The 143,100-nt window shown below is 38.6% G+C and overlaps 10 protein-coding genes and 2 long non-coding RNA genes across 30 annotated transcripts in view; 6 read left to right on the top strand and 6 right to left on the bottom strand.

Moving 5' to 3' along the window:
* LOC106869014 (integrin beta-1-binding protein 1) overlaps window positions 1–1,943 on the bottom strand; it is a 3,635-nt gene extending 1,692 nt beyond the window's left edge. The window contains exons 1-4 of the mRNA XM_014914508.3: window positions 1,748–1,943; window positions 709–891; window positions 265–360; window positions 1–117 (exon numbers count right to left, since the gene is read on the bottom strand). The exon at window positions 1–117 is cut by the window's left edge and continues 27 nt beyond it. Coding sequence (XP_014769994.1) covers window positions 1–117; window positions 265–360; window positions 709–891; window positions 1,748–1,804 — 453 coding nt within the window. The 5' untranslated portion in view covers window positions 1,805–1,943. The remainder of the gene's footprint in view (window positions 118–264; window positions 361–708; window positions 892–1,747) is intronic.
* Window positions 1,944–2,813: 870 nt separating this feature from the next.
* Window positions 2,814–18,526, top strand: LOC106869012 (transcription elongation factor S-II). 2 transcript variants are annotated; one of them, XM_089340629.1, is made up of 9 exons: window positions 2,814–3,138; window positions 7,412–7,480; window positions 10,249–10,375; window positions 10,524–10,742; window positions 11,361–11,414; window positions 11,739–11,893; window positions 13,493–13,639; window positions 14,732–14,803; window positions 15,425–18,526. In XM_089340629.1, the coding sequence occupies exons 1-9, from the start codon at window positions 3,070–3,072 to the stop codon at window positions 15,431–15,433; spliced, it is 921 nt and encodes a 306-aa protein (XP_089196755.1). In that variant the 5' UTR covers window positions 2,814–3,069; the 3' UTR covers window positions 15,434–18,526. The 2 variants fall into 2 exon arrangements, with proteins under 2 accessions (XP_089196755.1, XP_089196756.1); XM_089340630.1 differs by lacking the exons at window positions 14,732–14,803; window positions 15,425–18,526 and having other exon boundaries at window positions 13,419–13,557.
* Window positions 18,527–31,573: 13,047 nt separating this feature from the next.
* On the top strand, window positions 31,574–53,277 carry LOC106869002 (afadin- and alpha-actinin-binding protein A). Of its 6 annotated transcripts, none has more exons than XM_052975932.2 (14): window positions 31,574–32,455; window positions 41,649–41,754; window positions 43,092–43,222; window positions 43,479–43,647; window positions 44,097–44,232; window positions 44,915–44,981; window positions 45,102–45,258; window positions 45,968–46,061; window positions 46,247–46,345; window positions 48,860–48,978; window positions 49,494–49,670; window positions 50,253–50,343; window positions 50,900–51,020; window positions 52,023–53,277. In XM_052975932.2, the coding sequence occupies exons 2-14, from the start codon at window positions 41,650–41,652 to the stop codon at window positions 52,585–52,587; spliced, it is 2,031 nt and encodes a 676-aa protein (XP_052831892.1). In that variant the 5' UTR covers window positions 31,574–32,455; window position 41,649; the 3' UTR covers window positions 52,588–53,277. The 6 variants fall into 6 exon arrangements, with proteins under 6 accessions (XP_052831892.1, XP_052831890.1, XP_052831895.1 ...); XM_052975930.2 differs by having other exon boundaries at window positions 31,577–32,455; window positions 41,580–41,754; XM_052975935.2 differs by lacking the exon at window positions 31,574–32,455 and adding an exon at window positions 33,914–35,703.
* LOC149131361 (uncharacterized) lies at window positions 32,468–33,647 on the bottom strand. The gene is made up of 2 exons (XR_016238096.1): window positions 33,512–33,647; window positions 32,468–32,627 (listed from the first exon to the last, which is right to left on the bottom strand). It is a non-coding gene; the product is annotated as an uncharacterized LOC149131361 (long non-coding RNA).
* Window positions 53,278–54,157: 880 nt separating the features above from the next.
* On the bottom strand, window positions 54,158–63,598 carry LOC106869015 (transcription elongation factor 1 homolog). Of its 2 annotated transcripts, none has more exons than XM_014914509.3 (4): window positions 63,409–63,598; window positions 60,769–60,904; window positions 56,973–57,043; window positions 54,158–56,508 (listed from the first exon to the last, which is right to left on the bottom strand). In XM_014914509.3, exons 2-4 carry the CDS (start codon window positions 60,882–60,884, stop codon window positions 56,444–56,446), a joined length of 252 nt encoding a protein of 83 aa, XP_014769995.1. In that variant the 5' UTR covers window positions 60,885–60,904; window positions 63,409–63,598; the 3' UTR covers window positions 54,158–56,443. The 2 variants fall into 2 exon arrangements, with proteins under 2 accessions (XP_014769995.1, XP_089196565.1); XM_089340439.1 differs by having other exon boundaries at window positions 63,329–63,444.
* Window positions 63,599–66,860: 3,262 nt separating this feature from the next.
* On the bottom strand, window positions 66,861–77,184 carry LOC106869003 (tubulin beta chain). Of its 4 annotated transcripts, none has more exons than XM_014914491.3 (5): window positions 76,976–77,184; window positions 71,835–71,928; window positions 69,613–69,721; window positions 68,953–69,308; window positions 66,861–68,459 (listed from the first exon to the last, which is right to left on the bottom strand). In XM_014914491.3, exons 2-5 carry the CDS (start codon window positions 71,889–71,891, stop codon window positions 67,641–67,643), a joined length of 1,341 nt encoding a protein of 446 aa, XP_014769977.1. In that variant the 5' UTR covers window positions 71,892–71,928; window positions 76,976–77,184; the 3' UTR covers window positions 66,861–67,640. The 4 variants fall into 4 exon arrangements, with proteins under 4 accessions (XP_014769977.1, XP_014769976.1, XP_014769978.1 ...); XM_014914490.3 differs by lacking the exon at window positions 76,976–77,184 and adding an exon at window positions 74,254–74,949; XM_014914492.3 differs by lacking the exon at window positions 76,976–77,184 and adding an exon at window positions 74,263–74,397.
* Window positions 77,185–82,915: 5,731 nt separating this feature from the next.
* LOC106869013 (protein HGV2) lies at window positions 82,916–96,884 on the bottom strand. 4 transcript variants are annotated; one of them, XM_089340145.1, is made up of 16 exons: window positions 96,620–96,884; window positions 95,054–95,164; window positions 94,634–94,746; window positions 93,806–93,910; window positions 93,035–93,192; window positions 92,330–92,403; window positions 91,525–91,598; window positions 90,574–90,664; window positions 90,012–90,109; window positions 89,628–89,669; window positions 88,486–88,568; window positions 88,148–88,225; window positions 87,060–87,236; window positions 86,870–86,911; window positions 85,334–85,471; window positions 82,916–83,247 (listed from the first exon to the last, which is right to left on the bottom strand). In XM_089340145.1, exons 1-16 carry the CDS (start codon window positions 96,676–96,678, stop codon window positions 83,182–83,184), a joined length of 1,509 nt encoding a protein of 502 aa, XP_089196271.1. In that variant the 5' UTR covers window positions 96,679–96,884; the 3' UTR covers window positions 82,916–83,181. The 4 variants fall into 4 exon arrangements, with proteins under 4 accessions (XP_089196271.1, XP_089196273.1, XP_089196274.1 ...); XM_089340147.1 differs by having other exon boundaries at window positions 93,035–93,165; XM_089340148.1 differs by lacking the exon at window positions 85,334–85,471.
* Window positions 96,885–97,345: 461 nt separating this feature from the next.
* LOC106869004 (transcription factor BTF3 homolog 4) lies at window positions 97,346–110,107 on the top strand. The gene is made up of 7 exons (XM_014914495.2): window positions 97,346–97,413; window positions 106,043–106,143; window positions 106,859–106,972; window positions 107,681–107,789; window positions 108,350–108,439; window positions 108,821–108,883; window positions 109,560–110,107. The coding sequence occupies exons 2-7, from the start codon at window positions 106,081–106,083 to the stop codon at window positions 109,604–109,606; spliced, it is 486 nt and encodes a 161-aa protein (XP_014769981.1). The 5' UTR covers window positions 97,346–97,413; window positions 106,043–106,080; the 3' UTR covers window positions 109,607–110,107.
* Window positions 110,108–112,924: 2,817 nt separating this feature from the next.
* LOC106869005 (dehydrogenase/reductase SDR family member 11) lies at window positions 112,925–118,560 on the top strand. Its single transcript, XM_014914496.3, has 8 exons — window positions 112,925–113,171; window positions 114,481–114,619; window positions 114,775–114,978; window positions 115,720–115,814; window positions 116,270–116,399; window positions 116,857–116,949; window positions 117,609–117,674; window positions 117,876–118,560. Exons 1-8 carry the CDS (start codon window positions 112,987–112,989, stop codon window positions 117,939–117,941), a joined length of 978 nt encoding a protein of 325 aa, XP_014769982.3. The 5' UTR covers window positions 112,925–112,986; the 3' UTR covers window positions 117,942–118,560.
* An 853-nt stretch (window positions 118,561–119,413) lies between these two features.
* LOC149131360 (dehydrogenase/reductase SDR family member 11-like) lies at window positions 119,414–126,610 on the top strand. 2 transcript variants are annotated; one of them, XM_089340141.1, is made up of 8 exons: window positions 119,414–120,149; window positions 122,927–123,089; window positions 123,440–123,643; window positions 124,030–124,124; window positions 124,780–124,909; window positions 125,305–125,388; window positions 125,558–125,623; window positions 126,382–126,610. In XM_089340141.1, the coding sequence occupies exons 2-8, from the start codon at window positions 122,958–122,960 to the stop codon at window positions 126,421–126,423; spliced, it is 753 nt and encodes a 250-aa protein (XP_089196267.1). In that variant the 5' UTR covers window positions 119,414–120,149; window positions 122,927–122,957; the 3' UTR covers window positions 126,424–126,610. The 2 variants fall into 2 exon arrangements, with proteins under 2 accessions (XP_089196267.1, XP_089196268.1); XM_089340142.1 differs by having other exon boundaries at window positions 119,611–120,149; window positions 122,930–123,089.
* A 913-nt stretch (window positions 126,611–127,523) lies between these two features.
* LOC106869007 (phospholipid hydroperoxide glutathione peroxidase-like) lies at window positions 127,524–141,892 on the bottom strand. Of its 4 annotated transcripts, none has more exons than XM_089340143.1 (6): window positions 141,824–141,892; window positions 131,249–131,316; window positions 130,015–130,162; window positions 129,762–129,907; window positions 129,030–129,114; window positions 127,524–128,058 (listed from the first exon to the last, which is right to left on the bottom strand). In XM_089340143.1, the coding sequence occupies exons 1-6, from the start codon at window positions 141,875–141,877 to the stop codon at window positions 128,026–128,028; spliced, it is 534 nt and encodes a 177-aa protein (XP_089196269.1). In that variant the 5' UTR covers window positions 141,878–141,892; the 3' UTR covers window positions 127,524–128,025. The 4 variants fall into 4 exon arrangements, with proteins under 4 accessions (XP_089196269.1, XP_014769985.2, XP_014769987.1 ...); XM_014914499.3 differs by lacking the exon at window positions 141,824–141,892 and adding an exon at window positions 139,669–139,789; XM_014914501.3 differs by lacking the exon at window positions 141,824–141,892 and adding an exon at window positions 137,024–137,457.
* A 1,018-nt stretch (window positions 141,893–142,910) lies between these two features.
* LOC106869019 (uncharacterized) overlaps window positions 142,911–143,100 on the top strand; it is a 20,148-nt gene continuing 19,958 nt past the window's right edge. The window contains exon 1 of one of the 2 annotated variants that reach the window (XR_001409360.2): window positions 142,911–143,100. This exon is cut by the window's right edge and continues 465 nt beyond it. This is a non-coding gene — a long non-coding RNA (uncharacterized LOC106869019). The other variant, XR_016238054.1, reaches the window with a different exon arrangement.

The following is a 143,100-nucleotide window of genomic DNA, read 5'->3' as shown; positions in this document are numbered from 1 at the left end:
ATGGAAGACCGTCTTACTGAACTGACCGATCTTCACTGCCACGTTGTGGTGTTGGAAGTCATCATCATATTGGATGATCTGAGCAATGGTGTGCAGGGGGTGTCGCTGCAACACTTCCTGAAGAAGAGGGGATCAGATGAAAGAAAATAGAAGAGGAAATCATCATCATCGTCATTGTTTTAATGTTCACTTTGACATTAAATCATCACACATGCATACACACACAAGCATACTAAACTGCTAAACAGAGTAGGTAATCCTTACCTGGCCCTTTTTGTCAAGGACCTTAATTCCATGCCTTGACACATTTAGTTTCACAGTATCTTCTTCTCGAGCGGTGACAGGTAGTTTGCCATCAATCTGAAACATAGACAGACACATTAAAACCCTTCATAGCAACCCCTGAGCACTGAATTCTCAATTTAAAAAGCAAACATGGATCACTGATTAACTGCATCAACATTTCTAACAAACGCCCAACCTCATCACAGATTTTAAGGAGACACTATCAACATCTTAGTTCCAAGGTTGTGTTTGGGTTATTGCCAAAGGTGTCGGTCATTTGTCATTGCCTCCGTGAGGACCAAAACTCTCAAAAGGTGCTTCTTACGTGCCACCAGCACAGGTGCTAGGAGCACAACACCAGCAGATATCCATGTATATCCCACGAGATGAAACAAAATGAAATCAAGAGTGTTTATGACATACTTGAGCTTCTTCCAGCTGGTCGATTAGCTGAGCCTCAGTATCCCTCTTCCTTGCATCACCCATATTCATTTCCTGTACCATTCCAAGAAAGAACACGTTAAAAAAGACTCTCTGGTGGAGAATCTTCTCCACAGAATCTTTGGTGTCTTTCAGTGCAGTCAGGTTTTCATTACTGGAACCAACCTGAAAATAAATTATTTCAAATGCATATCAATAAATACATACATTTATGATTTTTGGAAAAAATGATAAATAACAATAAAACATTACAACTCGTCTGTCTCCTCTACAATAAACCGCTTTTCTATTTCAGCCTCTCTAATATTCAGTGTCTCAGGTGAGTTGTTTCACATATATTGTGTTTGGACATGCTTTGGCAGCCATACCAGTAGGTCACTTACCAGCAATGTCCTCCTGAAAAATATTCAGGTAGGAATCGATGTGACGTAGTGACCAAGTTGATCTTTCTAATTACAGATGGTGGTAGGTCATTCGATAAACTGCCAGGTTTCGTTAACCCAATTCAATTACAAGGAGCAAGTCGACCCGATTCTATTGGAACTCACAAATCATTTACTGGCCATCCGATGGGTTTCCTAATAGTTTCTGCCAACACAACCCGGCACTTCGATTTCGCCCTAATTTCACAAACAAGGTTTTGGGAGAAAGCACCTGCCGAGGTACTATTCAATTAATGAGGCTACTTAAATGAAAAGGTTAAAAGTCCATAGTCAATTACTTGACCTTTTGTGATTAGAAACATTTTAACGAATGATAAACCTAAGACTCTAACTAATCTAAACGCAACACCTGAGCACCGCATTCAAATAAGTTCATTATTATATAATTACAACCACAAAAGCACAGTTCACGTATTTTCATCTTAACTAAACTCTTCCAGTTAAAACACCTTTATGTAAATAAGTGAAACGATTTAATCTACAGGCAGCCACTGCATGAATTAAATAAGTTAACTCTGATTACAAATAACAAAATAATGAACAAGTTTAGAGTTTAAGATGAAAAACTTGAAACTTACAACACTTTCTTTGCTGCCGTTCTGTTGTGGAGTCGACTTGGCTTTTTTTTTAAACATCTTTCACAAATAGAGTTTATCTATTAGTTTCAAAGCTTTGCCTAATTATGGGTAGGTGATTTTTTCCTTTAAATAATCATCTTCCAACAACAGATCGATCGATCGACAACAAACTTTTGCCTTCTTTTCAACAATAAACAATATAACCGGAAGTGAAGCTTTTAATCTCGAACCCAAAATGCGGTCAAACAATTTTAATTCCAATTTTTTTTTTATATCTCATAATTTCATAAAAGTTAATTTGTGAACATAGCATACATACATATTTATTAAATATTAATACATGAAATTCAATAATAAACGAAATATATATTTTATTATTTGTGTTATTGTTGTCACTTTATTTCTAACATGAGGCGACACGAAACCAAGAATATCTTCAGTGGAACCTTTTAATTCCTTTAAAGCTTAGTCTTTCATTTCTAAAACTAAGTTAACTCTAGTGAATTTTAAATACAGCTGTTAGAGGGTAAAATATCCAATTGGATCTCCCGATTCTGCTAATGCATGACCCCTTTTAGGGGTTTTAGGGTGTTTGGTTACGTGGCTTTACGTTCTGAGATCAAATCACGGCAAAGTCGACTTGCACTTTAATCCTTGTAGGAGGTGGGGGCACCAGTCAACTATTCTCTACCTGCAAAATATGCGAGCTTCTGCCCTATATTAGAAATATTAAATAAAGCTGCAACAACTGTCAGCTCCAGAAATTAGAATTGTAAAGTTATATCTTTCTGCATATACATATATATATATATATAAACTTCAACGAGTTAAGACTGATAAATATATGTCTAAAGACTGAAAGTTAACAAAAAAAGGAAAACAACTCAAGAGATCTTTCTATGTGTGTGTGTGTTGTGTATGCATGTGCAAGCAGTGAAGAAGAGAGAGGAGGAGGAGGAGTAGTAGAGAATAAATAGAGAGAGGAGGAGGAGTAGTAGAGAATAAATAGAGAGAGAGAGGAGGAGGAGGAGTAGAGAATAAATAGAGAGAGAGGGGAGCAGGGTCTGTATTTGCCGCGCGCCATTTTCCCATGATGCAATGCTCCCTCAGTCCGCCACAAACAAAAATCTGGTGTGAGAGATCGGGCGAGTTGTGTCGAAGAGAGAAGTGCAGGCTTCTTCTTCCTATTATTGTTGTCGGTGGTAGTGTTAAGCTTATTGTTTATCATCACGGTTGGTATATTTGCCTTCAGTTTCTCCATTCGAAGTGATAACCGTACTTATTTTGCTGTGTGTATCTTTTTGCGGGGTCGAAAAACGAAGATGGGATGCGAAGACGAGGTATTGAAGATTGGTAAAAAACTGGAGAAGATGATATCCAGTGGAACATCGGTAAGTAGGACGACCACCACAACACACGTTGATCGTGCACGCATTAATACATCTACCTATATCTCTACATAACTTTAACACCACACACACATATATACATCTAAGTGTGTGTGTTGGTAGTAAAGTTTGGCATTGCTTCATTCTGATCTCCACTTCTATGGACTGGGCGGCTGTCTTTCAACTATTTGCAACATTAATGAACAAAATTAGAAGAAGCAGCCCTAAAACTCTCTTCACCATCTTACTAATGAGTTGTAACTCTTTTCTTTTTTTTTTGTTTGCCTGTTTGTTTATTTAAAAGCAATTTTAATTAATTTGCAAATTGTTTCTAATCAACATCTAAAGTAATTCTATGTCTCTTGTCGTCTATCGTTCGTTTGTTGGACAGGGTTATTTATTTCAATTATTAATATGTTTGTTAAGCCCACCCCCTCTCTTTCTACCAAGCAAACAAAAAAGTGCTGTTTGTTTATCTCCAGATCGACCTGATCAAAGCCTTTCCATTTGTGACCATCTCTTTAATCTTTCTTTTTAATCGGACGTAGTCCTTTTTGGGACAACATAGTTCAATTTGTGCATGCTTTGAAGGTGATAGCATGATTTGAGGGAGATTTGGCTGCCATTTCCACCAGGTTAAGCGCCCACGTACTATGTCTTTCGATTCAGTGTAGTCCACCCATGTCACAGTTCGCAGTAACAATACAGCCCTAGTCTTTTCACAATGCCAAAACTCAAATTTTTTATACGATTTATCTGGGAAGAGAAACTCCACTTTAAATTATCCGAAGAAACACTGTATGATTGAAAAAAAAATTCCAGATAAATAAATACATCCCCCCTCGCCAAATTCCCTGTGGGTGGGGGTGTTACAAACTAAACCCTTTCCTCCCATTTTGTACTCCAGATCGCACCTTTTATTTTGTTTTAGGACGACCCATTAGAGCTGGTCTTATTTCCGTTTCACTTTTATTTTTGATGTTGCTTATTGCCAACAGCTTGGTCAGTTTTATTCAGAAATGTCTACGTTTTTCTGTCTTGTTTCTTTCTAATCCTTCTTTCTTTCTCTCATCTCCATGCTAGCAATAGAGCTGTACCGGAAGTGACGTAGCTAATGTTTAGATTCCACCCAACAACACCCGCCATAAAACTCCCTCAACCAACACAAATTGGAGCGGATCGATGGATCTCTTCTTTTATATTGTTGTTATTCGATAACTATTGATTGGTGTCTCACGTCAGTGTTGACAGAGCAACCCTATGGTCGAAAGACGTTCCTGTCGAGACCACTTCGTCTTTTATTCACAGTTATAATACCTAAGACTAGAAATGTCCGATATGATGGTAAAAAGAGAGAGAGAGAGACGGAGATAGATAAGTTTAGAAGTAAATTAATCATCCGGTCTTTAATAAACAAAGGGGAGAAAAAAAAATAGCAAATACAGTTTGCGTAAAGTTTAGACAAGTTGAATTCTTTCGTTTTTCTAATAAACTTCCTATTATTTGCACGACTGAAATCTTGGGTGTCCAGTTTGGATTCAGTGCAGGACGAGTTGAAACGCTCTTTGATTCACCTGTGCCATATTTGATGCTAGCAATAAGAACTTCTGTTTAGACGTAAAAAGTTTTTTTCTTTTCAGCTTGGTTTGTGTTAACGCTCATCGTTTGGGTTGTTTGCGGGCGCCTGGAAGTAGCAGACCAGACTTTTTTTCTTTTCAAGTACAGTTCCGCACTTTTGAACACCAAGATAGAAGTGGCTGTTTATATGTCACACTAGCTCGCTCGCATACATACACACAAGCTGTTTAATTTTGTAATTAGCTTAATTTTCGCCATCAGTGTCCTTGTGAAAGTTGTTATGGCTGTCGCAACACCTACCAAGTAAGGGTGACGATATGAAGTGAATTTCGAGTGTCTTAGGTCAGTTACAGTAAGGATAGAGCTTCTCTGTGTGTTCATAGAAGCTAGAATAGTTGTAGTAGTAATAGAAATGGCTTGGAACACGGCGTGTCCCTCTGTTGATTGTCCAAGCAGATTGCTGATTAAATCATTGCTAATCGTCCCGGTCCAGTATATTTCTTCCGGCCGGTGTCGCAAAAATATTTCAAGGTCTATTATCGAGAAACAACTAGAAAAAACATTCTATGGTTTGGAAGATTCAAAAACCTGTATGGAAAGGGAAAATGTGTTACGCTATTCGTTATTTGACTAATAAAACCCTCCACTATCACACCCCGTAGTGTATATATCGTAATTGTATGTTTTCAATTTCCTCCTTTAAAACAAAACGAAAAGCTATCGAATTTGCTATCTTTTCTCTGAACGTTACTTTTTCATCACAAGCAACATATGCCATCATTTTAATGTGTGCAGGTTTTCAAATACTTCTCTAATTTTTTTTAGCAATATGCGCGTGTTTATCTCTCTCTCTCTCTCTCTCTCTCTCTCTCTCTCTCTCTATATATATATATATATATATATATATATATATATATATATATATCATCATCATCGTTTAACGTCCGCTTTCCATGCTAGCATGGGTTGGACGATTTGACTGAGGACTGGTGAAACCGGATGGCAACACCAGGCTCCAGTCTGATTTGGCAGAGTTTCTACAGCTGGATGCCCTTCCTAACGCCAACCACTCAGAGAGTGTAGTGGGTGCTTTTACGTGTCACCCGCACGAAAACGGCCACGCTCGAAATGGTGTCTTTTATGTGCCACCCGCACAAGCCAGTCCAGGGGCACTGGCAACGATCTCGCTCGAAAATCCTACAGGAGCCAGTCAGGCGGTACTGGCAACGGCCACGCTCAAAATGGTGCATCTCATGTGCCACCCGCACAAGAACCAGTCCAGGGGCACTGGCAACGATCTTACTTGGCTTGCCGGGTCTTCTCACGCACAGCCCATTTCCAAAGGTCTCGGTCCGTAGTCATCGCCTCGTCTTGCCCACGGTGCCACACAGTGGAATTGAACCCAGAGCCATGTGGTTGGGAAGTACATGTTTTAAATCGCACACACACTCATGCATTCTTGCTTCCCTGGATAACGCATTTTGTAATGTTCTTTCCTAGAACAGTTCTCTGCTTATTAATTCTGATAATTTCTTTGAGCATCTCTCAGTTTCTAAGAATCACTCAACTTTAAAAAACACTAACAGTTCCGCTCTCAGGAAATACTTGAAATTGTAACGTATTGTTGTAGACTGGTCTACCCTGGACGACTTCATTACACATAATTATGAACAGTTATATCCTTCCCATGTTGTCTCTCAGAAGGTACCACTGTCAACCAGACGTCAGTGTTGTTTAGCCTTCATTGAATTAATGTGTTCAAAGACATTCCAACTGGAGTCCAGTTTCTTTTGCCTTTTCAATTAAGGGCTAGACTACTCAGTGCATCTTTCCTTTTCAAAAACATTACAATGCAATTTAAGAGCGATCTGGCTGCTATTTCTAACACATTGAGCAACCATGTAACATCTTATCTCAGCCTTGATATAACAAACCTGTGATCAAAGATGTTCTCCTTGTTATAATCCCATCCTTTCTGGCACAGTGTGTTTAGCAATATACTGTCTTCTTTCCCTCTCTTTTATTTGTTCAGACATTGGACTGCAGCCATGCTGTGAGGCACTACCACCTTGAAAGGTATAGTTGAACAAATTGCCCCTGCACATCACGTCTCATTATATTGTAATATTGAGAATGGCTGGGTTAACCCAACATAGCATAGACAAACAGGCATAAAAATGAACTATATATACACACACACCCGTGTGTATAGCTATAACTGTGCAGTCATAAATGTGTGTGTGGAAATTGTCTTTTCTGCTCCTCGTTTGAGATTGAATGACAAGAATAGTGTTGTCATATTCACATTTCAAGTGGACATAACATCCTACAGCTCTGCATTCTCAAAATAGAATGGGGAAAAAGGCAAACTTTTTTTTTTTTTTTTTTTGTCACAAGCTTCAATTATTTTGTCTTGTTCTTCATTTCTATAGCTACACACACACACATACATTTTACCTTTCTCTAAAACCATCATCGTCGTTTAATGTCCGTTTTCCATGCTGGAATGGGTTGGACGGTTCAACTGGGGACTAGCAAACCATGGAAGCAAGCCCACTCTTGATAAAAATTAGGGAGCCTGATGCATTGAGCAATTTGTCTTAACAAGAAGGATGATTTGTATTAGATGTGCTTGTTTTTGTTTGTTTATTGTTGTTGGCATCAGGCTGATCAATCGTTGCTCTCTTTTTTCCAACAGGACCATGCTGCTTCAGTAGACCTCCTCAAATCCTTACAGGATTTACCTATGACTCTAGATGTGCTCCAGGTGAGTCTCTTTCATTCCATTCACTAGACCAGCCTCTTTCGGTGTGTGAGGTTGGCATAGCCCATGTGGTTGAAAGTTTGTTTCACAATCAAATGGTTCTGGGTTCAGTCCCACTCCATAGCACTGTGGGCAGGCTAACCAATGACTTGAGCGTGAAATATGGTTGGTGAAGCCCATCACATATGCTATGTATATTTCTCATCATCTTTTCTTTGCTGGCATCGGTCGGTCCGAGTTTATCCAGACCAACTTTCTACAGCCAGATGTCCTTTCCGTTGCTCTTTCCAAATGAGGTAATGTTTCCGCATGGCCAGACATGTTTTTGCAAAGTATTGGAGTTGAATGGCATTCATTAACAACAGTCACTTGATGTAAAGGCAAAGACACATGAACACACACATTGGGCTTCTTTTAGTTTCCATCTACTAAATTCACTTAGTCAGCTGAGGGCTGGTGTAGAAGATACTTGCCAAAGGTGCCACACAGCCATGTCTGATACACGTGTGTGTGTGCATCACTTTACATCCTGAGATAACTGTTTAAAGGGATTGATAACAATTTGAAATAAGCCCTGGAGTTGATAATGATAGACTGGAACTTTTTATGATGGTGCCCCAGCATGGCCACAGTTCACTGATTGAATGAATAAAAGAATGCCTGAAAATGGTAGACACTGTAATGTGTGGTGGGGAAGGAGTGGCTAGGGTCCCTTTCTGTCACCAGTACCATTCTCTAAAGATGTAGTTCTACTTTTGCAGTTGATTTGAGAATTTTGTGCTGTGATTCAACCAAATATAAACCATTTTAGATACAGACTATCTGGCCGAGTAGTTCTTGACCATTTTAATACTCATGTCAGATCCAAAGCTGGGATTTTTTTAGGGGTTTACTCTCCAAAAAAGTGAAAACACAAATCATTTAAAGAAAAAATTATTGTACTTAGAGAGGGAAGATGGTGTGTGAGCTTGATTGATCATTAGTCATTAGTCTAGGAATAAAGAGTCATTGAAATCTGAAAGCTGTGAGATAATGCAGGATTAATTCAAAACATGTGAATAAATGCACATCAGATTTGACAGATTAACATGGATTCCAAAAATGGTTTAGACATTTAAACTGCATATTGGGAATACAACACAGGTGCCGTATTATAAAGTAAACATCACGTGTGATGATGCACTCATTGATGAATGCCAAAAGAGATTGGCTCACAAACTGTGGACTGCAGATTCATCCTCTTCATCATCATCATATGTCCACTTTACCGTGCTGGCATGGGTCAGAGGGAATTTGTTGAGGCAGATTTTCCACAGCCAGATAACCATTCCTGTTGCCAACCCTCTCTCCTATTTCCAAATAAGGTAATGTTTCCTTATAGCTGACATATTTCATATGGAAGAATGGAAATGAACACATCACTTGGAATGGCTCTGAAGCTCATTTAGCATCATCACAGGAAGTCAAGACAAGGCTACACACACATACCATGGGCTTCTTTTCAGTTTCTAAGAAATAATGATAAAAAAAATGTTGAAGCTGTCTCCTTCCCACATTACTGTAACACTGATGCCATCTATTTAGGATATTGCCAATGATAGGAAAGTGGAACCTTGTTGCAATCTCGATCACCAGATCCTGGGTTCAATTCCCAGGCTGGGCAGCATGTTGTGTTCTTGAGCAAAACACTCCATTTCACACCACTCCAGTGCTGTGTGGGGATCAGCATTTCCTCTGTGTTGTAAAAGACTACCGAAAGAGGTTCAGGTTGGACTTGTACTCTGACCTTGCAAACCCCTCAGCAGCCACAACTGTCCAAACTGACAGACCCATAGGTGGGAGGGTTGTCGCCTGCCATGATTAGTAAGGAATCAACAACAAATGGTAGGTGCAGCTGTTACGGGCGCATGCCCCCCCCCCCCCCCCATGCGATTGCTGCGATATCTTTGGTGCTTCTACCATTACAACTCAGCTGGTCCAAAGAAAGGGAATTTGGCAGTTTCATTCAAATGACATCAAAAAAAGAAGAGGAATTGAAGCGGATTTGTTTTCCTGTGAAAGTTTTGAAATGCAAACCATGGAAAATATCTTATTTAACAATAATTAAACAATAACGTTTATCGTCACCTCAACATGGCTGTTTCATAGTGATTTTTGACTGTTCCCTGATTTTGAATAATGACTTTCTAGAATCTGAGCTGGATTTTGAAGTTGACATCCACATTGATATTCAGAAATCTTCTCTGCTTCTTGTTAGAATCTCTGAAATCCTAAGAAGCTACAAGAGAAGATTTCTTTTCATCAGATTTGAAAAGGGGAAATATAATTATTGACTACAAAATTTATTGACAGTTAATTAAAAACCAACAGGATTTCTGGCAGTTGATTATAAAAGTTTATTTAAAATCACTTCAAATCCTCACTTAAAAGTTGAAATTTGAAGGAATTATGGTGAGAGGGTGCTGCTACGATATATTCAAATCTGCTGCCTCAAATTCTTTTGCTGTTTCTAACAACATATATGTTTGGACGTAGCTTTCTTGAATAGGTCAGTACAAAAACTATATATTGCAACACATTAGATGCTACACCAGGTAATGTGAATTCAATTATCCAGTATTAATGCCTTTTTGTTTTTTGTTTCATTTAATATCTTATTGAAAGAATGGTAGGGATTTTCTATAAAATATGGCATGGGCTCTGTAGGCATCAAGAAAGCTATTGTACTCCAAATTATCGAGAGATATTCACTGCTGCCCATCATTTTCCAGAAAACCAGAATTGGAATGACAGTAAATAACTTCCGTAAGTCCAGTAATGCCGATGAGGTGATCAGTCTGTCCAAGGCATTGATTAAAAGTTGGAAGAAACTCTTACCAGGAGAAAGCACAAATTCCAGTGAGTAACGACATTCCCTCTGCTGTTGTTCTTGTTCTTGTTCTTGTTGGTGTGAGCATTGTCATGCTGTTGTCTTGTTAAATATATGTGATTTCAGAATCTCTTAAATCGTTTCTTTTTTTTCTTTCTCCTCTTGTTTAACCTCCAGAATCATCATCATCATCATCACAGTCTTCTGCTAGAAGCAACAGTGTCAACAAAACAGATGAATCTTCACGTGACAGCACGGACAGTAATTCTCATGATGTCAACAAGAAAATGGAAGGTGATGCCAAAGGTGGCCAGTCTGGCACTAAACCAAATGACACAAGTGACCCTATACGTCTCAAATGCCGGGAGCTTCTCTTCAATGCTTTAAAAGTAGACAGTGAGTGGCATTTATTTGTTATTTCTGCTTCGTTCTATCACTCACTGGTGTGGCTGTGTGCTTAAGAGGCTTGCTTCCCAGCCACGTGTTCTCAGGTTCTGTCCCACTCTGTGGCACTTTGGGCTAGTGCTTTCTGCTATAGTTCCAGGCCAACCAACATTTTGTGAGTGGATTTGATAGATGGAAACTGTATGGAACCCACTGCATGTGCTTTAATCTTGACATTGCATGGTGGTTGTAAGCAAATGTTACCATCGTTCATGCAGTGTCCTTCATTTCCAGTCTTCTGTGGAAAACATGTCTGGCCATGGGGTAATATAACTTTGCTTTGAAACAAGTGAAGGAAGGGTATCCAGCCATAGAAAATCTGCCTCAATAAATTGTGTGACCCATCCAAGCATGAGAAAGTGGATGATATGATAATGAAATTCCACTGAGTTCGACTCTGCCTTTCAGCATTTTCGGAGTCGATTAAATAAGTACCAGTTACACACTGGGTTTGATGTAATCGACTTAACCCCTTTGTCTATCCTTGTTTGTCCCACTCTATGTTTAGCCCCCTGTGAGCAATAAATAAATTCCTGCTGCACTAATTGCTAAACTCTCCTTTATTTTCAGATCCCCCTCCTGGTGTCAAACCAATGCCTGAAATTGCTTCAGAAATTGAAGATTATATCCTTTAGATGTACCATTTCTTAAAACTTTTTGTACTCACTCATTTGCAAACGTTCTGTGCTCTCTCTCTCTCATATCATCTCTTCTGTGATGTCCAGTATATCTCTCTCTCTCTCTCTCTATCTCTCTCTCTCTCTCTCTATCTCTCTCTCTCTCTCTCTCTCTCTCTCTCTCTCATATCATCTCTTCTGTGATGTCCAGTATCTCTCTCTCTCTCTTTCTCTCTCTCTCTCTCTCTCTTTCTCTCTCTCTCTCTCTCTCTCTCCATCATTTTGTGTCTTTTATTACTTGATCTTCAATGTATTTCTTAACCGAATGTAACTATCTACCAAGAATTCCGAAACACTGACATGAAGTACAAAAATCGTGTTCGAAGTCGTGTGGCCAATCTAAAGGATCCGAAGAACCCTCAACTGCGGGAAAGTGTGTTGCAGGGCATCATCGACCCCTGTCGAATGGCTGGAATGACCGCTGAGGTAACAACACCTATTCCTTCTTCTAATTCTCCACAATCATTGCCTGTCTTATTTCTTGACTTTTCCAAATCATTTCTAAGTCATTTTAGCTTCTCCTCAACAAGAAACCTGTTCTTCTCCAGCCTTTTTTTTTTCTTTGTTTCTTCCATACTTTACCCTTCTCAACTCCTTATTCTCCTAGCATACAAGTTGGCCCCTAGTGCTGATGACATTAAAAAAAAACAAAAAAACACCAGTACACTCTGTGAAGTGATTGGCGTTAAGAACAGTATCCATCCCTAGAAGCTATGCCAGAGCAGACAGTGGAGCCGGGTGCAATCTTTGAGCCCATCAGACCCTCTCAAACCATCTCAGCATGAAACAAGGGCATTAGATGATGGTGAGAATTCCAAGAATTCTGCAGGTTGGACGACAGATCCTGTAACATGGAACATTCTTGATGTTTGGCATTATTAAAGTGCTCACATTGGGATAAAAAAAGAACAGCAAAACCATTGACAGTTTCATCAAGATACTATATTTACCTGTGTCTATGCATTATATATTTACCTGTCTATGCATTGCACCCTTAATATGCTGTTAAATCTTGCTGCAAAATATTTTTTTCCTCTCATAGTTTTAGTTTTGCTCTGTTTATAAGTCCCCCCCCCCCCAGTTTTTTTCTGAATTAATCAACCACAAGATAATAATACAACTCATACACAAGGAACTGCTGTATCTTTATTTGGTTGTGCAATCACTATACTGATTCAGCAACAGAACACTTTCTGTTCCAGTTGTATGTCGAATCCTCCCATCATCATCATCATCATCATCATCGCCTTCTTCTTCTCCTTTTTCTTCTTCTCCTTCTTCTTCTTCTTCTCCTTCTCCTTCTTCTCTTCTTTAGCTGTACAATTTCATGTCCATAATTTATCTGTCACATAGTTCTATCAGAATAGGTTTTTTTCTTTTTCTTCTACTATCGCTCATATTTGGTGTCCTATCTCGTTTCTTTATCTGCATTGAAAATAACCTCCATCTTAGCAGTGAATTGCATAACAACCTAGTTCTGAAATTGGATACTGTATGTTGTAGAGACTGGGTTTCTATATTCTGATGACAGACCCTGATAGGATCTTAAGTTTTGCTAAAAAAGACAACAGTTTCACATCTGAAAGATGTTTTTGTAATCAGATCTGCTTGGTCAGGTTTGAACAGAAGCTAATCTACAACATGGTATTGAAACAATATATGACCATTCCAAAGACAAATGTGGGTTGTGGGTTTCTTCCAAGAAACACAACAGAAGACTGGTGGATGTTCCCCAATGTCTAACCAAAAGTCAGATGTAGATTTTAACCTGAAAGTAAAAGCTTGTAAAAAAATTGTTCTAATTTTGGATTATGTCTGAGGAAGATGAAAGCTTTTGAGGTTTATTATCCAGCCTGATTGATTAAGAACAAAATTAATTGATACTTTGTTGTAAATTCAGATAATTATTTTGTGGATCTTTCTTCTCTCTTTCTCATTTGTTTCATTCAAGTTGAGACTACTTCCATTGACCAGTAATTCATATTTCGTTTACAACTCTAACTCAGAATAAATGTTTCTGTGCAGGAGATGGCCAGTGACGCTATGAAGTTATTGCGGAGCAAATTAACCAAAGAAGCCATTAATGAACATCAGATAGCTCAGACATCTGGAAGTGTCACTGATCTCATTAAATGTGGCAAGTGTAAGAAGACAAACTGTACATATAACCAGGTCTGTTGGAATTTTTATGCATTAATCGATGCCATAAAACTTGTCTTTCATCTTTGTTACTTGTTGGAATATTTCTCTATTTTATGGACTTCCACCTTCCATCCTCTTTTCATGTTATTTGTAACTTTGTACCAAACAGGTTTTATCTCCTCCTGTTCTGAGTTCATATCCTATTCAAGCTAAACTTGCCTAACATCTTTCTGGAGTCAATAAAAATATTACAGTTTACTACCAACACTACACTTGATACAATTAACACTTTTCCTGAAGGTGGTGTCCCAGCATGGCCATAGTCCAGTGATTGAAACCAGTAAAAGAATGTGAACAGACTGGAATTTCTGATTCCTCTTTCATGAGGTATAACTCTGACAGGAAATGGAACATTACAGAGACTGTGTGTCCGTGTGTCCGGTTATAAAAAATGAAATTTCATTTTGATGTGGTCTTCAAGAAGAAGTAATACAGTGACCCACTGATTCGTCCAATAGACACTTGTCATGGGGCTCTCATTTACTAATTGCAGTCCATCTATCCTCGTTTGTTCCTGATTCGTTCATTGCTGATCTGTGAGATCCAGTGAATAGAAAAAAAAGATATGAAGGCCTCTGGTCCTAACAAATGAGTGTATTTGCTTCAGGGAATGGTAGATATGATCAAGAAACCACAAGTGCATGGACGTAATTTATTTATTGCTGTGTTGTTGTTTTTTCTCAGAACCAGGGCAAGCCCCCCCCCCTCTCCTTGATAGACAAGGATTGATGTATGACCAGCTTTTCAACAATCAATATCCCATCTGTTTTCAAGGTGGTTTGCCACAAATTTGAAAGGCATTTAGCTGCTATGTCTTGCAAATGGGGCAACGATTGCTGCACTTCTTAACATCATAGAAAGTTGGTGCCAAGTTGGTGGGGGGGGTCTTGACAAGTACAGGGGAGAATGCAGTGTTGGGTCTTTGTTTTTTTTAATTTATTTGTCTGTTGTCAATCGTTTCAAGTAGTTTTCTGTTTCTTATACCCACTCTCTTTCCCTCTCTCTCTCTCTTTCTTTCTTTGAAGCCAAGTTTTGATGATGTCCCCCCTCCCTCTCTTTCAGGTACAGACAAGGAGTGCTGATGAACCAATGACCACATTTGTGTTGTGCAATGTATGTGGCCACAGATGGAAAGTAAGTACATCTCTTATTATTCGAAAATATAGGGGTATGGGTGGGGGTTGTGTCCATATCGGTGAACGGCCTGATTGCCCCGCCCCTCCTTCCAACACACCCAGGTAGTTGTGTGTAGGGATCCCTCAAATGTCTTCAAACAACCGACCCGTCAATGGAAGAAAAGTTGGGGGCTGCCACAAATAATGTTAGAGTGATTAAAAGCTAAGGCTGTTAGGATTGTAGGGGGTTAATGTGTGGATTCGATGGTTGTGTAGGAAAGACCGTCTCGGAAGCATGAAAAACACTCCATTGTTGGTCGTCAAGAGTTATTTCCCTTCCTTTACCTCTGTGTGAGTTGCGGCCTTAATTTAGTGCAAACTTTTTTTTCCTAGTTTTAGCTTTGTCTCGTGCACAGGTTGCACCTTTTTTTTTTTTTTTTTTTTTTTTTTTTTTTTGTCGAAGTCACGTATAACATACAGTATATGTTGTGATAAAGAACACTGAAATCTGTTCGAGATTTTTAATAACAAATCCCAAAATAGTTTGAAGCTTATTGTTCTCTCTCTCTCTCTTTTTTCTTTTTTTGACATCGAATATAATCCATTTATTAACTTGATCTGTGTTATTTTCTCTTTCTAGTTTTGTTGATGTTCCAGCCATAGAATTTTTTTCTTTCTCTGATCAGAGACCATAGACCGCTGCCACCGCCATCACCCACCACCACCACCACCACCATTATTATCATTAATTGTTATCATCCCTTTGCTGAAACTGGATGTCTTTAAAGAAAAGGAAGACAGGAAAGCTCTGATCAGTTAATGGTGGGATGAGTTTGTTCGTGTTTCCAGGGTTCTAAACACCAGAAAGCAACCGGAGAACTTGACATAAAACAAATTTTAAAAAATTGAAAAAAAAGGGAAAAAAATTTTAAAATGCACTCACTTTCCCCTTCCCCATCACTACAAACATGGTGAATTTTTAAAGAAACAAGAATTATGAAAGGATCGACCAAACTGAAGCTGGACCCTATCGTCCATCATTTTCCACTTCTTCCTCCTCCTTTCTCTCTATGGCTGTCGATTTGCTGCAGATCTGACCTTTCCACTCTCATTCAACCTCGCTCTCTCTCTCCCTTTTTTCCTCCTCTTAGGGCTCTGTCTTTCTTTTATCTGTTTGCCTCCCTTCTTCCTCTCTCTCTCTCTCTCTCTCACCCTGCTGTGTTTTTGTGTGTGTGTGTATTTATTATATGTCTGCATTTGTTGTTGCATTCATTGTATTTTGAATCTCTGTAAACATGTGTTTGTGATTGGTTTGATAATTGCCCAACCTGAAGTATAAATTCATTTTCACAATGTGTGTGTCTGTGTGTGCACATGTATACGCACACACACACACACACACCATTCTTCTCCATAATTGCTGAATTACCCAACATGATCCATAAATATATTTATATTCTCAGTACAGACATGTATGTATGTGGCTCCTGTCAACCATCCTACCCATGCATGCGTGCAAAGATTTCTCTATCACATTGTTGAAATATGTATGTATGTATATATATATAAAATGATAGGTTATTTCTGCTTTGAAACTGAATCTCTGGATATTATTTCAGTTTGAGGCTGGGTATTCATTGAACCAATTGTTCACAACCACACATATAAGCATTTCTAAAATCAAAAGAGGAATCTTGCTTCTTTGGGATCAGTTTTACAATTTAAATCCCTTTAAAGAAATGAGAAGACTATATATGTGTGTGTGTGTGTGTATATATATATATATATATATATATATATATATATATATATATATATATATATATGATCTTCACTTCATCATCCATATTTGCAAAGGTCAGGTGGAATTTGTTGAGGTAAATATTCTACAGCTTGATGCCTTTCCTATCACTTCCAAGCAAGGTATTATGCCCCCCCCCCCTTCGTGGCCAGGAAATGTTTCCACAGAAGAATCGGAACAAACGGCACTGCTTGATGGTGTGGATGCTTATTTACAACTCTCACGCAATGTTAAGACTGGGAGAGACACACACACGCACAAATATGCAAACAGCATGGAAGGTGGACGTTAGACAATGACCATACATATATATATATATATATATATATATATATACACACACACACGCACAATGGGCTTCTTTCAGTTTCCATCTGCTAAATCCACTTGGAAGGATTTGGTTGGTTTTGGGTTAGAGTTGAAGACATTAACCCGACATGCCATGCAGTGGGACTGAACCTGAATCCTTGAGGTTGGGAAGTGAGATATATATACACATATATACACACACTCACATAATTATATGCCATGCTTATTTTGGGCTGCAGTGATCTTGGTGAAAATCCAAGAGGTTGAGAGATGAGCATACAGTTTGGTGAAGGAATCTCTTCTCTCTGTCTCTCTCATTTTTGATACATTGCTGCCAACTGGTCGACTGGATTACAGTCCTGTAATCTACTGGTGGAGCTTTGCTGTGCGTCATCCCTCCCCCGCCTTTGTTTTTGATCCCAAGAATCCTTCAGATGATCACAGCTACACACACACGGTTTCTTGCATGTCAATACATATGTGCATTTATGTGTCCACATGCACTGGTTTTGTATACATGTCTATTGAATGTAAATCTCTGAGATAAGTTATTGTTGATGTGATTATCAGATCAAGACTCATTAATCTCGTCATCGTTTTAGAGATGAAAAAAAAAATGTTTTGTCATTGTCACCATTGCATCTCAGAAGACTTCCTACCAAAAATATATGTTCCAACACACACAATCATAGATATTTACTCGTGTCTGCAATTTTAAAATGAAATGTTTTGTTTTTCTTCCCTCTCATGCTCATTATTTAAATTTTCATCTCTCCAACTCACATATTCTCTCTTTCTCTCTCTCTCTTCCCCTGACACCTTTTCTGTCTCTTTCTCGCACAATATCACAAGCTTTGTTCCCTATTCTCATTTACAGCAACATCACTGATTGTTCACTGATTGTTCACCCACTTTCTACAAATGTGTCTTCTTTTATATCTCTCCACTGTTATCTATGTCTGTGTTATATACATGCACATAATGTATGTATAGTTATATACGTACATGTGTATATAAATGATATATATTGTATATGTATCATTATGGCAAAAGTGTAGAGAGAATGTGTGTGTGTGTGTGTGTATGTAAATGGAGACACATGGCCAAGTGGTTGGAGTGTTCTGCTTACAATCATGTCGAGTTCAAATTGTTGGACCTGGTGACATGTCCTTGAGCAAGGCTCTTCATTTCATGTTCTAGCCAGTCAAACAAGTGCCAGTCTCTCTCCCCTGCTGCCATATTCTCAATATACCACTGGTTCAAAAGGTAAAAGAGTCAAGGCTGTCTGTCTATGTCTACCTGTGACAGCATAAAAACCGGGTTCATGCTTCCGGGGATGTTCTTACACAAACTCTCTTTCTCTTTGTGTGTATATATTTAAACAGTTTTTTTTTTCTTTTCTGTCAAAGACCCTGTGTTTTTGTTGTCTTCATTTTAACCCCCAGATTCTCCTCCTCTCTTCCCCCCTCCCCCTGCTACTTCTGCTGCCTCCAGCTGCTTTGACCACCCTCCACCCCCCTACTGTTACCTTTTAACAAAGGTATGGGTTACAGGAACAAGCAGAAAAAAAGGAAGGCAGGAAAGAAAGGAATATTCTGTTGGATTTTAAAATAAACTTTGTTCACACTTCGACATTTCTTGTCTTGTTGTCATCTTTGCAGGAATTTCGGGGGGAGGGGTTCTTTTTCTTCCTTATTTTCTCATTGGACAGGGGCCATGCTGGGGGCAGGGTGTCAGCCAGAGTGATGACCCCTGCCCTGTCAGTACATTTATAAAATTTGATACTGTCAGTCTTTTACTGAACTGCTACATGACAGGGTTGTAAACAAACCAACATCAGATGTCAAATGGTGAGGGGAGCAAATATTGGATGTTAGGAAAAACTACTTAAAAAAAACACCAAAGGATAGAGGAAGTACATCCAACTGTAGAAACCTTGTCAAAACAACAGAAATGAAGTATATAACGACTGGATGGTCATGGCTGGGAGATCTTCCATCATGCAATGAAACAAGCAAAAGGAGTGAAAGTACATTGGATTATGTCTTCCTTGATACACTATGCCTAAAAAGAATAATAAAAGTCAAGTCACTTGATTGTGGGTTTGCTTGGAGAAAAGTGTCCCATTGATTCCGACCAGGGAAATGGGGAAACCCCAACCCACCCGACTCCCTGTTCTCACACCTGCCTCTCTACCTTTGCTGAAAGTAAATGAGTAAATCATGCATGTAATTTGATACAGGTTAGGGTTGGGGTCCCCGTATGAACAGATCTAATTGCCAAATCCTTTGAAACACACACACTCCCTTTTTTGCGGAAGTATTTGTGTAGGTTGGAGTCGGGCCAAACAGGTGTGGTGGGGAAGGGGGGAAGGAGTTCACCTCCTAATCAGAGATAATCACAGAGCTACAACTCCATGGTAACACCTGGTTGATATCCCTAATGATGAAGCTACACACACACACTTGACTGGTTATCCATCAGCTGATGAGGTTGTAGAGCTGCAAGCAGACACATTACACTTATTACTAAAAGCACCAGCATCTCCTACATACATGCATATATATAAACACAATGGCTATATATTTTATGCCAGCTGTCCAGTCCCCTCCCAGTACAAAAGACAGGCGTTAAATGAGTACGTATTTAATAGAAGGATGAAAGTGACTTCGAAGTTTCATCAGGCAATCAAACCCAAAACTTCAAAGTCATCATTATTCCCGCCTTGACTATCTGTCTGTCTGTCTGCCTGTATATCTATTTATCAGACAAGGTCAGAGCAGTACTGGAGGAATATTTTTCGTCATGGACAAGTGAATTTTGGAAGAGGGGGGGCCTTGCAAGTCTACCAGATCGATGGAAGAACATTGAAGAAAATAAAGAAGACTATATTTTAGATTAAAAAAAGAACTTTGTTTAACTTAATTTTGAAAAATAAAGGAAGTATAAATAAAAAACATTATTTGTGGGATGACCCAATATATATATATATATATACATCCTCATGAATGGATGAAACTGCTAAATAAAGAATTATCCAAAATTCTGACTGCCTCCTTTTTCTTAATATATGTATGGTGAAGGCAGATGGCTCAGTGGTTAGAGCCTCAGGCTTGTAATCACGAGGTAGTGAGTTCAATTCCTAGACCGGGCTGCATGTTGTGTTCTTGAGCAAGACATTTTATTTTACGTTACTCCAGTTCACTCAGCTGTAGAAATGAGTTACGATGTCACTGGTGCCAAGCTGTATCGGCTCCTTTGCCTTTCCCTTGGATAACATCGGTGGCATGGAGAGGAATTTACAAAAAAACAAACAAAACAAGACGAGGACGGGTGTGAAAACAACAAACAGATGTATTAGTTTAACGCTCGGGAAAGTGAGAAAGTCTTTTACGTTTCTTCGACAGAAAGGAAGAAAGAAATAAACAGAGAGAAAATAAAAAAAGGTTTAGTGGCTAGCGATCAACCATGGTGAATGCAGAACTGAGGTGGTCAGACAAGAGAGATATATACACATATATATATAGATAGATAGATACACAGACACACACACACACATATACATACATACATATATATATATATATATTTATATTTACCTATATATATAAATATATGTGTGTGTGTATATGATATCGTGATTAATGAGTGAGCAAAACAAGAGAGAATTGTAAAGATAAAATGACATGAAATCCCGTTATTTTAACATGCTACAAACCAACCCCAGCCCTACTCCAAGGCTGCTGGGGCCCTGGCTATAAGATATCTTGTTACATAAACCTTAAAAACGTACCCAGGAGGTTTCAGCTTACATAGTCGTTTTTGTTGTTGTTCTTGTTGCCTTCTGCTAAATAAGTCCTTCTCAAATGTCTATAACTCCACCACCACCACCCCGCTGCTGCTGCTGCCATTGGCACCTCCACCTCCACTGTTATCCCCCCACGCCAAGGAGTTTTACCTTCTCTTGTATGAATGAGTGAACAAGGGAGCTTCTATGCCAACACACAACCTGCTAGACATAGCAGCTACATCTCCCTCCTATTCAACCTCACAATCATCAAAAAGACACAGCTGGAAATGGAATGAACCTGGGACCTTTCCTGTGAAAGTATCTCTTTATGTTTCAAGTTCAAATCTCCCTGACGTTGACTTTTGTTCTTTCGGGGTTTATGAAATCAAGTACCAGTCACATACTAGGGTTGATGCAAGCAATTAGCACCCTCCCCCAAATTTAAGGTCTTGTGTGTAGCAGAAGGGATTACCACGGAGGCAGCTGGCAGTGGTGGTAAAAGTTGTTGTTGTGATTGTAATAGTAGAGGTGGCAGCCGCTGTGGTGGGTTTGGTTTGTCATCATCATCATCACAACCACCATCATTGTCACCATTTCACCCTCATCAGTGTGGTGACAATCAGTCTTTGTTTGCGGGGAAAGAAGAAGAATAAAGGATACAGAAAGAGCGTAAGTGGGTGGATCGTCAGTGTTTTCCTTCCTCGCCACCCCTAACCCCCCCCCCCCCCCTCCTCTTGCACCTACCCCACCGGAAGCCCTACTCTGGTCGACACTTGACACATTCAGTCACAGCAGAGACTGTAAAGAGTGGTTCAGAGTAGTTCTGTGCATTGCGGATGTATGCGTATATCACACACACACACACACACACACGCATGCAGTCACTTGAAGACATGTAACACACATTTCTAAATATGCCAAATATATTTTGAAGGCTGATCTCAAAACCTTACAAAAGATATGACAGAGGACCGAGATATGTGATGAATTGCTGTATTTGAGAAGACCCGACCACCACAACAGAATTGAGATCCTAAAACTAAGGTGCCATGTGAAAAATATTGGTCTGGGTGCCACATAAAAAGCACGCAGTACACTCTGTGGAGTGGCTGACATTAAGAAGGACATCCACCCATAAAAACCAAGCCAAAACAGACTATGGAACCCAGTGTGTCCCCTGGCCTTACCAGTTCCTGTCAATCTGTCCAACCCATGCCAGCATGGAAAACAGACGTCAAATAATGATGATCACATGGTAATAGTTGTTGCACCCACACACACACAGACAGATAAAACATGCAACTACTGATATTTATATATATGCATGTATTTATCTACATATATATACATATATGTGTGCATCTGTATGTATATGTATATATATATATAAGCAATTGTAGGGTGGAAGGTGTTTATAAGCCATTTAAGAAACACACAAAAATCAGTAGATTCACTTCAACATTTAAATTTAATTTGTCAAAATATTTTCGTCGCTTTGAGACGGCGACCTGTTCACTGACAAAATTCTGTGCTGCACGGAATTTTGTCAGTGAACAGGTCGCGGTCTCAAAGCGACAAAAATATTTTGGAAAATTAAATTTAAATGTTGAAGTGAATCTACCGGTTTTTGTGTGTTTTTAAATAGCTTATAAACACCTTCGACCCTGCAATTGTTTTTGTTTCAGCAGACGGTCTCAGATCAGGTCACTTGCTATGTCAGTACATCTCCATAATATATATATATATATATATATATATATATATATATATATATATATATATATATATATATATATATATATATATATATATATATGTATGTATATATATATATATATATATATATACATATATACATATACATATATATACATATATGAATGTATGTATGTGCGTATCTATGTATGTATATATATATATATATATATATATATATATATATATGTATGTGTGTGTGTGTGTATATATATTTGCATACACATACTCTTTCTCTCTCTCTCTCTCACACACACACACACATGTATACTGTGTGTATATTATTATATAAGCCCAGTATCTGACACCATTTCAACATATGGCATTTATCTGTGTCTACTGCAACCAATGTTCCAATTTGGTCGGTTGTAATACTTACCAGTAGCACACCCTGTTTCTGTAGCAAGACAAGGGTTTTGGCGCTAAAGTCTCTCCTGTAGAATGGATTGCAGCTGTTGAACAACTGACTGTTGGTTCTATAACAACACCAACAACTATTGGAAGTGGTCATCCAATTTGCTAGAAATAGCAGCCATGTTCTTTTTCAATCATGCACAACAGTGTTAGAAGATTAAGGACATGTTGAACGATTCAGCTGTGAATATAGAAACAGATGTGATGGTCATGGCTAGAACAGCTTCAAACATTAGTCTGTGCAGCCAGGGAAGAATTGGAGCTAAACAACAACAACAACAACATCGGTAAAAGTACTAAGATGCGGTCCGTTCAACAATTACAACCACCACCACCACAAATAACAAAATACATCACCACTACTACCACTACTACCATTGCTACCAACATCACTCGCGCACACCCACCACCACCACCACCACCTTATGAATTAACATAATACACCATAAACCATTGGAATTCAGTAATTCTATATAGACAGTCTCTAATGTTTCTGGTTTTGCTGTGAAACAATTTTGGAGGGAAAACTCGGGGGGGGGGGGGGTAACTGGAGGATAATGAGTTCAACTTTGTTGGATCTCATTAAGTTTGGTAATGTTAGAAACACTCTTGTTTTTCTCTGAAGAGGCAAACCCAGAACTTTTGAGGGGAAGAGGATCAGCAATAACATTAACCCCCAGTTCTTGACTGGTACTGCTACTACTACTACTACTACTACTTAATAATAATAATAATAATAATAACAACAACAACAACAACAATGATCTTTTCTACTATAGGCACAAGGCCTGGATTTTGTGGGAAGGGGGACAGTTGATCACATCATCCCCAGTACACAACTGGTATTTAATTTATCAATCCCAAAAGGATGAAAGGCATGGTTGACCTCAGTGGAATTTGAACTCAGAATGTAAAGACAGTGGTGTTTATCACCCTAGAAGTGCTTCTATTTCATTTTTGAATTTATTCATATGTATACCTTGTCCAGGTAAACCCACGCATAGTTTTCATGCTACATGCATATAAGTCATGGCCTGGCAACAGGATTCATCTCTGATCCTGTTCAGGTATGTAATGTTGATAAGCCCCCAAAATGGTGAAACATCAATGTCCAACACTCCTGGATGGGATTAGAGATGGATTGTTTCACCTGTCCATAACGTTCAGGTGTTTTAATAACCGGTGCTTTGAGAGAGTATTCTCCACTGCATCAAATCGCAAATACACAGAGCATAGGTAGGAGTGGTTGGAGACTTTTATATATTAATATCGTTCAGCTTGCTCGTCCTTGTACGACGTCGTTTTTTGGGCTTTTGGGCCATGGCCCTCTCTGAAGAAATCCATCAATGTCTCATTGTGTGTGTGTGTGTGTGTGTGTGTGTGCGTGTGCGTGCTTCTATCATGCAATATTCACAACACATCATCTGATGTTTTAAATTAGGCAATTGATGACAATTATCAAATTTACTAATTGCCAAACTTGTACTATCATACCCTCAGACAGTCTACCCTAGTTTGGAATTTACATACATACATACATACATATATTTATATGTGTGTGTGAGAGAGAGAGAGAGAGAGTATTAATTAGTTATGTTGGATGGTATGTTGCGTAATTTTCCTGAAATATTTTCACCTCCAAATGATTTACTGCCAGACAAACCCTATTCACTCCTCCACAATACGTTACATATTTGTAGGGCAACGAGCTGGCAGAACCATTAGCATGCTGGACAAAATACTTTGCAGTATGTAGTCCTTCTTTAGTGACAACCCCTATAATATGGCCAACACTGCCCACAAAAATATTGCGTGCTGTGTCCAGGGATCAGGGGTTTTACGTGTGTCATCTGTATAATAATGGTTGAAAGATGTCCTTCCTACAAGAAGCACAATTTGAGGGGAGGGGCTAAGTCAATTCCATCTACCCCAGAACTTGATTGATACTTATTTCATCGACCCTGAAGGATGACAGGCAAAGCTGACCTTGGCAGAATTTGAACTCAGAACATAAAGAAGGACTACATACTGCAAAGTATTTCGTCCAGCCTGCTAATGGTTCTGCCAGTTTCACTGCCCTACAAATAATCCTTTCTACTATGGTCAGAAGAAGGGCAGAGATTTTAGGAGAAGGGGTTAGTTGATGACATCAACCCCCAGCACTTGACTGGTGCCCCATTGAAACAGTTAACTCCCTGGTTGATCTATAAACATTCTTGGAACCAGTGAGCCCAAAGACTTGCTTGGCAGGAGTTCTTCTGACAAAGATCTCTCCCGCCCTCCACCTGCCTGGCACTGAGTTTCTACTTAACTAAGATGGTCTCACCATGAATAAGTGGATGTTTCATGTGGTAAGCTATTCGTGTGTGTGTGTGTGTGAACAAATGTGTATGTGGGAGTGAGCCTGTGTACTTGGGTGTATGAATGAATTTGTTTGTATGTATATATGTGTCTGTATATATTTGTGAATGTGTGAGTTTGTGTACATGGAGGTATTAATGTGTATGTATGCCTATGTGAGTGTGTGTGTTTATGTGTGTATTTGTGCATACAAGTGCGTGCGTGGGCGTGACTTACTGTGCATGTGAGTGTTGCTGTTGTTGTTGTTGTTGTTTCAGTCTTCTTGTTGAAAACAAACCATTAACAGCCTATTAATAAACACAACCCATCAACTGAAGTGGGTCGAGTCCACGAGGGGGGGGGGGCAGACTCTAGGTGGTCGCTCGACCTGCTAGAAATAGCAGTCACGTCGCCCTGATAAAAATTATGTATTTTTCCAAGTTAAATAGAAAAGGGACATGTTGAATACTACAGCCCTAGACGTCCTTAAAAATAGACGTGATGGTCACAACTGGAATGCCTTTCATAACAGTTCTGCCCAGTCAGGAGTGATTTAGGGTCACCAAACTATCTCCACTTCCACCTCCAACATCAACAACAACAATTGAAGTGGGTCTCTTCAAATAATAAAGCAGAAAGAGGGGGCATTAATGAACCCTGCCCCCTCACATAGCAAAATTACATCAACAACTGAGTAATAATAATAATAATAAATAAACCAATAAAGGAACGTCTACATGGTCACTAAACATGCTAGAAACAGCAGCCAAATCTCCCTCACATCAGAACCAAATGTCTTTTAAAATAAGGAAGAATCCATTGAATCATGAAGTGATAAGTCCATTGGGTGGAGGATTGGTAGAGTCAGTAGAGTGACACAGAGAGAGGGCTTGTGCTGTGGTGTTGTGCATGTTTATGGCCTGAGTTCAAATCTGGCAGCATTCAGTTGGCTTTTTAGCCTTCCAAGGTCAATGTTTTAAGTACCAGCTGAATACTGGAGATATTCTAATTTAAGACCATCTTGTGGTATATAAGAAATCTATACACACACACACACACACATACTCAGGTGTAGCTATGTACCTTCCAACTACATATTTTTGAGTTCAATTCCACTGCGTGCCACCTTTGGCATAATAACACCAGGCTAACCAAAACCTTTTGAGTAAATTTGAAAGACAGAAACTAAAAGAAGGCCATTGTGTGTGTGTGTGTGTGTGAAAAAGGGAAGGAGAGGTTACAATGATAAGCAATTTTTCTAAACTGATAAATGGTATTAGGTACCTGTAAATCTGGCAATCACTATGGTTACAGCTAACTGAAAGGTGGAAACACTCACAAAACTGATAATCCCATTTTTAATTCAACCCTCACACCCCACCCCTCCCTTATTGCTACAAGAGCTTAGTGTTGGAGTTGAAGATTGGGGTTGGCAGGGATTATCTCCTCACTCCATACACTATCCTCAGTTTAAATGATGTCGTACACCGGTTGGTTGGGTGGGGCTGGAGGTAAAAAGGGATGTGGAGGATTAAGGCAATGGGGGTGGAAACGGGGTGGAGGTGGCGGGGGGGGGGGAGACCAAATCATTTTGATATATTTTAAATACTTACATAATATAAAATATGAATTTTTCGTTGGTAGCATGTATCTGTATAGCGTGTATGTATATGTGCATGAATGTAAATAGGTATATGTGTATATATATACCTCTATGTGTATATATATACCTAAGTAGGTATATGTGTATATATATATATACCTCTCAACTGTTTCTTTATACTTGAGACTAAAGGACAGTTTTTATCCCCCACCACACCCTTCCAAAACTTCCATGCTTCCTGAAATTCACCAACAGCCCACCTGATGTGCCTCCACCTTTTTATTTATTTAAAAAGAATTTTTTATTAACGACCCATTTACTGGTCACTTCCTGTCCATTATTCCATGTACTTTTGGCTACTTTCACCTGTATTGTACCTGAGCATTGTATACAACATGATGATGATGATAATGATGATGATGATCATGATCATCATCATCATCATCATCCCCATCATCATCATTATTATTAATTAGCAGCAAACAGTCCTACCTATCATTGTCTAATGTAGTCTGGTATTGTTTTGTAACTGATTGGTGTTTGACAAGACCAAACAAAAACGAAAACGACCAATGTTATGGCTAGTATCCTCCTCCCCATCCCCACCTGATGGCTTAATTATCGTGGGAGGTGGAGGGACTGCCTTCTGGTGGTCATGGTGATGTTGTAGGGTAGGGATTGAGGTGAGACTGCCTGCTTTGATAGCATTGGTGGTAACTGTGGGGGTGAGGGGGGTGGAAGGGTTGGTTGTGTTTGGGATGGTGGTGGTGGTAGTAACAGTGGTACTAGAGGTGGTGGTGGCGATAGCGGCAATGGTGGTGGTAATGATGTTGGTGGCATTGGTGGTGGTGGTGGTGGTGTTAGGAGTGGATTAATGTTTGAAATAATTCTGGATATGGTTACAACGGGCAGCTACGATAATAGTGATGCTGCTGGTGATGACGATGACGATGACGACGACAATGATGTTGGTGGTGGTGATGATGATGCGAGTTTCAAAACTCTGTTCACCGATTCCAAGTCAGCACCAATCAACTCTCGCTGCCATGAGAATAGTAAACCCTGCCATAGATTGGACCTAATGAGAAGAGCTCACCTCTAAAGATGTTTACCTGGGCAGAGTGCCAGGTAACTAGGTAAGTCATCTGGGAGATAGATATAGTATGTAACCATGGTTACTTAATAACAAAAAAAAGAAGAGAACAAATGAATAAATATATAAAAATGAAACTTCAGTATGAGATTGTAAGGATCAGCATCTTCAAGGGTCAGCCCCTTTCTGCGTTTGATTTCATTGGTACATAAGGAGCACAATGCTACAAATCCCTGTAGATTTCTGGATCAAATGGTAAAATAAATTCTATGTAATGACTTGTATGTTTTTTATGCCATCACCTGTTAAAGAACGTGAAAGAATGTTTGAAAGCTCAAACATGCAGGTATGAAACAGTAACATGACCTTGGCAAAAGTATTAATAAGGGGTCACCCTTACTCAATAACATGAAGGGAGAAGGATTACTCAGTTTAAGGGTCAAAAATATAATAACATTACAACTGCCACCACCACCACCACCATCACCATCACCACCAGCATTGGAACAATACATTGCATGAACATCACCACCGCTGCTTCCACTACCACCAACATCACCACCACCACTATCATTACGATACATTACACACTAATTCATTAATTAAACTATCATGCACACACAAACACACACAAAGAACTGTCATTCAATAAAAGCCATGGTAGTTTATGGATCTTCCACTGCAATTCCATTGATTTCCCAGCAAATATTTTTTTAAAAAAGCACAACAACCATCTTTCCACCCCTCCATCCCTCCATCCCTCCATCCCTCCACCCCTCCATCCATCCCTCCATCCCTCCATCCATTTCAGTGAAATATGATGAATAAACGTACAAATCTATTGAAAGCCATCAGATTGAGTCATCAATGCAGCAATGAAAAATAACAAACAACATCAATAACGACAGCGAAATATAAAAACAGACGACAGTCGCTTAATCATCCGATTGATTCCAATACAACAACAACAACAAGAGGGAGAAAGCTGTGTCGTGCAACAGGAGGTGAGCAAAATGTCTTCTCTCTTTCTACAACAACAATGGATTTTTTAATCAGTTTGTGACATGTTCACCCCCCACCGCCACCACCACCTCTATCTCTCTTTAGCTTTCTTATCTTATTTCTTTCTTCCTCTCTCTCTCACACATACTTACATACATACATATACACATACATACACACATACACACACACACACATACATACATACACATGCATACATACACACATACATATGTACAAACATACATATCTTCAAATATTTATATTTGAGCATTTCTTTTGCAGTCCTATAAACCCTTTTGTTTCTATAATAAGAGACAAATATTATTCTTGTTGTATATATATATATATATACATGTATATATATATATATATATATATATATATATATATATATATATATATATATATATATATATACATATATATATATATATATATATATATATATATATATATATATACATGTATATAATATATATATATATATATATATATATATATATATATATATATATATGTATACATATATATATATATATATATATATATATATATATATATATATATACATGTATATAATATATATATATATATATATATATATATATATATATATATATATATGTATACATATATATATATATATATATATATATATATATATATATATATATATACATGTATATAATATATGTACATATATATATATATATATATATATATATATATATATATATATAATTAAATGAAAAAAAAGGAGAAAAAGAAGCAAGAAGTAAAAAAATAACAATGCAAGGATGTGGTACATGATACAAAGTATTAATAAGACGCTCAGGGAAGGAAAGATAGGTGCTTTATGTTTCGAGCAAAGCTCTTCTTCAGAAATAGGAGAGAGAGGAAAGTCCAAAGGGAAAGGAAGACAGAGGGGGGGGGGGAATCACCAGCAATCCACGTGTAGAGAATATTAGTCAGAATATTTCAGTAAAAGATCTTCTGAAGATAAAAACATATTTTGTGAATATGTTATATCTTTGCAGACAGAGTATTATCATTTTGGTTTAAACTTTTATAATTATCATCAAAACCATTCAGTGAAACAGTAAAAGGAAACTATCAGTAAAACAGCTGTCGTTTTTGACAGCTTGAATGACCTGATTAACCGTGCAGGTAACCAGCTCATATCCCACCTTACTGGATATCTTGAGCATCTCAGCTGTGATTCTGGATGGATCAGGAGCCAGTTTTCATGCTTTTGTCTTATCTATCATACTGCTATCCACTAGAATAGCTGGTCCCTTCGTTGGGCACACATGAGGGAGACTTCCTTTATCCCATTAATGTTCTACATTCAACAGTCTTGCATAATTACTTTTCCACATCTCTTTCTTGTCCATTGGAACCTGGTGCAGCCACTGGCTCTCCAGACCTCAGTCAAATCGTCCAACCCATGCCAGCATGGAAAACGGACGTTAATTGATGATGATGATGATGATAAGTATACCATTATCCATCTGTGCACACTTCTCTCCAACAATATCCTGATTCCCACTGACACAGTGTCTTAGCAACCTGGAACACTTCAAGTCTCTGATCATCACACTGTAGGACTTTGGCAAACCTCTTCCTTTCTGCTTCTACCCTTAGCTACATAAACCTCATGTCTAGCCCCCTCCCTTTTAGTTTTCTCATCTGATTCTCTGCTCCCTCCCCACTTTTCCAGTCTTTCCAGATCTGTCTCTTTTCTTTCATGGCCGTATCAGCATCACTGTTCCACTCTACCATGTGTCACCCTTGGTCTGGCTTTGCTCCAACCACAGATTTGGTCTGTTGCCCTTAATAGATTGTCCTGTAGGAACTTCCAGTTGTCATGTATATTGTATATATATATATATATATATATATATATATATATATATATATATATATATATATATATATATATATATATATATATATATACATATATATAGCCGTATACACGTGTGTATATACACACACATACATCAATATATATCACTCATATACTCTGTCTGTCTGTCTCTCTCTCATAAAAATGGTTTTCAGTCAGAATTTCCAACCATATGTATTTAGTTGTTTGATCAACCAAACTACATCCTCCTCATTGAATCAGCGTTTAAGTGGCTGAGTATTCCACAGACACGTGTACCCTTAATGGAATCTCAAATAGAATCAGCCTGTGTGAGCATTACTGGTACAATCCAGCCGACGAGCCTCAGTACAGTTTCCACAAGATGTGGATCAAGTCGAAGTTATAGAAAAAGACACGTAACGGAATCGAAACTAAGACTTTACGATCGTGAAGCGAACTTTACGATCGCGAAGCGAACTTTACGATCGCGAAGCGAACTTTACTACTCGGTCATCCTGTCCCTGCTGCCTCTCAATATAAATGTGACGAACTAAACTGGAACTTATATAAACACACTTTCTCTGGCACATCTATAATAGTCTGTCACATACATTCACGCTCTCCCATTCAAATACTCATTCACACATATTCTCTCTCTCTCTCTCTCACACACGCACATATTCGTCCACTCGTCCTCTCTCTCTCTCTCTCTCACACACGCACATATTCGTCCACTCGTCCTCTCTCTCTCTCTCTCTTCTCCTACATACTCTTATCATTTCTATTTCTGTCACAACTTATCTATCTGTCACACACACACACACACACACACACACACACACAGGGTGATTTGCGACTCTCTCTCTCACTCTTTCTTTTTCTCTTTCTGATTTTTCTTTTTTACTATTTCCCTTACTTCGGCTTTTTTTTTTTTACTAACGCGCACGCAAACACACACACATACATATACAAACACACACACATACATATACAAACACATACACAAATAGATAGATAGATAGTCAGATAGCGCTTCGCCGTTCAACTTCCCCTCTCTAGTTTTATACTTCTTTCTCTTTCCTTCCCTTACCATATCTATTTTTTTTCTTTCTCCTCTCTCTCTACTTTATTTCTCTCCTACTTCTCCCTCTCTCTCCCTTAACATCTTTCCTTTCCTTCCCTCTGAATCGTATTCACTCTCTTTCTCCTTCGCTTATTTCATCTCTCTCTCTCTCTCCCTTTCTCTGACTCCTCCCACTTCGCTTCTAACAGAAGACACTTGTACCCGATTTCGTTTCTGTTATCTTCTCCTCCCTCTCTCCTTATTCATATTCCTCTTACCTTTGCTCTAACTCCTCTTCCCATTGCTTCCTTCTGTCCTCATTTCTCTTTCCCTCACCTACCGTTTCCCCCTCCCTATATATATTCCTCCCTTTCTCTCTCTCTCATTCCTTCAGCTGCTCTTTCTGGCTTGTCAGCCAAAATAACCGCTAACTTCAACAGACTCCCGTCTTCGACCCTGTCTCTTACACATCCATAAAAGTCGGTCCTGGCCTTCTTTGGCTCCAATTCTCCTTCACCATTAGCAGCAATGTCCATTTCTTTCAGCCTCAGTCGGTCCCCACCCATGGACTTTTAGGTTCTACCTTTTCTTTCCCATTCGACAAGACAAGACTGGACAAGTAAAACGCGTGAGTATAGTGTTCTGTTTCTTTTACATTCAACCAGTGGGAAATCCTTTATTTACAAAGAAAACAGACTTTTGGTATTGATTTATTTCACTTCTCTTCTGTTATGGTAACCTTGCAGTTTCCCCTCAGTAAAACAATTCAAAGCCGCCCTCTGTCTCTGTCCATTTTCCTTCTGGGAAGATAAGAAAACTCTATCAATAAATGAAATACACACACACACGCATAATAATAATGATAGCGAGTAGGAAGTCAATAATAGATTAGATTACTTAAACGATGCTCCAACATGGCCTGAACCGTGGCGGTTAAAACGAAATACATTCACTGATGTTATTTTCAGTCCCTTCCAAACCGAACTAGGTCGAACACTGAAGACCAGTCTCTCTCTCTCTCTCTCTCTATATATATATATAGGCTATATGTGTATATATATATATATATACACACGTTTCTTTTTTTATTAATCGTTAAAAGTTACTCAAGGGCCGAGAGTTTCGTGCGTTGGCATTTACCAAACACACATGTAGGTATATTGCTAAATATATATGCCATGCCCACAAGTGTACCATGGCTATATACATATATATATATTGCTGAATATATCTATATTTTCTTGGTGTATGTAGGACTCTCAGCTCTGGGAAGGAAATGCTGCCGGTTTGGTTGATTCTACTTCCCCTCGTGTATGAACGGTACTCTGTATTTCACCCCCCCCCCCCCGGGGACCAGAGAGATGATGTGGAATTGAATTGAGGACACCGGTAGGTTGGTAGAATTCCGATGTCGTTTGAACACGGAACGTTTGCGATTCCAAGCCAAAACAACTACCGCGAAGCAACACTTTAATTCGACCGAACCCCCTTAATATGGTTTTAGCTTTAAACAATCGAGAGGGGGGGGGGAGACTGGCGTTGAAATACTTTCTTAATTTATGCTTCAACAGTACATTTACAACAATTGGAACGATACCAACATTGTGTGTGTGTGTATATGGTGTGTATATGTATATATATATATATATATATATATATATATATATATACACATCTTTCTTACCAGTTGCATAATGCCTGGGTAACTCTAGTCATTTTTTTTGCTCATCTTACGCAATTCACCCTTGGCTTGTGTGTGTGGTTCTCTTTTCGAAGTTGAAATGGTGTGTATAAATATATACACACACGCGATATTCAGGCCATGCTTGTTGCCGTCTTACATTCATAAATACGAGTTGGTATTTCAGACGATAAAATCCCCGTTTACGTTGTAATGGTTTCTACACTCCCTGCTGGTGCTAGTATTGTTCTTACCAACACCATTTGTCCTACAAATATATATATAATTCTGGCCATTATTATTATTATTATTATTATTATTATATCTGTCTTCACCATATTCATTGTTCGGCAGTTTTGTAAATCAACCGGAATTTCAATTGCTTTTATTGGAGTTATCTCCCTTGTTCGTGTTTTAGATTTTTAAGTATCTGGCGAGTTTTTGTCTACCAATGGCACAGATAATCTTAGTGAATCGATGTTTTTAAGTCGCTTTATAAACTAGTGTCACGCAGTTTCGTAATTGTCATGTAACAGTTGTCATGTTTGTTATGGAATCTGCTTATGATTGTCAAATATCTTTCGTCTCGAACGAAAATTTGAAATCCATTCAACCATAGTTATGGTCTACATTCGTCTCTACTTCCGATATTTTTATGTGCCATAAAGCAATAAATAGTTGGTGTGTGTACACACACACACACACACACACACACACACACACACACACACACGGGGCCTGTATTGCCTCTTGTATTGGAACAACTTTGACCTCAGCCTCCACATTATAAAAGATTGGAATATATCTTCGTACGAGGATATGATTTAGGCTGAGGTCAAAGTTGTTCCAATACAAAGGGGCAATGCAGGCCATTCTGTTGTTGGAGGTTCTACAGAAACGGGTCAAACCACCGTTGCTCCGGTTTATGCTCGAAGCTAGGACAATTTCCATCCACCTGCAAGACATTCACCTTATTTTAGTTAACCAAAATGATACTGGTAGAGTTATGGTTGGGATGTTAGGGGCCCCTGTTCCTAAACTCTGATTTCAAGACACATCTGTTGCCCGTGTACATGTCTTCTTTGGCAGTATTGTCCCATTTGTTCAAAACGAGTTGCTGCAGATGAATTGGAAGGTCCACCTTACAAAACCGAGAGGGCTCTGAATGTGCAGACCTCTGGATAGCCATTGTTATCTCGCCGGCTCTTATGTGCAGGCCATCCAGGACAAACATTAGCCAATGTGTCCTTTAAGACGGCAGGGTGTAGGTTTTTGATTGAGATTTGTTATTTCTGGCCAGTCGAATCCACGGTGTGTATTGATATGAAATAGTTGTTTGCTTTGTATAGTTTTTATATATCAGCGTTTCTCTCAACGGTAAAGGAGTTTTAATTCCCATCTCGGTCATCATCGAACGGGACACTGACCGACGGCGTTCTAACTATGGCCATCTTGTTTATTTGACTATATTATTGGACAATATGACCGCCTCTTTTAAAGGCGGTAGGACAATATAAGAAAGATTTGGTTACTATTTCTAGCGAAGAAAGCGTGGTTTGTTTAATCTCAGATTAACTTGGTGGTCAGAGCGGCCCAGTAGCCACCATCCTCATCTTTTTACTCTTTCAGATGATATCTGCAGGATTACAATATCCAGTGTGTCCTTCCCTTTTCGAGATGATTGCGTGTAGTCTGGTGGTATTTGGTCGCTGTTTCTAGTAATTCGAGGAGCCACATAGAAGCCCGTTGTCTGTTTTAGTGACTTCAATTTCAAATGCTTTCTCTGGTCCTCACCGTGTGTGTATGGATGTGTATTATGTATATATGAAGGCGCCTGGCGGTTAGGATGCGATCGCTAGATCATGGGTTCCATCCCCGGACCAGGCAGTGAGTTATGTTCTTAAGCAAGACACTTCATTTCACGTTGCTCTGCAGGCTGGAGAGTGACAGAATCTGTCATTGAAAGACACGTTAAGTTTTTAGAACTTGGCTTCTTTTCGTTAGTGATTAACTTTGGGAGTCCAGTAGATTTATTTGTTAAACTAACGTGTGATGGGGGTGGGAGTGGGGTGAGCTAGTAAAGTAACACGGCCGTTACTCTCTCTAGCTTACATTGTGTGATTGAATGGTACCGGATTCTCTTTCTGAGGACCTAGGGATTGTTTCAAACAGTGGCTGTATTACTAATTGCTCAGGTATGATTAAGTCGTTGTAATATGTGTGTGAACATATGCTGCATATGCACATCATGTGTGTATGGATGTATTTGTACATGTCTTTCCCGGCGAGCATTCCTTTCTCGAAGTGAAGCGGTTCCGAAAAGGTATCGCAACACGCACGCATATGCTCTGCTCACCCCCCCCCCCCCCCGTTGGTGTTTGTTATTCTAAGTTTCTGAAATGGATATGATGTTCTGTATAAGTGGGTGCTTCTTGTCTGTCATCTGGGACCGTCTCCTCTCACCTTTTCTATAACTACCACCTTTCCTGTATTACCACCACTACTCGATTTCTATATTCCTCTGGTCCATCACCATCGTCTCCTCTGTAAATCACACCGACTCCGTCTTCCCTCTCTAACATCATCTTTATTAACCACCACCACCAGAGAGATCCAGCCTCGTTTCCATGTTGTTTGTAAACAAACTGTTGCAAGGATTCTGAACAGGTTAAGGCAGGCGCGCGCACGCACATATCTCCTGTGCAGGTAAGATATATTGTACAGGTATTGCCTATTGGTGTGTGTGTTTATATAATTTTTATTGCTTTGCCAAATTCTACAACGCTGTTGTCATGATTATGGTTGCGCTAGAGAATTAATCTTTCTTGTGGCTTCTTACTTTCAAGTAATTCATTGTCTGTTTATTAGAGGTGGTGGTGGTGGTAGCAGCTTAATGCTTTGAAATACCGCATTGTGTGTTAATAGCGGTAGTAGTAGCAGTGGTGGTGCTGCTGTTAGTAATTCTGTTGCCAGATACCAGAACTCTGCTGGCAGTTTATAGGTTTCGCTGTAACCTTAGTTAACTTTCTTCTGTGTACGATTTTGGATATCATAGGTAGGTAACATTGAATGTTTTATATATAAATACCTGACTGTCTGAGAGTGTGGGATGAGGGAACTTGTGTGTAACTTGTTGAATATTATAACAGGCATATTTATTCTCCGCTCGTGAAGTGTCTAAAACTTCTCACAAAATGGAGCTTGGTGGTGTTCGATTGCGCCTCGTTACATTTCGAGCTCAAATCCCGTTGAGGTCGACTTTTTGTTCTTCCAGAGTCTAGAAATTAAATATCGATCTGGTACTTGAATCATTGTAAGGCCTTGTTTCAGTTAGAAATTCTTGTTGTCGTTGTGAGGGTGGTGGATGGCAGTAGTGTACCGAACTAAAAGTTTTGCAGTATTTGGTTACGCTCCGAGTTCAAATTCCGCCAAGGTCAATTTCGGTTTTCGTCCTTCCAATAGTAATTAGTACAGACAGTTGACAATATCACCTCTTCCTCTCCCTCCCCTATATTAGATGTCAATGTAATATGTACCACGCTAAGAAAAAGAAAATGCATCAGTACTGGCAGTGGGGGACCAATTTGTTTGTAAACCCTTCTGAGTGGTGCCCCAGCATGGTCACAGTCGATTGACTGCAACTAGTAAAAGATAACAGATACATAAACGGTCGTATGGAAAGTCATAACATTTCATAAATTTTTGTTAATCTTGTAAATAGGTGATGGGTTGTGGAAGCTGCAAACGTCTGCACTTTCCTCTCCAACACAATCGCATTCGGCGACGGAACAGTTTCTTATACAATCCTGTGTGTGTGTGTGTGTGTGTGTGTGTGTGTGTGTGTTGCAGCTGCTGAGATGGAATTGTATAAAGATGTAAGAATTGCTGACCTACACAAATTTCCAACCTAAACAAAGAGCATCCTGCATGATGTCAATGTGTGTAGAGAGTTGTCTCACAAATGTGATATCATCATCATCACCTTTTAGAGGAAGATAATAACAAGAAAAACAAATTCGTTTCTCTTTGCAACTTAAAGATAAAAACTATTTCTAGGGATGTTGCAGATATCAAAATGGAATGCAAAGGCGGTAACTCCATTATCAGCTGAATCCAAAGTTTTAAGAAAATATTGTGTGTGTGTTCCTCACTTCTTAGAACTGGTTGAATGAGACTGGTTGTATTCTACAGCCAGATCCTCTTCCTGGTGGCAGCCTAATCCTTGGTTTCAAAGTAAAGTGTTTATTGTTGCACAGGGTTTTCCATATCTAAAAATGGAATTTGTGGGAAGGATAAAGAACACAGACTTCACAGCTGACAAAACGATGTCAATGTGGGCAGACGCACAGCAGGCTTCCATACAGTTTCTACTTATCAAATTTCACTGGCAAGACATTGGTCGACTTGTGACTATAGTAGAAAGCACTTGACCCCATGGCAGGACCGAACCAGAGACTATGTGGTTGTGAAGCGAATTTCTTTGAACTTCTTGATCAGTTATGTCTGTCAATTTAACTTGAAAACTTTTGGTTGCAAAGTGAATTTCTTAATCCAGTACTAACACACACACACCACATTGTGTGATATCAGTAGTATGAAAACTTGTTACAACAAAAGGTGTGTGTGTGTGTGTATATATATATATATATATATATATATATATATATATATATATATATATATATATAGTGTGTGTGTATATATGTATGTATGTATATATATATCTATATATATATATAAAATTATATATTTATTATCTCAGCTACAGAAGCGGTATTGTAAAACTAGAATCAGCAGTGTTCCACATTCCCAGCTAAAGCTAATTAGCTGTTGTAGTAGTAGTAGTAGTAGTAGTAGTGGCATTAAATGGCAAGCAAATCTCTGTAAAATGATTCCATGTTAAATACACACCCTGACAAACATTCCACATGTAGCTGGGCAAAACATTTATATAATTGTGTCTCCATTATATTCCAGTCTACACTAATATAATTGGTGAAATATTATCATGTTCGTTGTGGGGTGTTGGTTTTTCTTGCCCTGGGGCCGGCCATGATCCAGCAGGGATGTGGTCAAAGATATTCCCACCATTTTTCCTTTAATGTTTAGAACTACAGTGTGATTAAAGGAAGATCTGGCTGTCATATCTAGCAATTTGAGTCACCATATAAATACTCGTTCATTAATTTATTTTGTAGTGTGTGTGTGAGGCCTCTTCTACTCCATTCCCAAGCTGACCAAAGCCTTATGATTGAATTGATTAATGGAAACTGAAAGAAGCTTCTCATGAATACGTGTGCCTGTTTGTATCTCTTTCTCTTGACATTGTGCATTGGTTGTAAAACAAGCATGACCATTATCCAAGTTATGTCCTTCATTTCCAATGTTCTGTGGGGGGGGGGGGAACAGGTGAGGGTTGGTGACAGGAAGGGTACCTGGCTGTAGAAGATCTGCATCACCAAATTCCATCTGATAGATGCAAATATGGAAAAGTTGACATTAAAATGTTATGGAAGCTCATCCATTTAGAAAGCTCTGCTTTACTGACTTAAGAATATGTTGTGAAGATCAATCCTGATTGAGCTGACTTATGATTAAAGATATTCCATATTTTCTCAAGACACATTACTTTGAAGATCATATTTATTCAGTGTGTATCTTTTAAGATAGTCTGATGTTTCACAAAAATTGGCTGCTATTTCTAGCCGCTGGAGTGACCACATACAGGCATCTATTTTTGGTTCCTGTCTATGTCTACATGTGTATTGGACCTGACAAACCTTCATTTAAAGTTCCTCTCTTCTTTATTCCCTCATCTATTTCCCTAAACAATTTACCTCATTATTGCCACCACCACCACCACCACCTCCTCTCTCTTCTCATTCAACCCTAATTTACTACAGTAATATATTCTCTTTTCCTCGTTGCTCCTTCTTTTCTCTTTCTCTCTTTCTCTCTCTCTCTCTCTCTCTCTCTCTCTCTCTCTCTCAGTTTTTGGGTGGCTTTTTTCTTTTTTTACCATACTATGGAAAGGTCAAAGCATTTACAGCAACTCCTCCCCCCTCCCTACATCAAAAGCCTGCTTTTAAAAAGGTTGTTTCTTAAAAGCCACCGTTTAACTTACCAAAAAAAAAAAGCCCAAGTTCTTGTTGGTGCTTATTCAATTGTGGCAGCTCTGTTGTTGAACTAAAAGACTGGTTCGTTAGAATTACTTGTCCCACATTACTAGCAAAGGGCAACCTGTAATTATGCCAGGCACAGTCATCACCCTTTGAGGTATTTTCAAAATACCCACATAGCCAGGGGTTGTTTTACTGAACTGTTAGGTGATAGGGATGTAAATAAACCAACGCTGGTTGTCAAGCAGTTGGATGGAGGGGACACACACACACACATGAGCTTCCACACAGTTTCTGTTTACCAAATCCACTTGGCTGATGTGGGGGCTGTAATAGAAGACACTTGTGCAAGGTGTTCTGTAGTGGGATTGAACCCCAAGACCTCATGGTTGCAAAGGAAGCTTCATAACTGGACCCACCTGGCTTGTGACTCTGTTATGAGTTCGTATGTCATGGTGAGAAGAGGCCCCTATTTGTGTTGCTGTGAGGAATGATTAATCTCTGAAATGTCACAATTTGGTCTCAGATGAAAAACAGGAAGAAGTTATTTTATTCTTTGCCAAACTTGGATGACATTTCAAGTGAAAGATGTCAATCATCTTTCCACTCAACTGACACGTATGTTTGTTTCATAAGTCAACCACAGATTATACTAAAAGTTATTTTGGCAGCCAATGTAGAGGTGCATGGCTTAGTGGTTACGGTGTTGGATTCATTTATCATAAGATTGTGGTTTACTCAAATCAATCCTGGTACTTATTTCATTAGTCTTCTTTGCTGAACTGCTAAGTCACAGGGATGTGAATAAATCAACACTGGTTGTCAAGCAGTGGGTAGGGCTCACACACACACACACACGATATGCTTCTCTACAGTTTCATCTACCAAATTCATTCACAAGGCATTAGCCAGCCCAGGGCCATGGTACATGGCCAGACAGTTGCCCAAGGTGCTGTGCAATGGAATTGAACCCAAAACCTCGTGTTAGCAAAGCAAGCTTCTTAATTCCCCTGCCATTTCTGTTCTTATTTGCATTGGAATGTTTCCTGGATAATTCTGGCTGATGCTGTTTATTTTCCTGTTCGTTTCCTCTCCATATTAGTCATTCATTGTACACCTATCACCTGTGTCTGCAGCTAATTATTTCACCTGTTTACTCACATTATTATTCCACTGAATCATTTGTCTTGTCATTGTCTCTGATAACATTGTTCGTCCAATTAAATATTTTAAACTTTTAATTACTCGAGTGGTGGTGGGGGATTCGTTACTAAGTGATTAATGAATAAAACTCCATGTAAGCTAGAGTGGTAAGCTGTACTTACCCCCATGGTACCTGTCTACGGCTAGATGGACTGAACTAGAGCCAATACTTAATGTTTTGTTGGTTACCCTCTAGTCACATCAGTTCAACAAACTGATTATAGCTACTCCAGAAATTCCAGCCATGGCCCCTTTTCAGACTGTATCACTAGAACTATATTGTCTGTTGCATGCTTCCTTATACAAAGGTATGTGTTGAGAGATTTGGTTGCTATTTCTAGCATTTGGAGCAACCCTGTAGAAGCTCCTCATTGGCTACTGATCACCAAGTTGAAAGGGATTGGTGTTACCTGATCATCTATGATAGATTGGCATTTTATCCAGGTGAGCAGATTCGTTAGATGGATATATCTCTGAGCTGCTTAGAGGACAAGAATAGTGACCACACGTGGGTGCCACATGTGTACGTACTGAACCTGTGTATGAGATGGGGTTGTGCCACACTGTCTAGCAAATTCCACTGTAATGGTGTGAGTCGGCCCAAGGCTTGAAGGTATTGCACAAAGGAATTGAACCCAAGATCAAACGGTTGTGCAACAATCTTGTTACCCCACACAACCACACCTGTGCACAGGTGAATGCAGTTAATGCTTAACTGCTGTTTTTTTTCTTTCTGTTTTTGTTTGTAGGATGGATTCCTTGTATGGGAACAATGTCTGCTCTAAGGTTCTCTATGATAAACCCTTTTCGAATTGCAGCATGTTGTCGGACAGCTACCTTGACATGTACCCTTACAGCTATCCCTACAGCAGCAGCGTCTGTAACCAGGAGAACGTTGAAGACTGTATTATACACTTGAACAAGGTAACTGTTTTCACTTTGCTTTCATTGTTTGTGTGTGTGTCTGTCTGTGTTATTTGTGTAAGTTGAGAAATAAGATGAACATGTCCCATGCAATATCCTAGAAATGGCTGAAATGGTTGGAAAACTCTGACCTGTTTTAGTGGTGAAGATGATGATGGTCAAGCCCCAGGTCAGACTTGATCGGGCAGGCTTACTTTCCTTTAATACATTAAGGCAGTGGTTTTCAATGGGGGCCCGAAGAAGATTTTGTTAAAACTTATGAGCAATAAATTGGTTACACTTGTACAATACACAATGTTTCATTTTTTTTGTATACAATGTTCTACTTGTAGCCGATTGTTAGGGTTTTATAAACGATGTTGTTTCAACCCAGGGTTGCCGTCAACCCTGCCCCCAACGCCATGCCTCCCACCCATCTGCATTGGGTTCAGAATAAGTCTTTCATATACGTCCGTAAGTTGTGTGTGGCTGCTGGGGAAATGGAAACAATGTCAGGCATTGATGGATATTATTAGAGGTGATGGGGCACGGGGTGTGGCGTTATTTCAAGTTAATGGTGTCTTGGTGCTGTCTTTAATATATCAACCACAAAGTTACAGTTGTAAAAGAAATTGTTTTGGTTATGAATGGCGGGGGGGGGGGGGAAGCAGTGGCTTGTGTCAGTGGTGACTGTTTGTGTGTGTATAAAGATGCGTTTATATGTATGGAAGCAAATTTTTCAGCACCTAATTAGTGTGTGTTGTTTAGTCTCTGGTCAATCTTGACTGACCAAAATCCATTATCTGAGGAATGAGCACCTCTATCCTTATCTTGGGTATTGCATACCTAGGACTATGTTATTTAATGTATCCCTTCCTTCAGGGCCCAGGTTGAGTGATTATGGAGGGACTAGTCCTCCACACACACAACACCCTCTTGTCTCAAGGTCTGTAGACCAGATCTGCCCTAATCTGGATTAGTTTAACCAAACAATTTCATTGATCTCTTGCCTTGGTGGATGTATGTCTACATGTTAAAAATTGTAGTTTGTGTGTGTGTGTGTTTACTTCTCAGCTGTAATGTAATTGATGTGACATTGTTTCTCGTTAAATAATACCATATTTGATGGCATATAAGACTCATCTTTCTCCCCCCCACCCCCAAGATCTCAAAAGAATCCTCATGGGCCCAATATGCCAAGTTGATCTCCCCCGCACCTCTACCCAATGAGCTTTAACGCTTTATAAACTGTTTTTCTTGACTGTGTGTCTAATATGTGTGTGTGCCATTGAATATGGATCATTGTTGAAATCTTGCTAATGTTGTCTTCCATGTTCTTTCGCCTTCCCCGCTGTCAGCTGCTACAGAATATGTGTCTACCAACGATAAGCAATATGTCCAACATCACCGTCCCTCTCGTGAACATCACTTTTGATTTACTTAAACGCATTCAACAGGACACAAAGTTTCGAGAGGAACTGGAATCAAAGTAAGTTAGCAATTGCTTTTGCTGTTATTTAACCCAAGGTCTGTGTTTCTCAAATAACCAGTGCAGATATCCACAGCGCCTCTGTCTTTAAAAAGACAATATGATTTGAGAAAAATTTAACTGCTGTTTCTAGCATGTTGAGAGATCACATAAAGGCTCTTTCATCAATTTTGTTTTCATTTTTATTATTGAATTTTGTTTTCAGTTGTTACTGATTTCACTTTGTCCCAAATGACCCTCTGCCCTTGTTTTTCAGAACATCTCGTATAATAACCGACTATGAACGCTTACAAACCTCACAGATGCGACTCAAAGACGATATTGAAAAGCTAGAACGGGAAATTGCAATTCGACAAGGAAAAGAAAAAGAACTTGCTACCAAAAACCGTTCTCTCTGTTCTTCCATTAAAGCTGAGAAGGATGAGGTAAGCAAAACGATTTTTACATCCATCATCCCTTTTATTAGCCTTGTCCAAATTGTTGACTGGATTGCATCCATCACCTGTTTTCTTTACCAATTATTGCTTGTAGGGTCTTGCAGGTAGAACCCTCTGGCACCTCCTCCATAGCATCCTATCAGAAGCAACTATCATTAGACTTTCCATCTGGATTCCCAAATCTGGCCAAATAAAAACTATGGATACTATCCAACATTTTCATTCTTGGTCTGCCCCTGGATCTCCTGGTGGTGGGGTCAGCTTGAAGAATTTCTCTTGTGATTCCTTCCTGTAACATTCTAATCACATACTAAATAGTAGTGGCTCAACTTAGAATCTCAAGAATGTGAATTTGCTGGTGAGGGTCATAATGAACCCAGTTTATCTTCTGCTAATCGGTGCCTTCATACCTGTCTGTTCTCTTTCTTGCTCCCCAGGTGAAACGACTGAACTCTACAATTAACCACAGGGAACTCCAGTACCGACATGACTCTAAGAAGAATGAACGGGAGATGAATCGGTTGAAGGAGAAGTTGAGTCAGGTTCTCATGGAGAAATCTCATAAAATACTTGGTGAGTTTCCTTTAAGTGACATGTTGTTTAGTCCAGGTCAGCTAGATGCTCTTCCTGCCACCAATCCTCTCCTGTTTCCAAGCAATGGAATATTTTCCCTATGCTTGAACATGTTTACACAAAAGATTGCAAATAAACACCTCCCCTTATATATTAGGGATGCTTGTTTACAATTAGTGCATAATGTCAAGACAAGGAGATGCACATGCATGCACACAACGGGCTTCTTTCCAGTTTCTATCAAACAGATTTACTCAAAGCTTTGGTTGACCTGGGACTATTGTAGAAAACACTTGCCTAAGGTACCAGACATTGGGATTGAACCCAGAACCATGTAGTTTTAAGGTAAACTTCTTAACCACATAACCACACTTATATCTTTTAAAAATAATAATTTCTAATTTGAATGCAAGAAAGAATTTTTGCATAATTATCTTTTTAGTAATTAATGTTATTAAAATGTTTATTAATGATGCAATGTCTTCACCACCTACAGCGTTGGGTCATCACTCTCTCTCTATCTCTTTCTCTCTCTCCCCCTATCTCTTTCTCTCTCCCTCTCCCTCAGACAGTCCCTTGTCTGAAAGAATGGTTGGCATTGCTAAAATTTTGAAGGAAAGACCAAGTTTTTGTTAGACATTTGTTTTGAATTTTTTTTTCAAGCTTGTTGTTTCTGTTGTAGGTCCTGAGATTCTGAATGCCTTACCAAAAACTGACGGCAAAAGGGCCACATGGAAAACCAATTCAAAGTAAGAGGAATCCTTTGTACATCTATTTTCTCCCATTTTGTATCGGAGCATTTTATAATCTCTCTTTGTTGTCTGAAATATTTCTTTAACCATTATTTTTGTCTTCTTTTATTCTTCCAGTCAAGTTGAAGAATTCTACAGCATGATGCTGAGAGATTATGAAAAGAAGTTGAAGAGCCTTCATGCAGAGAACCACGACTTGGAGAACTTCATAGAAAAGATTGTACAGACTTTAGAGTCCCTGGTCGAGCAATTTAAATTTAAACTCAACTCTGTGGTTTGTTTCTTTCTTCATCTCTTGTTTTCATTTAATTTCACAATCTCCTCTCCAGTATTCCAATGTTATGTCCTCTTTTTCTCCCTCATTGGTCTATGGCTATGCTGGAGCTCTCCTTTGAAGGGTTTTAGTTGAACAAATCAGCTCTGGTACTTGTTCTGTTGGTTTCATTTGCTAATATATATATATATATATATATATATATACGCATACATACACACACAGTGTAAGGAATATCTTCTGTAAGAAGTGAAACCAGTTTGAAATTATGTACTTTGATGTATTCTTGCAGTTATGGACTTTGATGAGTTTAATGCATTCTGAAGTAATTTAACTGTAATTATGTACTTTGGAATTAATTGACAGCAATATAAAAGGGAAGAACTCTTATACTTATATAACAAGTCTTGGGCCACCAGTGTTGCCAGCTTTATATTCCAACACCCACCCACCTCCTACTTTCAACGTTACCATAGTGATGTTCCCCATCACCACAACTTGAGTCAATGAGGAAGTCTCCATATGTTTATTTGACTTGCTAAAAATAGTAGCCAAGTTCCATCAAATCATATCCTACAAGATTAAAAAAGGACACTCTGGGTTCTCTGCATGTAGAAAAAAAATGGGATGGTCATGGCTGGAATGACTCACTGCAACAACCACCACCACCTGTATACATCTGTATCACTCTGTTTTGTGTTCCTTTCAGATGCATGTTGTAAACGAAGTAGATTCTGAAAGTGATGCAGAAGAGATGGACGTGGCTGAAGGCAAGAGTTCTTTCAACCCAAGTGAAAGTGGATGTAAGTATAAAGAGGCTGCCATTCAATTTCCAATGAACTTAAATGTAGTTATTGTTATTTCATCTGTCGCTTCGCTCTGAGTTCCAATTCCGCTGACTTCCAACCATGCCTCCCTCCCCAAATTTATGACCTTTTTGTTTGTAAGAAATAATTCTTATGAGTATATGTTGTTGGTTTCTTTACAGATGAAACTTGTGTGTCATTTACAAAGTGCCAAAAATTACTCCAAAAGCTTAATCGATACTGTACGACCCTTCACAATTATCTGGAGAACAACATTAAAGGTAATTATTGTGTTGCGTTAATTAACTATCGAAGGCACAAAGGGTAACCATTTCCTGCTAATCTATGGTAGGATTTCACCCCAGCACCAACAGCTTAGCAGAACACACGAGTTAGTGGAACATTGGTCAGTTAGGATTTAATGTTGTTTAACAAGGCAGCAAATTATTAATTTCGGTCCAGAAGATTGGATTAGAAGAATTGTTTGAAGATCAGGCAGGCTATTTGCAGCATCTCTTGTAATTGTTTGTGTTCCAAGTTCAGTTCTACCTGGGTACAAATGACCAGAACTGATCCCCCAAGGACAAGAGAGAATCCTGCCAAATGTGCAATTGACCCAGATGAATGGGAGAACTCTGCAAATGTTGGAGCTTCATCTTGCTCTTGAATGGAATCTCGCAGCTGGAAAGAAAAATAAACAAAATGTGGAAGGTGGAAGTAAATTTACTTCACAACCACATGGTCTTGGTTTCAATCTTACTGCACAGCTCCTTGGACAAGTGTCTTCTACTATAACTTTGTGCTAGCCAATACCTTCAGTAAAATTTGGCAATAGATATCATCATCATCATCATCATCATCGTTTAACGTCCGCTTTCCATGCTAGCATGGGTTGGACGATTTGACTGAGGACTGGTGAAACCGGATGGCAACACCAGGCTCCAATCTAATTTGGCAGAGTTTCTACAGCTGGATGCCCTTCCTAACGCCAACCACTCAGAGAGTGTAGTGGGTGCTTTTACGTGTCACCCGCACGAAAACGGCCACGCTTGAAATGGTGTCTTTTATGTGCCACCCGCACAAGCCAGTCCAGGGGCACTGGCAACGATCTCGCTCGAAAATCCTACGGGAGCCAGTCAGGCGGTACTGGCAACGGCCACGCTCAAAATGGTGCATCTCATGTGCCACCCGCACAAGAGCCAGTCCACGGGCACTGGCAACGATCTTACTTGGCTTGCCGGGTCTTCTCACGCACAGCACATTTTCAAAGGTCTCGGTCAGTAGTCATCGCCTCGGTGAGGCCCAATGTACGAAGGTCTTGCCTCACCACCTCAGCCCAGGTCTTCCTGGGCCTACCTCTTCCACGGGTTCCCTCAACTGTTAGGGTGTGGCACTTTTTCACGCAGCTATCCTCATCCATTCTCACCACATGTCCATACCAGCGCAATCGTCTCTCTTGCACGCCACAACTGATGCTTCTAATGTTCAGCTTTTCTCTCAAGATACTTACACTCTGACGGGTATTCACATTGACATTACACATCCAACGGAGCATACTGGCTTCATTCCTTGCGAGCTTACGTATGTCCTCAGCAGTTACAGCCCATGTTTCACTGCCATGTAGCATGGCTGTTCGTACGCATGCGTCATACAGTCTGCCTTTTACTCTGAGTGAGAGTCCCTTTGTCACCAGCAGGGGTAAGAGCTCTCTAAACTTTGCCCAGGCTATTCTTATTCTAGCAGCTACACTTTCAGCGCACCCACCCCCACTACTAACTTGGTCACCCAGATAGCGGAAGCTATCGACTACCTCTAGTTTTTCACCCTGGAATGAGATAGAAGTTGTTTCCTGTTTGTTTGCAGTCTTTATTGCACCTGAACATCTGCCACAAACAAAAACTAACTTGCTAGTTAACCTGCCTTTGATGTTGCTGCACCTCTTATGTGTCCATAGCTTGCACCGGGTACATCTTATAGAGTTACTACCTACTCCTTTTCTACATACTGAGCAGGGCCATCTACCTGAAGGGGTTTGTGTTTTATCTACCTTCCTATTTATTAGGATTTTGGTTTTAGCTAGGTTGACTCTAAGGCCCTTCAATTCTAGACCTTGCTTCCACACTTGAAACTTCTCTAGTTCTGATAGTGACTCCGCAATTAGGGCAAGGTCATCAGCATAGAGGAGCTCCCAGGGGCAACCTGTCTTGAACTCCTCTGTGATTGCCTGGAGGACTATGAAAAATAAGAGGGGGCTGAGGACGGAACCTTGGTGGACCCCTACCTCTACCCGGAGGTATATATAAATATAAAACCCAATGGCTTATCTTTATAATGTGAAGATGTGTGGCCTAGTGGTAAGGTGTGTTAGATTCTGTTGTTTGATTCCCAGACTGGTTGCATGTTGTGTTCTTGAGCAAAGCACTTCATTTTGTGTTGCTCCAGTCCACTCAGCTGTGAATGGGTAACCCTGTGGTGGACTAGCATCCCATCCAGGGGCAATGTGGGCCTGCTCACCCAGCCAGCCTATTGTGATCAGTGTTGTATAACGACCTCCGATCGTCTGGTGGGTGACATGATTTATAATCTTTTGCCAATCACTGCAACTGTGTTGATTGTTTTCCATGTGTCACAGTGATATCAGGGAAAGATAAACCATTCTGTTTGAACAGATATTTTGTGGTTATTTGTGACAAAGGAACACACACACATTCCATTACCCACTTGCTACTGGAAATTCACTCAATGATTGACCTAGATGAAGCTTTTAATAACCTTATTTTTCAATATTTTATCAGATCCTGAGAAAGCAAGTGCTAAAACTTTAGATGCTGAACAAGAATCAGAACTGGATTTACTCAAGACAAAACTTCAACAGTATAAAGAATTGGTTGCTTTCCAAGAGGAAACCTTGCAGGTGAGAATCTTCTGCGCTGCTGCTGTAATCATTTGATGCTGAAAAAAGATACACAGGCATATTGGAGCATAATAATATTTAAAGCATTTTTGCATACCCCCCCTCCATCACTCCTTTTTCTTTGTCTTCTATCAAATATGGTTGGTTTCTTTAACATTGACTGGGATAGAAACAATACAAGATTGGCAATGTTTTCTTTGCTCAGAAATCTTCATAATCATTTCATCATGTGATGTTTCTTAGCTCCATTTCGGTCAAACAAGGAAGCTATGACAAAGGCATTCCAGCCATGACCATCCCGTTCAATATTCTTGTATATCAGAGTCTCTATTGTATCATTCATTTTTGAGGTGATAGTTTGAGAGATATAGCTCCCATTTCTAGCATGGTAAATGACAGTATAGAGGGCCCTTCATTAACTTGTTTTGTTTGTTGTTGAATTAAAGCATTTCTAAACGAGTCCCTAATTTTAATAGATTGTTTTTTTTTCTCTTCTTTCTGATTGCCATTTATAGAAGTTTGCCAAGAAAGCGCCAACTGAGAATTCAAGCAACTCGTTTCTTCATGAAACGCAATTAATTCAAGAATACGAACAACTGGAAATCAAAAAGAAGCTTTTCTTGGAGGCAAAAGGAAACTTTGAGAAAGAAAGGTTACAGCATCTGAATGAAGCCATGCAATTAGCTGAAGAGGTAGGTGATTCCCAGGATCTAAAGTTGTTTTTTTTTTTTCTGTTTAACGTCCACTTTTCCATGCTTGCATGGGTCAGATGGAATTAGTTGAGGAAAATTTGATGTCAGCCCTCTCCTGTTTCCATGCAAAGCAATAGTTTCCTGTGGCTGGACCTGGAAGATTGGAAACACAATATTTCTCTGATGGTGACACTCGTTCACACCTCTAACACAATGTTAAGATGAGGAGACACCTGTGTGTGTACACAATGGGCTTCTTTTAGTTTCCATCTCCCAAATCCACTTGCAAGGCTTTGATCATCCTGGGGCTCCAACAGAAGACACTTGGCCAAGGTGCTGAAACCACAGAGTTGGGAAGCAAACTTTTCAAACACACACAGCCATGCTTGCTTCTTTCCCACTTCAAATGTTTAATAATAGTTTTGCAGCATCCATGGGCTTAATATGTCCTGCATCCTTGGCTGCAGAGGCAATATCAGTGTCCCCCCCCCCCTCCTTTTCACTAAACATCTCTCATCTCTTCCACTTCACAACTTCTGTTGCCTTTTCTTTGATTGTTTTTTCAAATTTATTTGTCAACAGAAAAAGCTTTTTAACCTGGAGAAATGTAACCAGATGAAGCAGCAGTTCCTGGAATTGACTCCCAAGAAAAACCCTGCAGAATTACTCCCTGGTGAGAAATGAATTCCACTTATTTTTAGTTCCAAAGTCTTCAGTTCCATGCCTTTTAGCATTTTAGATTTCTCTGTCAAATGTGATGTCTATTTATTCACATTGTTTTCAATTAATCCTGGTTTATCTGATAGCTTTGAGATATCAATGATGTGATTGTTTATTTTTAGAAGGACCTTGTAGGGTTGGCAAGAGAAGCCAGACCCAGACAATTTGAACATAAAATACGGAGGATATTTTGACTGGATATATTCAGTTTAAATGTTAAAGGGTCAATGAAACTGGGGATCAGCCTGAATCTGCTCCTGATCCCTTTCTTTCCAATCTTCAGTACATTTTATTAGTTAACAGCAACAAGAATAAGAAATGTCTTTAAGTGAAAGGGTTAAACTTCTGATATTTGCATTCATTATTTTGTCTTTTGTTTTTTCCTGTTGTACTGAAAATATGTTGACAGTTTATAAAAAATACCTGGTATTTGGACAAGGTCCACTAGAAACAGCAAACAAATCAACAACAACAACAACAACTTTTGGTATATTTTGTGTAAATTTCAGCCTTAACCGATTTTCTTTCTGCTACAACCTCGAGTGAAGCCATGTTGGACTCTTATTCCACTCCAAATACGGAAACCGTCTTCAAGAATTCAACCTCTTGTCATGAACACCGGAAATGCAAGTGAGTTGAACGACTTCCATTCTTTTCAATTTCCTACGAAGGTTCCAACCGAAAACCTTAGAATTTGTTTGTTCCATCTCTCACCGGTATTGAGTACTACGGACTTCTTAACAAATTTCTTTTACTTGTTTCAGTCAGGGGACTGTGGCCAGGCTGGAACACTGCCTTAAGAAATTTCGGTGAACTAATCTACACCCCCCCCCCCTACTTAATTAGTTTAATGTCTGCTACTTATTCTATCAGTCTCTTTTGCCAAACCACTAAGTTACAGGACACACACACAACGGGTTTCTTTCAGTTTCTGTATACCAAGTCCACTTACAAGGGGTGAGTTAAATATTAGCCCCATGGCCCAAATGTAGATTACAGCCCACTTAACCCCCCCCCCCATCCCATTTCCTACATGGATGACACTTCAACAGCTCTCGCTTGCTGCCATGTTTCTCTTAATTGTTTTGGGCATCTCTTATGACGCAGCTGAAGGCAGACTGAGGCCCTCTTGCCATCCGTGATCCTGTGGTACATCCAGGACCTGGCTGCTGGTGAGGTTAAGAGCTGCCCCAGCACTTGGCTGTTCCGTATTTACAGCAATGTGAAATGAAGGGCCTTGCTCAAGGACACAATGCACTGCTTGGTCCAGGGATTGAACTTATGAACCTTTCTGTTCATGAGCCAAACACCCCAACCACTACATCTCACCTTTTCAATGTGTAGGGAAAGAATGAAGCTTATGTCCATGCAAAAGCCACCAACTGCCCAGTGGCCAACAAATGCATGAACTTTTCAGACCTGCAGCCCCCCCCCTCATTACTCACCTCTGACCAACAACAAATGTTTCTTCTTAAATTTATTGCTTTTCAGTTGTTTCTTCCTTCTTTTCTCTTTATTTATTTATTCAGTTTTGTAGTTTAAGTTTTTGTTTTCTTTTTTAATTCACTAAGTAGTTGAGTTGTTTGTATATCCTTCTTTCATTGCATTTTTTTTTTTTGTTTATTTCAACAGAAATTTGGCATCGGGGGATGCAGCTCAAATGAGGAACCATCAACGGAATTCTTTACTGGATTATTCAGACTTCATTTTAGACAAGTTGCCGTACAGCTTGGATGATTCTCGATCTAATTCAAGCAGTTCCAATCCAGTGAATGTTACCCCAAAATGTCAGTCGTACACTTCCTTGGCTGCATCGAACCATTCTCCATGCAGCTCTGCCTCGGCACCATCAGGGCTCAACTCTGAAGAGTCCAGTAAAATCTGTCACTCTTCAAGTCTTTTCCAAAGACTAGATTCTAGTAAAATCTTGGACTCTGGTAAGATCCTCTCCTCCAAAGCTTTGCGCAATCATTTCTCTCAGCGGAGACGGTCGGATCCAGTTTGCTCAATGAACAACATGGAAGTCCGCAATCTTGCCGCTTCGTCCTTACACAGCTGTGGTGAACTCAGCCATAAAACACACTTTGTCAGCCTCAACTCCTTGAATCGGTCGCTTTGTTTGCAGGACCAGCAGGAACCTCAATTCCAGTCACAGACTAACTTTTTACAGGATTTCATTGATCCTTTTGACCTTTAAAGGTCATCTGCTGTCATCACCATCATCATCACCATCATCAGTATCATCATCCTCATCATCAAATGTTCTGTTTGTTTGCGTTTAAAAATACTTCTATTTTTGTTCGTTCTCGTTTAAAATTATATTGAAATTTCTGCTGTGATCATTACAATTTGTAAATACTTATTTATCAAGAACTTTCCTTTCTTTTTTTTTTAGTTTTCAAAATTTTTCAGAAAAAATTTTCCTAAATTTTCCAGTTAACTTTGTTCCTGTTATTAAAAATAAATACTCTCTCTTCCCCCCCCCCCCCCCCGCCCGAAACAAAAACGTTTTTGAAATTCTCTGTAAATAGTTCTCCATTTTGTAAATCAAAGCTGTTGGCTGTCTTACTCCCCCACCTTTTTAACTGCATAATATGAATTTTAAAAAAACAAAACATCATATTCTTTGCTTCTTTTAAGTTTTTGTTCCCTGTCCAATTCTGATGGATTTCTTTTATTTCTTCTCCCCTTGGTCATCTTTCATTCCCCCTGCCCCCTACTTTCCTTTCTTCCCTCTTCACTTCATTACCCCTCCCCCCCCACACACACAGTCTCTGTATCCAAGAGACTCTCTCTCTCAACACCTGGTTGTCCCCTTAATTTCACCCTAACAATGATTTCATTCCAAGCAATAAACACAGGAATAAGTTTTGTTACTGAAAAACAATCTTTCTTGTATCTTGTTTTTTGTTTTTTTTCTCTTTTATATTGTACAACATATGAGGCTCCCACAGGGAACCCTCCTCTGCCAATTTCAACCAGGGTTCAAAAGCATCTCCTACCACTCTCTTACAATTTAGAGATGAGAACCTTTTTTTTTTATGTCCAGCTTAACCTTCTTGTACAAGGTCTTGAAAGAGGTGCCCCACGGTGAAACTGAACCTGTAATCTTGTGGTTGGGAAGCCACTGTCTTAACCACAAAACCAGGTCTCCATCCATAAAAACAAGTTGATGGGGGGGGGGGGAATAAAACAAACAAATATTAGGATTTTGTTTTTCTTTTACTCCATTTCCAAAGCCAACCCTAGACATTAATAATGTAACCTTTTTTTGGTAGAAAGGAGCAATTTCTCTAATCCTTTTAAAAATAAGATGACATTTTGTGGTCGAGGGACTGGTTCTGCCAACAAATAGCATTTATATTTTCTGATCTGTTAGCAATCTCTAAGCAGAGGGTGTAACCAGCTTCTAGGCAGAAGAATTGGTTTGAAAAAAAAGCAATGTGATGCTCGATCTCAGTGACAAACATAACAGATCAATGTTTTAAGATTCCAATCACTGAGAAAATGGCAAAGGTGGGATGAGAGGATGGAAGCAATGACAAGTGACGTCTGTTGGTGATTTGCTGTGCTTCAGAAGACACATCAGTCCATAGGAAGTGTTACCTCAAGCGAATTTACTGCTACTTTCATCCTATCACGATCTATTTACATTAAATATGGTATATAAATACCTGTTTTAATCTAATTGTTTCTGCTGCATACAAGATGATATAAAGACTACTAAAGTATACATTATTATTATTATTATTAAGCATAGACAATTATTTTGTTTTATGTTTTTATTTCATATTTGGTCAGCAATGATAATTTTTCAGTAAAAATAAATCAACTAAAACTGGCCAACTGGAACAAATGTGATTAGAATAATTCTAATTTACACATCAAGGCCAGCAATTTGAGGAGAGTGGGGGGGGACAAATTGACTGGTGCCTTGTTTTATCTGACTCCAACAGGACGAAAGGCAAAGTTGGTCTTGATAGGATTAGGACTCAGAACAAATACTACAGGGTATTTTGTTTGACTTTAACAATTTGACTGAGGACTGGTGAAACCGGATGGCAACGCCAGGCTCCAATCCAATTTGGCAGAGTTTCTACAGCTGGATGCCCTTCCTAACGCCAACCACTCAGAAAGTGTAGTGGGTGCTTTTACGTGTCACCCGCACGAAAACGGCCACGCTTATTTCTACCTTTGGGAAAAGGCCACAACTTTGGGGACAGAGACCCAGCAATGGAATTAACTCCAATACTTGGTCGATACTTTATAATCCTCTGAAGGAAGAAAAGCACATTTGACCCAAGTGGGATTTGAACTCAGAATGTAAAGGGATGTGATTTACCAATCCACAGTTAATAATAATGATAATCCTTGCTACTACAGGCACAAGGCTTTATTTGACTGGTCCTTTATTTTATCAAGGATGAAAGGCAAAGTGAATCTCAGTGAGATTTGAACTCGGAATATAAAGAGCCAGAAATAATGGTTTCAAACAGAAGCAATCGACCACGTATTGCAGGGAGGCAGGAATGATTACATCAAATCCCCAGTTTGTCATTTGATTAATCCCTGTCTTTGAAAAGGCTATTGTCCTCTTTCACAATTATATACATATTTTACGGAGATGTACTTGCATAGCAAGTGACCTGATCTGAGATCGTGTGCTGGAACGAAAACAATTGCAGCATGGAAGGTGTTTATAAGCCATTTAAGAAACACACAAAAACCATTAGATATATATAAAATAGTTAAATAGCTATTGTAGGAATTGAACTCTTAACTACTACATATAAACATGTGTACATCATATCTTTTCCTTGTTTCAGTCATTGTATAGAGGCCATGCTGGGGCACAACTTTGGATGGTTTAGTTGAACAAATCACCCCACCCCCCAATACTAATTCTAGCAGCCCCTTTTGCTGAACCACAAAATTACAGGGATGTAAATAAACCAACCCCAGTTGTTAAGCACTGTAGAGTGGGGGGAACAAATACATGCACACACATGGGTTTCCACGCAGTTTCCATCCATCAAATTAACTCACAAAATATCGATTAGTCCAGGCGATAGTAAAAGACACTTGTCCAAGATGTCACAGAGTGAGACTGAACCGGAGACCACAGTGCTACAAAGTTAAATTTATACATATACATACATATATATATATATAATGCTGAGAAGAGAAAACAATTTAAATGGCATCAGTTTTGCTTGAAGGACAGAGAGAGAAAACAAAACTAAAGCAGGGATTGCTAACTTCATTTTAAATATATATTTTGCATTTGATGATCATCATTTTTAATGAGGCAGAATTTCTTTGACCAGATTCCGTTTCCTGGTCTCACCTGTTTGGAATCCAGGTAACATTTTCCCCCGATTCCTTCAAACACAAACAATGACCCAACACAATTCTTTTTCACCAATGATTGCAAACAAACGACACCATTCGTTCAACGGTTATGTTTGCCCATAAATCAGTGGGGAGTCTTTTACTTGTTTCAGTTAATAGACTGCGGCCATGCTGGGGCACCGCCTTGAATTTTTTAGTTGAAAGAATCAACTGGAGAACTTAGATACGAGAGGAAAAAAAACAAAAAAAAACAAGCATTAGTTGATTTGACATTTTAAATAACTTTCAGATGGTTTTAATGAATATGAATGAAAGAAGGGTGGAAGGAAGGAAGGAAGGAAGGAAAAAAAAAAGAAAAGTGTGGCAGGGAGGAGACTTAACTAATGTTGCAAGCAGCCAGGTGTAAAACTGAGTAAGATTTTCTTTGGGGGAGAATGATAAAAATGATGAAGGGATGATAAGAAAAAAGGGACACCCAGAGAAGAGATTAAAAAAAAAAATTGAAGGTGAAGAAGGTTAAAATGATGAAGTAAAAAAAAAAAAAAGAAAGGGCATCTGATTTGCAGATATTGTGTTGAGGGGGTGGGGGTGGGCTGGTATTATTTCACAGGTTAAAAAAGCCACACCCCCACCCCCACCCCATTCCTAAGCAGCAGCTGAATGTTTTTTATATGAACCTTAACAAGAAGTGTTGGAAGATCTCACTGGTTCGCGGATTCACAAGCATCAATCCAGTCACTGTAGACATCGACTGGTTCCGACAAATCTGAAAACAGAAAGAAAAGAGAAAATAATCGGGATTAATTTGGGATTAACAGTTGAAATGTAATGAGCAGAGGGAAATAAAAGAGAGCAGAGCTTAAATGATACAGAACCATTCCTCATTTGTTAACACTGGTCTTCCATGCTGAGAAGCCAGAGAACTGCACCAGACTCCACTTGTCTATGTTGGCATGGCTTCTACAAATGGATGCCAACCACTTTACAGAGTGGACTGGGTGCTTTTCATGTGGGACCAATACTGAATGTTGGAGGAATGGTTGTGCTCAATACGTGACAATGTTACGATTCCAGTTTCAACTCAGTTTGTTAATCACATTAAACTTCCACCGTTGCATGATCCCACGCAACAGTGGGAGTTTGAGGAGGGCCATAACATTATATAAACCATAGCACTATCCACACATATATTCATTCATACGTACACAAAAGCACAAGTTAGAAACTTACAATTTATACTTGTTTGAAAATCTTCCAAACATACACTGCAGCTAATAATTCCAGTGTTGCGGTTCCGATCCCTGAAAAATACAAAGTAATTTACATACAGAAATCATCATCATCATCATCATCGTTTAACGTCCGCTTTCCATGCTAGCATGGGTTGGACGATTTGACTGAGGACTGGTGAAACCGGATGGCAACACCAGGCTCCAGTCTGATTTGGCAGAGTTTCTACAGCTGGATGCCCTTCCTAACGCCAACCACTCAGAGAGTGTAGTGGGTGCTTTTACGTGTCACCCGCACGAAAACGGCCACGCTCGAAATGGTGTCTTTTATGTGCCACCCGCACAAGCCAGTCCAGGGGCACTGGCAACGATCTCGCTCGAAAATCCTACAGGAGCCAGTCAGGCGGTACTGGCAACGGCCACGCTCAAAATGGTGCATCTCATGTGCCACCCGCACAAGAACCAGTCCAGGGGCACTGGCAACGATCTTACTTGGCTTGCCGGGTCTTCTCACGCACAGCCCATTTCCAAAGGTCTCGGTCCGTAGTCATCGCCTCGGTGAGGCCCAATGTACGAAGGTCTTGCCTCACCACCTCAGCCCAGGTCTTCCTGGGCCTACCTCTTCCACGGGTTCCCTCAACTGTTAGGGTGTGGCACTTTTTCACGCAGCTATCCTCCTCCATTCTCACCACATGTCCATACCAGCGCAATCGTCTCTCTTGCACGCCACAACTGATGCTTCTAATGTTCAGCTTTTCTCTCAGGATACTTACACTCTGACGGGTATTCACATTGACATTACACATCCAACGGAGCATACTGGCTTCATTCCTTGCGAGCTTACGTATGTCCTCAGCAGTTACAGCCCATGTTTCACTGCCATGTAGCATGGTTGTTCGTACGCATGCATCATACAGTCTGCCTTTTACTCTGAGTGAGAGTCCCTTTGTCGCCAGCAGGGGTAAGAGCTCTCTAAACTTTGCCCAGGCTATTCTTATTCTAGCAGCTACACTTTCAGCGCACCCACCCCCACTACTAACTTGGTCGCCCAGATAGCGGAAGCTATCGACTACCTCTAGTTTTTCACCCTGGAATGAGATAGAAGTTGTTTCCTGTTTGTTTGCAGTCTTTATTGCACCTGAGCATCTGCCACAAACAAAAACTAACTTGCTAGTTAACCTGCCTTTGATGTTGCTGCACCTCTTATGTGTCCATAGCTTGCACCGGGTACATCTTATAGAGTTACTACCTACTCCTTTTCTACATACTGAGCAGGGCCATCTACCTGAAGGGGTTTGTGTTTTATCTACCTTCCTACTTATTAGGATTTTGGTTTTAGCTAGGTTGACTCTAAGGCCCTTCAATTCTAGACCTTGCTTCCACACCTGAAACTTCTCCTCTAGTTCTGATAGTGACTCCGCAATTAGGGCAAGGTCATCAGCATAGAGGAGCTCCCAGGGGCAACCTGTCTTGAACTCCTCTGTGATTGCCTGGAGGACTATGGTAAATAATAGGGGGCTGAGGACGGAACCTTGGTGGACCCCTACCTCTACCCGGAATTCATTGCTGTACTCATTTCCAACCCTCACCTTACTGGCAGCATCTCTGTACATGGCTCGCACAGCTCTCACTAACCATTCTTCTATCCCAAGTTTCCTCATTGACCACCAGATAAGGGATCGGGGGACCCTGTCAAAGGCTTTCTCCATGTCAACGAAAGCCAGGTACAGAGGTTTATCCTTAGCTAGGTATTTCTCCTGCAACTGTCTCACTAGAAATAAGGCATCAGTAGTGCTTTTACCTGGCACGAACCCAAACTGCATCTCATCTAAATTGATTCGCTCCCTAATTAGTTGGGCTATGACCCTCTCTGTAACTTTCATAACCTGATCTAACAGCTTGATGCCTCTGTAATTATTTGTATCTAAAGCATCCCCTTTACCTTTGTAGCAGTTGACTATGATGCTGCTACACCAGTCATAGGGTATGACTCCTTCGTGTATCACCTGGTTCGTAATACGGGTGACTAGGCTATAGCCAACACTGCCAGATATTTTGAGCATCTCTGCAGTGATTCCTGATGGGCCGGGGGCTTTCCCGGTCTTCATACTCTTAATTGCTTTATCTACCCTGGTACTATCAACTCGGATAGCTGGTCCCTCTATTGGGTCGACATAAGGCAGGCTCTCTTTCTCCCATTCATTCTCTTTATTAAGCAATCTATCGTAGTGGCATCTCCAGACCTCTTTCTTTGCATCCTCATTTAATGCAAGCGTACCATCATCCATGCGAACACATTTCTCTCCTACAACATCACTATTCTCTCTCCTACACTGTCTTGCAACACGAAATACCTCGAGTCTTTGGTCCTCACGGCGCAGAACATTGGCAAATCTTTCCTTATCTGCTTCCCCTCTGGCTAAATAAACCTGTCGCCTAGCCTCCCTTCTGGCACATTGGTACACCAAACAAAATTATATATATGTAAAAATTATCATCATCATCATATAACTTATGTGCATCAGCATGGCCGCAGCTCTGAGCTGAAACTTTGAAATGAAATGAAATGAAATATATATATATAGGGAGAATTTACGAAAAAACAACAGATGAAGACAGGTGGTGTAAACAACAAATGGATGTATTAGTATAACGCTTGGGAATAGAGAAAGTCTTTGATGTTTTGAGCCTACACTCTTCAACAATATATATATATCTTTTATCTTTTAGTCGTTTCAGTCATCAGACTGAAACAACTGAACCGGAAAATGGCAGCATTGTCTTGAAGGGTTTTAGTCAAAAGAATTGACCTCAGTGCTTATTTTATCAGGATCTTTTTGCCAAACCACTAAACTACAGAGAGATAAACAAACCAACACCGGTTGTTAAGAAGTAGTGGTGGGCAATAAACACACACACACACACAGACTGATTAATAGACTGATTAATAGACGTGTACTAAAACTGTAACACCTTTGCCTTTCAGATGATGAGTTGTGTTCATAATACAGTGGAACCTCCCTTTACAAAGAAACTGGTTTACAAACAACTATTTGAACATAAAACACTTCGGGAGGACAAACGGTATCTCAAGTAACAAACAGAAAAGCTAGCACCAACAGTTGCTGTCTAGCTTTCTCTCAGTGCACAACCCTGCTTGAAATTCTGTTCTATGGGGAAAAAACAGTTTCTGGTGATAGTCTTCAGGAACAAATTAAATTTGTCAACCAAGGTTCCACCGTACATGTGTTTCACCAATGTAAGGCAACTTTGAGACACTGTGATGTTCCAGCCTTATTGTCTTTCATCAGTCAAAGCTGCCTCACTGAACTGATAAATGAAACAAGAGTTCAGTCTATTCTTTATACAAATCAGTAAATAAATTATTTGCCGATGTCTATGTGACATAATTCATGAGAATGGATACATTATTGTTTGGATTCTTGCTGGGACTGAACCTGAAACGACAAGTTGGAAAGCAGACTTTTTAGCAACACAGCTGTGCCAAGTGGATTAAATTTCAGCCAGAGTTCAAAAACAACAGTTTGACACAAACAGCTGCCAGGCTGGTTGCCAGTCCATATCTGACCCTCGATGGCTGACCTACAAATATCTTGACAGCAGCTTTGGGTTTCCATCAAAACCTCAATCATAAACAATGTCACATGACCATCTCATTGGCATTTCATTTATGCACCTGACCAATGTTAACAGACAAAACAAACTGCCAGGTTTCAAAGAAAAACAATGTGAAAAGAAGAAGAAAAGAAAAGTCTATAGAAAATAAAACAACTTACATTTTCACTTCACAGGATTTTTCGTGGTTACAAAATGGACAGTTGAAAATAAGGTCCAGTGGTTCTATTGCCTTCCTTTTGGGTGGTGGTTTACGTGCCTTCTTCCTCCGACCCATCCTGGAATGTGATTAAACTGCTGCAATGGAAGATGCAAAAGAAAGTTTCAATATCAGAAGAGAAAGTCTTGTGATGAGAGATGAAAACTGAAATATTTTCCTTCACAGTTTCAACACACATGAGGCACAGCCACACAAAAAGGACAAAGGTTAAGCGTTGTTATTTAGTTGCAGGGTTAGTTCTGATAATAAGGTGTATAACCCCAACCCCATCCTTTTTTAAATTTTTTTTTTTTTACGAAAATTAAGAATGGTTGATAAGACACTGACGAAGAGGCTTGTGTACTTCCACAGTTGAAGACAGAATTAAGACGTATTGGTGGAGCTAACTTAATTTAGGTGAATATATTTGTACACTGACAGTAAACCAGATAACTGTAGACTGCGGTTAAGCTATGAGCCCTGGGGGAGGGGTTAATGCGAAAGGGGGTACAGGTGTTGAAGTTTCAGTAAATGTGAGGGTGAGATAAGTCTACAAATATTAACTGCTGACAAACATAAATGTATTGGTAACAGCATGTAAGTCATGCAATTGTAGCCTGTACTGTCCCCTCTTTGTTTAGTCCCCTTGTGGATAATAAAGAATCAGCAATAGTAGCCTCATTATGCTTGGCATGGGTCACATTGGGGTACAACAATGAACCCCGACGGAGTAAACATTATTTGCCAACATAACATGGCAGTCCTGGTTTAGGACGAATGTTGCTGTAATTTAGCCCCAGGAGACATCGTCTCCAGCTGGCTATACGATACGACCTGTGTCCTTATATTTTCGAACAAGGGAATTTACAAATAGTCGTTTTCTAAGTATTTTTTTGTTTTGTTTTAGCTGATGGACCCAGTCTTCTAAATGCAAATACCCATGTAAGCTCTTCTACAACAAGCACCTGCTCTGCATTTCTCTCATCTCCTGGTATCCATCCACTCGTGACATTCTCTCCTCATGCATACTGTATATGGGACATTATCCTGTATGACCATCGTTGTTTGTTAAGGCGGCAGGATGCTATTTGAGGAACATTTGGCTTCTCTTTCTTGAATATCAGGCAATCATGTCGAGGTTCCCTCATTAGCAACAAATTGTGTTTATAAATGCGATGCATTAATGTAGCAGGTGAGGAGAATTTGTTTAAAGGTTATTAACAATAACACAAGTGAAATATAATTACTAGCAATCGAAACTCGGTCAGCTGTTTCAATAAATTTGTGCCGAATGAAAATTAATGACTAACAAGCGAACACAAATAAATGTTATTAAACTCATTAGCATCGTTTACTTAATAACTTTGAAGAGTTTAATAAAATTACATGACGGTTATATACTTGCATGGCAAAATTATAACGATATATATACTAGGTGTTCCGAGCGTAACTTCGTAAACATTTCTGACCTAGAATCAAGATTAAAGGCTACAATTTCAAAAGGAACACCTTAAAAACGATTTTATATAAATTATCAAGGTGACTATTTGCAATTTAGAACCGATAGGCAAGCAGGGTGTTAGAATGCACATATAATTATTACAAAAGCAGAGGCGATTTCGGTCGAGTTTGATATAAGAAGAGATACAACCAAATGCAGCCGCAACTACGGTTGGATTCCGACTCCAAAACTTATCATTTTTTAAAAATAATATTCTGTCTGGAAAAGATTTTAGTTACGCACTACACAAATATAAATAGATATCTAACAAATATTTTCAATATATATAAAGTGTGTGTATATATAAATACATTTCTTATACACAGACGTGAACACACACACACACACACAGGTGTATGTAATAATATTTTAGTTACAAAAATATCGGGAGCTAGTTCAGTTTTGCACCAGAGAAACCCAAAAGCAAAACCTTATTAACACCAATTTGGGTGATTAAAAAGAAAAGCCTGAACAGGGTTAAACCTTCGAGCTCCGTCACAAATTCTTCAAACGTTTAAACATCACCATTTATCGGTTTCTAATACAGAGAATTGAAATCAGAAATGCTAAGATGAGGACGGTATAAAGGATTATAATGACGCAAAATATTAGGCAGATATTTTTATTTATTTATTAATAATCCCCTTGGAAGTTAGAAAGATTACAGTTGGCCGCGACGGGCTAAGAACTCGTTTAACACAGGAAAATAGCAGATTCGGTAGAGAACCAGACGAGAACAAAATAAACACACACACACACTATACATATATATACATATATGCTGTAGTATTTACTTGGGTTTCTTTGCTACTTTCATAATTCCAGATTCATAAAAAGCCGGGGAGAGACGAGTACTCGAACTCATTAACCTTACCCCCCCCCACCACCACCAAATGTGTGGCTTTACATATATTAGGAATTATCGTCGTTTTCATAATTAATGTAATTTTCTTAATGAATCTGTATAAAACCCTGAGTCCCTGTCAATCGTGGCCGTTCTGACAAATAAACGAATAATTACCATTTCTCTCTTTATTTCCCAAAACGCCTTCTTTGCTTTTCTGGACAAACGAAAACAAAAACATTCATAAAATGCTTTACCTTATTTATAACTTTTAGTTTTCTTTTCTTTCACGGATAATGTGAAGATGCAAACGAGAACAAACACCCGGACTGCATGGGAAAGAATAAAACGGTCGACGCGCGATTCTGCAAAAAACAGGTTTTCAAGTAATTTTTTTGTCTGTTGAAGAAATTTGAATGGATTTTAACACTGACAGGAAGTAGATCTAAACTACTTCCGGTTATGCAGCCGTTTTTTTTTTGTTTTTTTATTTTTAAACGACATGGCCGACTTTGTGGCCAGGCAGCCAAAGGTGATAATAGCCTTTATATACACACACACACACACATATATGTACGTGTGTGTGTGTCCCTAAAACTATATATATATATATATTTAATACTGTGAAACTTATTTTAATTTTAATTTTTAATAAATTGATTTTAATTGAGTTTTTACCTGTAATTTTGGATTTTTATCCCTAATATTATTATATATATATATATATATATATATATATATATATATATATATATATATATATATATATATATATATATATATGTGTGTATATATATATATATATGAGCTCGTACATTTAGTGCATAACGGCTGCTTAGCTTGCACTTATGGATATGCAAGCTCTCGGGTCTTAGACTTTAATCGGTCGTCTGCTCTAAACACCACTGCCGGGTCCTTGCTTACCTTGATCGGAATTCACTCTGTTACATGCCTTCGAGTCGGAACTCTGGTGTAGAAATACATTCTTTTCTCCTTCCGATCTGTTTCAGAGTTTCTATAGAAGGACTCTGCCCTTCAGACCTGACTAACGGGAAAAAAAAATAATAATAATAATAGAAAGTAAATTGTTACTCTTATACCCGTGTTGTGAGACGGGTCTAATAGCGTAAATTTACTGAAAACGGGTACAGGATTGGAAGAGAAAATGTAAAAAAAAATTAACTTCTTGGACAAAAAAAATATTCCACAAAAGAAAATAATAATCCATTCCTTTGCCCTCTTTCCTGTTCTGAAAGTCCGCTGATTAGAGTTTGAAGACAGAGAATCTCTCTCTCTCTCTCTCTGCGCGCGCGCTCCTAATTAAAGGCAAGCTAGTATAATTGATATAAATCATGTCTGTTACTTGTTCGTTAGACTTTGTCCTTGTTATTCAAGCTCATACGTCAGGCCACGCTGTGTTATTTGCCTTTAACATTAAGAGTGGAAAGAAACTCGGGGAGAGCGTAACAGCAGGTGGTCCTCAGAGGAGAAACCCCTTTAGGCAAGGGGGTCGGACCTTAACTCCTGACACTCTAGTGGGGTCGGACCACACCCGAGTCATGACTCCCGGATGTCCGTTTCAGTACGCCTTCGGTGGGATTGGTTTCTCTGGTTTCTAGCACTGTGTGCCGCAGCCCCGAGAAGGGCTAAGTACCCATTTCCAGCTGGGTACACTGGCGAGCGCTAGGACAACCGAGGAATGAGTGTTCTTTTTTCTTACGGGATTCGAATCCGGGTCGACAGCTCCAGAGGCGCAGACCTCCATGACTCCACCAATCTGGCACTCGTTTGAATTGGGGGAAAATTAGGCGTCATGAAGTTGGCCTTTGTTCCTCCTAGACCAGATCCAACTTGAGGCCTTCTCCGCTGCTTCTCCCATGGCCCTTAAGTTTCTAGTCCTGCTTCTTCCAGAGATGGACAGCTGTTTCATGAGGCTGTAGGCAGATGAGCCTACAAATCCCCTGATGCCGACCTCGATTGCGGAGACTTTGGTTTTGAATCCAGTGTACCTCAGGTCTCTGGCCAAGTCGGCATACTTTTCTGTCTTGTAGACATGGGCGTCTTCACTCCTGGTTTCGTAAGGCACAGTGAGTTCGATCAGGAAGATCTCCTTGGCATTCTGGGAGTGGAGCACTATGTCGGGTCTCGAGTCGGTCTTCTTGATGACCTCTGGGTAGTCGTTCCACTCTGGGAGATCTGCAGAGCACTACCAATTATCTGCTCACTCAGCAGGCCTTGTCTGCGGGATCTACGTGGGATGTTTTTAGTTGGCCAAGTTTTCTTGTCTCCTGCCGCATGAAACCATGTTTTGGGGTTCTGTACGTCACCCTTTGCTCTTGGTCGTATTGAATTCGACCACTTCAGATATTTTATTCAAGGGAGAGTACTCTTTATAAATACCATTGACTAAAATTAGTTCCCTCCCTTGACGCTCGTTTCTCTTTCAATGAAAAATAAGATTAAATTGAAAAGGATAAATTCATAAAACGAGAGTTCCTTATCCAACTCCGAGCCTAGGGTGGTTCAATGTAGGAGGTGAAGGGGCGTGGCTCAGTGGTTACGGAGTTCGGCTGTCGATCGGAAGGTCGTGAGTCTGATTTCCGGCGATGCGTTGTGCCCTTGAGCAAGACACTTTATTTCACATTGCTCCAGCTCACCCAGCTGGTAAAAAATAAGCTGTACCTGTAATTCACAAAGGCCGGCCCTGTCACACCGAATCTCCCTGAGAACGACGTCAAGGGTACACATGTCTGTGGAGTGCTCAGCCACTGGCACGTTATCGAGCAGGTTGTTCTATTGATCAGGTCAACTGGAAGCCTCGTCGCAGTCGTAACTGACGGAGAACCAGTTAAAGTAGGAATGTTTATTCCTTTCTAAATAACAGTAAGTTTCTTCGCGTCTGTCTGTTTGTCTCCTAGTTTTCTTCTTCTATATTTATATGGAAGTGAGTGAGAATCTATGTCTGACCTGATGGAGTTGGAATACAACCTGGAGTTGATATATTCTTTCATGAAACAAAGTGGTCAAGTGGTTAAGCAGCAGAACACAGTGTCCCCCAATATCTTAAGTTCAATGCTTTGCCTCTCTCCTCGGTACAAGTTTCATCTTGATTCGTTGAAACCATTGCCGCTGGCACATTGAATGTATTCTATACAGTTACGTTCGTATTTCTTTTGATGTGGATGTTATCCTTGGGTCTTGGATCACAGAGACACAATAATAGGGTTAATCTTATTCGCCTCATGGTATAGGTTATTCTCTTCATCAAACAGTTCAAATGTGGCGTTCCTGCAGACATCAGTGCTGCTGTCATATCATCCAGGATTAGTCTAAGCTTAATTATGCTATCACATTCTATAATTACCTGAATTACTTCATCTTTCCATTTCTTCCTCAATACTATGCATATTCCCACATCACAACTGCTACCCACTCAAAACAATCTTACCTGTGTTCTTTGCTCACTTGCAGTCTGACTGAATTTCCTCTCCACCTTACCTCTTGCAAACAACACACATTGACATGCATTTACTCTAGCATCACTACAATTTACCTTTTCATCATACTGATGGTGATTGTTGCAGCCTTGAAATTTTGAACCTCATAAGAATCAGATACGGTGGATGACTTGTTCTAAGAGAAAAATATCTAAGAACTTCAGAAACAACATAAGAAATACTTGAATAATTAATGCTTAAAGGAAGACTTATTTTTGGCTTTATTTCATTTTTTTCCATTTATTTCGTTGCATTTAAAATTGTTTATTGAAGCCATAACATTATATTTAACATTTTGTCCAAACAATGGATACTTTTTCTTCTTTCTCACAATGTCGTGGTCAAGTGTCCAAGCTGTGTAAAACTGAAATTTTAGTTTTGTAACAATTGTTTTCTTTATTGCAAACATAGCAAAATATTAACAGGAGAAATGAAAAATGGAAGTCCAATTTTTATTCCAGCATCTCTGAGGAACCCAGAAAGACGATTTTGTCACATCCAAGCAATGCAAAGTTCAGTAGAATGTTGGTAATGCTGTGTTCTGCTTTGGTTTTGTTGTAATTAATTAAGCAGGATAGATTGGAAGCATTTGGAACGAGTTGGGCCAACATCAATCAGCTGCAAAAGCTCACTGAAGAATATTTATTGTTCATATGCATACCATACGTACACACGTATATATATTTATATGTACATACAAACACACGTGTGTATATATGTGTGCATGTATATATATACATATATGTGTGTGTGTGTGTGTGTACAGATGTATGTATATGTGTGTGTATGTGTATACAACCCAGTAATATACTGAGATCAACATAATAAACAGTTTTCCATTCATTTACAGAAGTACTCATGCACCTAAGCCAAAGAAATGATCATCATCACCATTATCATCGTTATTATTATTATTATTATTATTATTATTATAATTACGATCATTATCGTTATTGAATTGGTGTGGCAACAGTAACTGCAATGTTGTCTGTTTATTCTTGTTCATTATATTGATCTTCATCATCATATTCATCGGAATCGGTGGCCCGAGCCTCTTGGTACTGTTGGTACTCAGACACCAAATCGTTCATGTTTGACTCAGCTTCGGTAAATTCCATTTCATCCATTCCTTCTCCTGTGTACCAATGTAGGAATGCTTTACGTCGGAACATTGCTGTGAATTGTTCTGATATTCGCTTAAAGATTTCCTGGATTGCGGTGCTGTTACCAATGAAGGTAGCGGACATCTCCAGACCTGTGGGTGGAATGTCACAGACAGCAGTTTTCACATTGTTAGGGATCCACTCAACAAAGAAGGGGCTGTTCTTATTTTGAATGCTAAACATCTGCTCGTCAACCTCTTTCATAGACATCTGTCCTCTGAAGACGGCGGCAACAGTTAAATAACGACCGTGACGAGGGTCGCAGGCAGCCATCATGTTTTTGGCATCGAACAGTTGCTGTGTCAAGTCAGAAACGCTGTGCGAGCGATAGAGTTGGCTGCCGCGGGATGTGAGTGGAGCGAAACCGGGCATGAAAAAGTGGAGCCGAGGAAATGGCACCATGTTGACTGCAAGTTTTCGTAGGTCAGCATTCAGTTGTCCTGGGAAGCGAAGGCAGGTGGTGACACCGGACATTGTTGCTGATACAAGATGGTTCAAATCACCATAGGTAGGATTGGGCAGTTTGAGGGTCCGGAAGCATATGTCATAGAGAGCCTCGTTATCAATACAAAAGGTTTCATCTGTGTTCTCGACCAATTGGTGGACAGACAGGGTGGCATTGTAAGGTTCGACAACTGTGTCGGATACCTGGGGAAAGAAAATATTTCGTTTATTAAGGGATAGCAGAATGTAATGAAATAAATATTACAATATTATTATCATTATGCTTACAATGACAGGAGAAATTTCATGGTTATTTTGAAAACAGCAAGATGATTGGAAATTAATAGAGAAGCGTGAAATGATATAGAATTTGTTTTGAAATTGTATTTTGTTTGAAAGATGTTATTCTTTAAATGGTGTCAGCATGGAAAGCGAACGTTAAATGATGATGATGATGATGATGATGATGATATGTGTGTGCATGTAAGAGTGGATGGGTGAGAGAATAAGATGGAGAGTGACACAGAGAGACAGAGAGAAAGGGAGAAAGAGAAAGAGAAAGATCAAGAGAGATGGACAGATGATGAGAGAGTGCAAGAGAAAGAAACAGAGAGATAAGAATGAGATTGTATGATAATTGAAAGAAGAGAAATGGTTAATTTGCTGCAACAGCAAGAGGTTGATTATGTGAACTTACTTTGGGAGAAGGCATCACAGAAAATGTAGTCATGATTCGATCCGGGTATTCTTCGCGGATTTTACTAATGAGTAAGGTACCCATGCCAGCTCCAGTACCTCCACCCAGCGAATGGGTCATCTGGAATCCTTGGACACATTCACAACCTTCACATTCTTTTCGGATTACATCTAAAACAGTGTCAACAAGTTCAGCGCCTTCTGTGTAATGTCCTTTGGCCCAGTTATTGCCAGCTCCCGTTTGACCAAATACATAGTTGTCAGGTCGAAATAGGTTACCGTATGGACCGGACCGGACAGAATCCATTGTTCCTGGTTCCAAATCCAAGAGGATGGCTCGTGGGACATATTTGCCACCTGAAATAGTAAACATAGCAATAAGGAAATGTCTGAATGTGCATGTGTGTGTGTGTGTGCATGCGTGTGTATGTGTGTGTGTGTTTAATCACATATTCTTTGAATATAGTGAGCTATAAAGTGACACTGATGTCATTTCTGTTCTCCACAAATCCCCCACTGGTTTTGTAAGAGCAACAACAAAACAACAGAAGCAGCAGCAACAGCAAGTACAATAACAGAAAGAACTCCTTCCACCAGGGCAGGAGGGGGAAGAGAAAGAGAGAGAGAGAGAGAAAGAGAAAGAAGGTAATGCAGAACTTACTGGATGCTTCATTGAAATAGACATAAGACCGTTCCAGTTGTTTGGAAGATTTTCCTTGGTAGACTCCAGAGGCATCGATTCCATGTTCCACCGATATCACTTCCCAGAACTGAAAAAAAGACAAAAGACAAAAATGGTCAACGACATTACAAACACTGTAACACCACTATAGACCACAACCTGCACTGCCAATACTACTACTACTGCTATTAACTTACCATCACTGTACCATGGCCAGCATTGTACCACCTGAACACCACTACCAATACTGTACCACTGACATCCCAGCCCCCACCTTACGCTACTATCACTCCTACTACCACTATACAGTTACAACTACTATACCACTGCTACCACCACCACCACTGTACCGCTAAAAGACAATTGCTGAAGGTGCCGAGCAGTAGGACTGAACCTGAAACTGTATGGATGGGAAACAAGCTTCTTAACCACCCAGCCATACCTGCTCCTAAAATGATGGGTTGGTCACAAATGGAGAATACTTCACATAATAAAGTCTGTTCAATATAGACTGACCTGGGGCTAAACAGCATCATCATTGTCAACACAGTGAAAGAGGCTCTATGTTGTCTCTTGATCTGCTGAAATAATAGTCAATCCTTCCTCAAATCATATTTCATTGTATTTTTAAAAACAAAAACAAAAAAAATGAAGAAGATAAAAATAAATAATGCACTCTTTCCCTAGATATTGTCTGAAAAAGGGGTGAAAGCTCCCTTGATCATTGGGACTGCACAATCTGATCCTAACTGGGATTGAACCACAATACCACCTCCACTACTATAACCTTTACCCCAACACCTCCACCAACATCCTCCTTTCAATATCATTACAACCACCACTATCAACAACACGGTCACGTGATCTGCTAAAAATAGCAGCCAAATCCCCACACTATTGCTCCATACACCTTCACAATTACAAGAAAATGACAAAGGTCAGAAGGGTCAGAGCTAAATGAAGGCCTTGGAGACAACACTAGACATGAGATGTGACTCATACAGCTGATAGTGGCACCAGCAGCAGGAGTTGGTGGTGGTTGTATCACATCTGCTGGTGTTATTTCTGTAAAATAATTATACTACTCCCTCATTTTCTGACTCTCTTCCCCGCCTCTCTTCTATCCCCCTTTTCCACCTTGAGGGATCACAGTCATCATCACCATCTTTCTTCTTTCCTCTCTTTCCCAACTGAAGCAGCCAGGGGTCTCCTGGGTCTCTTCTACAGTGCAACACCTGTTCCTCTCCCTTTTGTCACCTGGCAGCATAAAACAGACACCCCACCCACTCAGTCGAGGGAGGGGGTGGTCTTGCCTGGCAAGTTACTCAGTGACCCTGTTGGTGCCGCATAAAAAAAACCCCAGTACAGTCTGGGGCGGTTTTAAGAAGGGCATCCAGCCATGGAAACCCCGCCAAAGCACAAACATTGGATCCAAATGCAATGCTCTGGTCCTTCAGATCCTGTTCAACCATTCAAGCCATGCTTGCAAGGGAAAATGGACATGTGATGGTGATGATGATGATGGTGGTGGTGGTGGTGATGATGATACCTGCCATAATCAATGCCTTTATTTGTCACTATTCTTGTCATTGTTGTTGGTGTGAAAGTAACAGTTGATTTTTTGTACCTGCAAAAAGACCCCCCCCCCCCCCCACACCTTGCTTGACAGTATTGTTGCCTATCCATGGACAGCTACCAAACTACATTTAATGATATGTCACAAACTAATTATTGGTGTCTCTTCAACATTCCATAAACCCTATTCAAACCCTCCTCCCACTTACACCAGATCCAACACTGCTGCTGCTACTACTACTACTCCTACCACCACTAATTAGGCATACATATATTACGGCTCTTTGTCAGTTTCACTAATGAAGGTTTGACAGTATTTCACTTGTTTGCTCATCTGGGCAACTGATTTGTCAAATGGAGAGAAATAATATTGTACAGGGATGTCCACCCTTAAAGGAATTCTCTCTCTCTCTCTCTCTCTCAATCAGTATGCCATACAAAAATGTGCCTCATCAAATTCTATCAGACCCTTGCAAGTATGGAAAAGTAAACATTCCAATGAGGTAATGCTACAAACACACACACACACACACACAAAACTGACCAACCATTGACCAAACTGTCTGTATGGAATCAATCTCATGCAGTGAATTGAATTCCAAGGAAGTATCTGACATGTTACTCACCTTTGACCCAATCTGGTTGCCACATTGGCCAGCCTGGATATGTACAATCTCTCTCATGTTAAACTGTAAGTTGTGTTTTGTCAAGCACCAAAATCTATAAAATAAAAATTATGTATACATCAGTTAGAGTGTATAATATGTGTATATATGTATGTGTATTAAAGAAGTTTGCCTTCAAATCACTTGGTTTCAAGTTCAATTCCACTGCATGGCATCCAGGGCAAGTGTCTTTCTACCATAGCACTAAGTCAGCCAAAGTCTTGTGAATGGATTTGGTAGATGGAAACTGAAAGACACACACACACATGCGTGTGTGTGTGCGCACATGAAGTTGTTTTTAAAGTCATCCTTTCCCTTATTTCCGACCACCGGCCGAATACAAATGGGGAGACAGCCAAAAGAAGCATTTGACCCAGTCTACCTTCTTCCAGCTGTTAAACACGGAGGAAGATCTATGATGATCTGGGTGGGGGTGGCGCTATATCTTGGAAATCCACCGGCCCAATGGTTTCCCTTCATGGCAGAATTAATAGTCAAGACTATTTAAGCATTTTATGTGACCAAATTCATCCTATGGTTGCGGAACTGTTTCCGGAGGGAAACACAATCTTTCCGGATGATAATGTACCAATTCACACAGCTAAAGTTCTTACTGAATGGCATTCTAGAGAAGTTGAACATCTTATCTGGCCACCACAGTCCCCAGATCTCAATATTATTGAACACTTATGGTGCATTTTAGAAAAACAAGTAAGGAGTCGATATCCTCCACCATCATCTCTACAAGAACTGGAAACTGTTTTAGCTGAAGAATAGACAAAAATTCCTTTGCAAACAATTCAAACTTTGTACAAGTCCATTACCTCGTAGAATTCAAACAATAATTACTGCCAAAGGCAGTCCTACCTCGTATTAAAATAAATTTGTTTGAAATTTTAAGGTGTTTCCATTATTTTGTCCAACCCCTGTGTATATGAGACAAGGTCTAAATAATGGTCATTACATACTTTTTTTATTGTAGTAAATTTGACTTATAGTTTATATATATATATATACACGTGTGTGTGTGTGTGTGTGTTAATGTGTGTATGCCTGTGTTTTCTTGTCTTGGCATCACATGATGCTTGTAAGAAATATCTCATTTCATTTCCAATCTTCCTCAAAAACATGTCTAGCCACAGAGAAACATTCCTTTGCTTGGCAACAGGGAAGGGTTGGGTATCAGGCAGGGCAACCAGCCATAGAAAATCAGCCTCAATGAACTCTGTCCAATCCACACAAGCAAAGGGAAGCGGATATCAAAATGATGAAGACGAGGTTGATGTGTGTGTGTGTGTGTGTGTAGCTCAGTTGGTAGAGTGCAGGACTGCAGTATGAAATTATATATAGACAGATAGATATATATAGAGATAGAGAGGGAGAGAGAGAGAGAGAGGAGGGGAGAGAAGCAGGGAGGAAGATCGACAGACATATATAGTGTTTCTAATTTTAGCCCTAGGCCAGCAATTTTAGGGAGGTCAATAGTTGATTTCATCAACCCCCCCAGAGCTCTACTGGTACACATTTTTTGAACCCTAAACGAAGAAAGGTGAAGCATTTTCTCCGACATGTTAACAATTCTGTCTGCTTGCTGCTTTCGTAGACAGAGACACAGATTGACAGCAAGACAGGGAGGCAGGCGGACGGACAGAAACACAGGCACATCCATCCATACATATACTTCAGTTGAACAAGTTACGTGTCTGACTGCATATCTGCATGCATGTGTGTGTGTGTGTAAATCTCTCTCTATATATGTGTGTGTGTGTGTGTGTGTTTAAATATATATCGCATAAATATGTTTGTGTGTGTGTGATGAGCTTCTTTTAGTTTCCATCTGATAAATATCCATTCACAAATCGTTGCAGAAGAAACTTTCTGCAAGATGCCACAGAGTGGGACTGAAACCCAAACCATTTCGTTCAGAAAGAAATTTCAAGCAACAGAACTGCTTATCTGTACGAAAGAATCCCCATTCTGCTTTTAATGCTTTCACAACTTTACTGCCGGGCTGCAAATATTCCATCTCAATTACATTCATTATTCATCCAAGTTTTACATTAATTCAATGGCACAACCACCCTCTTCCCACCCTGAGATGTTCTCTTCAAATCTATTATTTCTTTTCTTTTGTATTTTTTTCTTTTTCCAAATAATTTTACAACGCATTTAATATAATAGAATTTCAAGAGACATATCAGTTATTCAATTACACCACTCATACAATATACATACATGTAATACATATATACATATATATATAACAGATATGCACACCTACACATGCAATGCCTTCCGAAATAAGACGCCAAACTCTTAGACATCATCCGAGCAAAGGAACAGACAGATAAAATAGAAAAACTGAAGACTAATGACTAACCTGACTGACCTGACTGAAGTCCAATCGACTCTCTTTCACTTTCAACTGACTCTCGGTCTCTCTTCCACCGGTAACTGAGTCACTCTTTCACCCTCTCACAATTGTCTGTGTATCTCTCTCTCTCTCCCCCTCACTCTCTCTTCCTCTCACAACTGTCTCTCTCTCTCTCTCTCTCTCTTCCACCCACGATTGACTCACTCTCTCTCTTTCTCTCCTCTCACCAAAGTAGCTGTTACCTCTCTCTCTCTCTCTATCCTTTCCCATGTAATACAGGAACTGAGGTTAGTCTCATAGACCTGTGTGTGTGTCTGTGTTGGTATGTGTGTAGGTGTGCATGCGTGTATGTATGAAAGTGTGTATAAGTATGTGTATGTGTGTGAAGGTGTGCATTTGGAATTTGTGTGTGGCTAATGACAAAAGAAACACTTAGATTGGTCCTCTGTGTGTGTGAGTATGTGTGACACTATGTAAAGTGAAGGGTGTTCTGCTATAAGTATAGACAGAGAGAAAGAGAGAGAAAGATGAAGGAAAAGAGAAAAGGGGAGGTAGTTTGTGTGTGTGTGTGTGTGTGTGTGTGTATATAAGCAATAGCAAAAAGGGATAAGGGGAAGATAGCTAAATAGATAGGTTTATAAGTAGAGACATTGGGAGAGGGAGGGAGAGCGAGAGAGAGTCAAACAGACAATCAATGCACACACTGAGAAAGAGAGAGAAAGTGAGAGAAAGAGACAGACACAGAAGAGGAGAGGGTAGAGAGAGAGAGAGAAAGTGAGAGAAAGAGACAGACACAGAAGAGGAGAGGGTAGAGAGAGAGAGAGAGAAAGAGACAGACACAGAAGAGGAGAGGGTAGAGAGAGAGAGAGAGAGAGAGAGATAGATGAAGTGAGTGTGTGTGAGTGTGTCTCAATGTATGCGTGTGTGTGTAGGTATGAGTGTACCTGTGTGTATAGGTGTGTCCGTGTGTTCAGCTGCAACATATTTTGGTCTGAAAAGCAAAGAAGAAAAGAAAGGAGGAAAAATTTGATTTTTCCACAACGTTCTGCAGGAACCAAGCTCTCACTTTCTTATACAGACACACACATATATATGATAAATATATATAGTCACACGCATATGTGTGTGTGTGTGTGTATACATGTGTATCTTTTATCTTCTACTTGTTTCAGTCATTAGGCTGTGGCCATGCTGGGGCATCATAAACACACCAACACTGGTTGTCAAGTGGTGGTGGGAGACTAATACACACACACACATATATGACAGGCTTCTTTCAGTTTCCGTCTACCAAATCCACTCACAAGGCTTTGGTCAACCCAAAGCTATAGCAGAAAACATTTGTCCAGGTTGCCATGCAGTGGGACTGAACCCCAAACCATATGATTGGGAAGCAAACTTATCACACATCCACACACATATCTACACTCATACATGCATACATTCACACACATACACATACTCACATACAATAACCCAGAACAATCAAGAAGCCCACACACACAATCCAGCGAAGGACTCAATACATTTTAAATGTAATTCTGTTGTTTGACTCGTGGAACAACAGTCTCTCTCACTCACACATCATCATCATCATCATCATCATTTTAAGTCTGCCTTCCATGCTGTCATGGGTTGGACATTTTAGCAGGACTCAATGGATTGCAGAACCAGATCTCAGTGCGGTGCCTCAGATTTTGACATGGTTCATTGGTCTGGATGCCCCCACCCCCACCCAAGTGCCAACCACTTTGGAGAGTGGTTGGTGGTTTTATTCATGGCACCAGCACCAGTGAGGTCGCCTTGACACTTTCTAGACTAAAAAGTAGAAGGAGGGGGACACGGCTCAGGCATTTTAAGTGGTGTTGGGAGGAGTAGGAATAGGTTTAATATTGCGGAGAAGATCCATGGCCATCCCACACCACTTGAAAAGTAGTGTTGGTTTGTTTACATCCCTGTAACTTAGTGGTTTGGCAAAAGAGAGTGATAGAATAAATACCAGACTTAGGGAAAAAATGTATTAGGGTTGATTTGTTTGAATAAGGTATTGCCCCAGCATGGCCACAGTCCAATTACTGAAACAAGTAAAAAATAAAAGATATATAAAGAAAAAAAAAATAGCCAGACACACGGACAGACAGAGCGTATGCGAGTGAGAGACAGTCAAGTAAAATTATAAATAGTCATTGTGAAAAGTTTTTGTTCTTCCCACCCCCTCCCTTCCCCACTCATTACCAATTTACTGTAATGCCATAGACCTAAACGAAATTGGTCAATATCCAAGACTGGAAATAATCTTTGACAAGCTTGAAATCATTCTAATTCCAAAGGTGACAACGTGAAAGAGGAAGAGCAAAGAAAAACATGATATATCAATGTTTGGTGCAATCGGCATTTAAACTACCCCTATTTGGCCCTTATTTCCTCCCTGTTGTATGTTCAAACCAACCAGATCTGACCTCTCACACCTACCCTGCAATGTCATTCTAAAAATAAGCAATCACATCATCAATGTCTTAAAGTTGAAAGATAATGAATGAATAATTGAAAACAGTTTGATTAAATGAAGATTACGTTTGACAGAATAATCTGTGAATGCCGAAGGATTGAGTGTCGCTGCGACAATCCATTCCCCCTGGATAAAGCGGAGGAGATCTGGGAGTTCAAAATGAAGGGTCAAACAACTGGTTTTTTGTCAATCTTAAAAAACTCATCAAAGACTGCTTACCTCAGAATTCAACTGCAGACTTTAGGAAGAATATACAGATTCCTTCTCATGAAATAATGGTAAACAAAAACTAATAATAGTGGAAAGAAATCTAAAGAACGGCACACGACAGTGGCGGCGGCAGATTAATAACAAAAGAGGCAACGCAGTTTGGTTAAGGATAAATACATGGAAAACACAGAGCAAACATTTTAATATATATCTAAGAGAAAGAAAGAGAGAGAGAGAGAGAGGGAGGGGTGAGAGAGGGGGAGAGGTGGGAGTGTATGGTGGTTATGGAACATTCTTCAGGTCTCACAGACATTCTACAATGTCAGACTTCGTCTTCCAATATCATGTCACTGTTTCCATCATACTGTCTGGCTGGCTGGCTGGCTGGCTGGCTAACTGCAGCGATGGTTGCTGATGTTGCAGTGACGATGGTATTGGTGGTGGTGGTGGTAGCGATACCTGGGTACTGCAGTTCTGCTTTTGGCAGTGATGGTGGTGGGCGGTGGTGGTGGCTGTTGTGGTATTGATGATGTTATTAATTTTAGCAATATCAATGGTGGTGATGATGGTGGTGGTGGTGGGGGTGGTGAAGGTGAAGTAGTAAAGGTGATGGCGTCAGTGGCAGTGGTGGTCATGTGGCTGTAAGTGTTTTTCAGTCAAGTATCTAACTACTGCAACGGCAGTAAGAACAACAGAAAAGAGAAGCAGGTTGTGGGTGTGTGTGTGCAGAGAAAGATGTATACATATAGAGAGAGAGAGAGAGTGAGGGAGGGAGGAGAGAGAGAGAGAGAGAGAGAGAGTGAGGGAGAGAGAGAGGAGTTTGTTCCATTCAGGGTACCCTGATTCATCTTCTATGTATAGTGCTGCATTGTTAGTATGTTGAGGGATACGGTAATTTCAGACACACACACACACAATAATCTAACCATACCTGATTTTATAGTCTCACACGCACACACTGATATACACATACATATAAACACAGTCTCTCTCAATCTCTCACACATACACATAAATAAGCATATACTCACACTCTTTCACAACCTTGTTATACACTCTCTCTCACACATCACAGTCTTGAAAATTGTGAACCTTACACACCAATGTCTACAAACATATATTTATATCTATATTTACACACTCACTCACATGTGTACACAGACATGCACCATCCCATTCCGGTGGATATATTCGTACTAAATTACTTGTTAGTCTACTCCTGTAGCTTACTCATGCAGTTTGCAACAAACACTCACATAAACACACCATCCATCGGTTTAAACACCAAATATTTCTGACATGTTCTGTTGTAAAACAGTAATTCTCTGTCATACAAGCCAAACCTTCGTCTTCCCTGTGAATGCCACAAACATCTACGTCTACGAAGTAATCTTGTTACACTGCAAGCTGGTGTTAACATAATTAATGCAGAGAACATTGAAAAAGCTAACGAAAAAAAACACATTAGACAGTGAAGAAGAGGAGAGGCAATATTTGCCATTTGTTTTACTTCTGTTTTTCTATGTTAGCATGGGTTAGGTGAGTATGTGATTGAGGCATTGCTTTTGTTATTTTAACGTTGGATCACCACCAACCCTTAGCTGTATTGAGTACATTTTCTTTTGTTTGTACGCTCAGGCATGTCATATATATATATATATATATGCTGAAATGTACTCAATTGGTGCTCTAGGTTCAGTTTCTCCTCTCAGGTGACAAAAGACAGCGTACCTCTGGTGGAGCGAGGGAGAGAAAAATGAGAGCAAGAAGAGGGTGGGAGAGAATTTGATTTTATCATTGCTAAGAAGAGGGAGCAGGCATTGGAACATTTAGTAAGACTTTGAAGCAGTCAGCAAGGCTGATACGACCCGGCCCTGCCATTCCTAATTATGTCACCTGAATAGACTTTATCTTTCCCAGTGAGTCATTTAACTAGAACCAAGGTCCTCTTCAGTTGATGGCAGTTTCAGCTGTTAGTGGGCCAATAACACACACACACAAACATGCATGAGTGTGTGTATATATACACACACACACACAGGTTTGGCAATACAAACAAGAAAATAGAACTTGAAACACGAGTGTGTATATGTAAATATATTGTGTGTTTTATCTTTTACTTGTGCAAGTCATTAGGCTATGGCCATGCTGGGGCACGAAGAATTTTAGTTGAATGAACCAAGCCAGTACTTAGGTTTTTTTTTTCTCTAAGCCTGGTACTTGTTATATCAGTCTCTTTTGCCGAACTTCTAAGTTATGGGGACAGACATACCAACACCGATTATCAAGCAGAGGTGTGGGACAAAGAGAAAGAAACACAACAGGCTTCTTTCAGTTTCTGTCTATCAAATCCACTCACAAGGCTATTGTATAAGACACTTGCCCAGGGTGCCACGCAGTGGAATTGAACCTGGAACCATACAACCATGCCTGCTAGCAGAAGTTACAAAGTAAGTTTATTACTTCTACCGATATCATCATCATCATCATTTAATGTTTGTTTGAATGTCTATTAATTGGTTATGTTCTTACAAAGTTGGCTTTGCAACATGGATTTAGGTTCAATCCTATTGCCCAGCACTTTGGACGGCTTTTCTAACAACTCTGGGCCAACACTTTTAGTGAATTTGGGAAGAGAGAAACAGGGCAAAATCCTGTCACACATATCTGTATACTTGATAAGCAGTACTGGTTTGTTTACATCTCTTGTAACCTAGCGGTTCAGCAAAAATGACCAACAGAATAAACACCAAATTTTTAAAATACTGGGGGATGATCTTGTCAACAAAACATTTGAAGACAGTATTCCAGGATGACCGTAGTCGAATGGTCGAAACGAAAATTAAATTAAGCCAGTTCATCATTCTTGCAATGCACAGAGACATAAATTTGCCTCCCTGCCATAGATGTTACTTATATCCTTCCGGGGTAGACTGACAAGCGGCTGCTGCTGACAACATTAAATAAAAGGTTAACCACTTATGCAAATCAGTCACTCCAGTTCTCTGGAGCTTCTGGATTTGTTGTGTATATAAAAATTGACTACTTTCTTTGGGTCAAGTGATGAAGAAACCATTCAGGAGAACCCAATACATGTTTACTACAGAGGTTACATACATATTTATAGAGGGGTGGTGTTTGGGCTAAATTTCACAGTTTACATAAAAGGAAAAACCAATATTCCATACAAAAATAAAAAGCATTTAAAAAGAAAACCTCAACAAGATTATCGCTGGAAGATAACATTTTACTCAAAATGGTCAAGCTCAGCTTCCAGCATGGCCTGAAGATGGCTACGGAACCTGGTACATGCGTTCCTCACTGTGGATTGGAAACGAAATAAGATATTTTTTAAAAACAAAGTGATGCCAAGACAAGGACACACACACACATTTTCTGTGCATCTTCAACTCTGTTTCTTCTACGACTTGTTTGGATTAGTAACATTTTTCTGTATATAATACCTTTGAAGACTTATATAGACAAAAAGGTGAAGTACGTAGTGTCCCTGAACGGCCACAAGCTTAGGGCTGAAACATAAAAGAATCACATAGGCATGTCGGGGCGGGGGACAACAGGACAGTGAGTAGATGTCTTGTAGTGATGACAAATCTTAGCAAGTTCTTTAGAAGAGTCTTTGGAGTAAGGATTGCTACTCTCAGTTTTTTAAGGAGTTGAATTTTCTTTCAAACTGGTAAACTCTTTCTACTTTGTATCAAAGTGAAAAATTACGGTTTCTGTCACCAGTTTGGAACCCGTCTTGTCCAGATTATTGATCTACTGGAAGCTGTCCAGAAATGCAATCAGAAGATCTTCCGTCAGTCATTTACCATATCTTGTTTTGCTGGGCATCAAGTTTTGATGTCTACCAACTGACTTGGTAGAAACCCACAAAATTACCATATTTTACAAAACTTTGGTCACCTGTTTGTATTCAATTCTCTACCACCCTTGGTCATGCTTATAAAGAGAAAAAATAAGATAATTAAAAAAGAAGCACAGCACCCATGACTTTTGGGAAAATTTTTTTTTCACACTCAGGACTGTTGAAGCAGGGAAACAAAGCATTCACCTTTCAAGACATTGCAACTGCCAAAAATTCCAGGTCTTCCAAAATCCTTTCCTCTTGACATTTCTCTATTTTTGTCATTCATTCGATTTCCTGCTGCTTTTAGCTATCATTGCCCCTTTTATTTACTTTTTTGCTGTTTTCTGTCTCCCCTTTTTTTTTTGTTTTCTTCATAGTTTTTTGCCAAGATGCAGACATGAATAAAGGTTAAAAAGAAAAAAAAGTTGGGGGGGGGGGGGGGGGGATCCCTGAAAATGAAACTGTGCAAAAAAAAAAAAAAAAAAAGAACGAAAAAAGTATTGTTTGGCACCAAATCAACTGTTTGAACAGACAGTCAAAGAGTGTTCCATCAGGTTTAGAAAATGCCCAACACCTGTAACAAGTACAAGGTTAACACCTTCCTCAATAATTGAAGTCGTTCCAGTCATGACCTTTCCAACATTTTATCTAAGACTCCAATGCTCGTTGCATCTATTTGAGGGTGATTATGCAGGAGGTCATTTGAGGGTGATTTGCTACTCTTTCTATGAACAGACTTATGTCATGGAAACAGCTGATGGAGTGGCCAAGAGCCATACCTTAATTCGCTTACCCAGGAACAGATGAAATAGTCTTGTTATATCGAATTAGTATTTTAATTAAACAACATCTGAAAGAGCAAAAATTTCAAGTTGAATTGGCATTTAAAAGAAACTTCGGTTAAAAAAGCAGTTTCCCAGATTTTATATTTCATGGCATCATGACTGCTGCTATAACAACCCCCAACCTCCCCATCATCGTTTAACGTCTGCTTTCCATGCTAACATGGGTTGAACGATTTGACTGAGGACTGACGAACCAGATGGCTGCACCAGGCTCCAATCTGATCTTGCAGAGTTTCTACAGCTGGATGCCCTTCCTAACGCCAACCACTCCGTGAGTGTAGTAGGTGCTATTACGTGCCACCGGTACGAGCACCAGTCAGGCGTTACTAGGAACAGCCATGCTCAAATGGTGTATTTCATGTGACACCTGCACAGGAGCCAGTCCAGTGGCACTGGCAACAACCTCGCTCAAATTTTTTGTGCACGTGCCAGTAAGGATCACATTCAAACGGTGCTTTTTATATGCCTCCAGCACGGAAGCCAGGCAGCTGCTCTGGCAGTGATCCCGCTTGGATGATGCTGTTAGCGCTCCACTGGCACAGGTGCCAGTCATCGAATTTGGTTCAGTTTCGATTTCCCCACACCACTTAATTACCAACTGACAAACAATTATAATTACTTGTGTATAACACAATTTGCAATTTTAATCAGTCATATAAGAATATAAAACTTAATTGGCTCACAAATGGAAGTCCTCAAATAGATTTATTAATGCATATTTGCACCCATAACTATGTCTGCCTTTAATTAGGGAAGCTAATCCAAAACTCCATTGTGACACGTGTCACTGAATTTTTGTTGGTTTAGTGGACAAGGGTAAATGGTTTGGATTTGATTTATGATATTTAGACACCAATCAAACTCACTGTAAGACTTAAATAGACTAAGGATAAAGTTAGTAGAGAAATAAATAATTTGTAAGAAGTGTTTCTTGTTACTAACGAACAAGAGTGAAGTCATCAAGTGGTCCCTCAATGTACTAGAAATAGCAGAAAAATCTTGAATCACACCTTACTGCCTTAAGAATGCTATAGTATATTTACAACATTGTCCATTTAGTTTTTTATTCTTCAGACATTGGACAGAGGTAAACCACCTTTGATCATAGATTTTACCTGGGAATAAAACAAAAAAAAAAACATGATAATCATGTTGAATTGTATCATCCGATCTAAACTAAAATAAATATAGAGATATAAGTTACCTGGTTTGAGAATAAATAAAATTAAACTTTAGAAGGGTTAAAAAGTTTTGCAAAAACAATGTACATTTATTATCTAAAGAATCATTAAAAAAAAATCCTGCAAGAAAATGGGTTTGTTGGATTGTAATGACGAAGACATGATTGTGAATTGGGATCTCACTTTTGAAATAGTTTTAGAAGGGGGGGTCGGGGGAGAAAATGTGTTGTGTAAAAGGAGAGATACTGTCTGAGACGACAAGAGTAAATGTTCTTGCCCAATGGGAAGGAAGAATAATAAAATACAATATATGAGGATTCACTAAGCTGTAGAAGATGTTGTTGTACTGGTGGCTCCAGGCTTCTTTGACTCTTCTGTAGCAGATTCCTTAAAGAGAGAAAAAAGGAAAAAATTATGCAATGAAACAAAAAAAAAAAAAAAAAAAAAGCAAGGTTTCAATATATTTGTAACTTACTGTATTTGATGGCATCAAAGATGCAGCATTCTTGTGCATTTTTAAAGCTCATGTAAGGTCTGACTTTGCATACTGGAGCTGGGGGTGATATTGTGAGGCATTATTTTGGGGAAAGTGCAGCATATTTCATATGGAATATGGTGATAGATGAAGAGATTAACATCAGAGACTGTTATAATGAAGTTTTTGGCTTTTAAAAGCAGACCGACCTGAATGATTGGGTGATAGCTGTTGCTTAGCAACAATCAGCACAATTTTATTTTTTTTTAACATCTACAAAAACAGTGTTGAATGTCTCCTTTTGTTTTTAAAAAGGGAGTTGCACGAGACAAGGGAGATCCGGTTGATTTTTCTTTCTTTTAAAAGAAGTCAACATAGCATCTTGGAAAAGGTGTCTTCTATAGCCTTGGGTCAATCAAAGCCTTGTGAGTGGATTTGGCAGATAGAAACTGAAAGAAGTCTGCCATGTGTGTGATCAATGCTCGACAACCGGTGTTGGTGCGTTTCTGTTCCTATAGCTCAGTTTGGCAAAACAGACCGAAACAATAAGTACTAGGATGAAAAATAAATAAGTCCTGGGGGTCAATTCACTTCAAGATGGCGCCCCAGCATGGCCACGACATAAGGAGTAAAACAAGTAGTTGACATCTCGTACAGAACAGATTCCATGAAGACCAGTGTCAGAGGGCAGCAGGAATAACATGACCAGAGCACAGATCCATTTCTAACAACTTACATCAAATATCAAAAGATCTTGTTGCCTCTTTGTTCATTGAAGGAACTTTTAAGGAATGAGATGTAAAACGGTGAATCTTGTCTTAAACAGTACAGTGATTGTTTTAATAGAGTACCAGATGTCAACAGGAAGACTGCAGTATTGATGATGAAAACCATTAGATCAGCATCCTAATGGCTGTTAGTGGAAATTGTTAGAGGGATTAGAGTTAAAGAAAAATCCCCAAAATAGAGGTAAAAGTTGTTAAAAAACTGAATCTAATTGTGAGGTGAGTTATGGTGGTTAAACAGAATAAAACATTTGTTCTAAGAATTTAGAAAGTTTGAGCAACACAAAAGAAAGCATTTTTGACAATGGAACCTGAAGTGATAAAGCTATAACTAACAGCATGCAGAATTTCTGGTAAGAATAAAGAGAGAAGAGAAGGGCTGCCTGCAAGAGCCAAAGCCAAGTCTTCCGCAAAGCATGACAGATGTGTGTTCTAACATTGTTTAGAGGATGAGCCTTCAACATGTTCCATCTACAGGTTTGTTCAACCCAAGATCTACTTCAAGTTCCATTGTTAAAAGTGATTTAACAAAATTTGTTTCAGTATTTCCATTAAAAATCCAACATGTGATGGGGAGGAGACACATAACGCATTCCTAATATTTGAGGAATTATAATTGCAATTGGCGCTTAAGTTTCAAATACTTTATTTTAGACGAAGCCACCACAAAATTCAATAATTAATGCGAAAAGAGAGATAAGGTGCATGGAGGAAATGGTTCTAATTAGTAGAAGGGGTTAAAACATTTAGGAATATTACTGAAAGCTAAGGATAAAGTCTATTTTAGTAATGGCACACACACACACACACTTGTAATCTAGTTATGAGGACCAGCACTCGACTGAGGGTGAAGATACAGACATTTGGGTGCCTTGACCAACAGACCAAAGCAGAGTGCCAGAAAAGTAAGCCCCACCACCATTACAAAACTAGGAAGCTTGATGGTAATTCAAGAGGAGAGGAGTGAATGGAAAAATAGAAAAAAAAAGAACAAAAAGTAAAACTACGAAGCGACTGCACAACATAACAGATATACTCCAACACCAGAAATGAGTACGAAAAAGACGGAGGGAGGTTAAAAGAAAAAGAAAAAAAAAGGAAAATGGTCAAAATAAAGAAAAGCTGGCAAAGGATATAAAAATATAAAAGCAAATGCTACAGCAATGACGACAACAACAACATCAATAAGAGGTGGTCTCAAGTTGGTCTCTACCTTATTGCTTGGGGCAAGGTCACTGTTGGAATCTTTCTGTTCAGCTTTTGACGATGATGACGATGACGATGTGTTATCAACCGAACTTTCAGTTTTCTGTTTTTTGTCCTCTGAGATCTCTTCTGTTTCTGGTTTTCGCTGCCAACAGAGCAAGCCAGATGTTAAGGCAACCCAGCTAAGCTAAACTAAAGAAATACCTACGAACTTGGCAGAAACGAAGAAAAAAAAAAGTGGGGGGGGGGGGGGAGATAAGTATTCTGAAGTTTGCTCACCTCTACTGAATGTGGCTCAATGCAAAGAGGGGGAAAAGGTTCGTATTTAGGAGAGAGAGAAAGAGTAAACTTTAGAACCAGATGCCTACCCCTTCATACAAATAACCATTTAATTGAGAAAAGTAGTTTGCAATACAGAATTCTGTCAGTCAAGAAGTTGGAACACATTGATCAAGGGATCAAGACAAAGCAACAGAATAACCTCACAACTATTGGCCCTTTATTAAGAAATTGTTATACTTGTAAAAAAAAAAAAAAAAAAAAAAAAAACTGCCCAACCAATTCCAGAGAAATAATGAAACTGTAAGTAGAGAGGCCTGAGACAAAACTCATCCCTGTGCCGTTGCATGCAGCAAATACCAAAGGCTGTGTAACTGGCAAGGGAGTCCCACTGGACAATGCTTGGTTCAAAATAGTTACATTTCCCTCAAATCACACCCTACCGGTTAAAAAAGAAAAAAGTGTGGAGGGTGGGAATAAGGATAGACTAAAAAAAAAGATAGAAAAGTCACAACTGGAAAAGCTGCCATCACGAATCTCCTCAAACATAAACCACAAACCATTTTAAGTGAATTAAAAAAAAAAACGCCTGGTATTTGAGGAAGGAAAAGGGAACAAGACAAAAATAAGAGCAGTATAAACCATCCTCTTCTTCAAGTCATGACCTTCCCATCAACACACAATCCATATTATAATCACAACTGTTGTTCAATGAATGGCAATGTGAAACTAAGCAAGTTTTTTTTTATTGTTTTTGTGATGTTTTTGCAGCATATTACTCTACCTCCAGTATTCGAGTACTATTTTCTCCCCACCTTGTTTCACAATTATATGCTTACTCTGGTATATACAGACACCAACTGACCTTCAGATCAAACTATCAGAAATTCTTATCATTAGAGGCAAAAGAGGAGGAGGGGGTAATAAATTCTCATGGTCTCAGTAGTTGACTGATCTAACAACCCGACAGAGGTGGAGGTTTGACTTAGGCAAAATTTAAAATTCGGAACCTAGATAAAAAAGAAAAAGGATGGAAACAAATAGCACAAGACATTTTATTTTGTTCATCCCTACCAATTCCGACATTTAGCCGATTCTTTAATAGAAATATTTTTACTAACAATAATAACAACACTGAACCGGTTAGCCAAAGACAACTGTGCATAATGTGGTTAGGAAGATTTGATAATAATGTGGAACAATTGAGTATTAATTAACAACAAAAAGGAAAGAAAAGCAACACAAAACAAAACAACCAACTTACTTTCCTTCGTACAAGGTGAGAGATATCTGTCGTTTTCACAGGCTGCAAATAAAAAAAAAAAAAAAAAGATTTAATTTAGAGATAATATATATATTTTACATAGAAAAGCCATATGAAAATAAAAGATTTTTTTTTCCCTTTCTACCTACACATAAAATTAACTCATTTTCTTTTCCAACCTGAAACTTACCTGTGAAGAAGATTTGGCGTCTACAGGGAGGATACTGCTGAAGCCTGTTGTGCTCCCTAAAACGTCTCCACTGGCGCTAGTAGACACACCAGCACCAGCACTGCTGCTGCCACTGGTACTGCTGCTGGGACCAGCAAAACCTGAAGAGCTACCAGCACCCATCAGAGAAGAAGACATCTGTATTAAAAAAATAGATTTAGAAAGTTTATATAAACTCCAAGATATGGTGGAAAGAAAATGCTTAACCGTTTTTGTTTCCACATTTCCATTTGAAATACGATGCCTATTTTTTTTTTTTTTAATTCTATAACTAATGAGGAATTTAGTGAAATAGTTTAAGCTGGTGTTTGGACAATTTAACATGAAATTTTGATGGAAGGTTTTATATTAGATAATGTAAAAAAGTAAAAAAAAAAAAAAAAGGTCGATTGTTTTTATTAAACCCATTTGATAGTAAACCATAGAAAATAGCCACTGCTTCATTGAAACAATGTGGCCAATATTTGGATGGATTTTATAACAGCAACAACTATTACCATTGCTATTTACTAGAACATAACAGATTAGACACAGACAATATGAAATAAACAGAAAACCTGTGGAATATATTTCTTTTGCAGTTTCTATTTCCATAACCTGTAGCATATCCAGTACGAGTGCAAGCAGAGCTGGTCTTTATATGCCAACCATTTGATGCCAACCCACAACTCCTGCTACTAGGATACAAACTTATAAAAAAAAACTATTTTATTAAATTCTTCACCATTCTCAAAAAGGCAGAGTATTCCAAAAATATGGTAAGAAAAGGGTTTATATCAAAACTTGTTAAAGTAGTAAAACAAGGATTACAGAGGATAAAATACTGCAAATTGTCCACTCGGCCAAACTGGGAGCAGTTTGGTCATCGAGTCATTTAGGACAACAGAGGAACCAACAGAGTCAAGAGTCAACTCAAGCCTGTTACATCAAGATTGTATTAATTCCTTAAGAATACTTTACTCAAAAGACTTTGGCTAGATTTCACCTCAGGCTCTTAAAAATACTGCAAAGTATTAACTATGCTACACTAGAATCACAAACATAGTTACCATTTTTTCTGCAGCCTCTTTTTTAGCAAAAGCCTTCAAATCTGCAACCGTTTTCTTTTCTTCAATTGTATCTGTAATCTAAAAAACAAATATATTTCAGTACAAAATGTCACAAGTAGATGGGTCAGGGATCATCTAGACTAGAAAAGGTTCCTTCTTTCATCCACTAGGGAATGAAAAATAAACCTTAAAGAACATTCTGACTACTTGTTGCCAAAGAACATGATCAATATTCTTAGATTTCTGGACTTTCATTAGGTTTCAACTCACTACTTTACCTCTTCAAATATAATTCCAGTTACTATTGACCTAACACACACACACACACAAATCTGTACCTTTTGTGTAATGTCTGGAACTATTTCTTCTAATTCTTTGATTTCTGTCCGAGCATTGTATACGGTTTCAACATCTGTGGTTTCTGAATAAATAAAAGTAAAAAAAAAATTCAGTTAAAAACAATTGTTTGATGTCGAACGGAAGACTTGTTGGTTGACATGGCTGAGACAGATCTTTGATACCAGAAGACTAACAAGGTTACCGAGTCCATTAAAACACTAAAAAGTTAACATTGTTGTTTAACCCATTTTGAATAACGTCATAGATGCACTCTTTTTTTTTTAAAAAAAAAGGCTTTTGCCTTGAAAACCAAATTAAGAGTGTCTGCAATTTCATTGCTTGCTAAAAAGAAGAGCTAAACATCTTCCTCAAATTACACCTTCAAAAAGCTTTGTGTTTAAGATCAGCAGAAACAGCATTTAATGGGAGGGATTAATTTGAAGGAGAGAAAGGAGACTATTTTACTTAGATGTTTCACCTTGGTTGGGCAGAATTATGAAAGAAAAAAAAAAAAACAAACAAACAATATTCCAGCTTTGATCATCTCAATTTTTGAAGGTGATTTGAGAGATTTTCTCTCCATTTCTAACTGGGAGAGCATTAGGCAATGAGATGGGCAGCGCCTGTAATTGCTACAGGCTTTCAAAGGCTGCTGACAGTAACGACAACCGAATGGAAGAAGAATCTGGTTTCAACAGTTATCTGCCCTTCGAATATTAAACTCTTTCACTGCCAGACATCAAATTTGGTTCAATCACGATTACGATTTCACTTGCCCCAACAGGTCTTTGCAAGCAGAGTTTAGTGTCCAATGAAGGAAAGGTTGGCATGGGTACCAATTCGTAGAATTTGGTTCGATTTCGATTTCACTTGCCTCAACAGGTCTTCTTCGCAAGCAGAGTTAGCCTTCCTTTGATATTGCTGCACCTCTTATGTGTCCATAGCTTACACTGGGTACATCTTATAGAGTTTCTACTTAAGCCTTTTCTACAGATCGAGCAGGGCCAGCTACCTGAAGGGGTTTGTGTTTTGTCTACCTTCCTACTTATTAGGACTTTGAGCCTAGCTAGGTTGACTCTAAGTCCTGGAAATCACAAAAGGAAACAACAACTAATGTGACTCGGCTAAAACAATGACTTACCTGTGCTGTCTTTTAAATGTTCTTTAGATTTATTTAATTTATCTGCAAACACAAAAATCAATGCATTAATATCATTTTTATAATCATAGATACAACAGTTTAAAGGGTTTTCTTTCCATTTGTGGAGATCCCACCAATGACCAACTAATCTAAAGTCTGGCATTTCAAAATCAGGTGTGTTTGTATACAAATCTTTAAAGTTCAAAAACTAACAAACATTTTAACTGAAAAAAATTGACAGTAAACGTGTTTTTTTTTTCTTCCTCCCTGTATTCATTGAGAAACATTTGATATCAAAGACAATTTTTGTTTTTCTTTTATAACCAAATATTTTCTAAGTAAAAACGGGTGGGGAGATAGAAATAGTAGAAAAAATATACACACCTATTTTGGCTTCTATAACTGAAATTGCTGCTTTGAAATTCTCTACTGCAGAATCATGGTTACTAGCAAACACATGGACTAACCCCAACTGGTAATAACTGAAAGACTGTTAAAGAATCTATAAACACCCAGAGGGGGTCGTGTCTCAGAGAAAATTAAAATTACAAAAAGGTGTCTAGACATAACTGCTCCCTCTTTTCCCAAGTACAACCATCTTCCTTACACCACTCCAAATCACAAAAATACTAATTTAAAAAAAAAAAAAAATCAGATTAAATTCATAAACTGTTTCCCTGTACACAAATGACAGTGACCGAGGTTAAGATACTAAAGTACAAGTTGAGATTATCCAGAAATCATGTGATGGTGAAAGTTTCATAGCTATGAGCAAATAAATCTACCATTTGTTCTAATTACAAAGTGAATGGAGATGGTTTGTTTATTGCAGTGTTTTTTATTGGGAACCGAACCCCCGAACAAACCACATTTTATTGACTTCCCTACTTATGAAAAAAATCCTTATTTTTCTGTTATTTTCAGAAGGAAAAAAAAACAAGGATACGTTTCAGCTATTTCTCTTTCCTCTGGATTTAGATGTTCTTTCTGAATTTTAAGACATTCTTTGATATCCTCTGCTGCCAAATCATAAAGACCTGCAACCGGAGAAAGTAAAGAAAAAAAAAAGTAATCACAATAACGACCTGATTAACAGAGAAATTAGAAAAAAAATAGACAAACAATGACAAAATTTCTTTGTGAATAAGTCCAATGGAACGACTGGCAATTACTTAAACATTTTAGACACCTTTTTTTTCTTTTTTTTTACTTGCCGAATCTGGAGGCAAGGCACAGCACCCCTGACCCTTGCAGACCCTCCGAGACCAGTAAAGTTGATAATGTTAAACTGTTACTGGTCAACACCTACAGGAAAGTTATGAGGAGGGAAGAGAAGATTCCAGAAGAAAAGACTAGGATGGTGGTTAAACACAAAATGTTGAAATGGTATTTCCTCCGGTTCTTTATGTTCAGAGGTAAAAATTCCACCAAGGTCAACTTAGCCTTTTATCTGTTTGGAGGTCAATAAAATAAAGTACCAGTCTCACAATGGGGTCCAAGTAATTGACTTGTCTCTCGCCTTAAAATTGCCGGCCTTGACCCAAAATTAAAAACTATCATTAGTATTAGCAGTCCAATTAGTAGTAATAATATAGGATTCTCAGTCCTAAGTGAAAAAAAGACCCCTATGCCCAACAGTGGGCTTGAAGAAGTTTACAGAAAAAGCAATATTCCATCTGCCTCTGAGAATCAAGAATTGAAAAATCATTTTGAATATTCAAGACAACTTCTGCAGGAAATATTTCCTGCTTACGGATGACTGATATAAAAACATCAACAGTCATTAGTCATGGGAAGTTTACTAAATAAGCCGAGGTGGCAGGCGACTAAATCACAACCATCAAGGTCACGTGACAGAACAAAGGAAATTTAAAGGACTTTTTTTTCAGGAACTCACCAGTTTCCAAACCGACTTCGCCCAGCTTTAAGTAGGCTTGAGCTGCCTTCAATTGGGATTCTTTATCTTTTCTCCTGAAAAACAATTACACAAGAGCAGAAATTTCAATAATCAAAGACAAAACATTCTTAAAAATATTTTTTAATTCCAGCCTAATTTCGAACACCCCCTCATCCTACAATAGCAATCTACTCAAAAGTGTTTTAAACAGTCTTAAAGATAAGCAGGGATCTTTTTTTTTCAGCATTTACAGATAAGCAATCTCAGTGAAGCCCATCCAGCACATTTCATTTCTTGTATGTCCATTAATAGACTGAAGAACAAAAGATTCAGAGGTGTTCAAAGACTTGGATACTTCATCTGAGAATGGCCAATATATCCAACGTGAGAAGGCAATGTTCTATGTTGGACACATGATGAAATGTGTACAATTACATGTTCACAATTCAGAACATTTAAAGCTGCTCCTGCCTGGAATGAGTCATTCCGAGGTTATTTGCTCAGATGCTACGAACAACACCTAAAGTGACAGTACCAGATAAATCTCACATTAACTAGGCTCCGGAAATCAAAGTCCTGAGCTGACTACCTCAACCACTGAGCCATGTACCTTCACCACCAGCTTTGCCATTCAATTATTCTTTCCCCACATCTGTACCTTTCCCACTAAAAGCAGTAGCGCCAAGGCATTGTTTTATGCTTGGGAGATAAAAGTGAACGAGCCAACACAATTTCAAATATATAAACAGACACACATGCAATGAAAAAGGGGAAAAAAAAAACAAAACAATAATAATAAACCTACTTTAAATATATTATTTTAGCAAGTTCCAGACTCTCCCAGGCCAATTGGAGATTTGTAACATCATTACCAGCATCCTTTGAAATAGAAAAGTTACTAAATATCATCAGGCAGTTGATACAGTGACCAGGAAGGGCTGGACTGAGGCAGGGGAGGGCATGGAGGGGATGTAAATGTAAGAAATGCACAACCACTGTGAGGCCCAGTGTCAGACCGGTCAAATGTGGTGATGTCGATCACCTGATCTGTCCAGTTTAAAATATTAAGATTATGCCACTAACACACACGATCCTGGTTGACAACAACAAAGAAAACAAGATAGAAAGAAGTGATGAATTATTTGTCCAAGCTTGTTTGCCTGGACAAGGATTCATTGCCACCAAAATAGGAATCAATGAATAAAATAGTCACTGGTGTTGCAAATAGCCACCTGGCTGAATCAAAATCTGATACAAAGCAATATTTAAAATAGCCATCTATGCATCATGATGTATGCATACTGTTGTGTTGACCAAACACTCAGTTAATTAAGTGAAGGAACATTAAGAACCCAATATGTGAAATAATGGTGTGAAGGGAGAAGGTGAACATAAAATCAAAGAATGAAATAGTGCCACAGAGAACTTGAGTATTCATGGTCAGTATTGAGGGGAGGGGGAGAAGACGGAGTGGATGCGAGCATTTTGTGACGATCAAAATGGAACTCACATGTTCATCTTCCTCTGGATCCTTTTCTTCTGGTTTCTCCTGATTTTCAACAGCCTCGTCTTGTGAGGAAAGAGACTCTGAATTGTCCGTCCGATCTTCATCTCCAGTTCCTTCATCCTCTTTGGAAGCAGCTTTAGAAGAAGCACCATCATCTTTTTCTGTTAGAAACATGCATATGCAGACACGCTTATATTTATCTAAATATTATAGAAAGATCTGAAACTCAACCAATTCAGGAACAAAATTGGTTCCAGTCCTTAATCAGTTTACAGAAATCCTAACACGAAGGAAATTGGTTGCAAAAGCTAACAGATTACCCAGGAGATATTGGTAACACTACAGGACAATGTAGTTAAGTTGAATCTCCATGAGGATTTGTAATACAAAAGTTTTATTTAAGAATCAAAACAACAGACAGTACAATGTTTGAGTTGCATTCTTATTAACTGTAACATCTTCTTCCTGACTTTGTAAATATTCAGTTTTTGCTAAATTCCAGTCTACATAAAAAGCATGGAATGAATTCTCTCGTAGTGCCGCTCCATTTAGAAATCCATAATTTTGCAACGTTTATGTACTTTAAAGATTTTGTTTTGAGCAGCAGTTTTAAATATGAAATATTTGCTTCAGAAACTCACAAATGATAAACAAAAAATTTGGTTACATGTTTAAACAAGGGAATGATGGCTGAATGGATTAAGAATCTGCAAAATCACCTTCAAACCATAGCCTACCATTTAAAAAGATTAAATAGGAGGAATGGAAACTTACCTGAATCTTTTTCAGATTTCTCATTTTCTCCATCATCTCCTTCCTCTTCATCATCATCATCATCGTCGTCGTCGTCTTCCTCCGCTTCAGCAGCAGCTGCTTCAGCTACAGAAGTAAAACATTCAAAGTTTAGGGATGTGAAATTAACATGAAGACCTTCCCCACAAAATCTATCTCTGGAAAGATATTTTCCTGACAGACAAGGTGTGTGTGAAAGAGATATCACTGGGCTATGAACAATTGGACCGCTAGACTCCAGTTTTGGTGTTGTTAAGCTTCATCAGCAACAGATACTGAAGCAGTCATTCATAGCTGACTAAGAGATACTGCTTTTATATATAAACAACAAACAAATTTGCATTTTATTGCGTGACCAACACACACAAAATCACTCGATCCATTTAGCAAAGCTTGTATGTTGCAGAGCAAACAAGAATTTTCAGATTTCAAGTGAATTGGTGAACCCCTGGTAGAGTTGTCAGCCCATTGGGCAAAATGCTGTGGTATTTCTGGCTCGTTAGGTTCAGAGTTCAACCTTCCATCGTGTCGGGATCACAAAATAAATACCAGTTAAGTACTGGGTGCCAAATGGCAGTGCTCCAGCATGGTCACAACCTTTCAGCTGGAATACATAAAGGAATCCCTTGGAATAGAAATACCTCCTATGCATATTTGTTCCACTCTGAGTTGCCCAGACTTCCTAACCACTGATGTCAATAACTGTCCACCCAAGACGAGCAGAACCCTTCCCTGAACCAATCCAGGGATAAAAGATGGCAGAACAAGGAACCAACAACAACAACCAACTGGCAACAATCGACGACTTACCTTCAAGACTTTCAATGACCTTCGAGTCTAGCCTGGCCAATTCTAGCAAGGCATGACCATAAGAGAAGTAGGCAGCAGCACATTCAAATGCCATCTCTCCATAGCACTTGGCCCTGTCAAAGAAACCAAAAAGCAGCTCAGCAATCGTCATTACATCCATTGTACAACAACTCACCTCAGTATTAAAAAGATAAAAACAAAATGCTGCTGCCAGCAGAAGGGTAACCTTCCCACACACCATGTGTCTAGGTCTCTGTGGTAAAGGAAACAAGTTTTTCTAGAGTAGAACAGCCGAAGTAATATTATATTGCCCCGACAAGGATTGAACTCAAAACAAAGAAAAGGTCCAGTTTAGTCTAATTCTCTACTTGTTTCTACTATTCTAATAACAAAAATAAGAAAGAAAAAAAAAATAATTACAGAATTTGACAAGATTCTTCAAATTGAGTAACAGCCATTGGAACATCTCCACAGATTAGATTTCTTTTCCCTTGGCCCATCAAGTTCACAGCTTTTGACATCACCTCAACTCTGAAATCAAAAAATTAATGAAAAGAAAAATTATACGGGCACAGATGTGGTGCGTGATCGAGGGTCTGGGGTTAAGCCATACTTAAGACAAACACGTTGTTTGTGTGTGTGTGTGTGCCATACCTACACAAGTGAGACCCACCCCCCGATTTGGTTTCCTCATAACTATCAGAGAAATGAATTTTTTCTATTAATCACATTTTCAAAAAAATACCTTTCAGGTGGAGTAGATAACGATTATATCGGAAGTTAATGTAAGAAAGGGCAAGAGAAACATTGGAAGGCAATGCACACATACATAGCGATACACATCAGATGCAATTTTATGAAAGTTATGAAGGGGGAGAAAGTCGGAGTGTGTAGGTTTACCTATTATATACATATAATTCAAACACACACTAAGGGACATTAATTATGATCGAAACAGACAAATGGATAGCAAGCTATGAAGATTTACACGGCAATGTTTCATTTCTGATACAAATACGGAAACCGTGCCGACATACACGGCCAGTTCGAGTACAAGGGGGAATTCTGAAAAAGTACCCAAAATACTTCTAATAACAACGAAGCGGGACAATTCCTGATGAGAAAAATATTAGAAATAAAGTCTATTTTAACCAGGCTTAAAACCTCTAATTAACAAGTGGATTAGAATGAGTGGATCTTGGAAATAATGGTAAGGAAGGAAACTGAATGTGGGCGAGGTTGTCCAGATAATTATCTTTTGTAGACGTACGAAAGAAGGATGGAGGTTACAATATAACTATCCTGTGGCCAAGTTGGAGCACCATCCACCAGAATGCTCGTTACAGGTCATTACGGGTAACTTTGAGAATATACTTTTGTCACCATGGGGTAAATATCACGATGTCAGCTACACAAGGATTATAATTTTATGATTTAATGTTTATCATGTTTATATTCATAAGCATCGCTTATTTCAATTCTGTTTGTCTTTTGCTAATTCGTTATCCGATGTAAAACGGAACTATAAACAAACCGACCACCATTTATACCGCTTCACGAAACAACATGCGAGAGAATTGAATAAACGGAAAAGGAACAGTGAGAAATTGTCACTATCGCCATCTAAGAGGGTCGTTATGCAATGACTGTAATATTTGTGTTGTGTATAAAAGGTTTATATATATATATATATTTATATATATATATATATCATATATATATATACATACATACATACAGAGAGAGAAAGAGTGAGAGATCATACGTCGACGACAGAAAGAAAGGCGTTAAGAAACAAAGTGAAGGAAGTGGAAGCAGAAATGCCGGCAAAACCGGATTCCTGGGTCCACTTTCGGCGATGGGTCCGTTGAAGAAGTTGTCCAAAGACTTAATACTATTTACATTAAATTCTGCGAAAATAATTCATAATTCACCAAAAGTCTGCCTTATTACTTTAGCAATGACTTTGATAGTTGTAGCTCTTACCTTTCTTTACTGGGAGAGCCACTGGCAGCGGAACTGGATGGTTCTGCGACAGAAGACATAGCTGCTGGATTTTGAGACACAAACAACTTCCGACTTCGACTCGGCTTTTGTTATTCTTTTCCTAATTCTCAGTAGGAGGTTTGGTTTCTTTTCTACGTCTCTCTCTCTCTCTCTTCCTTTATTCCCCGTTGTTTATCTGAAACTCAGCACAATCCCGTCCGGTTCCCTTTTCTCTATTCAACACACTTTCCCGCCAATATATAGTGACGTTGATGACATCCAACACATATAACCTCTAATCTCTACTTCTACTACTCATATATCTCCTCTTCCTACCACTATTCATATGGCGCTAAGTTGAAAACGATAAAATTAATCAATAAAAAGGCTGGATAAATAGACAAAACAATTAAAACATCTCCTTTTTACCCTTAAGCAGTCTTTAATTACTATATTCTATGCATTTATTGATATTTTAAAATTTGCATGATTATAAATAATACATATAGAGAGGGATAGAGAGGAGAGTTACAATGAAAGTCAAATATATTACTGTTTTCTCGAACTGCAACAAACCTACACCCTTATGTAACGCATTTGAATGCCCATAGATACTCTATTAAATATTAAAATATAAATTAAAACACCAATAACTTTCCAAAAACGAATCTTTATTTGCAGTGTGTACTTTAGTTTCGGGGTTATCAGTCCATTAGTTGTGACGTCACCAGTCTTGGCTTCGTCTCTCTTCGTTCGCCCCTCGTGGAATTTCTTGTTCGTTTCACCAACTTCGGGTAAGTACCCTGACACCCTTAACACGGGCCTAGAAATTACAGATAGCCATCGATTAACGTACAGCCCGTCGTCTATTTGATATTTACAGTATGTTTTTGTTTTCAGAAAGGGCAAAAAAAGATACCAGAATTATTTTCTGAGTCGAGATAAAAATTACAAAAAAAGAAAAAAAAAAAAAAAAGATGATCGTGGATTCAGGTTTTGGGGAAAAGTGTCAATGCCGTTCGGTCACATGTGGGGCAGAGGTGTAGGAAGATAAATATGTGTGTGAATCTAAATATATATTGATCATTAAACGTGCATTTATTGTCTATAATGTGTATTAGGGATTCTGGAATAAGCTATAATTGTATCTCGAGCTAAATGTGAGTGCCGTGTGTGTAATAAGATACGTACATACCAACGACTATATAATAATATGTATATATATATATACACACAAATAATATATGAGTATATGTATGTACATACCTACATCTGCATGTATATATAGATGCATATCTGGGTACAGGACGTAGCAAAAAAAAAAACGTGGACAAAATGATAAACGGAATAAGTTCCTCCTTGTGAAAAGAACACAGAATATGTTTCTAAAAATAAATTTTTAAAAACCCTATGAGGAGAAATTTTACTCTTTCAAAAATTATAGGAATATATTGATTTATTATTGTAAACTTTAATTGTGATTTGCTAAAGGAAATTAATTAAAAAACAATTTTTGCATCGAAGAAATCTTTAGGCTGGGCACCTCAAGATGTTGAAGTGAAAACTTATTGCTTGCGGATTCTTAGTAACGCCAGAATCGTATGACAGCTATGTGTGTGTGTGTATTTATTTATACATACATGTATACTGTTCTTATGTATTTTTTTTCTATACTTCATGCCAGAGGCCATACTGGAGCGCCTCTTTGAAGGATTTAGTCGATCATATTGACCCCCCGGTACTTGTTTTAATCAAGTCGCCAAGTTACGAAAACAAACCAACCAACACCGGTTGTCTAGCGGTTTGAGACATTCAAAGACACGCACAACAGGCTTCTTACAATTTCCGTCTATTTACAAAGGCTTGGTCTCTCCGGTGCTATTAATGGAGCCGCGCATTAGGATTTGAACCTAAAACCACGTGGTTACGAGGCGATCCTATAAACTACATCTATATAAAAAAATCAAACTACTTCTATAACACCTCCATTCCACATAGTCTCTTCAAAAGTGCTGTGTATTTTTATGAAATTTTAGATACGTTTCCGAGGGTGAGAATTGCCATTAATTTGATAACATTAAAATATATATTTTTTGTTGTTTTTTGGAGGCGTTTCGGATCATTTCTTCCCCTCTTTTGTTTCCTCATAATTCTTTTTAAATTGCATTTTTTTTAATGACGTTTTGCGCAAATACGTTTTTAGAGAGTGTGGATCACGTAATGTTGATGTTCTAAACAAGTTTTTTTTTGGGGGGGGGGGTAATGTTTTACTAAATTTTATCAATCTAATTGTATTCTATATTCTCGAATATCACTGCAAAATTTCTACTAAAAAAAAGTGTTTTTCTGTCGTTATAAAAGAAACCGAGTCGATGGTGGAAGGGGGGTATACATTTGTGTGTGTGCGTGTCTATAATAAAGGTATATTAAATAACCTACAAGATAAATTATTGCTTTTTGAGAGGATAAACTAATCGCTTGTTAGCAATTGGTTCCAAATCCGAATGAGAAAGGGAAATGATCTCAAGAATTCACTGCAATTGATATGCCATTCAGGAAAAGATAGTCCGAGTGTTGAAGCAGGTTTTCTGTGGCCTTATGCCCTTCCTGTCGCCAACCCTCACCAGTTCCTAAGCAAGGTAACATTTTCCTATGTTTTCTTATGGAAGTCTGGAGACAAACCACCTCACCTGTATGGTGGTGATGCTCGTTTACAACCATCGTGTCTGGACAAGCATATACACACACGCACACACTGAAAATGGACTTTTGGTGTGTCTACCAAATCCTCTTTTTAGGTGCAGTGGGGCTGGATGGTTAAGAAGTTTTCTTGGTTTCAATCCTGCTGCATGGCATGTTGGATAAAATTCATTTTCTGTAGCCTGGGGCTAGCACATACGTTGTGAGTAAAATTGTGTAGACGGAAACTATGTAGAAGCCTGTAATCCAAGATTACCCAGCCGCCAATCCGCTTGATCAATTTGTGGTCAGAAATTCTGATTAAAATCCATTTTTGCATAGACTAGTTCATTTGTTATTACATCCGTTTTTCAATGCCGGCATGGGTTAGATGAATGTATTATTGATGCATTGTTTTACAGCTGGATTCTCTTCCTGTCACTAATCATTATCTGATTTACAAAATAAAGGATATCTTGTTCCATACATCAAGGATACAAAGCCAGGGGGAAATGATGGAGAAGTGCAAACATGTATCCAAACAAGCTTTTGGTTTCCATCTCCCTGATCCACTTTGCCTCGGGTTACACTTCACTGTAAACTCCAAAACAATGTTAGGAGGTGAGACTCTTAAACATACTCGTGCTTGTGTGTGTGTGTGTGCGCCAAGGTCTAACGTTGGGAAACCCCAGATATTAAGAATGGAATTAACTCACTTTACTTCCAGTTCTGTTATGACCCATGGCAGAGTTACACATGCAAGAGAAAGAATAAGAGGAATGCTGCCACTGGAAAAGTATTTTCTCCAAAAGTCCCTTAATGTTGTTATCAGCATGAAGAAATGTGTTGAGTATGTCATGAAACACAGTAAACATGGTTCCCTGCTGCTGAAGCCCATAGAATGAACTCCCAGTTCTATCAGGAACAAACAGCTACAATTAACACAACTCCAGCACTCAGCCTTGAGTTATATTCCAACTACAAAGAAATGAATTATTAGCATTAAAAGGGGGGAGGATGTTAAATATGACCAGAATTATTTTATGCAAATGCCACAAGAACCAAATACTAATCAGAAATTCTATGAAACTACTCAAGTGGGGAAAAAAATAGCAGGTAATGCTAACCTATGCAAGGAGTTTACAGCTGCTGTAGACAACAAAACCATCGTTCTCTGTGACAGACTTGAGGATAATAACAGTGCTGCATATATATAGACACCCCAAACTGAGACACACAACACTGGAAATGCTTCAAAGAAGAGAATGCAGACCCTAGCCTTTGCTTCCAATAAGCAGGTAACAACAGGCTCGAGAAGAACCGAAGAAACCAGCAATCTGAGTCCACTGGGGAGACTAAAATATAGGTTTAACACCTTCCATAATAAAAGCAAGCATATCGCTGTGTTGGGGCCAGCTCTGCTGTAACTTATCAAGAAGAGGGTGTCTTTAATGATTTGCAAAGCAAGAGAGGGGAAAAAAACTGACTAAAGGAGAACTGTGCAGCACCTAACTTAATGATGATCATTTCTTCAACCACAAAGTAGCAGATAGCACCCAGCCATCATTTGGAAGCATCTTCTCTTCCACAAACATCTTTGGATTTTGGTAACCAGATCTCTAAAGAAAACAAACTGACAGCCTTCTCAAAGTCTTCAAAGAAACATGATCTCCATTCATTTCAGAGGAATCATATCCTCACTTCTTGCCTCAAAAATCTACACCTCTTGGCTTCTTGATATAATTTCCTTTCATATTGGTCTCTTCTTCAGGTAGAACCAAAATGGCTTCCATGATGGCAGATCAACATTAACCACAGAATTGTCGAAGGGACAAGAATCGGTTTTATTTATGGGTTATTTCAAAACCTTTGATTGTGTCAACGGAAAAGTCGTATTTCATAGCCTCTTGGACTATGGTACCTCAAATGAGATTGTCAGAGTATGTGGGTTGGCCGAAAGGTTCATAGTCTGACCAAGATACTCTCAAGGAATGCATTGTCCTGATGAAACAAGACCCCTTTTGTCAGTTTTCCTGGGTGTTTGACATAGTACTTTCCATTGATGGTCTGGGGTTTTTTTTTTCAAGATAGTCAATAAACACAATGCCTTTTGCATCCCCGAAATGCTGAGGCCATCACCTTCCCTGCAGATGAAACAACCGTGGCTTTGTTTGGGGCAGGTGAGGAGGGGTGCTTCCACTGCATGGATTGTCCCATTTTTTCTGGCTCAAAGTGATGAAGCCAGTATAAATCCTGGGTAAGGAAACGAGCTGGATCTGCCCCAAACAATGTCAAATTTACCAGTGATGTGATCAGCTTGGTGCACTTCTGATGAGATGTCAGATGTGGCATCCAGTGAACAGAAACCTTTGTCCAGTTCATCATGCAGAATATTCTCAACTCTCTCACAGGCTATGCTAGCAGCATTGGCTATTTGATTTAGAGTCAATCTCCTGTCATCCATCAGCATATGGTGAATGCAACCAATATTTTCCTTTGTGGTGGCAGTTGCAGGACATCCAGTCCCTTTTTCTCATCTCCAAGACTCTCCCTTCCCCTCCTAAATTCAACTGCCCAATTTTGCACTGTTGATAAAACTGCAGCATCATTAAGAGTTGAAACTAATGCTTGCAAGATTTCGTGGTCAGCCAATTAACTTTTCTTTGAGAGGTGCACCAATGTTCTTGATGACCTGATTCTGCAGTTTTCCAGTTACTATTCTTCGTTGGAACAGCTTCATGTGTGTGTGTGTGTATATATATATATATATATTGTTCATGCTGGCATGGGTTAGGTGGTTTGACCAGGGCTGGTAAGCTGAGGTGCTGCACCAGATTCCAGTCTGATTTGGTACGGTTTCTATGGCTGGATGCCCTTCATAACGCAACCCCTCCGAGTGTAATGGGTGCGTTATCTATCTATCTATCATATATATATATATATATATATATATACTGTATAATGTTAATAGGAATGGAGAGTATGTATGTAAACATTGTCATTTTGATTAGATCTGCATGCCCGGAAGGTGATGAACATCACAACACCCATCTCTTCATCTCGCGTTTATAGAGTTGCTTCACAGGTCGGTGGATGTTGTTGGTCGTTAGAAGTTTAATTATAAAGTTTTATGAATAACTCCCAGGTTGATAACTTGGTGTGTGTGGGGGGGGGGGGTAGTAGTAGTAGTAAGAAAGTGAAGCTACTTAAGTGTGTAAGGTAAAAAGGTAAGTCTATATTTAGACTCTCGGCAGCGTTACTTTGTTAGTCGCGTATTAATCGTGTTTTCAGCCATTTCACTTACTAACAGGCTACAAAAGAATTTTTTTTCTCTCTTTGATCATTTATTTATTTATTTATTTCGCTTTCTTTGTTTAGCATTACGTTCTCACTTTTGTTGAGCCAGTGTAGTAGGCGGTTGTTCTTTGTGGACAGGTGTAGTTAGGTGAAAACGTCTCCATTCGCTGTCATCATTATGTCTCGAGTTTTTACAAAAAAAAAAAAACAACTTAGCAGCAGCATGTGGTAGCTTTGGGATCCTTCGACAGTGTGATGCCAAATAGCCATAGTTTGGAACTTTGGTTCAGTGTTGGTGTTCGTTATACAGGGGACGGTTCCACTGAAGTAGAGCCGACAGTGGTGGTCATCGGTAGAAATATTTTTTGGGTCTTGTAACCAGTGTAAAATTTATGTTAGTCACTCGACTTTCAGAACAGGATTTAGTGATTTCAATCTTTAGCAATGGGACTGTAAGACTAGAAAATTTGGCTACTATTTCTAGCATGTTGTGCTATAGAGCCTCGTTGTCCTATGGGTTGCTATGTCAGTCGGCCTCCCCCAAACAGCTAAATAAATATTAGAACAGTTATGTAACGTTTATTTCATGCTGTACGGTTTTAAGAAATGTTTAAGATGTTGGTTTTCTAGCACTTTTTCATCTCTGCTCCCATCCAATAGTTAGAAGAAGGTGGATGTGGAGAGACGAACGAGGGACGGATCTTCCGGCGGCGAAATTCTGTGTTGGAACGTTCGCTTCGTTCCAATAATTAATTAACCGATTCTTATTAAAGACTAAAAATAGTGGACGAGGCGGCTTCGTTCTCGAAACCGTGTGTAGTCTGATGACCTACCATATGATATCACATTGTGTTTTAATAAATTTAATAGTTTTTACGTATCTATTATTTATTCCTTTCTTCCTATTAAATAATTGTATGGCGAACTTGTCCAAGACTACATTTTACCCACGTGTGTCTGTTGGGGAGTTTCTTTCCTCCTCCCGCCACCCTGGTTCTGCTGTGTTTCAATGTCGATACCTTGTTTGGCAGACACCCCACATCTCATACACACTCTCACCTCCTCCTCCTCTCTCTCTATTTAAATCACTGTACTCTCGTTCTACCGGATGTGTTACCCACGAGTACTTTCCTCCTTAACGTATTTATTTTTATGATGATGATGATGATGATGATGATTGTTTTGGCTTTGTTAAATAGTGCAGGTTAAAGTGTGTATAATCTTGTACCTGTAAAGAAAGTGGCGTATTCCTTGTCCACGTTTCCTGCCGAGTCCCTCCGTCACGAACATTAAAAGTTCAGGTGATTCGTATAAATGGTCAACGTATTTCATTGGTAACACTTGTGGTGGGATACCAGTGCCTGCTGAGTTGATTCTATTCAAGAACAACTCTGGCAATTAAAGCATTTCTCTAATGAGATTGTTCTTGATTATATCGTATTTTCCCGACTCTCTCTCAACTATTAACCACATCTGTAGGCCTGATCTGGTGCGTTTTCCTTATAATTAACTATTATTTTAGTTAAGCTGCTTTGAACTGGAGGAAGAAAATACATTGTCGTTTGTAAAGTGAGTTGAATAAGAAATGTTTGCAGTAGAGTATTATGTAAAGATTTAAGAACTGCTGAGTTAAGCCGTTGGATCATTGCTAAAAGCTTTGTGTGTGTGTATAAGGCGTTCCAAACTATTGAATTGGTGGCCCTCCTGTCTGGTAAGAACTAACTTGAGTAACGAATTCAACTTGGGCTTATTTTCTGTCCAGAGAGAAAAATAATTAATGAGGAGGGTAAATCGATGCTTGAAGCTTATACATTTGGTTAATGAATCCGGCTGTCTTAATTAAGTTAACAGCTGTTAATTAATATGTGCATGGGGGGGGGGGTTGTGTGGAGGAAGGGAGAAGAGAAAGATGGAGTCGTTATTTATGAGTATTAAGCTAATGTGTCACGGAGATAGGGATTATCTTGTGATTGCTGCATTGACCTCCCTCTTCCAGGGGATCTTTTCAAATATGGTGGTAGAGGATGGTTTTTTCCTGCATTTCCAAGATGTGAGAATGTCCTGTGTAGTAGATTGGCTTCCTATCCCATTGTAAATTGTCATCCACTTCATAGGATAAAACTGCAGCTGTGCAATAGCATTTGGTAATGTTTAAAACTATTGAGCAGCCAGATTTGGTAACATTTCTTGGATATGGTGCCAGCCTGTTACAGTCACCAAAACACATCACAAAGAAATTGTCATGAAACAGTTGAACTCTTGACCTGATAATTTATGAATATATATATTCAAGCAGGCCACTTCACTTCTACATTTATATGATAAAGACCTTGTCCCTGCCAGCCTCTACTTGGTGATGTTAATTAAAAAAAGAAAATTATTTACTATATTGCACATCTTGATTAGCAATTAAGTAAATAGCATTTATAATTAAAATATTTTCTTTCAATTCCTTCTATCCTTGTGTGCGTGTGTGTGTTATACAGTTGGCTTCTCAATATTCAGAAAGCTTGTGGAATGTTGTGGAGGCAAGAGTTAGTTGCTTATTTTGTTTAGGAATGGATTAGGTCCTGGATTGTTGATCTTCACACCTTCTTGCCAGACAGAAGCAGTAGACTGGTCGGGAAGGGTGACTTTGAAACTGGTTTCTTGTGCAGACTTAAGTCTTGGAAACTCCTGCATCAGCCAACATATGATGCCGTCAACTGACCCCACTCTCTGTCTATTGTGTAATGTTTAATAGACAGAATTTTTTTTTTTTTACACCTGAAGCTTTTTGTGGAAATGTGATGAACGAGGCTTGGCTCCTCCCTTTGGTGTGTTGCTGTTATTTCCTCAGCCAAACACAGCTTTTGCTCCAGTTGAGAGAATTACCCTGCATTTAGCTTCCTTTTCCTGCTGTCAGAACAACCCCACCGCAATTGCAATGACCCTGTTTGTAGTGGGTTTCCGCTTGCTTCCTTCCCACATGTTTAGGGGAAAAGTAAGGAAAAGATTATACCCCTTGATCATTGGTTCAAATCTCACTGTTGGTATTTCTGGATCCGAGTGCCTTATTACCTTCAGTTCATTTAGCTGTTGCTTCACCTGGGCATTATCTGCTCAGAGAAGTGGATTTACATTTACACACTTCACAAATCCAAAATGCCTCTGTTGCTAGGCTTCTGACAAAATAGTTCTCTCCTGTATCTTGGTTTTGCCTGAGAGGCTTTTTTCGTTTCTTTTTTTCACATGAGCTCATTTTTCCAGGTTTTATGTAATTCATTGAATAGAATTGCAATATAAGTTCATTGAGAGTACAACGGTTAGAATTTGTCTTCTTCAGAGTTGACGTCTGTCTGGAAGTCCTATTTCGACTGTTCTTCCTCTCTCTCTCTCTCTCTCTCTCTCTCTCCTGCATTACGTTTATATTATTATTATGTCTGAGATTTTGTTCTGTATTTTCAGGTTTTGTATTTATACATTTAAATTAATTCAGACAAAACATGAATGCTGAAAAGTTACGACAGCTTCAGAATCAGGTGAAAGATATCCGTATTGGTGGTAAGGTAAGCACACTGAACTTCTATAGATTTAGCTCTTAATAAAATCACTGATCTGTGTTTGCTAGTACTTTCTTTTTTAGAATCAAGATAAGACTAACGCCTAATTTACACTTCAGTCTACCACTACACTTGTTCCATACACATCACTGATGCTCTTGAAAAATTCTTCAATGCCACAACTTCACACTAAATGCCATTCAGACATTTGATCCCTTTGAAGCATGGGCTGTTGACAATATTCTCCAATATGCTTCCCTCTGGGCTCTATATTCTGCTTCTCTTAGTTTTCATTGTAACTTTGTAACAAGGTCCAACACGAGTTGGACCTTGTTGCAGAAACCAAAAGCATACTGTATTTAATGGGATGCTTCGTCACCAGCTCTGGAGCTGAAATCTTCTTTGCAGTAGGTCTGGGAAATGCAGTGTAAATGGCTTTTTAGAGAATTGGTTACAGTGGAACTTGGCTGGCATTAGAATGATGAGTTATAGGGGAGGGGCAGTTTGTTATAGAAGAAGAAACAAGAAATAACCTTCTGACATTCAAATATCTGGTTGTAGAGGTCGTGTCAGTGAAAAGCATAAAACATCAGATTTCTGACTCCTTTTAGAAATTCTGTAGATCTGTGCCGTCTCTCGTAGCAATCATTACTGTTGTTATTTATCAATTAGCACTTTGTTTCTAAATTGCTGTTATTCAGTTTGTAATTTCTGTTGACAGGGAACAGCCAGAAGGAAAAAGAAGGTCGTCCATCGCACTGCCACCACCGACGACAAAAAGTTGCAGGTTTCGCTGAAGAAGTTGACAGTCAGCAACATTTCTGGCATTGAAGAGGTGAGTGTGTAGGGGGGGGTTGAAGATGGTTATATTGTCGCATTTGATGTGACTGGGGGGGGGGGTTGTTTGAACTCCCGTGTCCCTTGCTTGCTGGTGTATTTGTGTTGCAAATGGTTGGGGAAGAATAAAAGTGATCCTTCAACACACGCCTATATTTATATGGTTTGGGGTTTGGTCCTATTGCATAGCATGTATGGCCCAAGTGTCTTCTACTATTGTCCCTAAGTGGATTTGGTGAATGGGAGAATACCACCAGGTATACGTTTGTGTTAGTGTCCCCTTGTCTTCATATTACATGATAGTTGTAAAATGATTGTCATACAAGCTGTGTCATTCTGTGAGAACATGTCTGGCCAGGGAGAAATATTACATTGATTGGAAACAGGTAAGGGTTAGTGACTGGGAGGGCTCCCTCTGGCCCTTGTAAACGTGGTCAAGCAGGCATTAAATGATGACGTGTGTGTATCAGCCTCGTCATTTTACTTCTCTCTCTCTCTCTCTCAGCTACCCCTGTCCCTTCATCGAATGACTCCAACACATCTCCAGACCCCATCACTCATTGTCAGTAGACTCCCACTAATAACTTACTCGTTATGAAACAGTTGACTTGATTGATAGATGTGAATTGGGCATTGTGGTTTGGGATGCCTCCTGCTTTCAATAAATGAAAGGATTTTATTGTTTGCATTTTTGTTTTTTGTGTAGGTGAACATGATCAAAGAAGATGGTCAAGTAATTCATTTCAACAACCCCAAAGTACAGGCGTCCTTGACAGCTAACACCTTTGCCATTACCGGCCATGCAGAGACAAGGCGTAAGTTTACACTTGGTATTCTGCTCTCTCTCTCTCTCTCTCTCTCTTTGAATATGTATACACATGTGATAGGTTTCATAAGGTGTTCCTTGTAAATTAGGTTTGTCTTGTTTTATGTCAACTAGGCCTGTCACACAAATGTTGGAAGAACTTTTTCGCAAATTCAGTTTGAAAGTCATTCAATTTGAACTTTTGTCAGCAAAAGTCTTTAAAACTGGAAATTGCTTTATTCTTTTGTCTTCAATCAGCTTGATCAGATGATTCAACTGTTGATGTTTTTGGACTTTAGTGCCATTAACTTGTCAGAGTTTTTGTTCAATTTCAAAACTGAAAATAGAATTTCTGGAGCTTTTCAGGAGCAAAAACTGTACTTCACTGGTGCTTTATGCAACTGGAATTTCAAAGATTTTGTCAATTTGTTTAACTGTTAATTGCTTCAACATATTTTCTCTGGCAAATCTATAAACCCTAATAGAAATAGGTGTGAACATATAAACTTGATAATGTAGTGTCTTTGATTTGGTTCAATTGTGTTGGTTATTTTGAATGTATCTTTGTAGAAATTGCTGAAATGTTACCTGGAATCTTGAACCAGCTTGGTGCCGAGAGTTTGAGTAATTTAAAGAAGTTGGCTAATAGCGTGGCCGGAGGTAAGTCTTCTTGTCTGGACCTTTGTTGCTTTAATCTGTTGTTGTTTTTGTTGTCACTGGTTGATCTGATAATAATGTTACTATAGCAACCAATATAGAAATTATAAAATAATTTGAAGACATTTCTTGGAAATTATATTAATTGGTAAACGTCAAGTGTGTCGATCATCAACTGATAGGAGCGAGATCGTTAACGACTGACAGCAGACATCATTCTGGACACTTCTTCAGATATTTCAGGTGTGTTGCATCTGGCATGAAATATTTATTAAAAAATAGTTTAATCCACTTTTTATATTTTTATGATGGTCCACTTTGTTGTTGTTGTCATTATTATAATTATAGTTGATTAGGCTAACTCTGTTTGATTGTTTTTTGCAGCAGAGGGAGACACCAGCAAACCTTCTACAGAAGACATTGATGCTGATGATGATGAAGTTCCTGGTACAGTAGACTTTTTGCTTCCACCATTCCCACACACATCTTGTAGGCTTTTGCATGTTTCCTTAAGCATTAACCATCATTCCCCATCCCTTATCACTCAACATAAGCTACCAGGCTTCTCAGTTTCTAGTTTGTAACTCAAAGGGATTTCAAGGCCTCAATCAAATCAGTGGAACAAGAAGGAGTCTTTGTGGGTAGAACAAAGGTTTTAGCTTGTAATGTTCTGACAGTCGATATCAAAATGTCGATGTCAGTTTTACATCAACGGTAAGGATCATAAAAGCCACTGAACAAACGATTTTACCAGCTCCACTGCCTTATAATAATAATAATTGTTTTTAAATTTTGGCCAACAATTTCGATGGGGCAGGCCTAGTCAAAAGCTAGAACCCATAATCAGCCGATACATTGGACCCTCTTTGAATGGTTTCAGTGACATAACACTTTTTTTCTTTTTTGAAGAAGGGACTCTGAATGGCCTCCTACGACCCTCTGCAAGTCTTAACCTGATTCTGAGAGAGAATCATTTTAAAATAATATACTCCTCGTACGTTGGCTTATTTTTAGTGAGACCAGCCGAGTAGCATGGGATTGACTAAATAAAATAGGTGACTGTTTTCCAAAGCTTTGTGATAATCTGTGAGATAATAAATGCTTGTTTTTTTTTTTGTTTCAGATCTTGTGGAAAACTTCGATGAACCCTCCAGAGGAGAAGGTGTTTGAGAACTACTTTCCACCACCATTTTTCTATCTCTCTTCTCTTCACTCTGTCTATCACGTCTCTGCATTTACTACTGCAATCCCTAAGCAAAATGAGTTTTCTGCATTTCATATTGGCATGTCCAGCCTCTTCTATGTCCGTCGACTGCCCAGTCTCTACTGGCACCTGGCGACCTCACTCCCCACCCAAACAAACTCCTTGTAGGTTTGGGAGACATTAGTTGGAGAGACTGTTGGATTTTTCTCACATTTACTATAAGAATGCGGAATTTAAAATTTCAAGAAAACTTTTTTTCCTGTCTCCCCCATTTGTTTTCTTTTTCTCGACTTTCAACAAAGGTATTTTTATTTATTTTTTTTTTTTACCCTGTCCTTAATTCTATAATTTTTTTTTTTTTAAGAAAGGCGAAAGCCTCAAACCCTTGGCCCCTTCCACTTTGTTTTCTGAGACTGTAAATGTACATAAATCAACAGAATAATAAAAAAAAAGATATGAACACTTTCCATACTGAGTTTTGTCTTGTTTTGTTTTTCTTTTTTCTTTTTTTTTTTTCTGTGTTTGTGTGTTTTTATACACATTAACATAATGATCATCTTCGTCATCATTTAATATCCGGTTTCCATGGTGATGTGAGTTGGATGCTTTGACAGGAGCTGGCAGGGCTGGAGAGCTGCACCAGGTTCCATTGGCTGTTTTGGCCTGGTTTCTACAGCCGGACGCCCTTCCTAATGCCAACCACTCCACGAAGTGTACTGGATGCTTTTTATGTGGCATGAGCACCAGTATTAATCCTGCTGTGGTGGTCTTGAATACAGTAAGGCACCAGATGTCTCAGTTCTTCATCATCTCTTTCATAAGACTCAGTGTCTTGGCTTTCTCTCTCCAATCTCCGAAGAAACAAAACAGTTTGGCTGTGTATGGTGAAAATATTTCACTGAAGTAAGTACTGGCATACTTAAGAGGCGTGAATATAATAAAGTTACTATAATTGATGGCATAAAAGACGCACGAGTAGATTAGATGGAACCCAATTTCAACATCGCATATTGAGGCAAAAAAGGAGAAGGTATTTAATGCATTAAAGCATGTATTATGGATCTGACTTTGCATAGAGGGTCTGCATTTTATATGCCATCAAAGGCAATATTTAATGTCAATTTACTGTGTTTTAAGGACGAAACTCTTGGAACACAAGGCAAGGGCGACAACTCTAGATTTACTAAAGAAAACAACTGGAAAATAATATTTAGTATATTTTTTATTGGTCTTAAGGCGACGAGTTGGCAAAATGCTAACCGGCATTTCGTACGTCTTTAGGTTCCCAAGTTCAAATTTTGCTGGGATCGATTTTACTTTTCATCTTTTCAGAGTCGATAAAATAATTATCAGTTGTGCACTGAGGATCGATGTAATCAACTTACCCCCTCCCTCGAAATTGCTGGCCTTGTGTCTAGAGTAGAAAGCGTTACATTTTATTGGTCTTGAGAATGAACAATAATCGCCTCCACTGATTTAACACCCAAAAACGTTCTATTCATCACTGCGAACAACGTTTTCAGTATCTCGGTTTCCTTAATCCAGTGTTTCTATTTAACGATATGATATGAAGGCAATTTGGCTGCTATTTTAAATGATAGCATAGAGGTACCTTCGTTGTCTTTTTTTTTCCAATGAGAAATTATATTTGCTCGGATTATGATAACCAGAAACTATCGATCCATTTTGAAGAGTTTAAATAGTCAGAGAAAGAAATGGAAATGGTTATTTCCTCATTGCTTCTTTTAATATTAGCCTCCCTTCAATAGATGTGGCAGCAACATCCTGTGTACACACACGTGATATTTTGTTCTTTGCCCTTACAAAGTCGACAAAATGAAAACGAATCAAAAGAACTAGAATTGAGTTGACTAGATCATAGAATGCAGTGCCCCAGTATGGCCACAGTTCAATTAGTGAGACTAGCAAGATAACAGTAACTATAGTATGAAACTGTATAGCAGCTACATAATACATCATCTTCAACAACTTGGAAAATGGGAGCCTCATGAATTGTCCGAAAGCAACCACAAATCCTGAGTTGGCATCTGATCTTCTCTCCATTCTCCCGAACTCATTTCACCCTTTTTGGATAGACTTGTGACGAAAAATGGATCTTCTATCGAAATGTTAAACGTAAACTGGTTTGGTAAAAGGGAAAAAGCTCAACCACATCCGAGAAGGGAACTTCATGGGAAAAAGGTTCTTCTCTCTATCTGGTGGGATTGATCACATCACAGAAGATCAAAGAGCTTTTGTTGGGAAAAAATTGCTCATCCACCTTATTCTCCCGACCTTGCTCCTTCAGACCACCATTTGTTTCGTAGTTTACAGAATCATTTGGGGGACATAACTTTCGCAAGCCAGGAGGAGGTCAAAACTGACATTTCAGAGTTCTTTGCTTTGAAAGAGTTTTACATTGATGGGATTAAAAAGCTTGTAAATAGATGGAAGGAAGTCATTGATGATTAAATTTCAATTAAATATAACATTTGATCACTTGTTTTCTTTATTCAAAATTTGAACAGAACTTAATGGGATGACCTGATCGATTAAGTGGTGGTGAGGTATTTGAAATGGTGGAGAGGTAGCTTTAGGTCAAAGACCGACAGAGATGGAGATATCTTGCTACAGAGAAGGTACATGGATATCCCACATCGTTTAAGGATGAGATTATCCAGGAAACGAACGCTGCTTTGCAACTCTCTGGTTTTGAGTTCAGACCCACTGCTTGGCGACTTGGACATGGGTTTTCAATTATAAGCCCAGATCAATTAATGCCTTGTGAATAAATCTGGTACATGGAAACTGTATCGAAGCCCATCATATAAATACACGCATGCACAAATCTATGCATGTGTGGTTGTTACCACCCATCACCACTTGATGCCCTGGTATTCATTTATTTGTGACCTTGTAACTGAGCAGACTGGCTAAAGAGACTGATAGAATACATATCTGACTTAAAAACAAAGTATAAGTACTGTTTGAGTTAAAGCTCTTAAAAGCAGTGCCCCAGCATGGCCACAGTCCAATGACAGAAACAAGCAAAAGGTAAAAGATACACACACACGTGTGTGCATGTATATATACATGTTTATGCATGTGTGTATATATATATATATACACACACACATATACGCATGTGTAAATGTATATATATATATGGGTGAATTTACGAAAAAAGCAACAACTAGAAATATGTATATATATACATGTATATACATACATACATAGGGTATGTCTTTGCTTGATGTTGATTACATAACTCTCTAAAACAGGTTTTGAATACATACAGACCATACACACACACACACACAGATGTGTGTGTGCGTAATTAATTGGCATGCTAAATGCATTGACAAAATTGAATTGTGTGAAAGAGAAAGACTTGTTTTCTTTCTTACTTGGTCTGGTAATTTCAGGTCATAAACACAGGAAAACAAAAACTGTCTTTCTTTTATTGAGATTTCTGCAGCTGACACACGAAATATTTTGTACACACAAAGTATACTTCTGTATTTTTCCCTTGTAAGTAGAATATATATATTTTTTAAAAAGAAAATGTAGTTTCAAACATCATAAAATTTAGAGTAAAGATTGTTTGCCAACATAACATGGCAGTCCTGGTTTTGAACTGATGTTGCTGTAATTTAGCCCCAGGAGACACCGTCTCCAGCTGGCTATACGACACAATCTGTGTCCTTATATTTTCGAACAAGCGAATCTAGCACCCACCACCCTGCTCAAAACCATATCTATGTATTTCCAGGACTGCCATGTTATATTGGCAAACAATCTTTACTCCAAAGTATTGTCACTGAATATCTCTCGTTGTGAGATTTAAAAATAACAATTTTCTAATCATAAAATTTACTTTGCTATTCAAATATATGTTCCTCTTCTAGCCATTCTCAGCTGTCATGCTATGTTGTTCTCACAAACCAAGAAGCAAAACTCTATTATTATTATTATCATTTTTTACCTTTTTATCTCAGGTACAACTCATTTTTTGTCAAACGAGTGGAGCGACATGGAATGTTGTGCTCAAGGACATTACATGCCTCCAGAAGTCAAACTAACGACCTTACCGTTGAGAGCTGATTCCCCCAACCACAAAACCATGTGCATTCACTACATACACACACACACACACACTTTGTCACATGCACTGCATCAGCAAAATGCATTAAACTTTCTCAAATTTTTCAAGAATTTCCCGTTAATCATGCATAGCGGTCCCATAGAAAATATCTGCTACATGATCATTCTTCACCTGCTAGAAATAGCTGCCAAATCTTCCCTCATATCCCATCTCACAAATCCAAACTCACTTGTGACTACCCAATAAAATTCTTAGTAGTATTTCGCCCGTTGCTACATTCTGAGTTCAATTTCTGCTGAGGTTGACTTTGCCTTTCATCCTTTTGGGGTCAATGAAATGAGTACCAGTTGAATACTGAGGTTGATTTAATTGACTAGTCCCCTCCCCTCAAATTTCAGACTTTGTGCCTAGAGTAGAAAGGATTATTATTATTATTATTATTATAAATAAGGCAGTGAGCTGGCAGAATCATCGGCATGCTGGTCTTGTACCAATAATTTGAAGAATTTATTGTTGTTGTTATTTAGAGCAAAAATGGTAAAGGAAGATCGACACATTTACCTTCTAATATCTCACTTCTTCCTTCTCATCCTCTCTCTCTCTCTTTCCTCCTCACCCATTCAAATATGTACCCCTCCCCACTAATTCTCTTGTTTTTTTCCTAAATAGTCCGTCATCAAATCCTACATCAAAATGATTTAATTTTCTTATTCTTGTGCCTCACCAAACTCTCAGCTCAACCATGGAACGATGGATTAAACGAACAGCTCTAGTTACTGGTGCTTCCACTGGCATTGGTGCAGCCATCTGTAGGAATTTGGTGAAGAGTGGTATGAATGTTGTTGGATGTGCAAGAAATGTGCAGCATATTGAGGTTTGGTTTTAACTTTTTTAAAAAGGAAAAAAATTTTGGTACTTTTTGGTTACCTCACCCCCATTAAAAAACTGGGTTATTGCTTTCCATTTTTGCTTAATCAAAATCTGTTATCCAATGTTAATTAAGTGTTTTCTGTTGCTAATCTATCGCAGGAAATCTCTGATGAACTGAAAGGTGAAGCAGGTTCCTTGTTGGCTGTGAAATGTGACCTCAACAATGAGTCTGACATCCTGTCCATGTTTGGGACCATCAAATCCCATTATGGAGGAGTGGATGTGTGCATCAACAATGCAGGACTGGCCCACGCCGAGCCATTGCTTACTGGGGACACTAACAAATGGCGGGAGATGTTCAATGTAAGTGGTTTCTCCACTTCCTCCCTCCCTCTTTCCTCCATTCTTTCTCCTCAACTGTTTCTTAATATATGAAATCTGTGCAACACTTCAGATAATCCATTCATATCTATTCGGATGTACAAAATGTCAGAACGAATGAAATAACAATCGAGAGATATCAGAAACACGGAGAAACTTCTCACAGAAATATTTTGTCAGTTCAATTTATTTATCTCAAAACTGAACACAGTTTTGACCACTTTAGATAAAGCAGTGATGATATCCACATACAAGAGATTCTCCTTAAAGATACTCTAGTGATAAGAACCAACAACACAAACTCTACCAATGAACCACCCTTATCTCAAAGAAAAATTTACAAGGAACTAACAAAAGTTGATATACAAAAGCAAAATGCATTGAAACCACAAGTCTGGAATAAACCATATTTCATTCCATGTCGGCTACCTCTGATGAGCGTAGGGTTATATAATCAGATTGTTACCTAACACTCGATTGAACCCCTAGTGTGAAACCGATTCGTAAGATTGGAGATGATGGATATATAACATTGTACACTTCGGATAATATACCCACAGATATATGAGCGCATCTTTTTCCTGACTTATGGATTTTTAGACCACCCACGTATATATATGTGTGTATGTATGTATGTATATAAGCTACACGCGTTTGTGTGCACACACATACACACAAGTTCTCTCCATCTTTAATATCTTGGTTAATATGTGTTTTCAACAGGTGAATGTATTGGCTCCCAGCATCTGCACAAGAGAAGCCGTTAAGTCAATGCAGGAACATGAGATCAACGATGGTCATGTGATCTACATTAACAGGTCAGTAGAGACAATCACTATCTACACAATAAGGACAAAAAACTCCCTCTAGACAAATACTATACACCCTGCAAACGAACACTATATGCACTGTAAAGAGACATTCCTGACTGTAAACGAGCATTCTTTATAAATTATACACAGCTTTGCCTCAGGTGAAGACGTTCTCTCTGCAACATGCATGCATGCACGCACGCATTAAATGCTTCTGTAATTTATTAATTGTCTGTAATTTTCTGACCAGCGATGTGTAACAACATCCGATAATTCGATCGGTTACATGATATTTAGATATAAATATATATAAACCAATTTTAGTGTGGAAGACAAAAGTTAACCATTCAGTAACACACAAAGACTGTTAACTTCACTTAAACATTTATTGTTTGTTATATGGTGTCAAAATTTCCATTGCATGCACACAAACATTTCTTTATGTTGATTTGGTATTGCAGCTTATCAGGCCATAGAGTGATTGACTTACCAGAAGTGCACTTCTTTTCTGCAACCAAATTTGCCATCACTTCACTAGTAACGGGGCTTAGGAATGAACTGCGCCGTCTCAAGTCTGATATCAAAGTTACAGTAAGTTCTGAGAATTGTATTTTTCTGTTGATATTTATATGTGTAACGGTTAAGATTTTAATTGAAGTTGAGGGTCACCATTTGTAATGGGAGATGTTAATTAGTAAACAATAATATGAAATGTCGGAGTCAGCAGTTGTAACGATTAAAATTTGTTGTTATAACGGCAAGTTGTAGGATGTGAAAGATGAACAAAGCATGAAGTTTTAAGAAAATCAAAGAGATGATGGGCCTGGCTGGAATGTCTTAAGTCATGAGTCTACTCATGACAACAAGTTATGGAGTATACACACCTTACACTAACTCTGTTCATGTTCAAATGACAGTATATAGGATGTTTATACATCATTCAGAATATAGATATGAGTTGTATGGAAGAACATATTAGTGACATATACACCACATTGGACCTGTTGGATATACACTCACTCTGCTTGTACATTATTGTCTTCTACAGGCCATATCCCCTGGTATTGTGGAGTCAGAGTTTCAATACCGCCTCTATCCTGATAAACATGATTTGGTCACATACATGTTTAAGAAAATCAAGGTTTGAGCAATGTTTTTTCCTTATATACATGCATACATACATACATACACACACACACACACTTTTATACACATTATATTTGTGTGTGTGTGTAATTTATTTTTTAGAGATAAATTCTCTCTATATATAGAAGACGCACTGAAGCACCCAAGACATTTGAGCCATTGGAGAAATAGGAAAAATAATGATGAGAAACAGAAGACAGGTTACAAATACGCATTTCATAAAATATATTCCGTTATAAAGATATTATGCGCACAAAATTGTACAATAAAAATATATAAATTCATAATTACATTAAAAATATATAAATATATCAATACAAATCAAGATTATACAAATGTAAAGTCCTACTTACAATAAAAACAATATAATTGGCTAAATGGTTAAACACAAATCGGCAGATAATCAACACAAGAAGTTCACTTGTGTTTGCTACTCCAAACTCCAAGAGTATCCAGCAGCACGTCAGCAGTTGCTCTCATGCAACATGTTACAGCCTAAAGAACTGAAAGGTTCCCTGATGTGTTTTGGCAAAATCTTATTCATGCTGTTTGTCATATATATTTGCCTCTATGATGGTTCAATGCAATAAAATCTTTTATTGAAACAAAATTGTAACGATACAGTATAATCCATTCTTTTTTCAATATTCATAGGTTCTTGAACCGCAGGATATCGCAGATGCTGTTGTCTTCACCCTACAGACACCCAAGCATTGTGAGGTATGTTGTTGATACTTCAAATATGTCCATAAACAGGTCAATTTCCTGCAACACAGTGATTGCATTATTGTCACCTGTAATGATACTTTTATGTTTGCATTATATTATATACAAGAACATATATATATATCTCGTATCTCTTTTCTAATGTTTTTTTATGACCTGTTAAATTGTTATCTTGTCTCTTTGCCTCCATTATAGGTCAATGATATCTTATTGAAGTCAACTGAACAACGGCCCAAAATTTCCTGTGATTTAACAGCATAAGACTTTCTTGTATCAGCTACAAGGGTCTCAGAAAACTAAGGCTAAATGAGAAGTTATGGCATTTATGTATTTCACTTCATAATAATTCTTTCTAATTTTGGCACAAAGCCGGCAATTTTAGGGAAAGGCAAGACATTTACATTGACCCCTATTTCTTGACTGGTACTTTATTATATCAACCCCAGAAGGATGAGAGGCAAAGTTAGCTCCAGTGGAATTTGAACACAAAATGTAATAATTCAGAAGAAACACCACTTGTCATTTTATCCGATACTCAAATGATTTTGCTTTTCACTTCATAACCACAACGACCATGGCAAAAGGATATATGTTCCTAATATGGGCATGGCACCACAATCAACCCCAAGGAGAGGTAAAATCTCCTGATCATCCTGTTTGAAGTGACTTATATGAAAATCTCTGCTTGTCTCAGAGAAAGATGTGTAAATAGCACAGAACAGCTGAGCTGAGCTGAGAGCTTAACATCGTATTTCAGAGTGAAAATAGCAATAACTAAATAAAGAGGTGAAGAGTTAAAGAATTACACCATTCTTTGCTGAATCAAAAACCTTGACAGTCAAGAAATAAAAGTGAAAATAAATAAAACTTAAAATTGAAATGATTTTGGTTGTTTTTACTTCTTCTGCCATTTTATATTCTGCAATGTTTTGCTGTTGAAGTTGTTCCATGAAAAAGGTTCAACTTTTGATCATCCTGCTGAAGTTGGTCCAGGGAGAAGTGTTACATACATACATACGTATGTACATATGTACATAGATATATACATGCATATGGTGTCACATAAAAAGCTCTAATGCTGGTGCCACATAAAAAGCCCCCAGTACACCCTGTAAGGTGGTCGGCATTATGAAGGGCGACGATACAGACAGCAGGTGAGAGCTGGATAAGTTCAGTATAGAAAAGCTTGTAATGCTCAAGGATTTAAACTTAAACTCCAAATTCTTCATCCAGGACAAGGCTTGCTGCACTCTTTTATACATTTACATGCTTTTGTCACCCTCAGCACCTAGCATAAAGCTGGTGCCCCTCTCTCTACGAGACTTCCAGGCAGCTTTTTAGTCTTGGGAGTTCCATAGTAACCTCATTAGTGTTGGTAAAAAGCACTGAATACATTCTGAACAGCCATTGGTGTTAAGAAAGGATCTTGTCATAGAAATTATGCCAAAGAAAGATATTAAAGCTTGACACAGTCATTTGACTCACTGGATCCTGTTGAACGGTCCAGTCCATACCTCATCTACAACATTTTATCTGTCTGGTAAATATCATGAATAAGGGTGGGGGTGGGGTGGGGCTTCAATCCGTTCATTAGTTTCTGGTTTTCATATAAAACAGATAAATGTGGTAAGATAATAGCATTGCAAGTCAACTCTTTTTACATCCAAAATAATCCAAACTAACACAGACGCACCTCCACCGCCACCGGTGTAAATAATTGATTGGAACCTTTCCAATCATTTAATTTTAATCGGGGTATAGGCCAATCAATTATTGCAATTAATTGTCAATTATTTTGCCAAACAAAAACACCATACCATTCCTATTGAGGAGGCCAAACATCAACAATGTGTTGAATTATTGAATCAGAAAGATCTCTTTCAATCCAGTCTCTTGTCGCCACATTTTTTTAGTGGGGAGACAACCCAATTTTTAATGACTATTTTGTAATAGAAGTGATGTAACAAAAAGAGTCGTAAGATTAACGAAAATATATTCGGTTCGGCCAGATTTGTTTCTCCTCTGGCCAGCAATTTCTCCACATCCAATTCATGCTGATGAATAAATCACTGCTGCTGTCTGTTGTACAACGTTGTTCTGTTTTGTGGTGTTTGTTGATAATACAAATATACAGAGGTGGGCCTCACAGAATGTACTGATTCTCGTAACTTATTTAATATGTAAAAAGCTCGTAAATCTAAATGAAAATCATAGTCTCAGACAACAAGCTGCAGAAAATCAGCTTTCGAATGTGAAAGAAATTTGTCACACCCGGGAATCGAAACCAGGTCAGCGAATGTAATCAGCTGTTACTTACCTCCTTGCCCCCACTGTCTCGACGTGACTCGAGATAAGAAATTTACATAAAGCCCTAAAGTTTATCGGTTGCTCATTAAACCGGCTGCTTTGATTCACAACCACGCTTTATTACATTTCTGTCAACCACAAAACTTGATTCTACACTTGGCGGTAAGTTTGTTATTTTACACAGAAATTACTATCGAACTCTCTTAATGAACTAGACAAATTAATTACTTCATTAAGTTTCAAGCAAATGTTTTCCCAATATTTCTCTTTCTTCTCCTTCTTTATTATTTACAAATCTATTGTTGTAGTGTTTCGTTGCTTATTCATTTGGTTGTGTATAAAGTCACAGAGCGATCTTCACAGTTGTTTAACACGAAAAGCGCAGGCCACGACCGTGGCCCAAATAGATTTAATTTAAGGGCGTCAGCTGGGGGTCGAATGTCACTCAAAAGGTCTGATACCCACCAGAATGCAAGAGGACTAAATAGTTCAACTAATGACTTTTTCAGATGATGTAAAACTTACCTCCGTTATATACTAACAAGATATATCTTACCGGTGTTTAGAGTCAGGGTTACGTTGAAAATGGGTGGTGTGCGTATTCTTTACCTGCACCGCAAACTTGTATAATAGAACTTGGGTCACCCTTGGGCAGTTTGGCAATGGAAACGGTCAAAAAAGTTTTGAAGGTAACACGGCAGAGGCCGAGTATTTACACCCCGACCTCGATAATTGCCAGACTTAAAAAAAAAAAAAAACGTAACGGAATCTGTTTGATCCCAACTCGTCCATGGTGCTCATCCAGCATGACCGCGATCCAGTGACTGAAACAAGTAAAAAATCTTTATTTTTGAGGATGGAAATTATGATTGCGTTGATCCTTTTTTTGTCTCGGATTTTCTTCCTCGCAGGATTTTATTTCTTCATAACTTTTTTTTTTTTTTTTTCTAAAATAATATTTTGCAAAAGAAATACATTTTCGAGAGTGTAGATAATATAATGTTCTTGTTTCGAACATAACTTATGATAAAATTACGGAAATTACTGTTTGCAAAAATGATGCAAAACTCCTGCTATTTTCTTTATTTATAAAATTTCATAGACCATCTCAAGATGTACACATTAGAATAAAATAAACATTTATAACAGTTTGCACCCCGATCCCACCCGGCTTGCTTTTTTTTTTTTTTTCATTTTTTTCTCACGATTTTGCCAGAAAGAAACACGCTTTCAAACTTTTAATTTAGCCTATCCCCATCGTAATTTTGTTTTTTATTTTTCACTTTCTTCTAACTTTTTTTTTTTAATCCACGTGGAAAACTACGGAGAATCTGAAGAATATTTTTTCTTTAAGTTTCAAATTTTCTTCGAGAACCTCCCCCCGACCACTTTTTCAAAGGGACAAAACTCCGGTTGCATGTTCGTTTGCGCATGCGTAGATTGCTCCTCAAGCAGCAGACAACAAAATATGAAACCCTCACCAGAAAACTCGATATGCTAGAAATAACAGCTAAATATCTGGAAAATATTGTTTTCCTCGCATTATTTTCGTTTTACGTCTACCATAGGGTTTATGAAAGATAAAGGACGTAATGACATGCTAATATCCTCCAATATTGAAGATTTTAGTATCGTCATCATCATCGTCGTCGTTTAACGTCCGCATTCCATGCTGGCAAGGGTTGGACGGTTTGAATTCGGGCTGGCTAGTCAGAAGGCTGCACCAGGGTCCAGTCCGATCTAGCAGAGTTACTACAGCTGGATGCCCTTCCTAACGCCAACCATACTGAGAGTGTAGTGGGTGCTTTTTACATGCCATTGGCACGAGGGCCAGTCAATCGGCACTGGCAACGACCACGCTCGAATGGTGGTTTTTACGTGCCACCGTCACAGACCCAGTCAGGTGGTACAGGCATCAACCACGGTTGAATGGTACTTTTTACCTGCCACCAGTATGGGAGCCAGTCAGGCGGAACTGGCAGCGATCATGCTTGAATGGTGTTTTAAATGTGCTACCAGCATGAGATCAGTCAGGCAGCACTGGCATCATCCACAACAACGATTTCACTTGCCTCAACAGATCTTTGCAAGTGCAATTTATTGTCCAATGATTGAAGAGCACTCTTAAATGAGTCAGTTAATGCATCACTGGCATAGACCATGGTTACAGTCTCACTTGGCTTGCTGGGTCTTCTCAAGTACAGCATATCTCAAAAGGTCTTGGTCACTTGTCATTGCCTCCGTGAGGCCCAACGTTCGAAGGTCGTGCTTCACCACTTCATCCTAAGTCTTCCTGGGTCTACCTCTTCCACAGGTTCCCTCTACTGCTAGGGTGTGACACTTCTTCACACAGCTCTCCTCATCCATACACAACACATGACCATCCCTGTGCATTCGTCTCTCTTGCACACCACTTCTCATGCTTCTGAAGTCAAACTTGATGCATTTTATTTATTTTATCTAAAATCGAGGTTTTAAAATCCATTTCTCATTAATTGGAAAATAAAAGTTGATTTCAATTGGAGTTGAGCTATAATTTTGAGTCTGTGCATAGCAAATAAAGATATTTCATGTTTGTTTTTATTTTTCCCTAAATCTCAACTTTCAAAATGTATTTCAATTTTGATACAAAGCCACAAATTATTTTCGTGTTGTGTCTGTATAGAAATTGCAAATAATTCGTACTGAAATGTTACCGAGTCACGATATTGATTGTAGCAAACTCCATTACCCAGCCATGCCATACACTACTTGTGACCCATGACCTGGTAGATCAATAGTTTATCTATTTTATCAATATTTTATCTATTCAGGTATTTTGTTTCTGATGTTTTTTTTTTTTTTGCTTGCCAGAACCATCACTGAATTTCAACCTCATTTTCACTCTCACCTGTTAATAAATTTAATTAAGTAAGAATTTGATTTTCCTTTTCTTGTAGCAGTCAACAACAACAACACAAGCTTTTCACAATGGACAAATGGGTTAAACGGACAGCCTTGGTTACTGGGGCTTCGTGTGGCATTGGTGCCACTATATGCAGGAAGTTGGTGAAATCTGGCATGAATGTTGTTGGTTGTGCAAGAAATGTGCAGCGCATCCAAGTAATTATTATTTCTTTGAGATTTTCTAATCATTTTCTCTGTTTATTTGTCTCTCCTTTCTTCATAGACACTCTCATATTTGTCTCTCAGCCTAATAAATATTAGCTCTCAAGTATTATCCATTGTTAATCTATTAATGATAGTGAGCATTTAATCTCTTATGTATTAACTACCATTAAATCCACAGTTAATCTCACGCATTGTAATATATTGTTAAATCTCTGGGTTTACCTTTCCCTCTTTATTTACTGATTGTTAAATTTCTGATTAAACCAGTTAATCTGTTCTTAAATATCTTTTAATCTGTTATTATCCAATGTTAACTGTTTTCTGTTGCTAATCTATCTTAGGAAATCTCTGATGAACTGAAAGGTGAAGCAGGTTCCTTGTTGGCTGTGAAATGTGACCTCAACAATGAGTCGGACATCCTGTCTATGTTTGGCACCATCAAGGCCCATTATGGAGGAGTGGATGTGTGCATCAACAATGCAGGACTGGCCCACGCCGAGCCATTGCTTACTGGGGACACTAACAAATGGCGGGAGATGTTCAGTGTGAGTGGTTTCTTGTCCTTGTTCGGTAATGGAAGCTGCCAGCAGAGAAAGTATTGTTAGAATTCTTTTTTTTTCCCAAGTTTCCCTGCCTTCAGAAATCTTGGTTCCCTGCAAGAATCTATGCCAGGTGTGCTATGCTGATTGATACTGAATCATGGATTTTGAATGTGGAAGTTCTTCAAAAGTTGCAAAAATATTAGCTAGAAAATGTAGGGTCCATGTGATCTGAAAGTGTGCCTTGGTACAAAAGGCATGAATCACATGTAAGGAAGTTGGCTGCATTGATAAAGACTAATTTACTCAAGATTAATTAGGACCATACATTTGGATGTGTCGTTTTCTTCACATTGGAAACTAAAATTAATCTGTAACCTTTCTGTCTGCAGGTGAATGTCTTGGCTCTTAGCATCTGTACAAGAGAATCTTTTAAATCCATGGAGGAACGAAATGTGACTGACGGTCATTTCATCCACATAAATAGGTCAGCTCTTTTGGTTTCTTATATGGTTTAGAGTGGGTGGTGGTGGGGTAACATGAAACATTGGATCCTAATCCGTGCTGGTCTTTCACTCCTTCAGTTTTTGGGTGGTTTATGTTTTGCTTTATTTGGCTGAGTTACAGCATTTGCCCAGCCTGAGGAGCCACAGTCCCAAGTGAGTGACCAGCAATGGTATCATTGCTCCAGATGGATGCAAAGTACCTCACAACAAACAGCTCTTCAAAAATACTATTGTGTATCATTTCACATCCATGTTCCTTGCTGCCATGGGTTGAACAGTTTGACATGGCTCCGATGGGCCCAAGGACAGCTTCCTGCTCCAGTGTCTGCTTTGGCATTTTTCTATGGTTGGATTCCCTTCCCAATGCCAACCACTTTACAACCTGTACTGTGAGGCGGGGTATCTTTATGGTTGGGGGATGAGAGAAGGGGCCAGAGCAGAACAGGTTCCTTGCTGTTCAGGAGGAGCTGCATAACTACTCACATTGTGTTTCCCTGACTTATGGACCCTAAGCTTCTATAAAATGCCCCCTGAATGACTCATCTAATCAGTTTCTAAATCAAGCAGCTGGTCTGAATTTATCTCATTTTATTTCTATTTTCTGTTTACATTAAACAAAAACCAAACTGACGGCAGTATGTCTGGACACAGAGTGGTCGACTCACCAGATGTTCACTTCTACAGTGCAACTAAATTTGCAGTGACTTCACTGACCAAAGGACTCAGGAATGAGCTGCGAAGACTCAAATCTGATATCAGAGTCACGGCAAGTATTGAGTCTACTTTTTAACTAAGCATCACTTATATGTATATATATAAGATTAATATAAACAGCAGTTTGCAATGTGTTACCAAAAAGGAGACTTGTAATTGTCACAAAATCTGACTAGGGTGTTGAAAAACACTTGTATTGCTACAGCATTAGAACATGTTAGCTCTTATTTCTAGCCATGTAGATGTTTCTAACACTGTAGTCACATCTAGTGACAATTATATATATATATGTGTGTGTGTGTGTGTGTTTAAATATGTTTTCCTTGTATTATCCCTTCATGGTCTTCATGGGTCATCAAAGCAATACCCTTTTGCTGTTGAACAATACTCAACATTTGAAATAAATACTCAATGTTTTTCTTGATCAAGTTCTTCTTCTCTTCTTAGTCCATCAGTCCTGGTTTAGTGGACACAGAATTTGTCCCTCGTCTTTTTCCAGACAGAAAAGAAGTTCCAAACAGAGATTTTAAGGTATGTATATATTTACTTATGTCTTGTCCGGGTGGACAAGTTTAGTCTCTCCAAGTAAATATCTCAATTACCAAAACCTTCCCTCCTCTGCAAATAACTCTTATAAACATATTTCGTCGTAAAAGTCTTCAGATTGATCTGTGGTTTGAATTTCTCATTTATTTTTCAGATTCTTGAATCTGGTGATGTCGCTGATGCAGTCCTGTTTGCACTTCAGGTACCCAAACACTGTGAGGTGGGTGTCCTTTGATCTCTTTTAATAACAATTGAGATTGCAACACAGATATATTTGTTGGTAGGTTGATGGGAGGACCAGAGTGTTGCTGTAATGAATGAGAGGGAAAATGTTTACAGCAAGTGAAGCAGTTTGTGTGAGATGTGCAACAGCAGTAGGACCTGTCGCAGTTGTTGAATTGTGTAACTGAAGTTGAGTGACCTAAGTTCATGCAGCCATTGGTCTTGGTTGTTCTGTGATGGCTGTCACCATCTTGGTTCCTAGCTGAGGTGCTCAGTGATGTGTAGATTATTACTGTTTGCTGGCTTAAACTGTATCACAAGTCTCATTTTAGCAGATAAACAAACTATATATAGCTAATGTCTGTCAAAGAAAATGAACGAAAGACAACATTATTAATGACATCTTGAGGGCAGTGAGGTGGCAGAGTCGGGCAAAATGCTTAGCGGTATTTTGTCTGCCACTATGTTCTGAGTTCAAATTCCGCCAAAGTCAACTTTCATCCTTACAGGGTCGATGTAATTGACTCTCCCCTCCTCCTCCAAAATCTTCAGGGCTTTGTGCCTTGAGTAGAAATAATTATTAATGACATCTTGTTTCTTCAGTACTTTGAGTGGTCATTTGTTTGCTGACATTATCAATGTTTGTCTGACTCATGCAAATGTAGAAAAGTGGACATTAAATGCCGATTCTTCTGACAACCCTTTCAATTTGATTTCTATTAGAAAAGATAATTACCAAGATTTGTTTTCTTTCAGATTAATGAAATTATGATGAGACCAACTAAACAGGGCTACTGAAAAACTAAATAATAAAAGCAAAAAGAACAGATAGTCCATTCTCCCCCTGACAAGGACACAAGAGAGTGTTTGATCACATATGGACCTTGATCTCTGCTTCAGAGCAACCATTTTTTTAAAGACAGTGCTCCAGTATGACTACAATGAGCGAAACAAATAAAAATTAAAGATATCTTGCCTCTTGTCATTAATGTCTTATGAAATTCTATTCCTTTCTTCTTCTCCTGTTTTACTCTCCCTTTCTTTTCTCCCCTAGAAGAAAATTCAAGATGTATTGTCTCTAAAATAGTCAGACTTGTAAAAGAAGGTAGCAGGGAGCATTTTGTGATATTCATTCATTTATGCCTCCCTACAGAAAAGAGCTCTTTACAGTGGAAGACCTGGTGAGAGATGCATGTACTGGAAGTCCTTATTTGTTGATGCATCCACTGCTTCTCGTCAAGCTACATCATATAGTTCTTTCCTTCCCGCTCTCTTCCAGTATTTCCTTCTCTCTCTTTTAGCTGTTAATGCTCTGTCTACACTGCTTTTGTGTCACCCTGTTGCCTTGCTGCAACAACTGAACTTATCTGCAGCTTTCGGTAGGTTGTGTTGTAAAACTCTCACTTGTCCTCGAGTTTCCGATCATTTCCTTTCCATTAATCATCTGGTTTCTTCCAGAATAATTTTAAACATAAATTTAGAAAAGAAGAGATGTTCCATCATTCACCCCTGTCTCCTTTCTATTCCACATTCATCTCTCAGTCCCATTTGTCCCCTTGTATGTTGTTGGTGTGACTACTGTGCATTCTCTCTAAAGTGTCACCCACCCCACCTGACTTTCGGATTCCTTAGAGCCCAGTTCTAATGTCAGCTTTGGCATGGTTTCCACGGCTGGATGCCCTTCCTAATGCCAACCACTTTACAGAGTGTGGACTGGGTGCTTTACTTTCCCGACACTGGCACCAGTGAGGTTGGCAAATAACCTGCAAGACAAAGAAAGGGAAGAAGAAACAGAACAATGAAAAGGAGGGTCCCTGCAGCAAGGAATAAGTAGATAAGCAAAAAAAAAAAAAATTTTTTTTTTTTTAAAATAATAAATAAATAAAAAAGCCAATCAGTTGAATTACAAAAATTTAATTAATCCAAACATTTACACCTAAAAAAAGACAAACACTACTACATTGGTTGGTTAATCTTCTGGTGATTGTTGTTGTGGTGGTGGATCAACAAAACACTGTTTTACTCTCTCCAACTCTGCTTTGTTGTGTCTTTCTCAAAAGGTTTTCTGAAATCAGCTTCATTCAGTCCAACCAAAAGTAACCAACCGATCGTTTCTTTTGTCATTTTTATAAGAAGAGAGGGAAAGCGGGGGATAAAGGAAAGGGATTTCTTTTTTTGTAAATGAATAAATATATATTTTTCAAACAACCATTTGAAAGAAAGAAAGGAAAAAAAACCATAGGTAGGGACCAACAAAGACAGACAATTTATCCAACTACAGTCAACTAAAACTAGTTTTCAACCATAGTCTTCATCCAGTCTATCTTTTGCTGATTAAAAACCCAAAGTTTTTATCCTCTCCAGGTATTAAGTTAATCTTACAGGTCAGTCTCCAGACAGCTACCACAATTTCTCTAACTCCTTCTCGATCGACTGAAAGAGAAAAAAAAGATTCAGAAAGATTACATTGAAATAATTATTTTATTTATATTCTAATGACAATTAAAAGAAACCACAAGTTACCATTTTGGTCTGGTTCATTATCATCATCATCAACATTATCACATCATTTGATGTCCACAGGAATCAGATGGAATTTGCTGAGGCAGAATTTCCAGGTTTAGACGTCCTTTCTGTTGCCAACCGTCCACTGTTTCCAAGCCAGGTTAATATTTCCGATGGCCAGACATGTTTTTCCATGGAAAAAGGAAACCAACAACCTCACTTGTTTAACAGTGATGCTCCTTTACAACTATCATGTGATATCAGGACATGGGTGCACACACACACACACGACATGCAGTGGGACTGAACCCCAAATCACATGGCTAGGAAGCAAGCTTCTCAACCACACAGCCAAGCCTATCAACAGGAAGTCAAAATATGGGAAAAGAACAAGTATTTAGAAAGAGGGAGAGAAGGAAGAAAAGAAGGGAGCAGATGTTGCTTTCGATAGAATCAGAAACAAATAGGAAGACTGGAAACAAAACAATGGATGAATGTTAATAAAGGAACTGGTTTAAAAGATGGATGCCAAGTATTAAAAATATACGAAAGTTGTGGTGAAAGGAGAGGATTTCAATTTAGCACAAAAGAAAAAACCAAATAAAAAAGCAGAGGGATTTGAACTTGAAATGCAAACCCTGAAATGCTATTTGCTTCTCAAATCTTTAAAACCACATTTAACATGTTTTTTAAAAAAAAGAGAAAGAACACATTCGGAAAGTCAGATTACTGAAACACCTTTGATCATAGGAGATCTGCTTGGTCAGGATGGACCTGGGGTTAAACAACTAAAACATCATGCTAATTCTTGGTCCATGGGGGTGATGATGATGATGATGATGATAAAAATTTTGTTTTATTTTCAGGGAGAAGACGGATTGAAATGTGTTTAAACTTACCTTAGGTTCCTGGTTGGGTGCAAAGCGCTTGAAAGGTTTGCCGTCTTTGTCAATGAGGAATTTGCTGAAATTCCACTTGATGGCACTGAAATGATAAACAGAGTTCAATGACACAGGAATAACGAGCAACCGTCTTCACAGCAAATTCTTCATTTTTCAACAATAGAACTCTTAATAAATTTGTAGTAACTTGCTATTTTTGATGGCCCCAGATATCTTTAATCTCTTACTTGTTTGAGGCATTAGACTGGGGCCATCCTGGGGTACGACCTTGAAGGATTTTTAGCTGACTGAATCAATCCCAGTTCTTTTTTTCCTACTTATTCTTTTGGTCACTCTTGCTGAACTGCTAAGTTACAGAGACTTAAACAAAACCAACACTGGCTGTCAAGTAATGGTGGAGGGACAAACAGACACACACATACACAACGGGCTTCTTTCACCTTTCATCTACCAAATCCACTCAAAGAATTTGGGTTGACCTGAAGCTATAGTAGAAGGAACTAGTGAAAGGTGCGATGCAGTGGGATTGAACTAAGAACCATGTGGCTGGGAAGCAAATTTCTTAGCCATTCCTGTGCCTCTATAGAAGGAAAGACCACAGCTGTAATGCTTTTGGCCATACAGCACTTCAATATAGGCCAGGCTGGAGCAAAAAAGAAAAACCCAACAGCTAATGGAAATTAAAATGAATAAAAGTGGAGTTTTGTTTGACATAAATTAAAAACTTACTTCCATAACGATCCCTTCAGGACACGCTGAAGATCGTGCCAAAGGGGATGGGCATCGGCACCATTGACATTGACCTTACTAAACATGTCAAAGGTCACATTATATCCCTCGGCGAACTTTTTTATGTCTTCATTACTGCCAGGTTCCTGAAATGTTCAACGAGGAAAATGATAAAAAGAAAGACAGGCGATTGTGTGTGTGTTTAGGCAGCAGGTTCTAAAAGACAAAACGAAATACTGAAAATTTAACAAACCTGATTTCCAAATTGATTTGATGGAAAAGCAAGAATTCGGAGACCTTTCGATTCCCCATACTTCTCGTACAATTCCTGTAGCTGTCTATAATTCAAATCTGTCAGACCTCATTTACTTGCCACGTTAACAACTAAACACACGTGGCCCCTGAAATGAAATAAAGATAAAAATAAACAAAACAATCAAAACAAAAGTGACAGGCACAATGATATGGGTTGGATAGGTTTATACAAGATCGATTTTACACGAAACAATTTACAGCATCTCAGACAGCACTGTTTGTTTTGGCAAGGTTTCTAAGGCTGGATTCCCTTCTTAATGCCAACCACTTTAAAGAGTGAACTGGGGGCTTTTTATGTGGCACTGGCAGCAACTGTGTCACCGAGCACCTTTGCAAGATATAAAAGTCAAAACCCCCTCAATTGCGGGGGGGGGGGGGATCAGTAATATTGGGTGTGTGTGTGTGTGTGTGGGGGCTTTGTGCCAGTTTTAAGATTCAAGGTAAAGAGGAGACATAGGTGTTTTGTAGAGTGGATAGATGAGAACTCCAGTTGGAAAGGGGAGTGAATGAGAGAGGGAGAGATGTTGGGACATGCCCTTAGGGACATTGGTGGTGGTGGTGGTGGGGAGAATAGGTGATGTGATACAGAGATTTGGAGTGAGTGGGATGGTTGATATGTTAGAATTTAAACCTTATGGCCTACATTGTTGAGATGGCAAGAACTTTGGTGAAACAACAACACAGAACTCTGCCTCCCCCATCACAACATGACCTATCCACAACCCTCATTTCTGTGCTGTTCTCACCCCAATCACAGTAAATGGAATGGCCAGCTGGCATACATAACACATTCTTGGTAATTAGTTTGATTACAGAATTATTGGTTAATTAAAAATGTTTCGTTTCAATGCTATCCTATGCTACACAATCTTATAACTCAGTACAGTGTGGAGACAAATGTAGATTTATAGAGGAAACATAGGAAAACCCCTTGTCTTTATATAAAGACAAAGGGTTTTCACCTGTCCCTGTGTCCAGCTTTCAGAGGAACAATACTCTGTGATTGCAATTTGATAAACGTAAAGCACAGAAACAGACATGTTTATTTTCCTGTCTGACCGAACTCTCTCTTCCTCCACCAACTTCCATTTTGCATCTTGAGATAGGAAGTTGGAACATTCATGCCTTTTCTAATGATAGACGATTAATACACGTATAAATCAATCACCAACCTGTACTTTTCCATTGACACCTCATTGCCATCAATGTCGTTGGCCTTGTAGCTGTAAAAGTCGAATCCCTGCAAAATAACAACAATGATTATATATGTGTGTGTGTGTGTGTGTGTACACGTATATCCCATCAATTTTCAGTTATGACTTACCTGAAAAACTTATACACCTGCAGATAATTTTACTTGGCTTCAAGTGGCTTTCTCTCCTTTTACCCCCCTGGGAGAGGGGGTAAAAGGAGAGAGAGAGGGGGGGGGTCACGTTAGTTGTTGGGCAGGAGATTGAATAGAAAGCAGCCAGATGGGATCGCAACAAAGAGATGTGTGAAGGTAAAAAGGGGAAGCAAATGCTGGCTAAAAACAAAGGGAGGTAACAGGACTGAAAGTGGTCGGTGCCGATTGAGAACAACAATGTGGGGCCAAGGGGAGAGGACGGAGAGAGAAAGATTGAGCAACAGTCAGGTATACTGAATGTGGAAGGGTTGGATGGGACTGAGGTGCAGTTGGTAGGGTTGGGGTTAAATGGAAACACAAGAACATGGTTCTGGATTCAGTCCCACTGCAAGGCACCTTGGGCAAATGTCTTTGGTAGATAGAAACTGAAAGACGCCTGTCATATATGCATATATATATATATATACACACACACACACACACATGTATGTATGTATGTATGTATGTTTGTGTATGTCTCTCCACTATCGTTTGACAACCAATGTTGGTATGTTTATGTCCCCGTAACTTAGCAGTTCAGCAAAGAGACTGATAGAATTGGTACTAGGTTTACAAAGAAGCCCTGGGGTCGATTTGTCCGACTAAAGGCAGTGCTCCATCATGGCCGGAGTCAAATGACTAAAACAAGTAAAAGACTATACACAGAACACGTTTTCAACAAGTTCCGACAAACCCATTTCCATGCTAAGTGTGTGTATATAAAGTACACCTACGCATTGTGTATATGATTTATACACACACATGCGCAAACAAATGAAAATTGGACAACTAATGGAGGTTCCATTTCATTAATTAAGATTCCAGTTGACCAAAATTCTGGCAACACCCAAATATATATACATTTGCACAATATCTGTAATGTATACACACACACACATACATTTACATGATGTATACATAAACCTCATATATACACACGCACACACGTGGTGTGTGCAATGAATTGGAGGGCTTTTAATTGCAGGGACTAATAAATGTAATTAAATCCTGTTGAACTGGTAGTAATCAGGTTTTTACCATATGTAAAGAATGGCTGTCACAAAAACACAGCGTCTCTCCTCTCACTGTTTTTAAGTATTCAGGCCAACCCCTACCCTCATCCACGACCACCACCACAGACATCAGAGTTTTGCTTTTTTTCCTTTATGCATTAACCCTGAACATATTCCAACCGGGTATCATCAACTCAAGTAATCTCACTAAATCTAGGTCAGGTTTCAAAACAGGCATGAACACTGATGCCCTCTTTTTTTTATGAGAACAGAGGTGGTGGTGGTGGTGGCGGGGCTAGGATCTCCTCACTGATAAACATTGATAAAATATCAACATTATTGAGAGACAGTCTGTAAGTGGTTGTTCAACGTCTGAAAAAATAGCAGCCAAATCTCCTTCAAATCAACATCACAATCGCACTACCAACTGAAAACCAGGACATGTGGATAATGTAGCAGCTCTAGATACACTTTTATCTGACATTGGCAAAAAAAAAGAAAAAGAAAAAAAAAGAGGGGGCGGTGGTGGTTAGTGTCAACAGTTGAAAACACTTTGATCACATGACAACTCAATGAAGGGTGGTGGGAATGAAGGGCCTGGAGATTAAACAACAACAAGTGTCTTTTTTTGAAGACTTGTTCCAAATCTGAAAAATCAGATTCTCAACTTTTGAACCAGTTTGCTGGAGATAAACGGTTCACAAGAAAAGATGTTCTGATATCTGCCCAAACCAGCCTTAATATTTCTTAGTTGAAAGAAAGGAACCCTCAGCCAGCTAAATATAACCGACTCATTGATGATAATGACGCTAGTTACAATGGCATCCTGGTCATTAATTAGGTCAATTTACTCATTCAGATACTTATGTACTACAAGCCTCTATGTATTACATATACACACATATGTATGTATATATATATATATAGTTTTAGGGAAAAGAACCAAGTTTCAAGAACTCATCGATGAAAATCCACTATCACATATAGAAAAATTAATAATTAAAAGCACAATAAATGAGTATAATATAAAGTAAAGTAAATATCATAAGATAAATATAATAATAATATAATATAATAATAATAATAATATAAATATAATATTATATTATTATTATTATTATATTATATTATTATTATATTTATCTTATGATATTTACTTTACTTTATATTATACTCATTTATTGTGCTTTTAATTATTAATTTTTCTATATGTGATAGTGGATTTTCATCGATGAGTTCTTGAAAATTGGTTATTTCCCCTAAAACTATATATTTTATATATACTTTATCTATAAGGCTCAATTTAATTTTAATTTTTTATAAATTGATTTTAATTGAGTTTTTTACCTGTAATTTTGGATTTTGTCCCTAATATTATTATTATATACATATATACATATATATATATATATATATATATATATGTGCACATGTAGACAGAGTGAAGTGTTTATAGTTAGGAACAAAATCCATTGTATGCATAGAGACAAAGACTATTCTTTGTTATTTTCAGGCTGCTGTTTCTAGCAGGTTGAATGGCTGTATAGAGCATTCTTTACTGGCTTCAATTGTGTTATTACTACATGTTTATGAGTGTAATACACACATACGGTGTTTGTATTTACAAACAGGCTCCTTTCAGTTTGTCAATCGAATCCACTTACAAGGCCTGGGGCTACAGAAGACACTTGCCCAAGGTGCCATGCAATAGGACTAAACCCGTGCACTTTATATATTTTATGAAGACATCAATTAATGACATCATCATCATCATCATCAAGAAAATAAAGTCAAGTTTTCTATGTTCCTATGGAATTTGCTGGGGTAATTTTCTAAGGCTGGATGCAAAGCAAAGTAATATTCTCTGATGACCAGAGATATTTTCACAGAAGATTGGAAATGAAGGACACTTCTTGCTCGATGGTGACATTTACACAATGCCAAGTAACACACACACACATATACATACACATGTACGCACGCACACACACACACAAAAGTGATGTCACTGCCACACCACTATAGCTACCACTGCTACCTACCATCACCATAGCAACCCTCCCACCACCACCACCACACTTGTCCCTTTATTGTTTTCTTTGTGACAGACCTTGGAATATAAAACAAAACAAAAATCAATAAACCAACAGGATTAAGGCCAGAGGATAGAATTACAAATCCCTCTTAAGCAGAAGTGGACTCTTATTAGTCACCTATTGTTGTCTTTACAAATTTTTTCTAGAGGAGACATTAATACTAACAAATTATAAATACTTTTATTATTAATAATAATATTGTTTGCTTGGAGATTGCAGTCAAAGCAGAACATTGTCAAGATGAATATATTTTATATTAAAAACGTCGCATTTCAAAAGGGCAGGCAATTTTACACTGAAGATGTTGCCATCTTGCTGTCGGGTATTAAACTAGTATACATACATAAAGAGGTGATGGTCGAGGATAGAATGTCAATCGGTGGAGCTTTTGGAATAGCTGTCAAAACTTAAAGGATAGGAAAAGGGAGGGGTAGGGGCAAAAATGTAAAAAAACAAACAAACAAAAAACATAAAAAATGCCACATGTTGGTGTCCATAACCTGCTCAGCCAAGTGTGACCTGGGCAAAACAAAATCAGTTTAACTGGCAAAAGGTATAACGTAATTAAATACTTGCCAAACTTCTATTTATGGGACTTTTTGACAGAGTTCTGACATCAGGGAAGTTTAAATGTATAGCATAGTAGACTGAATCTTACATATAATAAAACGTAATAGGTTTCACACTCCACTCAGATTGGTAGACAGAAAGTAAAATAACAAATGGACAGCAAGGGAGTGACCGCCAGAGATGCTAAATGCTGGTGAACTGTAGGGAGAGGTTTTACTCTGCAGTAGCTGGTATTTTAATCAAAATGAAGATTATATTCCGTACCCTTTACGTGAAGCGGTGGTCTTCATTAAAATAACCACCTTAAAATCGCCTGAGTGAGTGGGAGGGTCTAGAGCAAACCCTAGAAAATTGGTCGAAATATTCTGGTAATCCTTCGATATTGGTACACGATGTCATTCACCCGCACAACTTTCCCTCGTGACATAAATAAAAGGGACAAGGCTGAAAAAGGGTGAATAGCATCGTCTCCTGACACCGACACTGTAGACCAACACCGAAGTAAGGCCAGTTTTCTACGGCTATAGATGCATATAATAGTTGGTTCACCTTTATTCTTTTTTAAAAAAATATCTCGTAAAGATTCTTAAAAAATAAGCACAGTATAGCCCAGTGCCATTTACCTATTCCTGGCACTGTTATACCTGTAGAAAAAAATCCACTCTGGAAGACTACAGTAATGTAGGATTAAAATTTATATTTACTGTCAGGTAAGATACGAACATTTGTAAGCTTGACTAGAATATGTTCAGTCAAATTGGTTTATGAATGTTTTAACTGTAATTACCGGTGAGGTGAAGAGAAAAGACTATATTAAACTATGAGTGAGATCACCTCAATAGAATACCATTTTACGGAAGGTTGATTAATACATTAATACCTCCCAGCAAATTCGAAGACTTCAGTATAATTTCCCTATATATATATATATATATATATATATATATATATATATATATATATATATATATATTACTCTACCTCTGGTATTTGAGTACTCTTTTTTCCACCTTGTTGCACATTTCATGTGCTTACTCCGGTATATATATATATATATTGAAGAGGTCATGGGTCATAAAGCTAAGCCCCTTATGGGCGGGAAACCTAAGGTAATCCCATAAAATGGCTTTCTCCATTTTTAATATTAAATTCCCGGGGGTCTTACACGCTGAAATATTTACATTCTACGAATTCTTAAACTGTCTCCCCCCTCTCTCTCTCTCTCTACACACACACACATATATATGTATATGCACACACCCACACAGACGTGTATATGAGTGAAATTGCGTTTATTCATGCGTGTGAGATTATAGTCTTTATTCGCATGAACAAAACACGCACCGGTTTTGAATAAATGCACTCATTGCTGCATGAACAAATTAATCCACCCCTTTCGATTACAAAGGGTAAAATAACCGAGAGTATTGTGTTAACAAAAAAAAAATATTACCACATCATCTCCATTTAAACTGCTTATACTTGATTCCATTTTTTTAATGTTTATATATTTCCACAAAGACATTAATTTCTATCAGAATCGGCAGAATGATACGATTTGAGAAGAATGGACCCTTCAAGATATGCAACCCACCCGAGGGGCTTCTATAATTTCTTTAGAAGCCACTTTGGTCATTATAACATCAAGATCAATTTCTAAAATAATTGCGAACGTCATTTAATCTATTTTCCATTGTTTGTAAATGTGTGAAGTCTTTAAGAAGGAAAAAAGATTACGGAACACCTCACGTATATATATATATATATATATATATATAGGTTGATGTATATACTGAGTATGTTAATATGAATTAATAAAAATATAAAACCAGAAAGTTTAGCAAAAGAGATGGAATAATCGGACAGATGGACACGAAGACTTACCATCGCGCTCAGCTCTTTAACACGTGTTCCTGGGTGTTTGATATGTGAAAACAAGGATAAAGTGTGTGTGTGTGTGTGTATATATATGTACACAAATAATTATATAGCTATGTGCGTAGAAGGGGAGATAAATAGAGAGAGAGGAGGAGAGAGAATATATGAAGGGAGAGTGAAAATGTAAGAGAGAGGTATGGGAGAAAGACAGAGAGGAAAAAAAGATGCAGCAATGGAAAAGAAAGAAAAGATTAAAAATAAAGCGAGAGAGAGATGAAACGAAGAAAGAAGAATGTTATAAGAGAGTATGGGGAGTGAGGGGGGAGACCATTAATAGAGTGTAATAAAGTATGGAGAGGGGGAGGGAGATAAGATATAAAGAGAGTTGGAGGGAAGAAAGAGAGAGAGAAGCAATTTATGGCAACGAAGTGAGTTCAGAAGAATTATGAACAATAAAAGAAATAAACCGAGAGAAGTCGTGGTTGTGGACATGAAAAATAGAAGCATGGAAGAGAAGAACGGAGATAAAGGAATATAAAAATAGCGGGGAAAGAGGGGGGAAGATGTGGAAACAATGGTTTTATTGAAAGAATGGAGATGGAAAAGAGATGAAGAGATAGAAAGGAGAGAGTGGCCGAGTTAAAAGAATGAAGAGTTTGTCCCATAACAAATAGTTTCTGTTAAGACACCATAAAGTAAAATATAATATTCTTCCCGACTTCTCTTTTTATTAGGAGTTTAATTTCAAAAGATAAAAAAATTGTTAGCTTTATATTCTTAATGAATCTTTGCGAAAATAATCGAAATGTATACGAAGGGAACTTCTACGTGATTGTCTGACCCGCTAGAAATAGCAGTCAAATCTTAGATTACACCAGTTACACCAAAACGGAACATCATAAATCAGAGCTGAGCCAAGACTGAATACAAACATTCTTTAGAGTTATTGTTACTTAATATCTCCAGTCAACCGTGATATCAAGCAAACACAATCAGCAAAAGAAATCCAGTCGTGGCCACGTTGTCATTTTAAGGTGATGTAAAACTACATTATATAATATATCCTTTTTAAACTTGGAGCACACTTTTGTATGGGGCAGAAGCATGGACTCCCTACTACAGACATGTAAAGAAACTTAAGACCTTTCACATGTGCTGTCTGTGCAATATCTTCAACATGAAATGGCAAGATAAGATATCAAACGTCAAAATCTTAGCAAAATGTGATATCTCCAGGATCAAAAGCATGCTGCTGAGAATTCAATGCAGATGGGTAGGACATGTTGTTCGAAGGAAAGATAAGCTCATTCTGAAAATTCTTTTGTATGACCAACATGTGGAGGGATAACATGGCAAGTGAAGAATTGTCTTGAGGTATAAAGGATAAGTTGAAGCAATCCCTAAAATCTGTTAAAGCTTAACCTGACATCTTGGGAAAGTCATTGCCAAGATCGATCTGCATAGCATAAAATGTGTCATGATGCATCCAAACAATTTGAACTGAAGAAAAAGAACAATAAAAGACTTATACCCTGCAATCAACAGACCCATTAAGCCTAATCCCAGACAAAATCAAAATCACCAATATCCCCATTGCACCTTCATAGCAAATTCCATCGCTGGACTCAAATTACATTCATGCATCCATCGCAAATAGATGCAGATTCTTTTGTTCTTCTAGTTTCATAAGCTATCTTCTTTCTCTCTTTTTAAATCCTTTCCTTCAAGCAATCATACATCAAAATTGACAGGAGCGACCGTCATTATTGATTATAATAATAATGATTTCAAATTTGGTACAAGTCCAGCAATTTTAGTGCAATACTACAGATTTGCTTGTCAGATGCTTGACCTTAACCAATTGAGCATGTCCCTTGGTGGCTGACAATATGTGCATCTCTGGTCACGAGCAGAACTAGTGGGGGAGCATCATAACCATGTGTTGAGAGGAATTCTTTGGGGTTTGGATAATTCACCTCTGGAAACATGGGTGTTTCGTTGAACATCCTCAAAGAATCCTTATTCAGGGACCTTTGGAGCGGGATGGGCTACTCGAGCTGAAGAAAATTCTAACTGGGCCCCACCTGCAAGATCATGCGCTGTTTATCTTGATAATGAGATCACCATGTCGCATACATCTGGTTGATATGCTTGTGCCTGGTGTACCCTTATCAGATGGGTAGTCATGATGGCACGCACTGCTCTCACTTTGATGGCATGCACGGCTCTCTCACTCAATAATAATAATAATAATTATTATTATTTATAACATAGACAAATCCAGATTTTAAGAAAAGAACAGTCATTTAAATTGATCCGTATTATTTTGTTTTCTTTAATCCCAGAAGAATGAAAGTCGAAGTCAATGAGTTCGATCACATTTGAACTGAGAACTTAAATAATAAAAGAGTAAAGAAATAATTACAACGTGACAGTTGTTTTCGTCATTCTAGTTTCTTCACATTGTAACAATGTTAATAATTTAATAGTTTTCCAACTGAAATTGTTATTTGTTAGTCTACAAGTTTCGGAGGGGACTAATTACCTGTAACACCGTTACCACTCATATATTGCCGCATTAATTCAGTTACAAATCCATTCGACAGAAGATGAATTTTCATGTTTTTTTTAATATTTTTATGTTCACTCACCTTGGGACTTTTGTTTTCTTGTTTGCATTCTTCGTCGGTCATTGCTGACTTGTCTGAGCTCGACCAGAAAGACGACGACGGAGGACCACTGCAATCAATGCCAGTAACGACCGGTGTCACTAGAAACAGTAACACTGTGACCAGAAAGCGTGTCGTGGGGCGAGTCCAATGCATTTCACACTTTTTATACTTCCTTCATTGGTACAAAACGCTTCTTAATATCACACTTGGCTTTTCGTGTGCAACATATCGTGTCTGTGACGGATGGATTAATGGGCGGCAATCGCGTTTTTCTTTTATTTCAACGAGTAACCAATAAAGTAGCGTGCGAACGTGTGTGTGTGTGTGTACGTGTGTGTGTGTGTGTGTGTGTGTGTGCTTAGAAGGTTAAAGTTCGCTTCGCTATTTATGTAACTTTATATCTTGTATCATTTTATTTATTTCATATTGTGTGAAGATGTGTCCCACTTACTGACGACGTGGTTTAAAACTGAAATGATCGTAGCCCAAGAATTAAGGGAAACTGAAGATGCCAGGAGATTCTTGGTTTCTGATGACAGATTGAATGTGGGAAAGATGTCCAGAATCAATCAGCTTTGAATTTTCAAAAAGAAAAAAAAAAAAAAAAAATTAGAAGGGTAATTCTAAATGTTGAGTGCCCCTCATCCCAAATAAATTTAGAAAATAGTTAAAAAAAAAAACGACAAAAAATCGAGGAGTTAGGGATGGGGGGCAAAATTAGAATTTTATTCTGTTACTGAAAACATAAGAAGCCATACAGTGAAAATAGATGCAAATGTTCTCTGGTCTCCCTCCTGGTCACCACATCCATATTTAGTGACCTGAGGTAGTTGAGCAGGGAACCTTGCTTCCAAGGTGACCCCCCAGGCCTCATGCATTTACCTATTCTGAAAAAGGACAAGTATGGTAGAAAGACGAAAAGGAGAAAGGCCTTTGTGCATTATTCCTGTGAGGTGGTGGGGAGAGGTATTCCATGCCTTTCCTTACATGTGACTGTTCCTATGAGCAGTTCTTTATTAATATTCCTGGTCAGGTCTCTTCTTTCTTTGTTGAGATATTGGTCGTTTCAAAACGTTGCCTGTAGTTTGTGTTTTGCTGGTTTAGTGTGTTGTTCATTGGACCAACGAGACTATTTAATAGTGAAGATCAAGTGTTGTTATACACGAGATAAAAAAATGAAGAGAGAATGTGTCACAATAAACCTTTACAAATCGTTTCAAGGAAGCAGAGAAGATTTTGAGATACAATTTAAAAGAATACATTTGTGTGTTCATATATGTTGATGATGATGATGATGATGATGATGATGATGATGATGATGATGATGATGATGATGATGATGATGACTAACACAATAACCATAAGCCCACACACATTTTTAAAACATTAAAACGACATCTTTCCTACTTCCTTGTCTGATTTTTGCTTCAATGATTTATAAAGTTTATTGTGAGGAATGTTTTTTTTTCCTTTTTATATGTATACATACATCTATATGCGTGCACATACACACACACACTCACACACACTCTGACACACACACACACACACACACGCGCACACACACACTCACACACACTCTGACACACTTACACACACACACACACACACACACACACACACACACCATGTTTTTCATCTTTCTCTTCATTTTTCTGTTTTTCTCTTTCTCACTTGAGTCCATATATGCATAATGTATTTTGTGTATATATATATATATATATATATATATATGCAGACATACAGGGTGTGGTGAATATATTATCGTCTAAGTTACACAAAAATGAAAATAACATTGACATCTCGTTTTAACTGATATATTTACCAAAATTACATTATCCTTTTTCGTTTTTGTGTTTGGTTTGCAAGATTCTTTATGTGAATTCAAGTGTTGAATCAAATTGTGTTGTGCCTGGGGAGGGTCATATTGTCTTAAAGCTCTATTAACACACGCACTGGTTCGATTTCCACTCATTTATTATTTATATTTTTTCTTCCAAAATTTTCGTTGTTTTTGCAAAGAAAAAAATATAAATATTTTTTGAGTGGAAATCGAACCAGTGTGTGTGTTAGATAAGGAGGCATTAAGACAATATGACCCTCCCCAGACACAACATAATATTATCATTATTACCTTTTCGTGAGATGACGGCATGCTTGCGTTTCTCCACCTCTTCACGTTCTTCATCTTGGTTTCAGCGTCAGATGTTGTCAAGTCTATTATTATTATTATTATTCTTGTTGTAGTTTAAGGTGGTGAGTTGGGGAGGTCGACTTTGCCTTTCATCCTTTCGGGGTCGATGAATCAAGTACCAGTTGCGTACTGGGGTCGATCTAATCGACTGGCCTCCTCCTCCCCCAAAATGTCGGGCTTTGTGCCTTGAGTAAAAAAGATTATTCTCGTTGTAGTTGTTGTTGCTATTGCTGCTGCTGTTGTTGTCAAAGATGTTATTGTCTCACAGAACGACAGAAATAAAGTAAATAACAACTCAAGCTTTAGTTTTAGTTTCCTTGGCAACCAAAGTACAAAAAATTTACATTTAAAACAAATTTCCATTCAGATGTAGAGTTGTCTCCCTTAACACAGTGGAGGGGAGATAATCATTGTAAAAAAATGCAATTCTGTTCGATTCTTGCTTAGAATTGTGAAAACTCGCCGGGTTTATCGACAAATTCTATTTTCACAGCAAGACACAAGTATTTTTTCTCTGGTTTCAGTCGTCGGGCGGCGGCCATGCTGGGGCGTTGAAGGATTTTAACAATCACTATCGATCCCTGCACAGATTTCAATCTGGATTCTCTTTCATTGCCTTTTCTGCTAACGGCATTTAATCACACAGACTTTATTCGATCCCATATTTTAGTTTGTTATTTAATTTATTGATCTCTATTGATCGGACGACAAGGTTAACTTTTGATGCGGCACCAGTTCTTTTTTTCTTTCTTTTTTTTACCAATAAACGTAAGTCATATCTACATGTAGACATATTCACACAACTTACACGACACAAACACACGCACGCACGCTTCCTACCTGCCTTCGTTCGTTCGTTCGTTCGTTCGTTCGTTCGTTTGTTTGTTTGTTTGTTCGTTTGTTTCTTTCTTTTTGTCACTGCTACGCATATATGCATGCATACGAGTTTGTATGTGTGCGGTATGTATATGTATATGTGTGCGTTTGTGGCATGTGTGTGTCTGTATATGTGAGCGTATGTAAATGTGTGCGTGCGTGTGGTAGTGGTGGTGGCGGAGGTGTGCGTGCGCGCGCAACGCTGCATATGCTAAAAACATTTGAAAATTAATTTCGTATCCAACTCAAGGAATATTGGTGGAATATTCACATCAAAACTTCAGTGAAATGTATACATAACAGGCCGGATATTGTTGTTTGGGACAGAGGGGCAAAGGTAT

This window comes from Octopus bimaculoides, chromosome 23 (genome assembly GCF_046866305.1).
Source record: "Octopus bimaculoides isolate indiv1 chromosome 23, ASM4686630v1, whole genome shotgun sequence".
Lineage (NCBI taxonomy): Eukaryota > Metazoa > Mollusca > Cephalopoda > Octopoda > Octopodidae > Octopus > Octopus bimaculoides.
The sequence above is the reverse complement of the archived record's forward strand: the minus strand, read 5'-3'. Positions and strand labels throughout refer to the sequence as shown.

Excerpts from the sequence above, each read along its gene's own strand:
- LOC106869012 (XM_089340629.1), top strand. The coding sequence starts at position 3,070 with ATGGGATGCGAAGACGAGGTATTGAAGATTGGTAAAAAACTGGAGAAG. Across the intron at positions 11,894-13,492 it reads TGGCTGGAATGACCGCTGAG|GAGATGGCCAGTGACGCTAT; the intron begins GTAACAACACCT and ends GTTTCTGTGCAG. Across the intron at positions 13,640-14,731 it reads CAAACTGTACATATAACCAG|GTACAGACAAGGAGTGCTGA; the intron begins GTCTGTTGGAAT and ends CCTCTCTTTCAG.
- LOC106869002 (XM_052975930.2), top strand. The coding sequence starts at position 41,581 with ATGGATTCCTTGTATGGGAACAATGTCTGCTCTAAGGTTCTCTATGAT. Across the intron at positions 46,062-46,246 it reads CAACCCAAGTGAAAGTGGAT|ATGAAACTTGTGTGTCATTT; the intron begins GTAAGTATAAAG and ends GTTTCTTTACAG. Across the intron at positions 49,671-50,252 it reads CCATGCAATTAGCTGAAGAG|AAAAAGCTTTTTAACCTGGA; the intron begins GTAGGTGATTCC and ends ATTTGTCAACAG.
- LOC106869015 (XM_014914509.3), bottom strand. The coding sequence starts at position 60,884 with ATGGGTCGGAGGAAGAAGGCACGTAAACCACCACCCAAAAGGAAGGCA. Across the intron at positions 57,044-60,768 it reads AAATCCTGTGAAGTGAAAAT|GGATCGGAACCGCAACACTG; the intron begins GTAAGTTGTTTT and ends TGTATTTTTCAG. Across the intron at positions 56,509-56,972 it reads TTTTCAAACAAGTATAAATT|ATTTGTCGGAACCAGTCGAT; the intron begins GTAAGTTTCTAA and ends TTCTGTTTTCAG.
- LOC106869003 (XM_014914491.3), bottom strand. The coding sequence starts at position 71,891 with ATGAGAGAGATTGTACATATCCAGGCTGGCCAATGTGGCAACCAGATT. Across the intron at positions 69,722-71,834 it reads GCAACCAGATTGGGTCAAAG|TTCTGGGAAGTGATATCGGT; the intron begins GTGAGTAACATG and ends TCTTTTTTTCAG. Across the intron at positions 68,460-68,952 it reads CTGTGATGCCTTCTCCCAAA|GTATCCGACACAGTTGTCGA; the intron begins GTAAGTTCACAT and ends TTCTTTCCCCAG.
- LOC106869013 (XM_089340145.1), bottom strand. The coding sequence starts at position 96,678 with ATGTCTTCTGTCGCAGAACCATCCAGTTCCGCTGCCAGTGGCTCTCCC. Across the intron at positions 91,599-92,329 it reads GCTAAAATAATATATTTAAA|GAGAAAAGATAAAGAATCCC; the intron begins GTAGGTTTATTA and ends ATTGTTTTTCAG. Across the intron at positions 85,472-86,869 it reads CTCACCTTGTACGAAGGAAA|CGAAAACCAGAAACAGAAGA; the intron begins GTAAGTTGGTTG and ends CTCTGTTGGCAG.
- LOC106869004 (XM_014914495.2), top strand. The coding sequence starts at position 106,081 with ATGAATGCTGAAAAGTTACGACAGCTTCAGAATCAGGTGAAAGATATC. Across the intron at positions 106,144-106,858 it reads ATATCCGTATTGGTGGTAAG|GGAACAGCCAGAAGGAAAAA; the intron begins GTAAGCACACTG and ends TTCTGTTGACAG. Across the intron at positions 108,440-108,820 it reads GGCTAATAGCGTGGCCGGAG|CAGAGGGAGACACCAGCAAA; the intron begins GTAAGTCTTCTT and ends TGTTTTTTGCAG.
- LOC106869005 (XM_014914496.3), top strand. The coding sequence starts at position 112,987 with ATGCTAAATGCATTGACAAAATTGAATTGTGTGAAAGAGAAAGACTTG. Across the intron at positions 114,620-114,774 it reads GAAATGTGCAGCATATTGAG|GAAATCTCTGATGAACTGAA; the intron begins GTTTGGTTTTAA and ends AATCTATCGCAG. Across the intron at positions 114,979-115,719 it reads AATGGCGGGAGATGTTCAAT|GTGAATGTATTGGCTCCCAG; the intron begins GTAAGTGGTTTC and ends TGTTTTCAACAG.
- LOC149131360 (XM_089340141.1), top strand. The coding sequence starts at position 122,958 with ATGGACAAATGGGTTAAACGGACAGCCTTGGTTACTGGGGCTTCGTGT. Across the intron at positions 124,125-124,779 it reads CATTTCATCCACATAAATAG|TATGTCTGGACACAGAGTGG; the intron begins GTCAGCTCTTTT and ends AACTGACGGCAG. Across the intron at positions 125,624-126,381 it reads AGGTACCCAAACACTGTGAG|ATTAATGAAATTATGATGAG; the intron begins GTGGGTGTCCTT and ends GTTTTCTTTCAG.